We start from the raw sequence: 144,179 nt of genomic DNA, 5'->3' as shown, positions 1-144,179 counted from the left end.
TAAAAATAGGAACATGGTATGCTACCACACTTATTATGTATGCACTATCTTAATTTTTATTTTTATCATACTCTTTGGATACTTCAGAATCATACATTGACAAAATTGAAGAATACGATATAAATGTACTAATTTGTTCACCCTAAAGAAAAATAGACTTTCATACCATTTAGATTCTTGGTTGTTTTTGTTTCTGGTTGGAATGGGTTATGCTGGATTTTTAAGAAATTTCCTAAGATTTGTTTTCCTCTTTTTTTTCTTTTCTAGTTTCAAATAGTTTCCACAATAGGTTTTTGTTTTTGTTTCCTTTTTACAATATAGCTTTCTTTTTGAAATATAGTGTATGGTCATATTGCTATTTAGTGTTTATGTAATACTACAAAGTAGTAATATTTAAATGAGACACTGTGTGAATATGTCAGTTATATACATTTGTTTCTTAAATAAACAAATATTAATTATAATACTAAACCATCTGAAGTTCAATAAATAAGTTTAATAATACAAAAGTTATTTGCCACTACCACTTCTTTTCAATTTCCCATCAAGTTTATCATCAATCAGGTTCAAATGAGTTTTAAGATAGCTCCTTTTGGTGATATTAAACACTATAAATAGCTCTGCAATAAATACTAATCAGTTTCACAATGAATGAAATATAATACATTCTTGTTTCCCTTTTGAAAAGATAGGCCCATTCTTTTCTAAAGAGAATCTCATTCAACAACAGTGCTGGAGAAATAGTGCATTTTGATGAAAATGGAGAATTAATAGTAGATTTTGACATCACAAATTGGATAACTTTCCCCAATGAAACTTTTAATCGAGTTATAGTTGGAAAGATGGATCCTCTTAGCAAAAAGTTATTAATCCAAGATGAAAAAATTGTGTGGCATAGAAGATTTAATCAGGTAAGAGGAAAAAAACAATGGTTTTTTATTCACAATTATCAGTGAGAAACTCACACGATTGTTTTTCCCCAAACAATCGTAATTTTACCAATCCGTTCCAATCTACTTTCAAATTTAGTTTTTGGATAGAAAAAAAATGGTTATTCTTATAAATAATTTATAATAAATTTTGCATCAGGAAAAATACATTATGTGTACTAGAGAGGACCATTATTCTTTTAGAAAGTGACATCGCTTTCAAATTATAATCTGTAAAATCCTTCTAGCTTTGCTGAACTTGGAAGCCTCCTCAGATCAGAAAATCTATAGAAGTCTTGGACAGCTAGATGCATTTTTAATTTTTTTTATTGTTTTAATTAAACAAAAACACAAAAAGAAAAGAATCATCTTTCGTTACATCTTGTAGAAAGCGTATTGATTGGATACAAATAAATTCCGTGTGTTTCTTCCACAATCCTTACATATACTTCATTCAAATTAAATTGTACATTTTAAGTCAAGAAAGAAAAATTATGTATTTTACTATCCCTGTACCGCAATTCTCATTTAATTACCATTATTTAAATATGTTTTTATCTAGAATCATTTATATTTAAATTAGTAATTAATTAGTAATTTAATAAATTTATATGCCGCCCAATCCCGTAGGACTCCGGGCAGCTTACAGAAACAAGATAAAAGTTAAAAAGTTAAAAATAAAAAAGAGAAGCAAATTTAAAAACAACACACCATACATTCCATCTAGGTGGGGCTGGACCTTGTTCGTGAAGTCAACAGCCCCAGGCCTGCCAGAATAGCCAGGTTTTAATGGCTTTTCGGAAGGCCGAGAGAGTGGGAAGGGTCCAGATCTCTACGGGTAGATCGTTCCACAGGGCCGGAGCAGCTACAGAGAAGGCCCTCCCCCAAGGGGCCACCAGCCAGCATTGTCCGGTCGATGGCACCCGGAGAAGGCCCAGCCTGTGAGATCTTATCAGCCGTTGGGAGGTATGTGGCAGGAGGTGGTCTCTCAGATATCCAGGTCCTAAGCCATATAGGGCTTTAAAAGTGATGACTAGCACCTTGAAGCACATTCGGAGACCAATAGGAAGCCAGCGCAGCTCACAGAGGATGGGTGTAACATGGGTGTATCTAGGTACACCCGATATTGTTCACGCGGCTGCATTCTGGACCAACTGTAGTCTCCGAACACTTTTCAGGGGCAGCCCCATGTAGACACAACCACCTACTGGCATTCATTTGCATTTTCAATAAATCTCCAATAACATTACACCTTTATGACATATTGTGAAACAGATTCAGTTAAGTAAGATATCTAAGCATTTCCCCTCCCACCCATAACACACCTGTATGTATCATTAAATATTATCCATTAACATTTCTTTCTTATTATTGTAGTTAACTAAAATTATTTACTGTTTATCTCACCTCTCCACAGGCCCACACAAGATTATACCTTTATAGCCATCTTTAAACAATGATTTATCAATAAGATTTATAGGTCTTTTCCCTCAATCCCAAGTTTGTTAATTACGTGCTAAGAAAATAAACATTAAACATCTAAGACAATCTAAGAGACATTAACATTTCTACTTAACAATCACCAAAAGTATACATTAGCATTTCATTATTTGTATCACATCTCTTCTCTTCTGACTCAAATTATTTATATCTTCACAACAAGTGCTAAACAAAAATTTATAAGATTTGTACATTTTTTCACCAGATCTCAAATTACAATTTTTAGCCTGGTTATTTATCCTAACTAAGGTTATCATTTCACTATTAGTATCATAGTAAATTATATGTTAGCGAATAAACATTCAATGGTAATCTAGAACAGTCTATCAAGTACTAAAATCTCTACTTATTAATCATTAATAATTAACTAGCTTTTTTTCCATCAACTAGCATTATTAATCAGTGTCTTTCCAGTAACAAAATGGTCTTTTCTCTCTCACCAGCTGTTGTGTCAATTCTCTTTTCAGGATCTTTCAAGGGTTTGAGACTTCTCTCCACACTTTGTAGCTTAAAAGATCTCTCATGTAGTTTCATTGTCCTTGAGTTGTTATTAATGTAAGCTTAACTTTGGTTGTCAGGTTTATCTCTGGATAGATTTGTTTTATTAACTCCATCTTTTTTGCTCTTTCTTTTTCTCCTGCATCTTGGAGTTTGGTGTGAAGCACCAAATTATCAAAGTCACTTTTCCAGTTTCCCTTTCTTTCCACCTTCACTCATGTTTACTCCATTAATAAATTCATCTAACTTCTTATCTTTGTTTTCTATATTTTCATTCGCTTCTTTAATTTCTGGGGCTCCAACCCCATTATCTTTTTTGTGATACCCCATAGTCTGTCACATTTCTTGTCAAATCTCTCAAATCCTTCTAAGATGTTTTGGAGTCCAGCCAAAATGTTTTGAATTATCAAGTTTTCTTCATCTGAGTATTGATCCATTTTTTAGGGTAAAAAGAAATATAAAGAAAAAGAAAAAAAGGAATTTGGCAATTTCTGCCACTCTAGCCTGTCACAATTTTTTGAAGAATATATCTATTTTTATTTTAAATTTTAAGCAGATGTTCTTTTATGATTTTCAAAAAAGAAAGGTTCTTATCTTTTTCTTTCCTTTTCCAACTTTTGCCAAAACAAGCACCAACAGTAGACTATTTGTGACCTTGAGTCTTTATCAGGTTTTAAAAAGAAATTCCAAACCCTTCTGTTGCAAAGTCAGTGTAGTCAAATAGGAATGAGCAAAGGATACATTGTTACATCAAAAGAAACTTCAGACTTAGGCTTCCAAGTGGCAGATTCAACTATTTTTTAAAACTTTTTCCTTAAGTATCTTTAATATAATATTATAACAAATAGAAGAAGTTTATTAAAGTAAAAAAAATTAATTTAATTTTTTAAAAGTTAAGGTAGTAAAAAGAAATAGAGGAAAAATGATCAATCCCTTCACCTCAAACAGAGAAACAGGAAACATTGCAATCACCTCAATCCACAAAATATCGTTACAGGCAAGAGCAAAAAACTTTCTAAGGCAGTCCAATAGGGATTAAATTTGCCACTTTGTTCTTACTTAAGGGACTAATTTAGCTTAAAAAAAGAAGTTTCTTAGGGCTATCTTCTAAAAGAAAAAAAAACCCTCACCAGATGGAACACTTTCACTTCTCTTTCTTTCCGGAGCCATCTCCAACTATGTCAGCCTGGGGGCTGCCTGTTTGCTGCCAGTTGGAAGTGCTTCCCTTGGGTCTATTAGGGACTTTGCGGTGTCCCTGTGACCAGCAAGGTCTTGTCTTCCCAGTCACCGTCTCTTTGGGATGGTTTAGGTCCTGCTGGACCGTCCAGGGGCAAAGGTGTCATTGGCGGATTCGGACCTTCGAGTTCGCACGATGTAATGTTGTGATGTTGGCTCTTCCTTCTCCTACAGCTAGATGCATTTTTAAATTATTTGAAACAAACTGCAGTTGGAGATGTTTTTAGCAGGGAAATGAGCTAAACTGAATAAACAGATCAAAAATACTTTGAATTTGATTCCCCTTGAATGACCTAGTTTTTATTACTTTAATCTGCATTCAGTAATGTGTCTGTTATAGCCACATTCTCAGATGTATGAACTTCCAATAATTGACATGTTGCACCATTCATTAACTGATCATTTGTAGTTTGTTCCTAGAGATTTAACTATGTTTAGCAACAAATACAAAGTCAGGAATAGTTGTGATATGGTGTCCTTTTTATCTTCTAAAACCATAATTTTCAAAACTTTCCCAATTCTAAAAATGTATTTATGGACATTTTGGATAGGAGCCACCCATTTCTCTGTGTAATGACCACTGCCATCCTGGTAACACCAGAGAAAAAAAGGAAGGGGAGCCATTTTGCTGTTATGTTTGTATTCCTTGTCCAGAAGGAAAAGTTTCCTTTTACAAAGGTAAGTGACAACTTTGCAAAAATAAGACTTCATGTATGGTTTTCCCAAATTCCCATGAAAACAGGAGATATCATATGCTTCAAAAGTGTCGATGTATTGAGAATGAATATTATAATATTATAAATAGCCCTGCATATGAAGTTCTTCAATTTTCAATCCTAGAATCTAAGATTGCCATGATATACAAAAATTACTAAATCAAACTAGTATCAGACTATGAGCGGAAAAAACTATTTTTAATTTCAATTCCACAACTTATTTTGACAATTATCTTCTTTCAAACCATCCTACTAATAAAGTTGTTATGAGAATAAAGGTTGGAGAAAAAAAATAGATAACAATTATACCTCTTGGAAGAAAAACATGCATTCAAAATAATAAATTCAGAAAGAAAACACCTGTAAACTGGAGATATCAAAAAAGAAAAATTTGGGCACCAAAATGCCAGCACCTCCTTTGCTGCCGAAGGTGCTCCTTGGCACTGCCTAGTGACTCTGCAGTCGCCGTTTCTCTGCAGTCTGGGCGAGGGAGCTGGCATCCCTCCAGCCGCAGGAAGAGGGGAGTGAAGGGGGGCTGGAACTCCTCTCAATAAAGGCTGTGGTGCACTTTTAAAAAATTTTTAAAAAAAGAATGATAATCAAATCATTATGTTCTTTCAAACCCCCATTATTATACTTTTTTTCAGATATGGATTTCTGTAATGACTGCATAGAAGATCAATATTCATCTCCAGACAAAACTCAATGTATTCCCAAGATTTTAAACTATTTCTCGCATGAAAATTCTTTGGGGAAAACTTTAGCTTTCTCTTCAATTGCTTTTGCTCTGACAACAGTTTGGGTCCTTAGAACTTTTTGGAAACACCAGGACACTCCTATAGTCAAAGCAAACAATAGAAACCTCACCTATATTCTTCTCTTCTCTCTCTTTCTTTGCTTCCTTTGCTCTCTCCTCTTCATTGGAAAACCAACATCTACCACGTGTATTCTCCGACAAACAGCCTTTGGCATTGTCTTCTCTCTGGCCCTTTCCAGTGTTCTGGCCAAAACAATTATTGTTGTTCTAGCCTTTGTGGCTACCAAGCCTGGATCCAAGATAAAAAAATGGGTAGGGACAAAGCTTGGAAATATTATCGTCATTTCCTGCACCTCTATCCAAGTCTGCATTTGTTCTCTTTGGCTATTTACTTCCCCACCATTCCCAGATAGGGATTTAAACTCTCTCCATGAAGAAATCATTCTGGAATGCAATGAGGGCTCTACTACCATGTTTTGCCTTGTATTGACCTACATGAGTTTTCTGGCCACTGTCAGCTTGTCTGTGGCTTTCTTTGCCAGGAAGTTACCTGATAGTTTCAATGAAGCAAAATTTATTACATTCAGCATGTTGATCTTTTGCAGTGTTTGGTTGTCATTTGGCCCAATGTACTTGAGTACCAAAGGAAAATATGTGGTGGCTGTTGAAGTCTTTTCTATCTTAACTTCAAGTGCTGGGTTGTTCAGTTGCATTTTTTTCCCTAAATGCTACATAATTTTATTCAGGCCTGAACTGAACAACAGAGGACAATTAATAAGGAAGAAGTAAATTTAAAAAACCAAAAGCAAAATAATAAACCCAAACATCTAGAAAACAAGTCATTTTCTTCTGATTTCCCCCCTGAATTTTTAAATTGGACTGAAAATATTTAACCCAAGAAACAAACAATTAACAAATCAGGATAATAGTATTTATATGATAGAAAGTTAAAGTTATAGCAGACATATTCCAGCAAGTGCTTAACTTTAAACAAAACACCTACATGTAGATAATTTAGTAGGCTGGTAGAACAAAAAAAAATGTTAACTTTTTTGATCTAAAAATCTGGACATGTTCCTTTTTTTGCTTCTTTTCCCAGTTTTGGTAACTTTCAGCCTTGTTATGAGTTTCAAAAGTAAGGTAGGAAATATGATGGATTAGTCCTAACATATAAATGAAATAGTGTTCTTGGTATAACTTTTTAGCTCTCCTTTGGAAAATGTTGATATTTTCTGCCAAAAGTTAACAAGTATATACAGCATACTCCTCTATATAGAGGAAATAAATAAATCCTTAATTTTATCCCACAAGATTCATATGAGGTAAACTGGTCTGAGGGATAATGGCCAGTTTCATGGCTTCAATAAGTAATGGCTTGAAACTGGGCATTTACGGTTCCGGTTTGATACCAATAGCCACAGAATGCTGATTAGTAGAAATGGGATAGAAATACTGAAATGCTGAACACCTACAATATTTTTTTCATATCTTAATATTTCTTTTAGTTTTTATTCTTTGATTCAAATCTAATATATCTCTGGTCATGTGTTTTATATTCTCATGATTGGCATAGTGGAAGAGAAAGTCTGGACTAATGGAAGAGAAACCTCTAATGCATCTCTTCTGGTGCTATTTCTGAGTATACCAGCACACCTCATTAAATTCAGCCGATAAAGCCTGCTGCAGATATCATCTGCCAAAGACTTACATTTTGTAGACCCAGGCTGCAGGACTTCTCTGCCTTGTTGCCTGCATTATGGAACATTCTCCCTCACAACATTAGATTAATTCCATCCCTCTTATGTTCCAGAGATCCCTGGTTGTAACTAGGTGATTCCATGGAATCAGAGATGTGTTTCCAGGACTCCACATTTTTTAGCAATAAAAGGATCCATCAAAGAGCACGGTGGCTGGACACTATCAAAGCTGATACCAACTGAGCGTAGAAAAAGTCAAAGAAATAGTGCAAGGTCAGAAAATGTGAAGAGACCTGGCCCATAGAATCGCCATCAAATTGCCAAGAGTCAGAATCAACTGGATAGATAATGTCATCATAAAGTTTATCATGATATATCTATTTGCATCCATATAATTTTATTGTACAGAACATTAATAAAATTGGGCTTTGTGCTTTATTACATTCAATGCACCTGCAAGGGGCAGTAGAATCATGTCTACTTGAGATTGCCAACCTCAATTCGTAATATTTAGTAGAATATCTGAAAGATCCTTCATATTTGCATGCAATCATTGTGGCACTGCATAAATCAAGCCTCTGAATCTCACATGCAGTCCCTGTACAAATAGACTCTTTCAGATGCCATGCAAAATATCTGTCTATCACTCTTATTGATCTTTGTTTTATAAAATTACTAATCTGAGGCCTCTTTGTTCTTTCCAGGCACACACATACATAGAGTATACTGAGATTCTCCTTGTGGTAGGATCTAGGTAGCTAAGGGCTAGGTTTGCCTGGCCATGTAATATTACCAATCAATAAATCTCCTTTACCTTATAGTCATAATACCTGACTCATGGATCATCGTTAAGGTTCTATTTCCACTATTATAAACACACATGCATAGAACATTTCAAACTACAATTGAAGGCAACAGGGTCTCTCAAAAGAAGGCTAAAAATCCCCAACAATTGATGTCCTTGCATCAGTTAAGTCCCTGGTGGCTTGAAGAGGCTTTGGCAAAAAAAAAACATTAAAATGTTTCTATTTTTATTCTTTTAAAGATACTTATATGTTAGGTTTTTAATGTTTTGATGCTGGGTTGGAAGCTTGTGATGAACAAACTGGGTTTTTTTGTTTGTTTGTTTGTTTGTTTGACTGTGTGCTAGGTTATTTGGGTCTTTTGGTCATTACTAGTTTCATTGCTGCTTTTTTTGCTAGGAAGCTACCTGCCAATTTTAATGAATCTAAATTCATTGTTTTCAGCATGGTGGTCTTTTGCAGTGTTTGGCTGCCATTTGTGTCAATAATTTGAATACAAGAGGGAAATAAATGGTGGCCATGGAGATTTTCTGCATCTTATCAACCAATGCTGGACTACTGTGTGGCGTTTGTTTCCCTAAATGCTATATTCTTGTGCTAAGGTCCCAGCCTAATAATAGGGGAATATTAATAAAGAAAAAATAATAAAATATGAATACCTATTTTGTCCCTTTGGTGTGATCATGTCATAGGACATATCCAATCTGAATCTGGTGTCAGTTTTAGAAGTTTCTTTGTATGAAACCAGAACCATCTAATAATCACTGAATAGAAAACTCGGGTTTTGTTTTCTGTTGTCAAATGTTATCCACTAACTATAAAGCCAAGATATTATCTTTGATGCCCCTCTCTTTATTCCCCTCAAAATACTTCGCTTTCATAAAATGACATATGAATAGCTATAAAACACTGCTATTAACCTGAGACTGTAAAAACAGAAATATATAGATTGTAATATCACTGTATTCATTTTCCCTGATAATAGCCATCATTGTCATCATTATTTTCTTAAATTATATTGATTTTAATTGTACTTACTTCATTGAGTCTCATGTCAAAAGAACAACAATATGAGATGGATGGATGGATGGATGGATGGATGGATGGATGGATGGATGGACAGATCCTCTAGTTGCACACACATCTCTCTCCTGGAGCATTCCAAGGCCTTTTCTTCCAATACTCTCAGATATCCCTCTGCTTTATGTCATGAACATTCAACCAAAGAATGATGAGAATTGTTGCCCAAACTGTACATAAGGGGAGGGTTGTTGAGCAGAATAATGCCCACTCATTCTGTCAAAGTTATTGTCTATTCTCCCATAAATAGGTATAGTATCTATGTGAAATAGATGCTTTCTCCCTTGATGAAGGCAGTAAACCCAATATTTATGGGACTATCTGAGCTTCCTAAGTCATTTATTTGGGAAGGTTTACTTGTCAAAGTCTCTGCTTCACTCTGCTGAGCAAACGGGTGTTCAAACTCCAGAAACCATATGCATTTTGCAAGGAGACCACCTTCAAAAGCAATTCACTGGCTGAAAGAAATGAAAAAGACAAAACATAGTAGTCTTCATAATCATGCTCCACACCTGTTCTCTGGGTTGCTCTGAAAAGCACAATACAAAGTACTCAAGGGATAGCATAGACAAGCTTAGTGTTCAGTATTTTAAACCAGGCATATTACAATTCACTTGGAAGTATGTTTATTTTATTCATCTAAATTATATAGCTGTCCATCTCATAAGCAAGTAATTCTGGATAGTATACAAGAAGACTAAAACAATAAATATCTAAATCTTTATCAATGGCAAAAACTAAAACATTAAAAAAAACTATTAAAAGAGCTAAAACAGTCTGATTTCAAATCCAATTTAAAGGCCAACCATCTAAATCCTACCAAATGTAGCTCCCATAACATGCTCATTCTTATAGGCCAAACAGATGAAATTGGGGGAAAGCAATCCCTCAAATAACCTGGTCCCATGCCATATAGGTCTTATAGCTCAACATTAGCATTTTGAATTGGATACTGATAACCACTGCACCTCATGCAGCAAAGGTGTAATGTATGTTCTACCCCAGACAAACATAACTGCTTTTGTGAATGCATTTTGTACCAGTTGATGTTTTGGATACTCTTCAAGGATAGCCCCAAGTAGAATGCACTGCACTCCCAGTTGGGAAGTGTTTGGGGCATAAGTAACCAAGAGTAGGGTTTTCTGATCCAGGAATGGGTGAAATTGACACAAGGTACACCCAGATCAAGGACTAGGAAAAATCCAGTGATCCTTTGAACCTGGAAAGCAAGAGGCCAATGAATGAAATTCATCTGATTACAGGGGGGTGATTCCATCTCCTTCTGCTTCTAAGATGTTAAGGACTGCAGGGTTGGGAAGGAACAATGGTGAAACATCTCTTAACAAACTCTTACAAACTTCATCAGGAAAAGTCCGGGCCTGGTTTGCTGAACCAGTGGCAACCTCTGGTTGACCCCGTCCACCCACCTGGTCACCCAGTCACTGCTCGCTCACCCCACCCACCCGCTAAATGCTTGCTCAGCCCACTCGCTAAAAATGATGCGGGGGTGGGTTTTTAACCAGGCGGCTATCAGGGAGAAGAGGGCAGCATGCGCCCATGGGCTTGTGCAACAGTCAAATCCTCTCCTCCTGTTCCTTCTTCACGTGGCATGTGCTGCCCTCTTCTCTCTGACAGCTGCCTCATTTCCAATGGAGAGGATGGGGAATGCATGCATTTTCCTCCCTCTGCATGGATTTCCCACCTCCTATTGGTAACAAGGTGGCTATTGGCGGGGCAAGCATGGACAGGCAGGGCAAGCGAGCGGCAACTGAGTGGGCAGGGGAGTGAGCAAGGGAGCAGGCAATGGGAGGGAGTGTTCCAGCATGCAGCCTCTAGAAGAACAGGTACCGGAAGAAACGCTAAATTTGGCAAACAAGTACGCACATACCAGGGTGTACCCCCTGAAACCCATCCCTGGTGCACATGCATCCCATTGCCTGCTGCACCAGAGGGCTTAACCAGGCAAGTTTCAGTGAAGCGGCGCAGCAGGCAATGGGATGTGTCTGCACAGCTGGCACAAAGAACAGGGCAGCAATGGCAGCGGCTTTTTCAGTGCATTCGTGACCGCCTTCACTTTTAGTTGTAAGAATAGCTTCATGGAGTGCAAGACCTGTAGAAGGAAGATATCAATAGCTTTATATATACCACTTCACAGTGCTTTACAGTCCTTTCTAAGCTGTTTACGACTTTGTATTGCCTCCAACAATCTGGGCCCTCATCTTACAGTAAAAAGTTCTCAAGCTTTTTTAAGGGAACAAATGCCAGGTATATGCCATATTTCTTCTTAATAGGTTCAGAAAACCAGGTGATATAAAAATACTTTACCAGTTGACATTATTGAGGCATCTCGTCTAGTCTACATGGGCACTAACTGAGTTCACATATGGTTTTGCAGATCAAATTGTAGTAGCCTGGTTCATATGACATACTGAGCCATAAAGCATGGTTTACAAATCCAGTGGATTTGTTTATGCATCATAAGAAATAAAAAAACAGGATATGGCAACTTGAGGCCCAAGGTGAATAGAACTCCCTTGAAACTTTTTTGCAACTCTGAACCTTGCCCACCAGCGCTGAAAAATGGGTGGCAGAATTGTGGGAATAATGACAGAAAAATGCTTTGACACAAAAAATCACACCCAATAAGCCTATGATGCCACTATTAATTAATGGCACCCTATTTTCTGGTCTTGTAGACTTCGGTGCTGATGTTTCTGTCATAAGGACCACCGAATGGCCTTCCGAATGGCCATTGGAAGCCTCACCGGCAGTTAGGGGAATAGGAGGGACCCGACCTGCAAGAATTAGTCGAGATTGGCTTACGGCACAACGCGTTACGAAAGGCATCTTGGCGAAATTCAAACCAGTGGTTTTGCCGCTTCATACTAACTTGTGGGGTAGGGACCTACTTTTTCAATTTGATGCTAAATTAATATTGGAGGATTAATAATGCCGCACTTGATGAAATTGACTCTTTTGTCTTCAACCCCTGTTTGGGTTGATCAATGGCCTTTGACAAAAGAAAAATTACAGGCCTTAGATAATTTGGTAAAAGAACAATTGGCATTGGGTCATGTGGAACCCATCACTAGTCCATATAATACTCCTGTTTTTGTGGTAAAGAAAAAATCAGGAAAGTGGAGATTGATTCATGACCTCCGAGCTGTGAATAATGTTATTAAATCTATGGGCCCCCTCCAATGTGGGATGCCAAATCCAAATTTAATTCCTTGTAATTATGATCTTGTTGTAATTGATCTTAAGGATTGTTTTTTTTATCATTCCCCTCCATAGTGAGGATAAACAACTTTTTGCATTTTCTTTGCCCCAGCTTAATATGTCCCGTCCCACTCCTCACTATCAGTGGACAGTTCTTCCACAGGGAATGCTTAATAGTCCTACTATGTGTCAGGCTTTTGTGGATTTTGCATTACAACCTTTCCATAAATCTCATCCTACTTTTTTGGTTTACCATTATATGGATGACATTTTGGTTGTGGCTCCTGGCCCAAAGAGTACAGTACAACTTGTGCTATTGGAGCTTGTTACATTATTGGACACGTTGGGTCTTCAAGTAGCCCCAGACAAGATTCAGACCCATGAACCTTTTTCCTACTTAGACCATAAGGTTTTGGCCTCGTACTCATCTCCGGTACTACCCTCTATCAAAATACCCTCGCCTTTGACTTTGGTTGCCTTGCAGCAAATTTTAGGCACCATAAATTTTGTAAGACCCTTTTTGGCTCTTACCACCACGCAATTAGCCCCATTATTTATGGCATTAAAGGGACCTTTAGGCTCCTCCTCTATTGTAATTCTTACTCTGGCCCAGGAGCAAGTGTTTAGTTTAATAAATGAGTCAATAACCACCTGTTGGGTGGATCGAGCTCTACCAGACCACCCACTCTCATTGGCAATCTTTGCTACTCCTCCGTTACCACTGGGGCGCTTATACAATGCCATGACAAAAAAGTTTACATTGTAGAATGGTTACACCTCCCTCATACCCCACGTAAGTCCATCAGTTCCCAGCCTCATTTAATGGCTCTTTTAATAAATAAAGCCCGCTTTCGGGCTAAATGCCTTATTGGTTTTGATCTTGCTGGTTTGTATGTCCCCATTTCTCTTACAGTTTGGGAACCCCTTTTGGCCACATCTGATGTCTTACAACTTTCCTTGGCCGATTGGTCGGGTTTTGTGTCTTGTCATTTATTTTCTGATCCCCGTTTTCAACTTTTCCTTAACGTTCCCCTTTCCCTATCTACTTCCTTGGTAACCTCCCCTCTCTTGGATACGTTGACACTTTTTGTGGATGGGGGAAAAACATATGGTTCTTGTGTGTGGCAACAGGATGGATCCTGGCACACAAAAATCACCCCGCCTCAATCCTCTGCTCAACGTGCTGAACTTGCCGCTACAATTTTGGCTTTTCAGACTTTTCCCCATTTACCCTTTAATTTGATTTTGGATAGCCTTTATGTGTATCGTGTTCTTATTCCTTTGCCTGATTCCTATGTTTCTCCCTCTTTGGACAACTCTCTCCTAAGCCTTTTTCTTACCCTTCAACTCCTTTTGCAACGTTGTGTTTGTCCCTTCTTCCCCGCCCATTTTTGTAGCCACTTGCCTTTTCCAGGCATTCTTCAAGAGGGCAATGCCCGGGCGGATGGAGCTGCTTCTGCAGCCTCCTCCATTTTAGTCCTTTCCCCAATTACTCCATGGGATAGTCATGCCTATTTTCATCAGAATAAAAAAGTTCTTATGAAACAATTTTCTCTTTCAGCTCAGGAGGCTTCAGCCATTATTCAACAATGTCCTACCTGTAGCCTTCAAGCACATGCAGTTCCCCAAGGTGTCAAGCCTCGGAGGACACAAAGTTGTCAATTGTGGCAAATGGACGTGACTCAATATTTGCCATTTGCCCCTTGGAAATATTTACATGTTTCCATTGACACCCATTCAGGCTTTATTATGGCCACCCCCCCAACAAACATGTTATTAATCATTGTATTTGGACTTTCTGTATTTTGGGTAACCCAACAGAGCTGAAAACTGATAATGGCCCGGCTTACACTAGTTCCGCCTTTGCGGCGTTCTGCCATCGCTGGTCCATTATCCATAAATTTGGTATTCCTTATAATTCCACTGGTCAAGCCATTGTGGAACGAGCTAATCAAACTTTAAAAACTGCTCTTGCGGGACACTCCAAAAGTAAAGGGGAAAATAATCCCGGCTTACCTGGAATACAAAATGTTTTAAATCTTACTCTTTACACTCTCAACTTTCTTAATGTTACCGGCACCCCGGGTCTCACAGCCGCCAGCAGGCATTTTTCTGCTTCTCCCACAGACACTCCACGTCCACAAGTGGACTACCGACATCTGCCAGACCCGTCCTGGAAAGGTCCTGCCTCCCTCATTACTTGGGGCCGTGGTTACGCCGCAGTTGAAGACCATGGTGAAATTATCTGGACACCTGCTCGCTGTGTCCGGCCTTACATGGTGCCTGCTGACGTTCCCTTGGTGTAGTACACATGACTTGGGGGCCTGGGGTCCCAATTCTTATTTACAGGACTTGAAGAAGGTGTCACAACTTTTTAATTTAACTAATTGTTAAAAGACCATGGTGAAATTATCTGGACACCTGCTCGCTGTGTCCGGCCTTACATGGTGCCTGCTGATGTTCCCTTGGTGTAGTACACATGACTTGGGGGCCTGGGGTCCCAATTCTTATTTACAGGACTTGAAGAAGGTGTCACAACTTTTTAATTTAACTAATTGTTGGATTTGCTTACATATCCCGGCTGATAGCAAAGGTGGCATGGTGTTACACGCTATTCCCTTTAATGAAACAGGATGGAAACAAGCTACCTGGCCTAGAACACAAAGTTTGCTCGACATGACATATGCTGTAGCCACCCGTGTGCAGGAACCTGCTCATTACTGTTTTTCCAGCACAGGCCGATGGAGGAATGCAACATATCTTGGCAACTACACTAATTGTAAGACTCTGATTCCGTGGAATGGATTGGCTACTTGTTGTAATGCCATCAATACAACAGCGCCAGATGGAGTCAATAAATACTGGACTTGCAGTCAAATTTGCCAACTCCTCCTAATATGTGGCTCATATGTGGTAGAAGGGCTTACTGACAGACTCCACGAAATTGGCAAGGGGTATGTACGTTGGGATTGTTGGCCCCGGCTATATATGCTATGAAAGAATTACCTAGTGGAAGAATTCAAAATAAACGAGACACCTTCTCCGAATCCCCCCTGACGTTGGGAGGATCATCCTGGACTCAATTTTCTAGAGGTGTTCTCCCTCCACTAGGTGTTGCAATGAATTATAGAGATTTGCATTTGTTAAATAATTGGACTGTTGTTATGTTTAATGAAACTATTACTGCTCTAAAATTAATTAATCAGGAACTGGGGGAAATACGTAGTGTAACATTGCAGAATCGTTTTGCTTTGGATATTATTTTGGCTGAAAAAGGTGGTGTTTGTGCTTTGATTCATTCACATTGTTGTATGTACATTCATGATAATCAACCTAATATTTCTGCCACAGTGGAAAAAATGGAGTTCTTGGTATGTAACAACCCCCTGCATAGTGATGGCTCTGGTACCATCGACTTATGGGGGGCTTTGTGGTCCTGGCTACCTGGTGGCTCCTGGTTGAGATCACTGATTCCTGTGAAAATAACCATCATTGTATTGCTGGTGTTACTTTGTTGTTGTATCCAATGCATCCCATCCCTGCTACAAGTGTGCAAAACCCTCTTTCCCTCTAATAGGGCGGACGCTCTGGCCATGGAAACCGAGGCCCGTCTGAACTTAGAGGAGGTCTCCGTTGATAATATAAAAAAGGAGGAGATGTGGGAATAATGACAGAAAAATGCTCCCACAGGATGTGCCATAGTGTACACGAAACAATGAAAGCGCATGGGAATGTGGAAAACAGGATGAATGAATCCTAAAAATAACTGGCCATAGGCAACTCTGGTCACCTAAGTGATAACATTGTATGCTAATGAATGTGCTAATAAAAGAAAGTCACAGAATCAGTTCTGAGCTCTCATCCCGAGACATCTTTCCTGAGTGTCTTATTCCTCATGAGAGACCACCACACAGAATTTTCTCTCATTTTATAGCAGCAAAACCAATATATTGTAGTGTGAGTTTTAAAATAAACTTAACAAGTTTATATCATTAAAAATGGGGGGGTTTCATTCCAAATCTGGAGAAAAATACAGCTGACTTTAGGCCTATTCCTTTTTGTAATACAACCCCCCTAACAAATTTTATTCCAACAAATGTTAAGTGTGATCCTCAGCTATTGAAAGATTATCCTCCCTCAGGACAAACTAAAAAACTTTTTGTTTATTGCAATTTGTGAGCTTTTCGGGGCTTCAGATTGGTTATCTTTGCCAGCTTGAATTGAAGATACCTGGGATTTAAGGCCCTCAAACTTAAAGGGTGGTGTTTGTTTTTTCCAGAAATCTTCAGCTCTTGCTCAAATGTGGGATCTAAAAGATTTTGCAAAAGAAGGCAAAATGCTTATAACTCACTTGGGATGGCATTTCCTCCTTGAGTTTGAGGAATTTAGCATAGCCACAGCCTGCTTCAATGATATCTTTTATTACGTGGGTAGAGATTCCTTCATTAATTCTAAAAGAAAAATGTCTTCAGTGGGAATGATAGAAAAAAAGGGTTTATTTTAGCCCACACAACAGAAGTCTGGAATATATCTAGTATAGATGTTCATGAACCATTATGATTATTATACATCAAAATTTCAAAATCTGAAAAACCAATGTTCCAATATTTAAGGGGCTGCCATAAAGAAGAGAGGATCAATCTGTTCTTCAAAACACCTGAAGATAGACAAGAAGCAATGGATGGAAACTAATCGAGGAGAGTAGCAACCTTGAACTGAAACATTTCCTGAATGTTAAAACAACTTGCCTCCAGAAGTTATGGGTGCTCCAACACTGGAGGTTTTTAAGAAGAATAGCCATTTGTCTGAAATGGAATAGCGTTCTCTACTTAAGCAGGGGGTTGGACTAGAAGTCCTCCTATGTCCTTTCCAACTCTGTTATTCTGTTATTCAGTCAATCTAAATTTAGCCTGAACCGATCCTTAAACATCCTATCACTAAGAAGAGAGTGATTCATGCTTCAGAGTAGATCTCAGGACTCAGGACAAGATGATTTATTCCCAAAAAGGGCAAAGGGAGTGGACAACTCAGAGAATTATTATTTTACACCTTCCTGCAGCTGAACACCAGGGAAGTGAGATGCTTGTGACGTTACAGCAGCTCACTTGGACAAGCAACGCCATTCACAAGGGCGGAGCATCTGCACTTTTCAGCATGCTTCCCTCCTTCCCCCCACCCTTCCTGGGAGTTCTGTCTACTCATGGAGTCGGCTTCTCTGCTTTCCAGAATGACACTTCCAGCTGCCTAATGCAGGACGCAAAAAAGATGGATATAAAGGACATTTGAGGCTGGACAAGGAGGAAAGACAGACAGAGAGCCCCATTAAATTTCTGATCCTTATAAAAGAATAGAGTTCGGCGGGGGGAGGGGAGACACTAATAATCTAAAAGATTTCACTTTTTAAAAAATCCCTCCTTTGTCAGTCATTAAGAAAAGTTGGGAACAAAACACTGCTAATACACCAAGGGCATGTCTAACAAAGGTGAATTGCAAATAGTAATATATGTAGTCACTTAATTTGTAAACGATGGTTCAAAAATTATTGTGATGGAGTTCACACCACAAGATGAATCAAAAACAAACTTGGTATATTATGATTCAGCAGGATGGACAAATGTAAATTGTGTGTTTCCAGAACTGTTTAGGTACAAATAATGCCTTTTGAAGAAGGAAATAAATGTGTAACTTTTCTCCCACTACAGTAGTGCTATATCATTTCAGTGAACTATATAGAACAGAGTACAATAGTTAGAGGGAAACTTGGATGTCTTCTAGTCCACCCCTACTCATGTCTGTCTTATACAGTTTATGCAACAAATTAAAACATTCAAGTGTGTGATCAAACTTATTTCTGAATAGTATACATAGGTAAAGAGAGGTGTGAATAGTGTTTTTTTTATTTGTTGAAGAAGGCAACTATTATTTTGCAAACAAGATAGAGCAATTAAATGTAAGAGAAGAATAAAACAAAATAAAACAGATTTTTGCAAAGGTCTTAACATAGCTGAATTATAAGGATTTTTACGTTTAACAAGTGTTAAATGGTGTTTGGGTTTTTTCCCAGTTTTCTTAATGGATAAATATTGTTCTGGTTCATAACTTTTTCATCAGTCTAACAACAATAGCCATCTGAAAATGATAGTGTATTCTTTCTATAGCACATGTGTAATCACAAATGTATTTTCATCTGTGTGATGAATTTATTTGTTTCCTATCTACAAGTTACATCTCTTTCTAAAGCCTCTCAGTTGGGAAAATATCAGTCATTGTACTACCCAGCTGAATATAGAACAAAGCTAAGTAATCACATTTATGTAGAATTTGCAAATTGTCAATAAATTAAATTCAATATGAAAACTTCAGATTTCCATCTAGAGAACCATTTTGAGCTGGTTACCATCACTGAGAAAATAAGACTACACAAATATAAAATTTTAGAAAGGATTCTTTTGTTTTCCATGGAACAGAAACATGCATTTTGTTACATAAATCAATTTATTATACATGCCAGGCCTCAATTTTGACACATTTCTGTGACAACAAATGATTATTTCTCTATGTATTTCTTGCTCCAAAATTAGGAGAGAAAAAGGATCTTCCAGAGGCCATTAGTAGTATCCTTTGCATTATATAAAGAACCTCTAACTGCCTTTTGAATAGGCCAGAGTGACAGAGAAAAGTTACTATCATGTGCTAGCTGACAACTTTTTAAAATCAATATTTAGTCAGTTAATATGACTTTTAAAAGTAATGAATATAATTGTCTATAAGCATATAGAGAATTGGCAGAGAAAACAGATAAAGTGACTTCTTATTCATGGCTGTATAATATGTATTTTCCACAACAGAGCCATCTTTGCATGAAGAGGGAGAGAAAGTGGGATGGGAAAAATCATTAAATTATTGTGGAAAGAAAACACTCTTATATATACATGTAATTGGATTTTATGAGTCTTGCTAGTAATATCAAAAAATGCCTGTTGCTTTAGGACATGATTTGCATTTAAAGAGCTCAAAATATCCAGTGCCCTCATCATATCAGAGGCCTAATAGAATCAAAAGAGAAAATACTAAATCAAACAATGTTAATTATATATTTTTTGTATTGAAACAGCAATTCAGAACTTTCTAACTTAGTGAATGGCCTTTTTGTGACCTTGTTTATCTGAATATCACTCTCACTATTTAGTGCCAATTCCCAAAGTGGCTTCTCCCAATAGTGCATTCCAAATCAAGATCCTATAATTAGCTATAATTGAGAAGCCCATACAACCAGATACTCAATTATGTCTTGAGTCAGAGTTGCAAACTAAGTTTGGATAGAACTTTGACAAGGAGTTGATTAGTAGCCCAGAGACCAATTCTCAAATCCCCTGGCCACAGCTGTTCCTTCTCTTGCTTTGTTGTTTAATGAAAGCAATAAGTAATGTGACAGCTGCTGTTAGAAGAGACACAGAAGTGTTGTTGCACAAAGAGTTATGTACAAAGGTAAAGCATAGTTCAGTTTAACTTATGCACACACACACCTGCCAACACAATGCAGCCCACTGTAATCAATTCTGCCTTGCACACTTAGGTGTTCTGACCAATCTAGGCATGAGGCAAACATCAGATTTTAATGCAACTTAATTTTATGAAAGAGTGTACTTTTTAATCAGTAATGTTCCTTGACAATACCCATATAGCAGAGGAATTTTCCTTGCAAGGTACTATGGATTTCTTTAGATGTCAAAGATCTCAAAATCTTTTTTTCTGATATAAACAGCTTCTGTTTCCCTTGTACTATATCTACATATAAACACACAGTAAACACATACACTGTACTATAATGAATATTAAACAACCATTTTCTTATGGATGTTTCTCAAAGTTATGTTAACATTTATTCTTTCAGTCCCTGACTTGGACATACTGTATAATTTAAACTATAATTTAAACATTCATTATGTGCCTGGCCTAGCTAGCCCCAGTGATCAGGTCCTGTTCTGTCTCAATGATGATACCACCCTTTCAGTTTTAATATGCAACAATTCAATGAATTAGCAATTAGTGAATTCTCCCACTGCATTTCCCCTTCAGCCCAATGATATCTGCTACCAGGGGGAAAAAAAACTACTTTGAAAAATATAGTGGACCATATTGAGTGACTATGTGTGGGACAGGTGCCTATGAGAGAGATTTAACTACCTTCAAGTTGTCTGATTAATAGATCATCATACATTTGTACATAATGTACTCATGTGAACAGGTGCAGACATTCTCCATGCTTCTGACCTCTCCTTTCAGCAATTTCTGCACACCGATGTATTATTATTCTGAGCTAAATCTGTTTAAGCACCTGACCTGCACTCTTCTGGAAATACATTAAATCCATGTTAAAAAAAATATTAGCCCAGCTGACAGATTGCATACCCAGCAGTTGGAATGCTGCCTGAAGAATGAGGGAGTTCTATCTTTCAAGCACTTTCCCATTTCATGGAGTATCCATTAATTATGTGCCTGGCCTAGCTAGTTTTTTTTTAACACAATTTTAGCACTCTTCCAGACAAGTACTACATATATGTCAGAAATAGCTTGATTGATAGATTACAGGGGGATTATTTCAGTGGTGAAATCTAATTTTTTTCCCACCAGTTCTGTGGGCATGGCTTAGTGAGGGGTCATGTTACTGGGTGGGCGTGGCCATTTTTTTTTCACTTTTTAAAGCATTTTTTTCCTTCCGGATCAGGTGACTAAAAGGAAAAATGCTTTAAAAAGTGGGGTGGGGGAAGCTTCCAACGATTGCAAAGTTCACAGCTGAGCCATGCGATCCTCGGAAGCTTTTTTTTTACTATCAGTTCGCAAAACCAGGGTCAATTATCCCTACCGGTTTGGCTAAACTGGGCCAAACCAGGAGGATTTCATCCCTTTATTATTTGCTGCATACAGAAAGCATGGGCCTAAACAGAAAAGGACAATTAACAAACATCACCAAGGAATATCTTTGCTGGCAATAAATGGCATTGGCTCATGACCTTTGGCTGTCCCTGTCATTTGTTGTTTGCAAAGTGAGAAAGTGCATTTGTCCATTCTACCAAATTCCAAGTTATCTCAAACTTCAAGAAAATTGCAATGAGTGGCCACAACTGGCAGCACCTGGCAACAATCCGTAGAGAATTCAAAATTACATTGAAGCAAGCAAAATGGCACACATGTCCTCCAAAATAATAGCATCCATAAAAACGCTACCATGTGAAACCTTTTGCTGGCTGAAGCAATAGAAAATCTGAATATTACATACTGTATGTACCACAAGACAAAAACTAAACAATTTTTTCTTCTTTTTTAAAAAAATCTAATTTTCCTTTAAATCAGTGCTAAGCAGGTACTGTATGTAAAAATAGGCTTTTATTTTACTTTATTTATTAAGGATCCTATCTAATGCCTATCAGGCATTTCATGGACATTATAAGCATTACAACAGCCAATTATTTGGTTTCTCCACTTGCCTATGCCAAAATGGTCATGGAGGGCAATGGCCAAGGGAGAAGGGTGCATGCCTAAAGCAACTAAAATGAGCAATATAAATTTGACATATCCTAGTCCCTGACTACATAATCCAATGCTGGATAAGGAATTCTAGGGGTTGAAATCCACATGATTTAGAACTGCCAACGTTGAGAAACACTGATATAAGCACTAATATTGCAAGGGAGATATTATAAAAACCATTTGTACATCAAGACTTGGTATCAGAAGAAAAGGAAAAACTGGAATAGAGTTTAGAGTTTAGAGTTTAGAGTAATTTATTTATATGCCGCCCTTTTCCCTGGGGGGACTCAGGGCAGCTTACAACTCGAAAAGGGAGGGAAACAAACAATTGACACATAAGACAATACATCATTAAAAGCACGACATTCATACTATTCGGGTGGGTTACAGTCTTTAATCCCAGGCCTGATGGGATAGCCAGTTTTTAAGGGCTGTGCAGAAGGTCTGGAGGGTGGTGAGGGTACGAATCTCCACGGGGAGATCGTTCCATAGGGTCGGAGCTGCCACCGAGAAGGCTCTCCTCCGTGTAGTTGCCAGTTGACATTGACCGGCAGATGGGACTCGGAGGAGGCCTAATCTATGGGATCTAATTGGTCGGGTGGAGGTAATTGGCAGTAGGGGGTCTCTCAAGTACCCAGATCCACTACCATGAAGGGCTTTGAAGGTGATAAGTAGCACCTTGAAGCGTACCCGGAGATCGACCGGAAGCCAGTGCAGCTCACGGAGGATAGGTGTTATGTGGGTGAAGCGAGGTGCACCCACAATCGCTTGCGCGGCCGCATTCTGGACTAGCTGAAGTCGCCGGATACTCTTCAAGGGCAGCCCCATGTAGAGCACATTGCAGTACTCCAGCCTAGAGGTCACAAGGGCACGAGTGACTGTTGTGAGAGCCTCCCGGTTCAGGTAGGGGCGCAACTGGCGCACCAGGCGAACCTGGGCAAATGCCCCCCTGGTCACAGCTGACAGATGGTGTTCAAAAGTCAGCTGTGGGTACAGGAGGACTCCCAAGTTGCGGACCCTGTCTGAGGGGCGTAATATTTGACCCCCCAGCCTGAGAGATGGAATACTTGCCGAATTAGTGGGAGGGAAACACAACAGCCACTCGGTCTTATCTGGGTTGAGCACAAGCTTGTTAGCCCTCATCCAGTCCCTAACAGCTTCAAGGCCCTGGTTCATCACGTCCACCGCTTCATTGAGTTGGCACAGGGCGGACAGATACAACTGAGTATCGTCCGCATACTGGTGGTATTTTATCCCGTGCCGCCGAATGATCTCGCCCAGCGGTTTCATGTAGATGTTAAAAAGTAGGGGGGACAAGACCGAACCCTGCGGCACCCCATATGTTAGGGGCCAAGGGTCGATCTCTGCCCCCCAACTAGCACCGACTAGGTTAGGAAATTTAACTGGAACAGACAAACACAGTTTTGGGTTTCCTCTGTGATAAGTGATAGGATGAACTGAAGGTAAGTAAGATAAGAGTAGAGCATCTAAAATGAGCACAGCATCCACTTGCCCTGGTTAGCAAGCTACAAGGCTGAACCCATAGACATAGAGACTTCAATATTCCCGTCAACTTTTTCTTGTTAGCCTGGAGTCCTCCTGTCCTACCAATTTTAAACTTTAGATTTCTGGCAGACCCTGTTTCCTACATAATTCCTTTGTTTGCAGTTTTTGACCACATGCTTCCTTTTTCTTCTGCCTCTGGCAGAAAAAATCTTATCCCCCCCCCCTTTCGTGTAATAAGATTCTGACACTGCATTTTAAGCTGTAACCAATAAACAGTCGTAATGATTTGTGAATATGTGTTATTATGGCACTTCTTAACATTTGTCCCACATAGTTTCAGAATCTCCTTTTTGCAGTACTCCTAGTCACTCACGCCCTAGGTATCTTTAAATTGGACTCTTCTAATGAACTCTACATGAGACTGTCCTTGTAAGGTATCCAGAAACTTCAACTGGTTCAGGGTGCAGTGATGTGGACACTTACATATGCTCTCATAAGAGCACATGTTGCATCTCTGCTCTGTGGGCTGCGTTAACTGCCAACTTGCTTCTGGATCCAATTCAAATGCTGATTTTAATCTTAAAGAACATCATGGCATGTGCTAGCTGAGGAACTGCCTCTCCCAGTGGTGGGTTGCAGGTGGTACGCCCCAGTATGGGAGTACCGGTGCCTGCTCGGCGCACCGGGTACTGTTCCGGTACGGTGCTCTAGATGGCCCACCCGAGCTCCTTACCTGTATTTGAGCTCTTTGGCAATTCTGCACACATACATGGAGCGCACGGCTCCTGCATGATGCCCCGCCAAGCAGCTGGAGCATCGCAGAGGCTCGCAGAGGCGTTGCAAGAGGTAAGGACGCATACGCACACTGCACGCGTTCATGTGGTGGACAGCGGGCCCTGTTGCATCATACCGGTTGCAACAGGATCCGTAACCCATCACTGGCCTCTCCCCACTTACATTTGTCCATCCCATTAGATCTTCCCATGAGTAGGGAAGCCATGTTGCCATTAGTCTCATCCAGGGACCTACATTTAGTGGATCCCAAGAGACATGAATTCTCTGCATTGGCATCTGTCCTATCAATTATTTTTCCTCCACAAAATCAGGTTAACCCCAGCCCTGCAATCATGCTGGAAATTCCTTAAGACTTTGTTATAGCAAAAGGCCTGAGAGTCCTAAGGAACCAGAGATATTCTTATTTGGCTCCGTTGTGGTGGATGTTCTGTTGTTTTGGTGGGGTTTTCATATTTTACATTAGTTAAGTGTTTTTTTTTCATTGTTAAGGACTTTTATAAATGTATAGAAATTGGTTTTAAATATTTATTGTTAATCAATTTACTGTTTTTATTTATTGTTATACAGAGTCAATTCTTGTGAGAAGGGCTGCCATATAAATTTGATATATAAATATATCATTAGACTGCATTGCATGATGCATTAAACTTAATAATATTACTATCATTTGATGCACTATTTCTGTATATTCTGGGCAATTTGCAGTGTTAACCTAATAAGATTAACAAGCATCAGTTAACGTAATCATAATCAATCAATTTTTGAGGATAGCATGTTCTTCCCTACTCATATCCACAAAGGAAACATACATTACTTGAGAATCAAAAATAGACAGTTATGTTATAATTACTATGAGACCCCCAAAACCTTCCCTGAAAGCATTTTCTTAAAAATATGCTTTTTAAAACAAAAATAGGCCTGTAAAGCCAAAATAAGTCTTTCTGTCTGGAAGTCCTAGGTTATCGTTAAAAGGCTTCATTTCACCTACAAGCAATCTAATTTCTTTTCTTCTGGGCTTCTTTGTATTGTTTGTACTAAAAACAGATTGTGTGTATCAAGTTCTGCACCATGAAGGAAATTCCAGACAGGCTACTTCTCAATTTACTAGATTCCAATTACAATTCTCTTTTATTCTTGTCCTATTTCCTCTACTACTGGCAAAATGCTCAGCAGTTTTTCCCAGTCACTGCCACAAAAGATGTTTCAATCAGACGGACGCTTCCAGGCTTTTGAATATAGTTTTCAGAATCTTGAAATATAGCTTTAGTAGTTCTCCCCTAATATTTATCTTTTGTGAGTTTCCAATGACCTTATATGAATAAAAAGAAATATGTGTCCTAAACCAAGTGATGTATTTCTCCCCCCCCCATCTCAATAGTATAGCATCAATAATAAGACAATGTCATCTGTTTTATAAAAATATGATTAATAAATGATAAAGGAAACTCTTTGCTACAATTCAGTGATTATCTTCTTTTTTGCAGCGTAGTTCTAGTAGCTGTAATAAGTTCAGAGAAGTTTCTAAACAAAGTTCAATTGTTTTTAAAAGAGAACTTATTTTTACTAAGTATATCAAATGTGAGTACACTAATTGAAAAAATCTGTATTTTTATTATTTTGTATTTTTAATTTAATCTTCAAGATTCAGTATAGCAGGCTCTTATGAACAGTTGACTTTGTTGTGCTATGTTTTATCTAAGCATTATATATGTGGAAGGACCTGTTCCAGGCAGTGGTGGGTTTCAAAATTGTTTACTACCAGTTCTGTGGACGTGGCTTATTTTGTGGGTGTGGCTTGGCAATCATGTGACCAGATGGGAGTGTTTTGGCAGTCATGTGACTGGGTGGGCATGGCCAATTTAGTGTTCCATTTGCCAATTTAGCAGTCCATTAAGCACAGCAGCCCCCTTTTCTATTATTTTTAATCCTGCATGAAGTTTTTGCTCTAGGGTTTTTTTTTACTAGTGGGGAGAGGTTGGCAATGCCTGGGGATTTCTGGGAATTTCTCCTCTGTTAGAGGTACTAAAATAACCAAGATGATATAAGGTCTCCTGCTGCAGCAGGGTGTTGACTAGATGAGGCTTCCAGCCCTGGATTACAGTGCTGTTTCAAAGCATCCCCTAAAGCTGCGTATAGTGCCAGGTTTCTGGTCCTCCCTAAAGCCTGCTGGGAGCAAAAATGGGTACAGCCCCCCTCCCATGCTCTATTTTGGGCATTGCAGGCCTCCCTAAAGCCTGCTGGCAGCCAAAATGGGGATCCTGGAAGGGGTGGGGGAAGGGAAGGTTGCGAGGCCGGTAGAGATGGTGGGGGGGCACAGCAAGCTGCGTGGGGGGGGGGTTAGAGAGACTTACCTGTAGGCAGGAGGAGGAGGCAACTCAATTGGGGTGCAGGGATAGGCACCATGTGACAGCTTAGGCAGGGAAGCCACCTGGGAGGTGAGGAGTGACTGGGTGGGGCGAGTGGATGGGGCATTTGCATTTAAAATGGTCCGCATACAGACAACAGTAAAAAGGGGGGTGTACATTTTTCCATGAAGATTGTTCTGCGCATGTGCAGAAAAGAAAACCAAGATGGTGCTGGCACCAAGAATAGTATTGGTACAGCCACATGTCTGTGGGGTTACTATAAGGTGACCAGATTTTCAGATTGGAAAAGAGGGACACCTTTGACCAGGGGGGGCGGGGGGGGCTTGATTAAAAATTTTATACGGAGCAACAAAAATTTTCATACATCACAAAAATAGTATTGTAATATTTTTTTATTTCAACATAACTACAATTTACAAATATAATACGTTTATTTACATTTATATTTATTAAATATATTGACAAAAATTATGTACAGTACAAATATAATACATTTATTTACATTTATATTTATTAAATATATTGACAAAAATTATGTACAGAATAATTTTACTCTTTGGCATATTTCTCACTTGAGTGAATTTTTTTTAGTAGATTGCTGTCATTGTTTAAAAGGTCATGAAATTTTTCACACGAATTTGTTAAATTATATTTGACACATAAAATGGCTTTCAAAGTCTCAACACTTAATTGTGATTTTTCTGATGTCCACACTTGATTTACCGTAGAAAAAACACGTTCAGTCGCAGCATTAGTTCCTGGTAAGGACAGCGTGTATTCCACAATTTTTAATACATTATTGTATGAAATATGGTTTGTTTGAAAATGATGAAATATTTCTAGCCATTTGTTCTCTATTGTCATTTTTGCTGATGCCCAAGATTCAACCTTTTCCTTATTCATATATTGTTTTAAATATGATACCTCAGTAAAAAGATTAGTTTCAGAAATATCACTATTTGGGAAATTTTGATTAATATGCTCGAATGATTTTTGCACATCATGCCAATCAAGTTCTTTTTTTAATGCAACCCAATTAAAATGTTCAATATCGTTATAATGTACCGTCCACTCTTCTAAATAATCTACGCAGTTACTATAGAAGTTTTTAACATGATTCATGGTGTCTGCACGATTTATTGCACCTTGTTCTTCTAGCTGCCTTATAATATTACGGATAGTTATGGGAATAAAAATATTTTCTAACCGCTCTTGACACTGAAATTTTAAATTATTAAGTTCATTTGCTACTTCGATTACCGAAATTTTGTCACCTTCAATAAGTTTTATACTATTTTGAAAAAGAGCTGCTTGATTGTGTACAAACTCTAGCCAAATTTTTGAAGATTCTTTTTCAAAAAACTCTTTTAAAATTCTAGGACATTTATCCTGTGATAGAAAGTAGGACTTCAAAGGATTGTATAGTTGCAAAATTCTTTCGACAGCTGGCAAAAGAGCTAACCAGCGCGTTTTACTGTATCCAAGCATTTTGCGATATTCGACTTCCGCATTTTCACAAAATTCCTTAAGAATTTCAATGCGCACAGTGTATATATAAAAATAAGAATATATTTTAACAATAATATTTTCCACATCTATGGGCAACAAGTGAGCAGCTGTTTGAATGGCATTATGTATTATGTGTGCTGCACAACCAACACCAATAATGTTTTGATTAAGCTTTTTGTTTAATTTATAAAAAATATTATTTGTACCCCTTCTCGCTTTTCCTCCAAAATTTGCATTCGTATTGTCTCCACAATATGCCATTATTTTGTGTTTTAAATTGTTTTGTTCCAAAATATTAACAATGGAACTGAAAATTATTTCCGAAGTTTCGCCAGGCAAAGAAACAAAATCTAACATTCTAATTTGTATTCCAGTTTCCGAATCAAAAAATCTAATAAGGGTTGGAAATAATTTGATATCCTTATGATTAGATGCATCAGAGTATATGGATACAAAATTAATTTTCTCTAGATTTTTCTTTAATTCTGAAAATGCATATGGGGAAAGCACATTACACACAATTGCCTCGGATTTTGTTCTAGCACAGGTAAATTTTTTGTTGAATAACTTTTTGACAACTTGTGATGTACAGTCCATAGATCTGAAGGAATGATTGTGATTAATAGCATGAAAAGACATAAGTCCTTCTGCTAATGCTAATTTCTTTTCTTCGTCTGCATACATTGGTTTATGAAAATATTCCTGCATTCTGGAGGAAGATGCAGCAGCATCTACATATCTTTTATGTTTCTGCGTCTCCAAGTGCTTTGTAATATCATGCCTCCCACCGTGCGAAATAGAAAATTCACCATTACATTTCTCACATCTTACTATGTGATCGCTTTTGGTTTTTTTAAGAAAAGGAAATTCACTTCTTAGATCATCATTGAATTTGCATCCTTTTTTCTTACTCATTATGTTAATAATCTTTAAAAAATTAAAATTATATGATTTTATACGATATAAAATTCAATGAGGGTGAAACACACCAAATCTGGCAAAGCTGCCTTGCACCAACCTGGCCTGCCCATAGAATAGCAGCCACTTTGAGACACATAAACCTGGTCTGAACATATTGCATCACAAAGATTTGCAAAGATCACATTTGCAAAAGGAACATTTCTTGTAGTAAATACATTTTATAAACAATTTAAAAATAAAAATCCCCCCAAAATAATAAAAAGGTATTCTATAAATAAAAGAAATCCTTAAAAACCTTTGTTAAGTATTACACCAGCAATAATTTATACTGTCACCATTTCAAACTATTCCACACAGAATAAATTGAAGTAAAATCATTTTAAAAAATTATATACTCAATACTTTGAAATGGACTCAGGAGTCATGATTGACACTGAGTGAATTTGCACTTTTAATAATCAGGAAGATACAATGGCATTGAAAAAAGTGACTGATGACCATTTTTCACACTTAGCAACCATCAGAAATACGAATCTGTTGCCAAACATCAACATTTTGATCGCGTAACCATGAGGATGCCACAACAGTCGCTAAGTGTGAAAATGCTCGGCGCACCGGGTACTGTTCCGGTACGGTGCTCTAGATGGCCCACCCGAGCTCCTTACCTGTATTTGAGCTCTTTGGCACTTCTGCACACATACACGGAGCGCACGGCACCTGCATGATGCCCCGCCAAGCAGCTGGAGCATCGCAGAGGCTCGCAGAGGCGTTGCAAGAGGTAAGGACGCATACACACGCTGCACGCGTTCATGTGGTGGACAGCGGGCCCTGTTGCATCATACCGGTTGCAACAGGATCCGTAATCCATCACTGGCCTCTCCCCACTTACATTTGTCCATCGCATTAGATCTGGCAGGGAAGCCATGTTGCCATTAGTCTCATCCAGGGACCTACATTTAGTGGCTCCCAAGAGACATGAATTCTCTGCATTGGCATCTGTCCTATCAATTATTTTTCCTCCACAAAATCAGGTTAACCCCAGCCCAGCAATCATGCTGGAAATTCCTTAAGACTTTGTTATAGCAAAAGGCCTGAGAGTCCCAAGGAACCAGAGATATTCTTATTTGGCTCCGTTGTGGTGGATGTTCTGTTCTTTTGGTGGGGTTTTTATATTTTACATTAGTTAAGTGTTGTTTTTTTCATTGTTAAGGACTTTTATAAGTGAATAGAAATTGGTTTAAAATATTTATTGTTAATCAATTTACTGTTTTTATTTATTGTTATACATAGTCAATTCTTGTGAGAAGGGCTGCCATATAAATTTGATATATAAATATATCATTAGACTGCATTGCATGATGCATTAAACTTAATAATATTACTATCATTAGATGCACTATTTCTGTATATTCTGGGCAATTTGCAGTGTTAACCTAATAAGATTAACAAGCATCAGTTAACGTAATCATAATCAATCAATTTTTGAGGATAGCATGTTCTTCCCTACTCGTATCCACAAAGGAAGCATACATTACTTGAGAATCAAAAATAGACAGTTATGTTATAATTACTATGAGACCCCCAAAACCTTCCCTGAAAGCATTTTCTTAAAAATATGCTTTTTAAAACAAAAATAGTCTTGTAAAGCCAAAATAACTGTTTCTGTCTGGAAGTCCTAGGTTATCGTTAAAAGGCTTCATTTCACCTACTAGCAATCTAATTTCTTTTCTTCTGGGCTTCTTTGTATTGTTTGTACTAAAAACAGATTGTGTGTATCAAGTTCTGCACCATGAAAGAAATTCCAGACAGGCTACTTCTCAATTTACTAGATTCCAATTACAGTTCTCTTTTATTCTTGTCCTATTTCCTCTACTACTGGCAAAATGCTCAGCAGTTTTTCCCAGTCACTGCCACAAAAGATGCTTCAATCAGACACTTCCAGGCTTTTGAATATAGTTTTCAGAATCTTGAAATATAGCTTTAGTATTTCTCCCCTAATATTTATCTTTTGTGAGTTTCCAGTGACCTTATATGAATAAAAAGAAATATGTGTCCTAAACCAAGCGATGTATTTCTCCCCACCCCATCTCAATAGTATAGCATCAATAATAAGACAATGTCATCTGTTTTATAAAAAATATGATTACTAAATGATAAAGGAAACTCTTTGCTACAATTCAGTGATTATCTTCTTTTTTGCAGCGTAGTTCTAGTAGCTGTAATAAGTAGGTGGTTTAAGTTCAGAGAAGTTTCTAAACAAAGTTCAGTTGTTTTTAAAAGAGAACTTATTTTTACTAAGTATATCAAATGTGAGTACACTAATTGAAAAAAATCTGTATTTTTATTATTTTGTATTTTTAATTTAATCTTCCAAGATTCAGTATAGCAGGCTCTTATGAACAGTTGACTTTGTTGTGCTATGTTTTATCTAAGCATTATATATGTGGAAGGACCTGTTCCAGGCAGTGGTGGGTTTCAAAATTGTTTACTACCAGTTCTGTGGACGTGGCTTATTTTGTGGGCATGGCTTGGCAATCATGTGACCAGATGGGAGTGTTTTGGTGGTCATGTGACTGGGTGGGCATGGCCAATTTAGTCTTCCATTTGCCAATTTAGCAGTCCATTAAGCACAGCAGCCCCCTTTTCTATTATTTTTAATCCTGCATGAAGTTTTTGCTCTAAGGTTTTTTTTTTACTAGGGGGGAGAGGTTGGCAATGCCTGGGGATTTCTGGGAATTTCTCCTCTGTTAGAGGTACTAAAATAACCAAGATGATATAAGGTCTCCTGCTGCAGCAGAGTGATGACTAGATGAGGCTTCCAGCCCTGGATTACTGTGCTGTTTCAAAGCATCCCCTAAAGCTGCATATAGTGCCAGGTTTGTGGTCCTCCCTAAAGCTTGCTGGGAGCAAAAATGGGTACAGCCCCCCCATGCTCTATTTTGGGCATTGCAGGCCTCCCTAAAGCCTGCTGGCAGCCAAAATGGGGATCCTGGAAGGGGTGGGGGAAGGGAAGGTTGCGAGGCCGGTAGAGATGGTGGGGGGGTACAGCAAGCTGCGTGGGGGGGGGGGCTAGAGAGACTTACCTGTAGGCAGGAGGAGGAGGCAACTCAATTGGGGTGCAGGGATAGGCACCATGTGACAGCTTAGGCAGGGAAGCCACCTGGGAGGTGAGGAGTGACTGGGTGGGGCGAGTGGATGGGGCATTTGCATTTAAAATGGTCTGCATACACACAACAGTAAAAAGGGGGGGGATACATTTTTCCATGAGGATTGTTCTACGCATGTGCAGAAAAGGAAACCAAGATGGCGCTGGCACCGAGAATAGTATTGGTACAGGCACGTGTCTGCTGAGGTTACTACTTATTTCAAGCGGACTAGACCAGTAGGAACCCACCTCTGGTTCCAGGCCTGACAATGCAGGTGTTAATACCTCTTTTCGTCCACAGTCTTTGTTCCAATTCCTTCCTGGAAACACATGCCCTGAAATCCAAAAGAGATCTGCCTGTTCAATCATTCAATCTGCCTTTCATCTCTTGCACAGTGAAAAGTAGATAATCTAATTAGAGAGTCATGGTCTAGTGCCATGCTAGAAACCAGGTGATTGTGAGTACTAGGGCCACCTTAGGCATGAAAATCTGGCTAGGGAAAATAGGAAAAGTAAATTAATATTCATTGCCTTGAGTTATTTATAAGAATAATAAAGATGGGATAAAAAGCTAATAAATAAACAGACAAGTGTTCACATTCAAAACTATCTGCTTTTCGCAGTGCAAGAGATGAAAGCAGTGGTGGGTTCCTATCAGTTCGGACCAGTTTGGTTGAACCAGTAATGGTATGGCGGGTCACTGGAACCGGCACACCCCCGAACAGGTTCCCCAGTTGCCACCATCACTGCCACCATCTTGTTTTTTAGTTCTGCGCATGTACAGAACAATTTTAATGGAAATGTGCACAGCGCACAGCGCACATGAGTAAACTGGCAGTAAAGCTGGGGAGAATGCACCCCTGGATAAAAGGTAGATAAAATGGAGTAACAGGAAGAATCTAATCTAAATTGGACTAGATAAATTTGGATTGTAGATTTAGATTATCTATAACATAAATTATAATAGCTACATAGTTTTAAATTAGCTAAATTAGGCTACATAAAAACAAATGAATATTCTTCTAGTATACTGGCCACCCTGGTGTCCATTTAGTTGTATCTCCAGAGTTCTTGATCAGAACTCCAAGTGACACTGGAGTTGCCTCTCTGTATTAAGCTTCCTTCCTCTGTATTAAGCTTAAGTTTTATCTGAGAAAATTCTGACATTCCTGTAATAACTCACTCTAGCTTGATTAAATTTGTCATCTGAAAGACATATTTATTAAAGCAGAAATGCACAAATGAAAACCCTTCTCCTAATCTTTGGATGTAATTCCAGAAGACTTTCCAAAATTCTCACTGAATCGCAATTTTTATTTAATAGAAAGAGGAAAGGTAAAACATGATATGCATTGGAATAATATTATGCCTATATTTAATTTTATTTTATTTAAATTTTTATTATAGTTAATTTTGTTCTGATTACTTGTTGAACAGCCCAGGGATTCATGAAAGTAGAACACCTCTACATTAAAGGAATGAGGTATGCAAGAAAATATTGGAACACCAAGATCTATTCTGGGCTATTCCAGAGGTGGGTTTCAACCAGAACGGACCGGTACAGCCGTACAGGATGGTGAAATTTAGCATGCCTTTCTGTACCCATTGGTCAGGAGGCCCCATACCAGAACACTCCCTTCCCCCATTCATTCTTTCACTCGTCCCGCCCATCCACACCATGCTGCCAAAATGTTCTCAGAAGAAGTACCAGAGGAAGAAAGAACTGGTGAATGGCTGGGGTTGGGGTGGGGAGGATGTTGGGGAAGAGAGAAGAGGCAGAGGGGTTGCTAGAAGAGTGTGTGTGTGTGTGTGTGTGTGTGTGTGTGTGTGTGTGTGTGTGTGTGTGCACAGGCTGTGGGTTTTAAAAACATCTGAGTGAATCCAGGATGTGAGAAGAGGCAGAGGGGCTGGAAGATACTATAGGAACACACACTTCCAGTCCCTCTGTCTCGTCTCTCTTCCTGGATTCACTCAGATGTTTTAAAAACTCACAGCCTGTGCACACGCATACACTTCCAGCCCCTCTGCCTCTTCCCTCTTCCTGGATTCACTCAAACGTTTTTAAAACTCACAGCCTGTGCACACACACATACTCTTCTAGCCCTTCTGCCTCTTCCCTCATGATTCATTGTTGGGATGGCATGCCTTTTTTATGGTACAAGGGAACTAAAATGCAGGGGTATTTTAGAAGACATTATTTATGAGAGGCTTTGCTATTAAATTGGGAGATCAAAAGGCAACATTACTTAAAAATTCCAGTCTGGCTATCAACTATTGACACTTTTTCATATCGAATAATATACAAAAAGGAACAAACAGTTAGATATGGTGAAATATTGAATGCAGAGGGTGAACTTAAATCTATGCAAGAGTTGAAACAGGAAGGAATAAGGATGAATTGGTTTTCATATGTGCAAATACAATCTAAATATGACAAAGTTCATAAAATGGAAGGTTTCTATGATAAAATGACTGAGCTAGATATAATTCTGACAGGCACTGATGAAAAAGTAATTAAAAATTATATGGACACTTACTAAAGGTTAAGCTAAAGGAAGAGCAAGTTAAAAAAACCTATGATAGGTTGGGGGAGGGAATTTTGGACATGGGATTGAACTAGAGAAGTGGCAGAAATTGTGGTCTCAAAAATTGTAAAATGACAGTGTCAACAACATATAAGGAAAATTTGTATAAGATGTTTTACAGGTGGCACCTACCCCCGACAAGGATAGCAAGAATGTCCAAGAACAAATCGGAAAAGTGTTGGAAATGTCATCAGACACCAGGTTCATACTATCATATATGGTGCATTTGTATAGAAGCTAAAAGATACTGGACTAAAATCCACACATGGTTGGACACTATGTGGAAACACATAGATTTTAAACCAGAGATTTTTTAATTGGGAATTATACCGGAAATATACAACAGAGATTTGAAATATTTGATTGTAAATGTCTTAATGGCAGCTAGAATTGTATTTGCAAAAAAATGGAAAAAGGAAAAGATACCAAGGCATGAGCAAGTTATTCGAAAAATAATGGAATGTGCTGAAATGAGTAAATTGACATTTGAAATTAGAGAACAAGAAGATGAACAATTTTATAAGGTATGGGATTTGTTCTATCAGTGGTTAGATAAAAAAATATGGAAATGAAAAATGTTGGAGAATAGTTTATACAGTTAAGAATAATAGAATGATGTAGGTGATATTATAAAGGCATATTATTATTAAATTAAATTATTAATATGTATGTATGTATTTATATATATATATATGAATCCAATACTGAGAATATTTTGTTCAAAATGAAGGAATAATAACTGTAGATGAACAGCTGATGTTTAATGATAATAATGTACCTATGTATATCTGATCGATAATTTGTGACTTTATATACAACTGAAAGCGATGATACACAGAAGCCTGTAACCAAACGACATGCTTTATGTAATTGATGAAGGTTTTTTGTTTTATTTGTCTTTGTCTCCATAAATAAAAACTTTTATAAAAAAAACTCAGGCCTTGCACACGCACACACTTCCAGCCCCTCTGCCTCTTCCCTCTTCCTGGATTGACTCAGATGTTTTTAAAACTCACAGCCTGTGCACACGCACACACGGCAGAGGGCCTGGAAGTGTGTGCATGTGCACAGGCTGTGAGTTTTAAAGATGTCTGAGTGAATCCAGGAAGAGGGGAGAGCCAGAGGAGCTGGAAGTGTGTGTGTAAGGTGGTCAGTAATGTTGAAGACCAGCAAGGACAGTCATATTTCCTCTGTAAGTAGCTGTTTTATTGTTTTGTGTACTTATTTTATTCTTATTTAAGTAGTAAGTGCACAAAATAATAAATTTCCTTTTTTAATATCTTCTTTTGTAGATCATTCTTAGGGGCAAAGAATTCAGTGACATCGACTTGGCCACTCCTACCCAGTCACATGACTGCCAAGCTACTCCTATCCAGTCACATAACTGCCAAGCCACTCCCAGCCAGTCACATGACTGCAAAAATACTCCCACCCAGTCACATGATCACCAAGCCACTCCCACCTGGTCACATAACCACCTAGCCACTCCCATAAAACAGGCACACCTACAGAATAGGTTCTAAAAAAATTTGAAACCCATCACTGGGCTATTCATATTCTTGATCGCATCTGAGAAGATAACTATTCATTCAGCTACATTCAAAAAGGATGATAAACCAGAATTTACCAGAAATTTGAATTACTGTGATCAAAATACAACCTCTTGTTAGCAATTTGTTTCAGAGGCAGCATTTAGCAGGTTCTGACCAGTTCTGGAGAACCAGCAGCAGAAATTTTGAGTAGTTCAGAGAACCGGTAAATATCACCTCTGACTGGCCCTGCCCCCATCTATTGTCTGCCTCCCAAGTTCCAGCTGATCGGGAGGGAATGGAAATTTTACAGTATCCTTCCCCTGCCACAGCCACCAAGCCATGCCCACCAAGCCACGCCCACAGAACCGATAGTAACAAATGTTGAATTCCGCCACTGATTTATTTATTTAAGCTAGGTCAAATAAATTTAAATCCATTTTATTCATATAGCAGTAAATGCTGTAAGTTTGCCCTATTCACACCCTCCCCCGGAACATGGGCTGGTAGCTGTGGCAGCCAAAAAGTGCATTAACCTTTTATGCTGCTCATATGAACAGCCCTGTCTCTTACACAGTGTTACCTCCCTACCCCCACTTGTTAGTATCAGCACCGATATTGTAAATAGAAACTTTTAACGTCTTAAGCTTTTTGAAGCTTTTTCTCCCTGTACCATGAATATGGCTGATGTTTGATTACCATGGGAACAAGTTATACTATTATGCCTCATACACATGCTCCCAAATGTAAAAAGCTGAGAACTTTTTTTTAAAAAAAAACCATCCCTTATCTCCGTCTGTTTTTCCCAAAGGCTATCAATTCCTATGGAACTTCCACAGCTAGCTTTTCTATGATGAACATCTATACAGACCCTAGATATCTATTGATCACTGTGAAGGAGTGATAGAACAAACTTGCTAATGAGGACCATCAGAACAAAATGCGCCTAGAACAGAAAACAGGGGCATGTCAGCTATGAAAATGGTAAGTATTCCTTATTCTCTATGGTACTTTAGTAAGAATTTTTAAGAGAAATGAACCCGTCTATTTTTCCCATACAATTTATTGATGCATTACTTCAATTTCCTTTGTTTATGATTGCCAATCAAAGCAACCAGTCTCTGATTTCTTCCTTTTGAAGGTAGCATAATTCGAAATACAGAAAAACAGAGATCTATGGAAAAATCACAGTCAATTTTGTTTAGCTCTTAAGAGTAGCAACATCAAAGGTAAGTGGTTTCATTCTTGGTTAATATTTGGATATCCAATAAAAAGAACTGGACTTCTTTTTTTAAGGGTATGCAATGGTGTAATTATATCACTTTAAATGAATAGATAGAAGATAGTGATTTCCTTTAAGATATTTGTGACAATTTTGTGACGTTTGTGGCATATGATTTCTCTCATTCTTACATAAGTCTAGATACTAGAGGCTCCAAATTCTGAGAACAAAAGTGCTCCCAGTTCCTAGCACTGAACATAGAAGAAAACTTTTTTCCTCAGTTTTTTTTTTAATAGCAGGAAAGAAAAGAGAGAAGGAAAACACAAAACAATTGCAATTGGAAACTAAAGATTATTCTAAAACTTCATGAAAGTCCCTAAACAAGGAAGGGAAATTAAATAATTAAAGATTTGTCTGGGCATACTTGAGAAGTGAACCTCACTATTCCCCCCCTCCCGAAAATCGAGATAGGCAGTACACTTTCATAGCTCATCAATAGGAAATCAACTGAATTTTGTTCACTTCCAGACACTAATATTTTACTGTCAAGAATTACAGCATAGTATAATCTTAAAAATAACAGTGATGATATTAGAGTGGAAGAAATGAAATGTATGTGGACTTTATATGTAGTGCATTCTATATGTTCTAGAAATGATTAATTCTGCTACATAAACTTGATAACTCTGTAAAATGTATAGCTAATATACATAGAATATATTATTATTGTGTGGTTATATTATTATTATGTGGTTAATCTTTGGTGAGATTCACAGTCTTTAGGGCTGGTTGGTAGCTCAACAGCTCGAGTCCTAACCAAGGACCTAGGAACTGTTACGGTAACATCGGAGGATATAAGCTTTTCCAAGCAGGGTGGTTTTTTGTAGAGTCAGAATGTTCAAGTCCGATAAATTTAGAATTTCCAAATAGCGAAGTAGCCCTTTAGGTATTGCTCCAAGGGCTCCAATTACAATCAGGACAACACACAATTTATTTTTTCACCATCGCTCAACTTCAATTTGCAAGTCCTGGTACTTTGTGATTTTTTCTTGCTGTTTATCTTCAATTCGTGCATCTCCAGGTATTGCAATGTCAATGAACCATACTTTTTTCTTTTCAAGTATTGTTATGTCAGATGTAGGCCAAGTGCCTGTCAGTCTGAATTCAGAAATCCCACAAGATCTTGACTTTTTCATTCTCTAGAACCTTCTCAAAAACTACTGGGAACTACTGATGTTCCCAGTAGTTTTTGCTGTATTCAAATCCAAACTTCTGGCACAATTTCCAGTGAATGATCTTAGCAACTCGGTCGTGGCATTGTAGGTAGTTAGTTTGTGAAATTTTGCTGCACCCACTGATCAAATGGTTGACTGTCTCATCTTTAGCGACATTTGATATTGATGGGGAAAATAGGACGACGAAGATGTGTTGGATATGTTCACTACCTTGTGTTGTTTGTAAAAAATAATAAAGGTACGGTACGTTTCCTACAAAAATATCTTGGATGAGTGAAGGGATCAAGATGTGTATTTCGCAATTTGCTGGACTTAAACTCTAAGAATGTATTAACACCACAGTGGTGAGATAAATGTTGAGAATTTCAGTCTGACAAAACTGAACATACTAGTTTTTGGAAGGATAGTTTACAGAGTTTTGATTTTGTAATTACAGAAGTCATCGCACTCCCTGAAGTCCATCCTTTTCACTTCCCTTTTTTCTAGATGAATGCTGAACTGGCCAGAAACTGGGAGAACAAGAGTGCTGTGAATGAGTTTGTCTTACTGGGATTCCGTGAACACCCTCTGCTCTTCTTTGCTGCCTTTCTTGCTATCTATCTGAGTGTCATTCTAGGCAATGGTCTCGTTGTGGTTGTGACAACAAAGGATTCTGCCCTCCATACACCTATGTATTTTTTTCTAAGAAGTTTATCAGGACTTGAAGTTTGTTACACTTCAGTCACTCTTCCCAAAATGATAGCCAGCCTGGCCACCGGAGACCACTCCATTTCTTTGGAAGCTTGTGCCTCCCAGATGTTCTTCATGCTGTTTCTGGGTGGTGCTGAGTGTTTCTTACTAACTGCCATGGCCTACGATCGCTATGTTGCTATTTGCCTGCCCCTGCGCTATATGATCATAATGAATCAAAGGATGCTCATAGGACTGGTGTCTGGTTCTTTTGTTCTCAGCCTCCCAATGCAGTTGGTACAAATTGGACTCATTTTCTCCCTCCCCTTTTGTGGCCCCAATGAAATGGACCACTTCTTCTGTGACATGCCAGCAGTCCTCAGTCTAGCATGTGCTGATGTCTCCACCAATGAGTTGGTAGTATATATGGAGAATGTTATATTTGCTCTGGCTCCTCTTGTTGTCATCTTAACCTCCTACTTCTATATCACTAGGACTATATTACACATGCCATCAGCCATGGGGCGTCAGAAGGCTTTTTCCACTTGTTCATCTCATGTGATTGTGGTCAGTCTTTTTTATGGCTCAGGAATGTTGGTATACCTACATCCCCAAACGACAGATTCTATTAAAATTGACAAGATACTTTCTCTGCTCTACACAGTCATCATTCCCCTTTGCAATCCCCTTATCTACACTTTGAGGAATAAGGATGTAAAGGCTGCCTTGAAGAGGCTCTTTAGTAATAAATAGTCTTTTGATGTAGGCAAGGATAGTGTTAAAGACATCAGCTTAACACTTCTCTTGCACTTTGAATCTTCAAATCCAGCAATATACTGTATAATATCTTCTGATAACTAAATAGGGTAGACTCCAAATGCTTATTTTGCTATAGGTCTTATTTCAGTTCCAAAATTTAACCAACCCCTTAATTCTCCATGACTATTTACGTTTCAGTTTTAGCATCTTGCAAAATTAGTTCAGGCTACAGAAGATAGATAGGGTTAGCATCAGGGGTGAAATGTTACCAGTTCACCCGAACCAATAGTAAAAATGCTACTGGTTCACTCAAACTGGTAGTAAAATAAATGAAACTGTTTTTGGCGAACCTGCTTTTTCCGACAGCTGTGCGGTGTGATTTATACTAGTAATATAAATCACACAGCACAGCAGATTCCCCCTCCTCTATGCTTATTTTACCTTTTTGACGCTCTGCACATGCGCGGGAGGTACTAAACTGCTCACATTGGTACCAAACCTGTAGCAAAGGTAAGTGGATTTCTCCCCTGGCTAGCATTGACAATGTGCAACTACATGGAATGACATAAGCATGGGAATCTCGCCAGTCCTGAAGCTTACAAAGAGCACATATTCAAATCATCATATTTTATAGAGATTTGTCCTTACCAAATCTACCTTGTGTTAGGTTGAGCTAGAAAATACTGAGAAAGGAATTTACACAGTGAACTTACTTGTCTAACACCTTAATCACTGCACAATATTTTACCATTTGCACCAACATAAACTTGTCCAACTTCCAGGTTCACAGAGTTCTTGCAGAATTGTCAGATTGGCCCAGAAATTTTTAGTGGCATTTTAACATCTGTAATTCTTCTGCTCACTAGTGATTTTTAGGCAAGGATTTATAAAAAAATAAAATAAAATATGTTACATTCAGGCATCATATTTATTGTTGCTAGAATTAACTTACTGGGGTTTGATCTGTTTTGTTTCTAAATGTTTTCTTGATTGAGGTAATTAATCAGGAGTAATAAGAAGCCATTGTTTTAAATATCATAATTTTGCAGAGTATGCCTGAAGAGATACCCTTGTATTCTTCAATGGCTGGGTTCACATGACATATTAAGCCAATTCAGATGAACCTTATCATGGCTTAAAACAATGGATGAAATCAGATCACAGAAAACCAAGGACAGGTTTACATCATCTGAATTGGTATGGCAGAAAATACTGGCCTGATTTCAGCATAAATTTTGTTTCAAAGAATAAAAGTGATCAGATCATCAATCACCTGCTTTTTTAGTTTTCTTTGAAAAAAGCAATTTGGTATATTATAATAGCATTTAAGGTAAAGGTAAAATGAGACTTGGTGGCTCAGTGGTTAAGCTTGTCGCTGAGCTTGTCGATCAGAAAGGTGGCAGTTTGGTGGTTCGAATCCCTAGTGGGGTGAGCTCCCATTACTTGTCCCAGCTTCTGCCAACCTATCAGTTTGAAAGCATGTAAAAATGCAAGTAGAAAAATATGAACCACATTTGGTGGGACGTTAACAGCATTCTGTGCACCTTCAGCATTTAGTCATGCCAGCCACATGACCAGAGACATCTTCGGACAGTGCTGGCTCTTCGGCTTTGAAATTGAGATGAACACGGCCCCCTAGAATCAGGAACAACTAGCACATATGTGCAAGGGGAACCTTTACCTTAATAGCATTTATGATTTGTATAGATGTTCCTTTGATTCTTCATTCAATATTTTCTCCAGATAGGCCTCTCCAGATGGATTTCTATAGAAATGTCTCTACTTAGATGGTGTGCTCCAAAAGATATAGACAAGTGTTTCTCAATATTGGCAACTTGAAGATGCAAAGTTCCCACAATTCTGCAGCAACTAGGAATTCTGGGAGTTGAGATCCCCACACATTCAAGCTGCCAAGTTTGAGAAACACTGGCATAGATGATGAATAAAGATGGCTGAATTTTATCTCCCCCCTCCTCCAGAGCAGGAGATAGCAATCCAGTTCTGTGTACAAGTCAAAAACCAAAGGTCAACCTTGTAGGAACAAGAAGAGATTGACTGAGTTCATATCACTTTTTTTTAACCAGTCCTGCTCTATTGCACAATTCTGAACCCATTCCAATTTATCAATAATATATTTACTTTAGAATTTATTGTTTTTAAGTCACAACTAAAATGGAATTTAGTCAAGCAAAAGCTTTACCATTCTACAAATGAATCATCCTGGACATTAAACAACAAAACTTGAAACAAGAGGTTGGAGTGGGAATAGCAAAATTTATGTTGGGGTTTTTATTTCTTCCCCAAAGTCTGTAATTAATAAGTAGGATTAGAGTTTAATATCCTTCTTTCATCTTCCATTTATATCAGGACAAGATTGTCTTGACAACCTCAAGGTCCCTCCCTTGATTGCATAATATTGGCCTGCTTTTTTTCTTCAACTCCAAATGTAAAGTTGCATACTTATATCTCTTTTCTTCTTCCTGAAAATAGTGCTTTTTCACACAGCTAAGATGATTCCACTACATTAACAATGTGAGAACAGAAAAATGTTTAGTGCTGCTCCATCACATTTCAAGGTGGATTGATCAAGCAACATGATACAAGCTGTAAGTCTGTGTGTTGCCCAAATGAGGGGTCATCTTCCCTTCCCTTAGGTTACCTAGTTCTGGATATACAAGTCATGCTACTGAATAGACATCAACTAACCAGTAAACTGGAAATATTGGCATACAAGCAATGAAGAAATGAAAATAAAAAGTTGGTGGTTCCCCTTTTTTTGGTTATATTCTGATTCCCTAATCATGTCTGCACTTATTGAATCAGCACCTCTTTGCAATTTTTCCCATTGAGGAATTTTTGCAATCTTGTCAGCAGAGGGCACTATAGGACATTTTAAAAGTACTATATTACAATTAAGGGAAGTCATTTGTCAAATTAAGTAGCAGTTATCTGTCAGTAAGGGTGTGTTTTTGTTTTTGGGAAACTTTTTTTTGCACCAGAACCATGACTGTAATTTTTATATCTCTGACTAAGTATACTGACAAAAGCCTTTTTCCAGCTCATTGAATAACTGTCTACCATCTCACTAGTTTATTTTAAAGGAAAATTAAAATGTATTGGTATTTTATATTTGTGCCCCCCCCACACACACACACACTTTTTTCCCCTCTGGAAGCTCAAATTAGTATCCAGAGGGGTCTCTTATTATGATGTCCCTGCAAAAACAATCCTATGAACTAGACTTAGCTGTGGCATGGTAGTTGGCCCATAATCATCTAACAATTTTCAGAGTCAAGCTGGGAACTTGCTAAGTCAAATACTAACACCTTAACTAATACACAAACACCCCCTCTATATTGATTTGGATTCCATGTTATTTAATGCCAAAATTACAAAAGATTAGGACCGGTCTCAGGAATATGCATTGCCTAGTCATGCTTCAAGAAGATTCGAAGTATGGCTATAGGCAGACGTTTCTTAGTGTCACAACCTCCGGTATGCCCAAATATGGGAGGAAGATCACTACTTCCATTCTCTGTCCTTTGGCTCATCACAAGAGACCATCCAGGCAGAAACCCAATATTTTTACTGTTGCCTTTTTGTTACATTTGTTGTATTTGTGCCGATAAATAAATAAAGGGAGACTAGTATAGATCTATTTCAAGCTATTTAGCTCTCATCAGCTAGCCATACTCTTACTGGGATCTACCTTTCTAAGATTCCTTTCACCCTGGCTTGGCTGATAACGGATCAGAGCCTGTGGCCTAATGGCTAAGACATCTGCCTAATATGTAATATAGCCCAGGTTCAAATCCCAGTAAGGGTATGGCTAGCTGATGAGAGCTAAATAGCTTGAAATAGATCTATACTAGTCTCCCTTTATTTATTTATCGGCACAAATACAACATACATACATACATACATACATACATACATACATACATACATACATACATACATACATATATAAAACAAGATTTATGTAAGATTAAAAACTATTGATACATAAAAGTAAAAGCAGAAAAAAGAAGGAAATATGAAAGAATAAAAGGGGGGGGAAGAAAAAGTTATCTGAATGACTTCTAAACTTCTTTGCAACAGTTACAGACATAGTAACTGACAGTCTAAAAATCTAAACTAAGTACCCTACTTTCCTGAGCCATAAGAGATTAACTTAATTGCATTGATGCTTCCTATATAAAATAGGAAGTAGCCTTCATCATAAAAATCCAAAGTTCCCATCTGTTGTTGCATTAAATATATTTAACAATACATTGATATATGCTTAGTACTTTACATGACTTTGTAAATAGATTACTGTTCTTTAGAACAGTAAGGGGAGGAGAAAAGAGTACAATTCCATGAAATCAAATAGAAATTTCTGAAAGTACCGATAATTACATAAAAGTTGATCTCATGTAACAACTTGTTTGGTGACCTTTCAAACTTATTACTGATCCTCGAAATTCCAACCACTGCAGCATCCTTGGGGGGGTCATGTGACTGCAATATCACAGTATTCCAAGATCATGTGACATGGTGGAATCTCCAGCTAGAATGGGGTAATGAGTAAACAAAGTAGTAAGCTTGGAGACCCTGCTGGGAAGGAACTGACAAAGGCTGCTTTCTTGTGCCTATCACTATTTATAAGCTTCTTTGCAATTGCCATCTTCTACCTTGGGGTGAAAATTGTAGGAGCACTGTAAGAATTTCTCTCTTTTTAACTCTGTGATGAGATTACAAAAATAACAAAGAGGCCAGCTGCAACTTTTCCAATATTTTATACACTCGGAGAGATTTGTGTTTAGATCCACAACAATATTAGGGAATATCTTATTTTTCTCTTTTCTGAAACTGTTCCACACAAGCAGAAATCAATGGTGGATGAGAGAACTACCCAAAAAAAATCAACCTAATCCATAAGCACACATTCACAGCAAGACAAAGTAGAGGTTACTACGTTGTTATCATGTTGTGTGAACATGTCCACTATTGGGGAGATGGTAGAAGAGACTCTAGGAATGAGATTTGGGGAAGAGAGACATTTTACTTGGAAAGTCTTTATATCTCATGGCACAAAGAACTTCTTTTTGCTGCTAATGATTCAAGGAAACAAACTGGGATTTTTAAATTTTTTTATTTATTATCAAATGTACATCCAAGCCAGAATTCTGAGAATGATTAATAATAAGAGAAAGAGGTAACAGGAGGTTAATGTAGTCAGATCTCCAGGAAACCTTTCACTATGCACAATGGGGGGTTGTACTTTTCTCTTTGAACTAAGTATTTTTACATTGTAGTTGAATGTTAATATTATATTAAGTGCTTTGTGACACAATTGTGTTACAATTACATTTCCAACTGATTATAAATGAACAGCACTTACATGGAAAGTGCTCAGGAGAAAAATTAAAAAGAAGACAACAGAAGTCCCACTGGGATGAGGGACACCCCCACCGGAAACTGAGTTCTTTTCTATTGTGTGTTGAATCCAGTCCATATAAGAAGTTACTCTGGTATAGACTCCAGGTCGGTTGGGTTCAGAACAACCCACCCCAAAGCTCACAATGCCGGCTAGAAACCAAGTACTATTCAACTTGCAGGCAAGGGGGCCCCCAGAGTCACCCTAAAAAGAAAGAAAGGAGTTAACTAGGAACATTCTTTCAGTAAGTAAGACCTAAGGAAATAATGTGCATTTTGAGTTTAAATTTAAGCAGATGAGATGAATATGGCCAGAGGTAGGTTTCTGCAGGTTCACCCAGGATCGAGCAAACCGGTAGTGGATGCTTCACTTGTGCGCATGCACAAGTGAACCAGTAGTAAAATTAATTGAAACCCACCACTGAATATGGCGATTCACCACTTCCTCTTAATGTTCTTTAGCCAAGCCCTTACCATTACTGAAAAGGGGGAAATAATCATGGTGATTTAAAAGTAAATGTGAATCAGTGGAGAATCAGTGTTATATCTTAAATGTCTTTGTTACGGGTTTGAAGGCCAGTTAAGGATATTGTTGGCATGCTTGGAAGCCTTTGTTATTCTGCTTTCAGTAATTCATAACATTATCAGAGACATTCTGGAGAAAATTTCCTTGCTGCTTTGTGATACCATCTGCCTCAGAAGGACTATGTAAATCAAAACTTTGGATAAATTGTATTATGTGAGGAAATATACTGCCATTAAGAATGTATTGCAAGAAGAGTCCATGGTTTAGATTAAGAAACTAAAGTTTAAATTCAAGCTTCATCACATAACTTATCAAATTTACTTTATTCTAAGACATGTTATAAATATCAACAGGAAACAAAACCAATTCTAGTCTACTTATAGGAAGAATGATATATGGAAAAATGTCTAAGGTGGTTGTTTATTGTTACATTTTTGGGAGATGGGGAATTAGATTAATTTCTTTATATTAAATGGGGAGCTACAAGAATGCATGTGCAAAAATGTGTTGCTGTTAAAATACCTGTAGTTTATGAACTGAATAAACAAATACAATTATTAGTAAAAAAATATCTGGGGGAGATAGATTTAATGATTTGAGGGCATCTCATTGAGCACACAACACTATACACTGAAGGAAAAAAAATGGTGGGATGGATTTAAGCAAGAGTACATATACTGCAATTTACTGCATTAACTTAGTGTTTCTTATAAACAGAGAAAATCTTTTGTTAATTTAATAAACTGCCATTTTCATACTACCTTTTAGCCAACAAGATCAAAAATGAGCAGGTGAGTAACTATTTTGGGATCAGAGACCATATTCAAGACACATGTCGTATCTGGGGCTTCACTGTAAGAAATATGAGGTTTGGCAAAAAAAGTGAACAGTTCAGAGTGAAATCAATGCTTGAGTACCCGCCTTTAGGTTGTATTAAGCTGCTTATCTCTATTCTCATGCCCAACATTGCTGTTGCTTAACAATCACAGTCAATTGTAAATCATAGTTGCTCACATTACTGGTAAACCCTGACTTACAAACAAACAAGAAGACCTGTTTTGGTCACCACACTATAAAAAAGATGTTGAGACTCTAGAAAATGGGCAGAGAAGACCAACCAGGATGATTAGGGGACTGGAGACTAAAACATATGAAGAACGGTTACAGGAACTGGGCATGGCTGACCTAGTGAAGAGAAGGACCAGAGGAGACATAATAGCAGTGTTCCAATATTTGAGGGCCTGCCACAGAGAGGAGAGGGTCAAGGTATTTTCCAATGCACTTGAAGGCCAGATAAGGAATAATGGATGGAAACTTAACAAGGAGAGATTCAACCTAGAAATAAGGAGATTTTTTCTGACACTGAGAACAATCAACCAATGGAACAGCTTGCCTTCAGAAGTTGTAACAGTTTCATCACTGAAAACTTTCAAGAGGAGATTGGACTGTCATCTGTCAGAAATGGTGTAGGGTCTGCATGGGCGGGGGGGGTTGAACTAGATGAGCAATAAGATCCCTTCCAACTCTGTTAATCTGTATAATCTGTATTATGACCATTATGATTCACAGTCAGTATTAAGATTCCAGTGATTTCTTTTTCTGTCCTGTATACATTGCTTAGAGAGTCAGTTTAATGTACTGATCAAGCTAGAAATTGGAGACTATGAGTTCTAGTTCTGCCTTAGACAAAAAGCCAGTTACTGTAGGTGACCATGGGCCGGCCACTTTCTCTCAGCCCTCAGAAAGAGGTAATGGTGAACCACTTGTGAAAAACCTTGCCAAGTAAGCCGCAGGCAGTCTCCAAGAATTGGTCATTATTGAAGAAAAAAGTGGCTGGATTCATACATTTCGCTCAGCTTGGTTATATAATAAATTGCAATGCCCTAGTTCCCAGACACGTGCTAAACAAGCAAATTCTATATTAGTGTAATATCTGTGACAAATTATAATTGATCCATGGCTCTTATCCTCTATTTTTACCTGGCAAGAATCTTTCTTTCCTTCCGGATATCCAGCACAGATCATGTCATCATAAATTAGCCTGTAGTTTTTTGGCAAAACTTCAGTATCTACATCAGAGCTGCTGGAATCATTATGGTACATTTCATCACATTTATCAACATCTAGGATTGGCATTTCCAACTTTTGCAGAATCCGAGTGATGAAAGAGGCTGGTGAGAAAAAAAAAGGGAGACTCTGAGACCGAACACCAACTCCTAAGCATTTAAGGGTGGAGCCTTCCCGCATTTGCTTTTAAAGATCAAAGGGGTAAGTGGAAGTATCTGTGATGCTTTAGTCTGTGAGTCTCATTTAAATCGCTCCCAGCTCCTCCAGTCCATCTACCAAATGTTTAGGCTCCACACCCTTTGCAATAATGTCATTGCACCACCAACTACATTCTTGAATGGATGATTAAAAAACAAACAAATATTACAACTGCAAAAACAATGGATGTAATTAGCCCTGTTATGAGGACTTTAAGTCATGGGTCACATATGCCCCACCACTCACTTATTACAGAAACTTCCAAATAATGGAACCAAAATTCAGTCTCAAATCACTACTGCAAAAACAATATTTGTACAGCAATAAGCAATATTATAAATCATATAAATGCATTAACCCACCATAAAGTTTAATGCAGCTTAATGCCCCTCAAAATACTGGGGGGAGGGGTAGCAGAAGCATGCTCATCCAAAGGAGACCTTGAAGAAGCCTGAATTCTACAACGATCTAAGAAGACCCCACCTTTTTCTTACCATCTGGATAGACGTCCCCCCAGCCAGTGACCCAACACATCATCCCTACGGGGAAAGGTTCAGGATCTTCAACAGTGGATAAGCAGATAGGCAAGATGGTTCGGGAGAAACGGACAGGCTCCTCTAGTTTCACCAACGCAATATCAGCACTCAGCCCAACTCCAGCATAATATGGATGTACTACAATCAGGCTTATAGCAGATGAGACCATGGTGGATGCTGGTTTGGGGAGTTCGTACTCCCCTAGGTGTACTCGATACTTGGATGCAACTAGTGGCCTATGGGAGCCAAGGGGAAAAATAATCAGTCTTCCATCATCCTTGCTCGGCTCTGAAACTAACAGGAAATCTGGTGCTTTCAAATTATGTGATTCAGACAATATCTTTACCATGCAATTGCTCTATCTTGTTCATGGAGCATTATGGAGGGCATCATTTATATATTTATGCATTAAATCAAATATTTATTATGAATAAAGATCAGCATCAGAAGGGAGGAGTCAAAGTAGAAATTCAGATTTCTTGGCTCTTTTAATATTGTAATGCTATCTTCATAAAGGCAAAATAAAATTGGTCCACTGCCAAATTTTTGAGCTTAGTTGAATTGCTATTGTTCCCATCTTCAATTACTAATTCCCTTAAAGAAGAGAAACTGGCTGAGATACAGTCTTTTTAATGCAAATCTGCTACTCACCCATCAAAGCAATGAGCAGCTGTCACCACCCACTGGGAGGAAATGAGACTTCCACCACATATGTGAAGTCTGTTTTCTCGTATGCTGACCTGCCATGGCCATTCCCCTTCTTCAGCTCTCTTCCCACCCACAATTCGAGGGGAATGTACTTTGGGGCGCCCACAGACTGTAAAAGAAAAAAAGAGAAATATGAGAAGATGAGAGCTGTAGGAAATTGTTCATACTACTGCCTTTCTACAACCAATGCAGCCAACTTGCCATAATTCAGCTCACATATTGATTTTTATATTATCATTATTATTTTGTGAAGTCACAAGCTATTTCAATGAGTGAAAACCACATATATTTCCTTCAAATTCGTATTTTTTTTATAGATGGCATTTTTCACTTTCTGTTTCAAAATATAGCCAGGACAGAAGCTCGAAGATTCAGATGCAAGTTTTTTTACTTCAATTCAATCCTAAAAAAATATGATAGGTAACGTTGACTATCGGGCCTTTATTCCTGATGATCTCACAGGCACACACAGACAGTTTTCTTGGTAAAAATATTTAAATGGCAACTGTCTTCTTACTTTTTTTTTTTCATCTTCTTGAAAGGATTCTATCCAAATAACAAGCTGGTCCTATTCCACTTAGGTCCTACATATAGTAGAGAATTTGTAACCAGATGGTAGAAGAATGAAAGGATTAGAATGAATCAACAAAATGAAAGAGTTGTGTTTAGTTCATGTGAGGGGGGTAGTGTCAACCGCCAGGAAACTCAGGAGCTCCAGACAGTTCAAATGAATATAAAGGTATACAAGAATCTGAATTACTAACAGCCAAGGGAAATTAGCGGAAGATAAAGAGTAGAAGGAATTCAAGGTGGGCTGGACTTAGATCTCTTGGGCATGAAGGGAACTCATGACTGATGACACATTAGACCCCTCCCTCAGGCTTAGCCTGATCATCTTCTACAGTAACAAAAGCTCTGGATACTTGTTAGGGTGAGGAAAGATATCCCAGATATATAGATAAGAAAAATGATTACTAGAAAGACATATGAGAATAGCAGTAGATTAATAATAAATTGCAATAATAATAAAATATGTTAAATATCTACTTGAATGCTGGATGTTTTTAAGAAGAAATTGGACAACCATTTGTCTGAAATGGTATAGGGCAGTTTTGGCAAATCTTTTCAGCACCATGTGATGAAACGGAAGAGCACAGGAGGGCACCGGGAACCGGAAGAGCAGTTCCCCAGTGCGCATGCATGCACCGGTCATCTGACTTTCCAGTTTCTAGAAGACCAACTGACCAGCCTGCCTGCATGCACTGGAAACTCAGCTTCCCAGTGCGCACATGCACACAGGGAAACTGTTCTTCTGGTTTCCGGCGCTTCCACGAGTGTGAAGAGCAGCTAGCTGGCGTGTCTATGTGGAAGATCAACAGGCAACGGCTGTCATGCCCAGAAGGATGGCTCTGTATGACACTTCCAGCATGTATGCCATAGGTTCACCATCACGGGTATAGGGTATCCTGCCTAAGCAGAGGATTGGACTAGAAAACCTCCAAGGTCTCCTTCAATTCTGGTATTCTATTCTATACTATTCTGAATATGTTATCATTTATCTGTGAGATCATTCAACAGCACGGGATAAAATATCACCAGTATGTGGACGATACACAGTTGTATCTGTCCGCCCCGTGCCAACTCAGTGAAGTGGTTGACGTGATGTGTCAGTGCCTGGAGGCTGTTAGGGTCTGGATGGGGGTAAACAAGCTTGCACTCAATCTGGACAAGACCGAGTGGCTTGTGTGTTTTCCTCCCAACAATTGGTGTGATATTCCATCTCTCAGGCTGGGGGGGTGAAATTGTATGCCCCTCAGACAGGGTTCGCAATTTGGGAGTCCTCCTGGACCCACAGCTGACTTTAGAACACTATTTGTCAGCTGTGACCAGGGGGGCATTTGCCCAGGTTCACCTGGTGCACCAATTGCGTCCCTACCTGAACCAGGAGGCACTCGCAACAGTCACTCATGCCCTTGTGACCTCAAGACTGGACTACTGCAATGCGCTCTACATGGGGCAGCCCCTGAAGAGCATTTGGAGACTTCAGCTTGTCCAGAATGCAGCCGCGCAAGCGATTGTGGGTGCACCCCGGTACACGCATGTTACACCTATCCTCCGTGAGCTGCACTGGCTGCCCATTGGTCTCCGGATACACTTCAAGGTGTTAGTCGTTATAAAGCCCTTCATGGTATTGGACCTGGGTACCTGAGAGACCACCTGCTGCCAATTATCTCCACCATACCTATTAGATCCCACAGAATAGGCCTCCTCCGAATCCCATCTACCAGCCAATGCCGATTGGCTATCACTCGGAGGAGGGCCTTCTCTGTGGCTGCTCCGGCCCTCTGGAACGAGCTCCCCGTGGAGATTCGGACCCTCACCACCCTTCAGGCCTTCCGCAAAGCCCTTAAAACCTGGCTGTTCTGACAGGCCTGGGGTTGACGAGTTCCCGTCCCCACTCGAACTGTGCGGTTATTGATTTTTTAAAAATTCTTTTGTAGTTGCTTGTTTGTTGTTTTTCCCCTTGTTTGTATTCCCTACCTGATTTGTGAGCCGCCCTGAGTCCCTCCGGGAATAGGGCGGCATATAAATGCAATAAATCCAAATCCAAATCCAAATCTATAATTAGTAGCAAAACCTTTCCTTATAGGTAGATAAGAAAAATAGGGGTTCCCCAGGTAATTTCATGATAAAAAAAATATCTGGGGCCTCCAGAAATCTTTTACAAAACAGTAAACAAATTAATATCTCCTCCAGGTATCTTTTAATTCCTTGCCATTCCATTGATTGGGAATGCGGCAAATATATTTAAAGGATTCCAAATTATCTACTGATGTTTAAAAACATTTTGTGTTTGCTTAGCCAGGTGTCATATATTTTGTCCCTTAAATGTTGTTGACAACTGCCATATGTTTACAGAGTTGGATGAATCATAACTAAAAGTAATTACATTGAAACAAATTATATCTAACACTAGATCGAAAGAAAGCTGTAGAAAGAATGTGGGCAGATGAGTGTTGATCAAGCAACAAGAGATAGATGGAGGCAGCAACCAAATTTTGCTAATTACAACTCCTAATATTCTTAATTATCATGGCCAATTATAAGGGATGCTGGAATTTCTGCTGGAATTTCTACTGGAATTCAGCAATATTCATAGCTTTCATGCTACGCATAATTTACAAAAATGTAAACAATGGAATTAAATGAAAAGTAACATTTAAACAAGAGAGAAAATGTATATTGTGTGTGCGTGCGGGCGTGTGTGTTTGTGTGTCCTACCTAGCTCTCAGATATGTTTATTAATAAGCACAAGAGGCCCATAAAGTACACAGATTCCATGCACATCCTATCCAGATGATCAGTCTCTTTATATTGCAGAGGGTCTTTTCTCATCCATGTACAAAGGGTGTGACCATATGGAAGTCTACAGGCCCTACACTACACTGCATTTGCAAGTGTGTGCATTTTTAATCTCCTTTGTACATGTAGTCACAGTCTTCTGTTTCATGACTCTCTTTGCACTACATTGAAGCATAATACGCATTTGCTCATCTTGAAAATGAGTAAGTTTTTGCACCAAATGGGCTATCATAGATGATTGGGAAAAGGAGGCTCAAATATGTATGGATTTCCTACTAAACTAAAGAATAGTTATAAACTGCTACACTCTTTCTAAATTTCCTGGCCAAAACCTAAAATCCCTGGCAAGAAATATTTTTAAAGGTATAAATAGGTGGGGGGGGTTGTGTGGGTGTATGTGTAAAGGCTTATTTATAAGTCCGGAAATTATTCCTTATGTTATATATCATATATTATATGCTATGGATATATTACATGTAACTCTGGAATGCCTCGAGCAATTTCAACCAAACTTGGTACACAGATGATTTACTCTCTGGAAACAAATACTGTGGGGGTAAGACACCCCTAACATCCCTAGGTTTGTGTGTTCTGTTAAGATACAGCCTTAAAATGGCTTCTATTGTATTGCTGTAAAATGGCTTCTACTGTACAGTGCAGTGCAGTGGAGTTGCCATGGTAAATGTTTTAAAGTATTCCACAAGAGGGATCCCTCAGGTAAAGGGGGGAAATCCAACATTAGAAATTATGTTTGGTCTGGATATTTTCACCCTATAAATAAATAGCCAGGCAATGATGGGTTATCAACTAGTGTATAGTATGTTAGAATAAGTCATGAATATAGTGGGCCTATAGAACAACCATATCTAGCCTTTTCCTGAACCCACTGGGAAACTCACATTGCTGGAATGTGTGTATTACTGATAACAGAAGATCCTGGATGTGTGTATAAGTGAATTATTGCTGATGATACTAGGTGGAACATTAGTGAGCATAAGGAATGCAGTGGATTGCATTTTTCATGGAGTCATGGAACAGGGAGTAAGAATGTAAAGTTCCTGACAAGACCGGGGCAAGATGTACCATACATATGGATTCAGAGTAAACAAGTTGGGTATAAAGAGAGGACTGGAATGAACCCAGACTCTCAGAGTGCGAGACAACTCTTGATGGAGCAGGGGACACCCTGAGTCTGCTTCCCAGCCCTCTCTAATACAGCCTGGTCACTTGTGTTGGGAGTGTATGGGAATATTTTGTGAATGTGTAGTCTGGTTGGGCAACAATACCTACAGCAACCTGAGTAGCCTTGTTGGGCATAGTTAATTGAATAGCCTTGTTGGGCATAGTAATAGTGTTGAATAGCGTTGTTGGGTATAGTTATTTGAATAAGTAAGTATAAGAATAATCTTTACTGACATTGTACTTAAATAAAACAAAATTGGTTTTAACCTCACTGGTGCAAAATTATGACAGAAAGGAAAAAAGAAAGAAAAAGAAAAAAAACTAACGTGTGGAGGGAATGATTGTGGTTGTATTTAAAAGTCTCACAGCCCAAGGATAGAAACTATCTTTAAACCTGTTTGTTCGGCTGGCTATACTTTGATGCCTTCTGCCTGATGGTAAAAGTGCAAAGAGACACTGACCAGGGTGTGAATCATCTCTGAGTATCTTCCGTACTCTGCTAAAGCAGCGAGATCTGGCAATGTCATCCAGTGGTGTCAGAGGGCAACCAATGGTTTCTTGTGCCGAATTGGTCACTCTCTCTAGTGCCTTCCTGTCCGCAGCTGTTAAACCAGCATACCATACTGTAATATAATGTGTGAGGACACTTTCTATGGTGGAATAGCCTTGTTGGGCATAGTAACATGAATAGCCTTGATGGGCATAGTTAGTTGAATAGCCTTGTTGGGCATAGTAACATAAATAGTCTTGTTGGGCATAGTTATTTGAATAGCCTTGTTGGGCATAGTAATATAAATAGTCTTGTTGGGCATAGTTATTTGAATAGCCTTGTTGGGCATAGTAACTTGAATAGCCTTGTTGGGCATAGTTATTTGAATAGCCTTGTTGGGCATAGTAACATGAATAGTCTTGTTGGCCATAGCTTATTCTAGTAAGATAAATTAGACAAGTATATATACAATTATAAAGGAACTAATTAAGCAGTTGCACACTTCCTTTCTTTTTGTCTGAATAACACAAGAATAACAGGACTATCAGAAAACTATGTTTTGAGTGCTTAAACTCAATTTTATGACATCTCTTCTCTAGGTTTTTCCTTCCCCATTATTAAATTGACTATCCTTTACTCAGGTGTGTTCTTACCTTTTTGAGCATCAGTTTTTTCCACACCTAAAAATAAAATAAATAAAGTCAAAGTGATGGAGTGAAGAAACATTACAGAAGAAACATTAGAAGAAAAATAGAGTTAGGTTACCAAAAAACCTCAGGGTCAATATTTTTACTCCCCAGAGCACCTGTCCACAACGGCAAGGTTGCCATCCTTGTACAGGGAAAGAATTATAATCATTTATTGCAAAACATCTGAATATTATTTTTTATGACAGTACTTTTCTTCACCATGGATTCCCTCTTAAATACCTTTCATGGCCATGGACTATGACCACAGACCCCCAAGACTTAACTCAAGATTTAAATCATAACATTTCTTCAAGCCTTCGCAGATTCCCTGTGACATCGCAAACCCTCAGGGGTCGAAAGATCACAGGTTGAGAACCCCTGCTTTAAGAGCTAAACCAACCTGCCTAATAGGTAAACATGGCCACATGTGAAATGTTTAACTGGGTCAGCTAAAAACCTAGTAGTCATAATTATACAACAAGATAAGATGTGTTAGTGCTAATCAGAGACGTGCAGGCAGGGGAGGCAGGGGAGGCAGAGCCTCACCACTGTCATCATGAAAAGAAAAGAAAATGTAAAAGGAAAAAGATAAGAGCTGAGGTCAGGCTGAGCTAGTAGTTGCCAGAGTCACCATGGATGATTCTGCTTAGTGCTTAACTGTTTTAAAAAAGCCTCTAAAAAGTGCCCTCTACAGGAGGAGGCAGGAGAACGACGTGCCTCATCTAGTCTGACTTTTTATGATCACTCAAGCAGAGTTAAGCAAGGGTTAAAAGCCGAAAAATTCCTGACATAGATGAGGCATGTCGTTCTCCAGCCTCCTCCTGTAGAGGGTTCTTTTTTAGAGGCTTTTTTAAACAGTTAAGCAGAGTCATCCACGGTGACTCTGGCAGCAACTAGCCCAGCCTGACCTCAGCTCTTGCCTTTTTCCTTTTACATTTTTTATTCTTTTCGTGATGGCAGGCAAGAGCAGAGTTGAAATCCTCTCTGAAACAGCTGGAAAGGGTACATGTGGGTCAAAGGGAGGGGGAGGAATTCAAACTTCATCCTCCTGGTGCAACTGTGTGTGTGTGTGTGTGTGTGTGTGTGTGTGTGTTTGAGAGACGGAGGATGGAGGACGGAGGGAAAGAGGAGGAAGAAGAGGGAGAAGAAAAAGAAAAAGAAAGAAGGAAACTTATTTAGCAAAGGAGAAAAACAAATGCTGTCACTTTAAATTGGAATTGAGCATGCCTGGCTGTGGAATTCTGGGAGTTGAAGTCCACAAGTCTAAAAAAATTGCTGCCTCACCAGCCATAAACCTCACCGCACATCACTAGTGCTAATATTTGTTTTTTAATGGTTCTGAGTTACGAAAACCCAGACTTGGATACCTTGTTATGGAAAGCCAGAAAAGATGTTAAATCCATAAACAGATTAAGCATCTTCTATGAAGGCTCTCTGCATGTGTAACCAGCTTATCTATAATATATCACTATGTCGTAGCTCTTTTTGTTAATGAACTCAATGTTTGGTTAAGTTACATTGTCACCTCTCCTCTTACCATTTCTTTCTCAACAATATCTGTAGGTATTTCTAATCCATGCCACAAATCTTTCAATTGTTTTTGATCCAAAAGACTAACATGAGAGGAGATCGGATGGCATAGATTTGCATTGTTCTGGCTCACCAAACATGTTCTATCAAAAGCCTGCAGAGATCTTTCCCAAACCTAAATTTAACTGAATTTAGGCCTTGAACATGGCACATAAGGCCAGGCCAGTAAAAAAGATGCCATTAAAAAAATTCCTTGATTAATAACTGCAATAGATTTTTCTCTGAAGACTGATAAGCAGCAAAGCTGATCTCTCTAATGTATTGTTACAGAAAAAGGAAGAGAACAATAACCCAAACCTCCTATGAACCCACATACACACAAACTATTTCAGTCCAGTAATTTATCAATTGCATAATACATCAAAGTGATCAATTGTTACATAATGGCTACAAGGAAAGAAAATAAAACCCATCTGCATTTCCAAGTGTAGAAATCTACACACATATGCACCAGTGATGCGTTTCAATTTCTTTTACTACTGGTTTGCTTGTGCCCGCATGCACAAAAGCATCCGGGTGGGTGGACGGAGCCTCTTGCCGCCACCACTACCGGTTTGCTGATCCTGGGTGAACCAGCAGAAACCAATCTCTGATATGCACTTTCTTTACAAAGCTGGATTACCCATTGTATCTGACTAGTGAAACACAACAATTTTTTCCTTAACATTTTTTTAATCAGAAGGAAAGCAATACTTGCTGTACTGGCTACCCACCTTTCAGCAACAAAAATAGAAGCACAATCTGGGAGCAACAGAGACACAGCATTGTCCAGAACTAGCAGTGTTCAGTCATCCAGTCCTAAGGCAGATCAGGTATAGAGAACAGCACACTGGGCTGTGATGCTCAAGTCAAGCACCCAGGATTTGCAGAGAACCAAAGAAGCAATTTCTTGACTTGCCCCTTTGTTGCTCAATATCAAGCAGACTGCCAGAGAGACCTGAGCTGCTTAGTATTGTCCTTCTCTCACTCCACCCCCAGCTTTTCAGTGGGGCAAGTTGAACAGCCTACTCACAGGCCGGAAATCAGGTTATCCCAACTATTCTATCTCCACCTCAGGGTGGGGTGAAATGGTTTAATTAATTTGAAGTAATATGAACAATTATCTTATAGCAGCCTGCCATTGAATGTAAGAGAAAAAGTATCTATTATAATCTCTATTTCAAGAATTAGAATTATATGGTTTTCAAGCACTATGCAGGGTGCTGGTAACAACAATTTTAATGCCTGGAAGATGTAGTGTCAGTGTCTCTGGAACTTGCAAACTCAAAGATGAACATTCTGGTGATAGAGAACTTCCTTGAGGATGGGCGTTAGCAAGAGTCCGAAATATTAAACCTCTGTTCCTGGTGACTAACCCACATTGGATCCTGAAATGTTATCCTGGGACACAAATATTTGCCTTCATTTGTTAAAGATGAACAATCTATTCGTAGAAAACCCACCCTTTTTAAGTTCAAGTCAAAATGAGGCATGCCACATGGCACTAACACATAATTCAGATATCGTACTAAACAATAATTAGCTGGGATTATGTAATAAATAAGATGTTATTTGTAAGCCAGAAACCTAGGTTCACACAACCAAGCCAAATTTCCATGAGCTATTAAGCTTCAGATATGTATGTTCAGTTTAGCATAAGAATTGAACTACATGGTTCAATCATAGTTCACTGAATTAATCTGAGTGGATTCAGTCAACACATCAAAACATAAGCTAATTACAGTGTCTCTAAATAACAATTTATAATGCATTAGTAGAAATGAAAATAATGCAATCTTTACTATTAACAAAAATTACTTAGATCACATAACTGAAAAACTCTTCGAAAATGTGATCAAGATAATACAAGACTTTTAAAATACAGACTGATGGATACCTGAAAACCAATACATCAGAAACTACTATTGAAACAAAAGAGTGGCCAGCAATACCAGGAGAGAGTCAAATTGATGAAAAACCTATAACAAAATAACAAGATTTGTGAATTGAAGTTGAAAGACTTTGGAAGAAAAAGTCAGGTATTTTCAAAGCCATATCAAAGCCAGTCCAAAAGGATTCACCAATAGCATAACTTATACAACAGCAACCCTATGGAAATAAAATAACTTGCTGAAATAAAATAACTTGCTTGAATTTACTTAATTTCCTATTTCCTGTGAGGTCGGCCAGACCAGGAAATAGACAAGAGCAGCTAGGTACCATTTTATTATTAAAGGTTATAATAACAGAAACTTGCAAACTTGACAAAAGATTCTCTCTCCCTCCCTCCCATTAAGAATGGTGAAATACAAATGGTGAAATGCAAATGAAATATAATAGAAGGGGAAACAATATAAGGTGAGTGATATTGATTGGCAATTGCTATTAGAAAGAACAGGAAGCTCCTGTTCGTATTTTATTGTATAAATGTGGTGTACGTCTAAGTTTTGTGTATGTGTATTTTACATGTTTGTAAATAAAATTTAAATTAAAAAAAAAAGATAAAGCCAGATCAACTAATAAACAGATTCATTGCTATTATATTTTCAGGTTAATGAGACATCTACAGCTAGGTCTGAAGGTGGCTAGCCTGCTCCTAGTATTCTGGCTCTATAGCTTGGGAAATCTAACAAAACTCAGTAAAGCCAAAAATTTATTTTTTTTCCTTCAAAAAAATAAGGCCTTCTACCTTAGGAGAAAGTAAATAGGCGTTCCAAATAGCATATTTATATATTATATATTATCCAATAACAGGATGCAAATCTTTACAGATCACATCATAATCTATACCAAAAAACAATGATTCCCCCACCCCCATAACACATACTAGGAGCCGTGGTGGCATAGTGGTTAGAATGCAGTATTGGAGGCTAATTCAACTCACTGCCAGGAGTTCAATCCTTACCGGCTCAAGGTTGACTTAGCCTTCCATCCTTCTGAGGTTGGTAAAATGAGGACCAAGATTGTGGGAGCAACATGCTGACGGTGTAAATTGCTTAGAGAGGGCTGTAAAGCACTGTGAAATGGTATATAAGTCAAAATACTATTGCTACTATCAGCCTCTCTCCCCTTTCTTACTTTCTTTGATTTTCAGTTATCTCCTAGACCTTGCTTAAATTATTGCTTAAATTTCAAGAGTTCACTAACAGTTCAATCAAATTATTCATGCCACTATCTAATTATTATATTTAAGGACATTTCCACCCATCCTTTGCCAAAATTAGTTTTCTCTTTCTTGCACATAAATCAACAGTGCAGAGTTACTATGCATCATTACCTAAAAATATGTTGAAATCACTGTTGTCCAATGCAATGTAAATATAAATTCAATTTCCATTCTGTTCCCTCCCTATTCTAGCTAACCTCCCAGGAGAGCAACCAAAACGCAAAGCACTAGGAGAGCAGGTTTCCCAGGAATTGTGCTGCTAATTTGGAACACTAGTACCATGCTGACAGTGCATATTGAAAAGTCTGTGTCATATCAGCACTGCCAAAAACTATAAATATACATTTTACAGAAAGACATTAACATCCAAGTTGGTTTATATTATGGAAGCTATATCATACTTGTGATACATATAATATACTGTGTGTGTGTGTGTGTGTGTGTGTGTGTGTGTGTGTGTGTGTGTATATATATATATATATATATATATATATATATATATATATGTATGTATGTATGTATGTATGTATGTATGTATGTATGTATGTATGTATGTATATGTATGTATGTATGTATGTATATTCTATTCTATTCTATTTAATTTCAAAAAGTGAGTTAATCATTTAGGAACATACAAACCCAATGATGTGCTAGTAAATATTTAAGACTTGGTTTTTTCAGCATCATTTCTTCTGTGTTGTATCATTAGACATAGGCAGAAAAGCTCTGCTACTGATGCACAAAATTCCAGAAAATTTAATAAATTTTACTCGTGATCTTATGCAAATTGAGACTACACTCTCAACAATTTGCATTCTGCAATATCAATAATCATGGGCCCTAATGCAGTTGCCCACAAACTTATAAGAGCCTTCCTGGATAAAACCATTAGTTCATCCAGTCTATGTAAACACTTAGTAACCTCTAATCCTGGCCTTGTACGAATCTGTCTAGTGCCATTTTAAAACCACTCAAATCAGCTTTCATTACCACAATTATCACTAGCGAATTCCACGGATTAATTATAGTACTGTAAGTGAAATGTGGAAAAAAATGTTTTCTTTGTTCAGCAAGCATTTGATTTCAGCTAGACAACCCATTGAATGATCTTTTCAGAGATACTTCCTTACCAAAACTGAGAAATTGAATGACCCTGAGCATTGGGCAGGCAAAAAAGCAGTGGGGAGAGGAGCAAACTTTGACTTCCCCATTGACTTTGTTTTTCAGAAGCTGGCAGGAACATCAGAAATCATGATCTCATAAACTGCAGAAGACCACAGTGATATTGCAGTAGCTACAATTTTGTGAATTCAATTATGTATTGTATGAAGATCCTTGACATTTCAATTTTATGGGAATGGGTCCTGGGTTTTGTTCACGTTATTTAATTTAGAGGATTTGAGATATTTTGTTTCAAAAATGTCCAAGCTATGGTTCACTGTTTGGGCTCATTAAAGGTTATAAACAGACAAAAAGACAGGAGAATTTGATAGCAGATAGATTTCAGTTTCATTCCCCAAAAGTGTTAACAAAAGTTTGCTGTAGCAATTTACTTTTTTAAAGCAATCTTCCCAAACTTTGCTGTACTATAGGAAAGTTCAGTTTTATCCTCCATTAGTCATTGACAATGATGGGCTAAGAATGATGGGAGCAGAATCCAGTAACCTAAGAAAGACAATTTTATAAACTGTGGTTGATTTCTCATACCATTTTAGAAATGGATTATAATTACTGAAATAAGATTTATGGAATAAGCTATTCACACAATGTTTAGCCATAAACCTGTCAATTAGCGTCAACTGGTGCATAAATTGAATTAAATAAATAAACCAATATTTATAAAGCAAAATAATCTATGTTCATCGATATCAAACCAAAGTTTGTTTTACTCAAAAATTTAATTTGATGATGATTCATTCCATTAATTCAAGCTTTACAGGGTTCTGGTTTCAATGTCTCAGAGAAGATGTCCAAAGATAGTTATTATATAATTTATTTGAGTTTGGTTTAGCATCCTGTGTGAAGTTACAGTTTAGCATTTGCAAACCTATACTTTGGTTAAACAGGGACCTGCCACAGAAAGTAAATGGTGGTGCAAAGGCCTTACTAATCTGGTTTGGAAGCTAAGCATGCTATGTAAAGAGCTAATATCTAAGGAATCTCTGGAGTTTCGATCTGTTTTCTTAGTACAGTCAGTCCTTTTAATTCAATAATTATTGTAATTTGATGGTATTTTTCTCTCCTGCTATAGGTTGTTTCTATAATCTTAATCTTGTGGGTTTTATTCTTTCCTGGTACATAGTTGCCTTCTAAAACCAATGCTTCAGTATCAAAAAGAGCTGATGCACTTTCTCATATACGTACATTTCAAATTCACAATCATACCATGTTTTTATAATAGGACTGAGAAGACTCCAAGAGGCTCTCAAAACTCTGCAGGGACTTTATAAATTCATGGGGCTATGACACACCAGGGCTAGCCCAAAAATTGTTGTTTTAGACCAAAACTGGTCTTAAAGACCAGATGGCAACTTCCTCCATTCCAGATACAGAGGTTGGCGAAACTGAATCTTAATTTAGTGCTGGAAAAAGAGGAAGTCCAAAACACAAGAGAAAAGGACATAGTCCAATGTGTTCTCTAATTTAGCTACATTACAGTTTTAAAAAGAAGAAAAAAGGATGACCAGCATTAAGGTGGATGCACTTGATTATAATGGGAATGGCTATGTCATTGGAAGATCTCAAGATCCAAACTGGGAACAGATCATCCTGGAAAAGGTTTATGAAACTACTAAGAATCAATACCATCTTGATGTCAATACTTTAAAAAAACAAGGAAGTAGTGGGCAAAACAAACCTGGGAATCCAGAAGGCTCTCTTTATTTTTTAAACCATATTATAGATATATTAGATTATTCAGGACTTTTGTAGTATCAACATACCAACAGCACACAGTGCAAATTTTAAACAATTGCACTAAGGACTCTACAAAACAAAGATCAAAGATCACAAGCAAATCAGATCCGAAATGTCAGGCTGTCCATCCCAACTTTGCATAGTATACTGGTTTAGGTGCAATAAACTATGGTTTGATTAACCATAACTTTCGGAAACACACAGACTGAATTTGCACAATTGTTAGCCTACATATCGTTTCGTTATGGCTTTAAATATTCTATGAACTATTCTCCAATTAAATTTCCTTACAGTGCCAAAACTAAACAAATTTTACTAACTGTCCTTCTTTTGGTGACATGTGTGAAACCTAATTCTATCACACATCTGTACAAATTGTTAGGAACATTTGATTATGGGAGACCAGCTTTCATCTAGCATTCTTACACAATCGTGTAATACTTTAGCATCATTAAGGATCCCAAAGGCTTTGGAATGTCTGCATACCATTCTCTCCATGGACCAAAATGCAGACATGGCATGGCAACTTTCATCACTCATGTCCATCTTATCTCCAGCCCATTCATTAGTAAGGTTCAAATCAGATTTAGTTAAAGTAGGATTTTCTACGAATATGCAGGATTTTGTATTCAAGGAAGAAAACATGTCAGCAAAATTATGCCTAACATAACTGCCTAACAGTTAAAAATTTAGACTCTTCACAAAACGGGGGAGTGGTTGATGAAGATGCTGGAACTTGCAAAGATGGCTAAATTAACTTCTTTGATTAAATTTGATAAGAGAAAGAAGTAGGAATTTTATAATCCAAAAGGGATAACTTTGTAATCATACTTTGCTGCAAAGGAAATCAGAAGTTTCTTGATTCTTTTTCTTTTTTATCCTTTCTACACTTTTTATTTTTCTCTCTCTCCTTGTTCTGCTTAATCTGCATTCATTTCTGATAATGTTTATGTTCTCTTTTTTTGTTAAAACAATTTATATTTTTAAAAAGATGTAAGGATGGGCATGATGACAGCATCTGTCAGCAACTCCATAAAACTAAAAGTGGATTTTCCTGGGATTGCACTGCAGCAAATCATGCCATTCTGCAAACGAGGCCATTGCTTTAACAAGTGGATGACAGACACAGCCTGAGCATCCCGGTCTACTCCCTCTCCTTTCAAAACCAGTATTGCATAAAACTAGTATATTTTTCCTATTCTGTTACAATCCATGTGCAATCTTAAAATGAGTAAATGTGCTTACTTAAGAAACCAAAAAGGCAATTGAAGTAACTTTATTTATTTATTTAATTTCTGTAGCCTCAGTCCATGACTCTAGGTGGTTTAAATTCAAAAAATATAAAGGTAAAGGCCATGGTCATTGTCGTTCCCCCCTCGCCCTCCCGTCCAGCTGTGTCTAATTCTAGGGAATGGTACTTGTCTTCATTTCTTAGCTGAGGGAGGCAGCTTTGCCAAAGACATTTCAATGGTCATTGTAGCGTATGACTATACATTGAGGAGCATGGAATACTGTTACCTTCCCACCAAAGTGGTACCTATTTAACTACTCACATGTTCATCCTTTCCACCTGTAGTTGGGCAGGAGTTGGAACAAGGATGGAAGCTTATCCTCTTGCCCGGCCCTCAGGTCTCAATCCCAGGCTATCAGTTTTCCAGCTGACAAGATCAGCCTCCACCCCTGAGCCATCGCACTCCCTTCAAAAATATATTACAATCAAATATTAAAAACATTTAAAAATAATAGAAAACATTAGAAGCATAGCAGCCAAGATACTGGGCAAGTTAACAATACAGCCAAGAAACTGGTCCCTTATAGCAATAGCAATAGCAGTTAGACTTATATACCGCTTCATAGGGCTTTCAGCCCTCTCTAAGCGGTTTACAGAGTCAGCATATCACCCCCAACAATCTGGATCCTCATTTTACCCACCTCGGAAGGATGGAAGGCTGAGTCAACCCTGAGTCGGTGAGATTTGAACCACCGAACTGCAGCTAACAGTCAGCTGAAATAGCCTGCAGTGCTGCACTCTAACCACTGCGCCACCTCGGCTCCTTATCATGTTCAGCACCCCGCATATGGGAACATAGTCAGGTTTTTAGGCCTACAAAAGGCTAACAGGATTGAGGCCATTCTAATTTTTGAACTAAAGATGTTCCATAGAACAGGGGACACTATACAAAAAGTTCATCTTCCAGTTCCCATCAGTCTATACTCTTTGGCTGATATGATCTTGGTTGGATGGGTAAACTTCGAGAAAGGAGATCTTCCGATTGCAACTTGAAACATTTGTAGTCAAAACAAGACCAAGAATGGTTCCTGGACACCAATTGTCACAGTGACTCAGAGATGACGGAGGCTATGGCCTGCCATATAAAAATAAAGATTGTAAAAGCAGGAGGGAGGAAAAAAAAGAGGATGTAAAATTCTAAGCCGCCCAGGGTCGTTGATTGAAATGGGTGGCTACAAAAATAGAATAAACAAACTAATATATAAAGGTGTTTTTTTCTCTCACTAATTGTTCCTGTCTTCATTAAACATCTGTACCAGCAGAAATCAGGGTGTAGTTATTTAAGCACCCAAATTTCATTTTAAACAGTACACTCACATGGACATTGTGCGTGCTGAAAGATTGAGTTCACCCAGTTCTTCAAACTATCCATATATTCTTATAGGATACCTGATCTTTGGCCAATTTTAACATATGGCTGATGGTCTATTCCAACAACAGGGGAGCAGATATATGCCCGGAACAGATTATCCACCCCAGCTATGATTTCAAACACTGTATGCACCATCTGTTATTGGTTTAGGCAAGCTGAACATACTTATACATAGACATGCAACCCTAACAAGATCTATTATAGGTCAAAGATGGCATTTTTCACCCGCAAGGTTGGCAAATACATTTAAAGATAACTCAGCGAAATGTTGGAAATGCCACCAGGAAACAGGGGGGGGGGGGTATATTATCATATGTAGTGCACATGCATAAAAGGCAAAAAAATATTTGATAAAAAAAATTGATAATTCATGTAATAACCGCAGCTAGAATTGTATTTGCACAAAATTAGAAAAATGAAGATATCCCTATGGATGAGAATGTGATTAGGAAAATATTAGAATGTGCAGAAATGAATAGGTTAACACTTGAAATTAAAGAGAAGGTGAAATCTGATTATTACAATATATGGGAATTATTTTATCAATGGTTAGAAAATAAATACGGAAAATGGAAAAAAGCAGAATGAAATAGAGAAAATGTTTTAACAAACTTAAATAAGTTAAGAAGAGGATTGTTATAGTATTAGATATGGTATATATTAGTATTAAAAATAGATAAAATAATAATTATGGCTATAAATTGTAATTGTATAAAATATTGGCATAAAATATTTGTACCCAGAGGACACACTGTTTAATGGACGATTATGTTTGAATAAAAATAAAAATAAATATTATTATTATTATTATTTTAAAAAAGACCTATATAGGTCAAACTGCATCTGGCTACGAAGTTCTGAAAAATCCAATTCATGGAAGTGGAAAGGGAGGGGAGAGACATTAATCTTCCCTTCCCGCTACGAAGTCCCTCGCTGAACAAAATTTGAGTTACAAGACCCACTGATTGAGGAGAAACTGAATCTCATTTTTGCTCTAGGTAAATAACGCGATGGATTTTGGCCTTCCACCTGCTCCCAAACCCTGACAGCAAAGCCTGTGAATGATTGTGGCAGCTGTAATTCCTTGTATAGCGAGGTCAAGAATCGTCAGATATGGGATTTGCAGAATATCGGTTGCACGCTTTTCTTAATAAAGCGAGACACGCCTCTGGTGAGGTTAGAAACCCCCTGGAGGAGTGTGGTGGAAATGGCAAAACGGGGACGAAGCCAAAAGCACACAGGGAGCGACGTGCCCCCTCTACTTCATTGGTTTCCGTTGTTTGCAACTCTCGGACCAAGCAGGGTTAGGATCGCGCTGATTGCAGCTTGCTCGGTCGAAGGATCTGTGGCGTTCTCTAGCGAGAGGCGGAGATAACGAAGAACTTTCCCGGAAAGCTTACTTTCGCTTTTGCTTCAGGGAAGAGCGGCGCGCAGTTTCCCATCTGTAAAGGCAGGTAAGTTTTCTGAGATACTTTTATTTCTTTGCTTATAGCAAAGGTTAGTCCGTGTCCTGTCGTTTTTCACTCTCAAGTTTTGAATCTTTAAAGAACCAAAAGCATATTTGCTTCTCCATTTCTTTTCTTTTATTGCTGTGTTTGTTGCACTTCTCTGCTTGGATCAATAGCGTCTTGTCTCCCAAATCACAGCTGACAGCTTTCTTCTTCTAGTACTTGAGGTCCCTTCCATAAATTATGCTAAGTCTTCTTGCTCCCTACCTGGGAGGATGAGTCTATATTTCCAGACAGGAGATGAGTGTACTATATATAGTCCAACATTCTTGAATCCAGGCTAATTGGAAAAGGGTGTTCTGTATCAAAAAGCATTGCTACAAATCTTCTAAGGATTTTTCACATAGTGACCTCCATAGTGATATCCATAATGATATCAGAGATCCTATCAAATGAGCCAAAATCCCCATTCATATAATAAAATAAAAATAAAAAAGGATTGGAGAGGTCTCAAAAAACAAGTCCCAACAAAACTAAGCCAGACTATTCTGATTAACCATGATATAAATACAGCTTCAGAAAGTAAACCATGGTTTTATAGTAGTAAACTGTCATTCTTTATTAGTTATCTGATCATAGATATGGAAATAATGCTGTGATACGTTCTTTCTTGCCTTATTTCTAGTTTGTTTTGTGCCCATCAAATCTCTAGCGAAATCATACAAATGAAAAATTTGAATGGTTTTAAATAAAACAATTTATATCTGAAATTATCCAGACATGCCTTAAGAAAATTACTCAGCTGAAAACTGCCAACGTCTTTTCTGTCTTCTTCAATAAATTAATCAGAATTTTTAAAAAATAGGATTATCTTTTTTGTCTTCCTCAGTTGAAGTCTCTCAATATGTGGCCATCAGCTACACATAGATGTGGCTTCCTCACATCCTCTAATCTGCCAGGTAAATTGAGTGTGATTACCGGTTAATAAACAACCAGTTGTATTCTGCTTAAAAATGAAATTAAGGTGATTTCCAGCTGACAGTCTATTATGAAGCTTTGTAGATCAATTGGTGGCTGTGAGGTTTGGGAAGAGATATACAGTGCCTGCAATGAATTTGGTGTTAGTGTCTTTAGCATTTGCTCTGGACCAGGCCAGATTTTAAATTAACCATCCTTTTTTGTTATTTTCCACACCCCAGTGCCTTTGAAAAGCATTTCTGTGGATGTCATTATACGAGGTTTCGTAGCTGACGTAGTATCTGAACTTCAGTACCAGAATGAGGAAAAGAATCCAGTGGAGACCACCTTTGTCTTCCCTCTGGATGATGAAGCCGCAGTCTATGCCTTTGAAGGTCTCATCGGTGAGACACGGATTGAGGCCCAGATCCGAGAGAAGAAGCAGGTACAAAGTAATAGAACATTTAGGGATTTAGAGGTCATTTTTGTGAAGCCAACAGAGATTTCATTTATGCACCCATATTATGTACCTAGAATGTTTCTCCTTAGAATCAGCTTGTCTAAATTTTTCTGTTTACAGATTCTTTCTTTAGTGGGTCTTAGTATATTTTCTTAGTTTTTACAATAGTTAGCAGTTTTTAAGTGGTGAATATATTTTTTATCAATTTGGAAAGAACACTGCCAACTGCTAAACAGTATGCTTTTAGTCTGGTCTTAGGTGAGCTGTGAATGCTACTTTTACAATTGCTGTATTCATTTTTCCTTGTTTAATATTTTTTCCTGAGCTGTTTATATTGCAGTATTTATTCATAGCCATCTTAGGATTTAGAAAATACGTGACCCGACAAAAGTGCACCCGACAATAGCGCGCCGACAAAACCGCTGCGATAAAACCACGATGTTGACAGCGCGCCCACAAAGGCCCGCCGACAAAAGAGCGCCAACACAAGTGCCATTACGGTTAAGGTAAGGGTCAGTGAACCAGTTAAGGGTTAGGGTAAGGGTTAGGGTTAGGGTTAGGTTCGAGTTAGGGTTAGGTTCAGAGTTAGGTTTAGGGTTAGAGTAAGGGTTAGGTTCAGGGTTAGGCTTAGGGTTAGTGTCAGCCTCTGCTTTGTTGTTGCTTCGGCTGCCATGAAACGGGGAGGGAGGGCATGGTATTTGGGAGGGTTACTCATTGTGCTGGAGGAAGGTTCTGGAGTTCAGCTGCTGGTCAGACTACGCATATGTGGGAGATTCCCGCCAGGACAAACGGCACCGACATTCCATCTTCGTGATGCCTTTTGAAGTTATCTCGCACCTGACACTTGGGAGAATTATGATTGGACTGTAACTGTGATGCCAAGGGGAGGGGAATGGGCTATTCTATATATCAATCGCTTTCGCGCCTAAATATTCAGATTTTGCTTCGCTATGCCTTTAATCATTTATAATTAGTAAAAGTACACTTGATTTCCATACATGGAGTCTCGTGGTCTTTCTTTCCTAATTATCTAATGGAGAGGTGCTGACAGTAAGCGAAATCTCACTCGCACCCCACCAGGAGATTTCAACCTTTCGTGGGGGGTGTACTTTCAAGAAGAAACGAGGACGATGTCTTTGCATGCAAGCGATGAAAAAATTGAAAAGGAAACCCCTGACCCATCATTACCTGAGAGAATGGATGAGTTGGAAATAGCGGGTCCTGTGATTCCCCCCCGTTGGTCCTTGACTGTGGGACAAAAGGAGGACAGTGCAAGTTGGGATGCTGGAGTTACCAGGAGAAAACATCAGGCGAAGCCACTTGAGATGGGACAAATCTTGCCCGAACGAAGGCCCCGAGAAAGAGATCAAACGGAGGACTTTGAACAAAGGTACTCTATGCAAAAATTCGGGGAGGGTGAAGAGGCCGTGGGGGGATGGGAGCAAACTAACCCAGAAACCGCTTCTCCCCCCCCCCAGCCAGGGCAGTTGCCAGAGCTAGGGGGCCCCCTAGAAGACGAAGAATGGAAAAAATCCCTCCCTTAACTGTGAAATATGATGGGAATCCGAAAAAACTGGGCCTCTTCATTATGCAAGTTTATAACTTTATGGAAGTTTATGGCCCCGAATTAGAATCGGATGACATAAAAGTCCGAATGGTGTTGCTTGCTTTGGAAGAGGAGGCGGCCGAATGGTGTTTAAGTCTACACCAAAGCAATTCCCCCCTCCTGAGGGACTTTGATCTTTTTATGACTGCGTTTAAGAGAAGATGTGATGAACCCCTGACTGAGAAATGGGGAAAGTTGAAATTTATGACCCTGAGACAAGGGGATAGACCAGTGTCTCAATATATTCAGGAGTTTCAACAACTCGCTGCTTATATGAGAGGGGGGGTCCCAAGAGGCCCTTCTGGACCAATTTGTGTTAGGATTAAATGAGGACATTTATCAACAGTGTGTTAATCGTCACCTTCCCAAGCGCGTTACTGCTTGGTATGAAAATGCAGCAGACATTGAGCTTGATTTGATTAGACTGCAACGTGCAAGAGATGAAAGAGAGAGAGAAAGAGCTGAGAAATCACCCCCACCAACTCGAAAGCCCCCTTTCCGAATCAGGGGTGAAGGAAAGGGACCCTCCACAGGCAAAGCCAAACCGTTCACTTGTTTCCGTTGCGGGAGGGAGGGCCACCGCGCCCCAGAGTGTCGCGCTAAGCTCCCCACGACCGCCCCAGCCCCTGCCAAGAGGGAAGGGAAAACAAACAAGGGCCCAGACAAAAAGAAGAAAGAGGCTGCTTTCTCTGCTGACACCATCCCCCCCCCCCCCGCGGTTCATGCAGAACGTGGAGGGAGAAGCTGACACCTCCACCAGGTCCTCTGATGACTCCGATGATGACGCCTCGCCTCGCTGGGTGAGTTCAAACAAAGGCCCCATGCTGATCCCAATAGAATTAAGGGTACCGCCCGATGGGGTGTCAGAGCATCTTTCCGCCCTCCTTGACTCGGGTTGTTCCCGCTGCATGATCAATCCTGCAATGGTGGAGAAACTAGGACTCAAATTAAAAACTTTGAAAACCCCTATTTTCTTTTGCCAAATAGATGGTTCCATAGCAGGGGGTGGCCCAGCCCATTTCTATACTGAACCTCTAGAAATGAAAATGGGCATCCACATAGAATTAATCTCTTTTATTGTGGCTCCTGGAATGGACAGACCCCTCATTTTAGGCCTCCCCTGGCTTCGAAAATGGAACCCTCATATAAATTGGAGGGAGGGATGGCTGCGCATTCGCACAAGCACACCTCCAGATGGCTTGGCTGCAGCCCTGTTTTGGCTGCCAGAGGTCAGGAGAGGATTGAAGGAGAGGAGAAGATTCCAAAAGTGTATTGGGACATGAGGGGAGTTTTCAGTGAGAAATCTTCAGATAAACTTCCGCCCCACAGACCTACTGATTGCTCCATTGGCATTTTGCCCGGTGTTAAGCTTCCAAAGCCCCAAATATATTTCATATCCCCTAGAGAGATGGAGGAAATGAGAAAATTCATTGATAAAAACTTGGAAAGAGGTTTTATCGAGCCAGCACGACCCAAAGTTGCTGCACCCGTATTATTCAGAGAGAAGAAGGATGGCTCCCTGAGATTATGTGTTAATTTCAAAAACCTGAACGGTATCTCTGCCCAAAATCTTTACCCTTTGCCACTAATGAAGGACATGTTAGCCCAATTGGGGAAGGGCCGCATCTTCACTAAACTAGACCTCAGGGAGGCGTACTATAGAGTCCGCATAAAGGAGGGGGATGAGTGGAAAACTGCTTTCAACTGCCCCCTCGGTTGCTTCCAGTTCCGAGTGATGCCCTTTGGTCTGCAGGGGGCGCCTGCAGTTTTCATGCAATTAATTAATGAGACTTTGCATGACCACGTTTACAAAGGCGTTATCGTACATTTGGACAATATCCTTATTTACACTCAGACTTATGACAAACACATTGCTTTGGTCCGCACTGTCTTGAAAAAGCTCAGGGCCGTGGAACTATATGCCAAATTGTCCAAATGTGAATTTCACCAGGCGAAGATTGACTACCTGGGATATCGCATCTCCCCCGCTGGCATTGAGATGGACCCTGGAAAGATGAAAGCGGTCACTGAGTGGGAGGCACCCCGTACACGCAGACAATTGCAAAAGTTTTTGGGTTTTGCCAATTTCTATCGTCAGTTCATTCCTTCTTTTGCCAAAATTGCACTTCCTATCACTAACTTATTGAAGTCCAAAGGTGGGCCTAAACCTAAGCCTAGCAAGCCACTGGATTGGGCCATGGAGTGTCAAGCCGCTTTCGAGAAGCTGAAGCGCCTCTTTGCAGCGGAACCGGTTCTGAAGCATCCAGACATGGACAAACCTTTCGTCGTCCAAGCTGATGCCAGCGACGTGGCTGTTGGGGCCGTCTTGCTTCAAGCCAACGACCAAGGTAATTTGCAACCTTGCGCTTACACCTCCCGCAAGCTCACAGACACTGAAAGACGTTGGGCAATCTGGGAGAAAGAAGCATTTGCCATATGCTGGGCCTTGGCCACATGGCGCCACTTTCTAGAAGGCGCTAAACACCCTTTTGAGGTGTGGACAGACCACAAAAATTTAGAGGCTTTCAGGACTCCACGCCACCTATCCCCTAAGCAGATGCGCTGGGCTCAGCATTTCAACCGCTTCAATTTTACACTCAAGTACATCCCGGGAGGAAAGAATTTCATGGCTGATGCTTTGTCCCGACTCCCTCAATACAACTGCTCTAAACTGAGTATTGTTCAGCCTGTCGTTCCCACATCCAGCCTTGCAGCTCCGGTGGTCACTCGACAGCAGGCGCGTTTGAATGTGGAGGTGCCTCAGGATTTCCTTTTTGACCTCAAACAGCCCTTCCCCAGGATGACTGGTTCCAGCAGCATCAGGATGAATGCACAATGAGGGACGATTTACCATGGATGGGAGCTAAGCTTTACATCCCAGCCTCTCTTCGTCTCGTCATCCTCCAACGGGCTCACGATTCTAAGTTGGCGGGTCACTTTGGGTTTGTAAAGACATTGCATCTGGTGAAGAGGCAGTTTTGGTAGCCCTCTTTGAAAAAGGACATTGAACTTTATGTTGCCAGTTGTCCGGTCTGTGCAACTGCTAAACAGCCACCTGGAAAGCCGCAAGGCCTACTTCAATCCGTGGCCCGCCCTGTCGCCCCTTGGAAGGAAATTTCTATGGACTTCATTGTCGAACTTCCCGAAAGCCAGGGGCACACCGTCATTTGGGTGGTTACGGACTTATTTTCAAAACAAGTTCATTTTATTCCGTGCCACAAAATTCCTTCTGCAAAGGCACTGGCTAAACTCTTCATTTCCCACATTTACCGTTTGCATGGGGTGCCTGATCGCATCATTTCCGATAGGGGTGTCCAGTTCATTTCTGCTTTCTGGAAGGAATTTCTTAAACGCATTGGCTCCGCCCAGGGACTAAGCTCCGCCCACCACCCTCAGACTAATGGGGCTTGCGAGAGGACTAATTCTGTTCTAGAGCAATATTTACGTTGTTTCATCAATTATCAGCAAGATGATTGGGTGGATTTGCTGCCACACGCTGAAGTGGCCTACAATAAGTCTGTCCATAGCAGCACTGGTTTCACTCCTTTTCGTGTTGTTTTTGGTCAGGATTTTTTTCCTATTCCTGAACTTCCTCGTGAACAACCACAAGTTTCTTCTGTTGCTGATTGGAGCGAACGTTTGAGCCATGTTTGGCCTTTGACTCTTAATACTTTGGATGCTGCGCATCGTGTTCATAAGAAACAGGTGGATAAGAGGCGTGCACAACCTTACCAGTACAGGGAGGGTGACCTGGTTTATTTGTCCACGAAGTTCCTTCAAACTACACAAAAGTCGAAGAAATTGTGGCCTAAGTACGTGGGTCCGTTTCCCATCATCAAGATCATCAATCCTGTTTCAGTTCGTTTGCAGCTGCCCAAGCATCTCAACTGTGTTCATCCCGTGTTCCACATTAACCTCATTAAGCCTGTTTGGGTTTCTGCTTTACGTCCGCCTATCGACCCTCCGCCTGCCCCCCTGTTGGTTGACAGTGAATGTCATTTTGAAGTTCATGAGATATTGGACTCTCGACGGCGGCGGAATCGAATCCAGTACCTAGTGGCTTGGAAGCATTTTCCTCCATCTCATACCGAATGGGTAGACAAGTCCCATGTTCGTGCCCCCCGGCTGCTTCGGCAGTTTTATTCTGCTTATCCTGAAAAGCCTTGACTTTTTCTCCCCCCCCCTTTTTTTTTTCTCTTCTGTTTTTTGTTGTTTGTCTGTTTGTTTGTATTTTCTTGTTTTCCAGGCCTGACTGCCTTTTTCTGGGGGACGGCCGGATGTCAGCCTCTGCTTTGCTGTTGCTTCGGCTGCCATGAAATGGGGAGGGAGGGCGGGCATGGTATTTGGGAGGGGTTACTCATTGTGCTGGAGGAAGGTTCTGGAGTTCAGCTGCTGGTCAGACTACGCATGCGTGGGAGATTCCCGCCAGGACTAACGGCACCGACATTCCATCTTCGTGATGCCTTTTGAAGTTATCTCGCACCTGACACTTGGGAGAATTATGATTGGACTGTAACTGTGATGCCAAGGGGAGGGGAATGGGCTATTCTATATATCAATTGCTTTCGCACCTAAATATTCAGATTTCGCTTCGCTTTGCCTTTAATCATTTATAATTAGTAAAAGTACACTTGATTTCCACACGTGGAGTCTCGTGGTCTTTCTTTCCTAATTATCTAATGGAGAGGTGCTGACAGGGTTCAGGGTTAGGGTTAGGGTAAGGGTTTGGTTTAGGGTTAGGTTTAGGATTAGGTTCAGGGTTAGGGTTAGGGTTACCTTTAGGGTTACCTTTAGGGTTAGGTTTAGAGCGCGCTTCTGTCGGCACGCTGTTGTTGGCGCGCTTCTGTGTTCATTCTTCGGTGCGATTTCAAATTCGCGCTTTTCTCCCCGCGGTTTTGTCGGTGAACCTAGAAAATAACATACATCCATATATTGCTTTCTTTTTTGTTTACCATTGCATTTCCCTCCCTTCTTTTCCATTAACATTATTATATATCTTCAACATACTCTGGGTCATTCCCACAGCAACACCATTTAAAAGATAATTTAAGAGATTAAGTCTGTCTGAGAGAATATACCATTTACCTTTACTTCACTACTAAAATGCATTGTTTGGATGTATCCTTATTTATACTTTTCAGTATTTGTTAATAGTGTGCCTTGAATTGTTGTATCTGTTAACTGTTATTATTATCTCCAAATGAAGGTGAATATACGGTTTTCTGACTATTAAAACTCATTAAGATGATCTTTTGTATTGTTTCTGTAATTTTCTTTCTTTTATTTACAGTTTCCTATTGTTTTTAAGGCTTACCTGTATACAAAATGTTCTAAAGGATTGAATGGATGTAACAAGGCAAGACAAATGTATTGCACTTCTTCCCGTTCCAGAATTTTAAAATAAAAGTATCATTGACTTTGCCTGAATGTGCTGCTAATTTTCTTAATATGCAAAACCAATGAAATTACCCAAAAAACCCCAAAACCTTGCTATGAGTTAGGCAGTGCATTGTTATTTCCTCTTTCTCCGTCTTCTTCAACACAGGCAGAACAAGAATACCAAGATGCCGTGAGCGAAGGCCGCCAGGCTTTCCTGCTTGAGAGAGAAGAAAATGCCAGTGACATTTTCACGTGCAGCCTGGGCAATCTTCCTCCTGGTGGGGAAGCCACACTGAAACTGCGCTACATTCAAGCACTAGCGGTGGAACCAGATGGTGCTGTCCGTTTTGTCCTGCCAGCTGTCTTGAACCCCCGCTATGTTCCTGAAGGTAACTAACTATATTCCCAAGTCCAGCATGGAATCCCCAAAGCAAAGCCTCCAATGGCCCCCCTCACCACCCTCCCTGCTCAATGGTGCCAAGAACTGGGACAATTAACTCAGCTTCATCCTAAAAACCAACAGTGGTGGCTGGACTCGTACGAGACATGGAAGCATAAGCTGTGATGCTTACATAGGAATTGACATGTTCTGTACATTATTTGGGGATGTACAGCTAGCAGGGTTTCAATCACATTGGGCAAACACAGGTATAGTTTGCCATTAAAATGATAAGCTATTAAAGTAAGCTTGAGTAGATAGCATGCTGCCATTGATCCTTTCCATTTAATTTTACCATTTTCTTCATTTTTACTAATGGATACAGTTCAAAATGATGTGCAGTTACTAGACCAGACTTTTGCAAGATGGTCCTCAACAGATGAGTAGAAGAAGGTGCAAAGACCTTGGAGACTTTCAGCTATCACATCCCATTATTTTCCTTTCCAAATTAAAAAGAAATACTTATATAGAGTGATTTTCTTCCCTTCCTATTTTCTTCTCACACCATCTTCAGGAACTAAGCTGGGGGACTAAGACACGATTACGTGTCCTCCAATTTGAGCAGGGATCCTTGTGGCTTCATGTACTCCTCCTTTTCTTAGCAGGAGTGATTTACCATTGGTTTTTCTGTGGTAGTCAAGTAGTAATCATATCCCTCCCTGTGTAGCTTTGGAGTCCAAGCAAAGCATCTGTTGGAATCGAAAATCAGAATGAAGATTGTGGCCATACAGGGCTGACCTGTCTTGGTCCTACCTAATAACCCCACAGTCCCACTTTCCCATTTCAGGCGGTGACCGGCTGCCCCAGATTCTGGAAATTCCCCGGGAACCTCCCCACTTTCTACAGATAGAGCCTCATATGTGTTTTCTGTTAACAGGCTCAGAAGGGGGCACTGTTTCCCAGCAGATACCACGGGTGTCCAAAGATGCTCTGCCTTACACACTCAGCCTCAGTGCCAGGTTGGAGTCCCCCTATAGCATCAACCATGTAGAGTCAAAATGCAGCCTAAATCCTCTGCAATATATGACGGAGGACCACACTACTGCACAGGTAGACTTGCTCAGATCAAAAGAGAAATAATTCTTTATACAGTCATTTATTTTTAACAAATGCAGTTCAGCTGTACGATGCCATGTATTACATAAAGAAATATCAAATAACTATGAAAATGAAATACAACATGCTTTTGGTTGGGGAAAATTTGCTATTGTGAATGCTGGCATATCATTTTCACATATGTCACAGATTCACCATTCTTGGTCTAGAGTCTTCAGCAGTGTTAGAACTTCAACCTGCAAGCATTTTGGTTTTACTTATCTTCCTAAAGGTCTCCTTGGCTGAAGGGCACCAGTTTGACCGTGATGTGGAACTGCTTGTATATTATGAAGATGTTCACAAAACCAGTGCCATTTTAGAGACTGGGAAGTCTGGAGCTGCCCCAGGTGAGCAAAGTTGAAGAATCTCTGCCTCTCCACTACAGTTCTCCATTCTCTATTAGCATGCCTCTCAGCGAAGCAGCATCTGAAGGAACATAAATTCTCCATCTTTGGCATTAGGTTATCATGTGTGTGAAATGGAATGTTACTGAGAATTGGAAAAGCCCTGCCTTGAGTGAAAATGCTTATTGATGTCATTTCCTCCTACAAAAATATAGGTTCGCTGATGGGGGACACAGCTCTTCTGCTGACTCTGTACCCCAACATTTCAGTTGTCAAGCCAGATCAAAGTGCTGTTGGAGAGTTAATCTTCCTGCTAGATCGCTCTGGCAGCATGCATACCACCGTGGCTAACAATGCTGGGTCACCATCACGCATTCAGAGTGCCAAGGTATCTTATGGATGGATTTATAGGTTGAAATGGTGATTTCTATTTCTAAATCTCTCCTAATCCAGTATGCAGAAATAACAGATTTTGTAAAATTAAAGAAAAGTAGACAGGATACTTTGATATACGTAGAAACTAACTCAGGATGTTTATTTATCTCTGCTCCATCTCAGGAAACCCTGATTTTCTTGCTAAAGAGTCTCCCTCTGGGGTGCTACTTCAACGTCTATGGCTTTGGCTCTACTTATGAATCATTCTACCCGTAAGTTTTAGAAATTGCCTCTTGTCAGACTATTTATCTTTTAACTTCTCCAGTTCTTATTTATATGAACTATTCCTGGAAAAATAAAATTGTTTGTTTGTTTGTTTGTTTTTTAAATATACAAAGTTAAAAGGGATGTCAGCACAAAAAAATTGGTCTGACCATGATTGAAGCTAAATTTGATTGAAATCTAAAGAAACCTACATACAATAAATGCAGCTTTTCATTATCCCTTCATATTCAATGATTTCCCCTTCTAGTGAAGTGAAAGTTATAATTGGGTGGAAAGTGCTGAAAGGTTTTTTGGAATAAAACCAAAGCTTTGGGGAGCCTGTATGTGACCTTGAGGTCTCATTCTGGACCCCAGATCATGCAGTGTGGTGTTGTCTTCTTTGGTCTTGGTGGTGGTTAACATCAGTGGTGGGTTTCAAAAAAATTGTGAACCTACTTTGTGGGTGTGGCCTCCTTTGTGGGAGTGGCTTGCCGGCCATGTGACCTGGTGGGAGTGGCTCTAACACATGGAGCGGCCATCTGTTCTCTCTGTCTCTCTTTCCTTCCTTTTGTCTCTCTCTCTCCCTTTTTCCTTTTTTTCTTTCATCTCTCTCACTTTTTCTTTCTTTTTTTTTTCTTTCTTCCTTTCTTTCTCTTTCTCTTTCTCTCTCTGTGTGAGTCTGTCTGTGTGTGTGTGTGAACTGGTTCTACCGTACTGTTGTGAACTGGTAGGAACCCACCTCTGGTTAACATATACCCTTTGTGTTCCCAGTACTGAATTTGAGCGCCATAAATACACTGAAGTGGCATAGAGGAATTACATGATTCTTATGGATATGGGAAGTATTGTATATGAAGGGTAGTTTGGGGAAACTTGGCTGAGCATTATCCTTTGGCACCTGCAGGCAAAGTGTGGAGTACACCCAAGAGAGCATGAGTACTTCTATCCAGCGTGTGAAGGAGCTGAATTGTGACTTGGGAGGCACAGAGATTATGGCGCCCCTGAAGGCCATTTACAGCCAGCCATGCCTTGAAGGACATTCTCGACAGGTATTTAAAGTTATAACAAGGATATCTTTTCTTTCATACAGAATCAAGAGTAAGCACACCCACAAAAAGATTTACAATAAAAGGGTATAGTAATGCTCACATTCAGAAGTATGAGGAGAATTTGCTATAGGTTGTAGATATTTTATATTTACAGTATATGCTCATTATGTAATTTCCTTTCAAAATAAGTAAATTTATGCAAAAGAAAGAAAGATAAAAGCATGAGAAACTGAGAGCAAAGCTTCCTGTTTGAAAATCATGTAGGAGTTTTGAAACAATTGTGCAATATTTTGCACTTACATGATCCATTGGCGTCCAAAAATGAATGGGTGGTGACTGGTGATTTATCTATATAGAAAAAAAGGTCTGCTTATTCTCCTGTGCACTGCTTGCTTGGAGAATCAAGCATGGGTTAAATTCAGCCAATTAGCCTAGAGACTGAGTTGAAAAAAGTCTTGACTTGTCTTCTAGAAGCCAGTTTTTTAATTCAGTCTAGCCTGAGAGACATATTCAAGATTTTCTCCAACTCAGTTTCAATGTTAAGGCAATTAATCCATTTTTAGAAGCTCTGCTTATTTTTATATATTGCTTTACCTATGACCCTACTCATACAGGTAAATGAAAGAGCAATTCTAAATCCAAGACGGATTTGATTATTTATAATAAATGAGTGAAAGACTTAGTGAAGGATTCCATACTTCCATACAAGAAGACATTCTGTAATGGAATAAACATATATATATATATTTTGTAATGTCAAGAAGGAATTTTGGGGAAATGGCAAGGGAAAGAAAGGAAAGAAGTGAAAACTGGAGTAAAAATAGAATGATTGCAGAAAAATAATACAAAATAAACTATAAAAAATATCATTAGGAGATTGGCTAATCTCCCAGCAGAATAAATGGGAAATGGACCAAAGAAAGAATATGTGACAGTTCTTTGGAAATGAATAAAAAGTGCCTTAGAAATACATAGTTTTATGTTAAAAGCTAATATTAAAAGATGATTGATAGAATGGTGAAACAGAAGGAATTGTATACAAGGAAAAATGCTTTGGACAGAACACTAAACAAACAGAGAAGGGTAGTGTGTAGTGTACATATAAAACAAAAGAGAGAAAATTAAGTTTAAAGCAGGCAGTAGGGAAGCGCTGCAAATTTGATGGAAAGAACACAACAGAACAACAATGTGTGCACAGTCAGGAGTCCACTCTACAAAGAATGGTGCCCACCGTATAGAGAATCAGTTCTGATTAAACAGAGCTTTGTTGTCTTCTAGTCCTGTCATCCTTTGAAACTAGCCATAATTTCTTATTAAATTTCTTCTCACCTGCTTCCAAATAGTTTGGTGGTTCAGGTTGGACTTCATGTCTCTCTCCATTTTCACAGATCTTTGTGTTCACTGATGGAGAAGTGAGTAATACAAATCAGGTCATTGGTGAAGTTAGGCGTAATAGTGGCTCTCACAGGTAAGCGAAGAAAGATAAATTGTTTTCTTGATGTTTATTTTTCTGGCTTCCATCAGCTTCTATCCTCTTCTTCCCCCCACTCTCTCCCCCTCCCCTTCTCTTTCTCTCCCCCTCCCTGGTCCCAAATAGGTGCTTCTCCTTTGGCATTGGGGAAGGGGCTTCCACGTCCCTGGTCAAAGGCATTGCTCGAGCTGCTGGAGGCAGTGCCGAATTCATCACTGGCAAAGAACGCATGCAGGCCAAGGTGAGGTCTTTTCCTGTTCATGTGTTTTAGCTCTGCTGTATGTCATTGGCATGTAGCTACAGGATTTAGCATCTTTTAAGCTGCCACTTACTGCCAGAACTGAAGAAGCTTCTTGGATGAGAAGTTAAATGTTTTCAAGGACAGAACAAAGCCCAGTTGCTTTTTGGGAGGGGAAACAAAGCACCTTTTGGAAAATCTTAACCTTGATGATTGAGAATCTTCATAGACATGGCCACTTAATTATTTAAAAGTTATCGATAAAACAGAACATTTGTAGCTGAGGGTTGAATTATAGGGTCCTTGGCATTCTCTGAATTTGTAGGTTTATATCAGCTCTAGCAGCTTAATATCTTTGAGAAAAAGTGGAAGGGAACATCGGAAATTACTTTACATCAGAGCTGTCAAACTCCTAGTCCACAGGCCATATGTGTCACACATGCTGGCCACGCCCATGCCTGGTTTAGCAAAGGAAAATACATCATGTGACACTGCGGTGACAATGTGACTTTGACACCCCTGCATTACATAGATGCAGTTCTTTGGTTCAGACAAGAACTAATGAGAAATCTGGTTGTTTATTTTAATTTATAATGCCTATGTTGTGGCTTGTGGGCTGCCGGCCCCTCCAGCAGTCGAATCAGAGGAGGAGGAGGTGAGGGCGTCAGGGTCAGTATCAGGGCAACCTGGGAGCTCTGAGGGGGAGGAGGGAATGGAGCTGGCAGAGAGAGAGAGAGAGACAGGTGGAGCCTCGGTTATCTGTCATCCCTCGGATCGAGAGTCAACAGCCCCCTTTGTCTGGAGGTGGCTGATGAAGAAGAGGAGGAACAGCTGGATCCAGTGCCTGATGTGCGGCTGCACAGAAGACAGAGAAAAGGAGAACAGTGGAAAGCCGTGGGCCAATCCTGGGGACGAAAGTGTCACCACTGCTAGCGAGGCCCCACCCTAGTTCTGGGGATAAAAGGCGAGAGGCAGAGATGAATAGGTGTGGCAGACAACTAGTTGTATTATGGACTGGCTGACTGGTTAGCCTGCGAGAGAAACTTTTTGCAGTTTGGTGTGTTTGTGGAGTGGGGTCAGAACAGCATATTCTTCATGAAGCACAAATACAGGAACGTATTTTGGGTTAGTAGATATATATACTTGTCTTCTTGTTATTTGGAAGATTTGGGAATTAATAACAAGATTATTGTGACATAGCTGTTCCTAGATTAGGAAACCCCAGATGGGATGAAATTGTATCTGTATACTAAGGAAATATCTCTGAAACATCTGCTCAGTGGGGAACATTTTATTTCGTATTAATTAAAGTTGGAAGATATAATTCATAGGATCATAAAAATGATTATTTAAGCCATTGAGTATAGTGTCCTTTTAAGAGCAGAAACCCAAATTAAAGCATCCTAATTTGTTTCACTCCATCTGAACACATCAAATGAATGGAAGCCTGGTTACTTCTCTAAGTAATTGATTCCCATTGAACTGTTCTTATTAAAAAGTTTAGTCTGACTTTCAACCAGAATCAGTCTTCTTCAAATTAAGTCCGCTATGCCACTTTGGCCATGTGTGCCTATGCCACACATGGCCAAAGTGGCACATGAAGCTGTGCGCCCAGCACAGATAAGCTTGCCTGTTGGTCTTCAGGGTTTCTGGAGTGCATGCGTGTGCGACGATCAGCTGTCCTTCGCATGCATGGCAGTGCCAAAATTCAGCCCGTACCTGAGCACCGGCCAGCTGATTGTCAGGTGCGCATGTGCGCCAGAAGCCGGAAGTTTGCCTTTTCTGGAGCGTGATCCCTTCCCGCACACAGCAGTGCCAAAAACCACCCTGCGCATGTGCACCGGCCAGCTGATTGTCGGGCATTCATGCGTGCTAGAAACCAAAAGCTGGGCTTTTCTGGAGCATGACCCTGATGAGCGTCAATGTGTGCAACTTTTTCATAAGTATTTTAACTCAGATATTTATAAATCACCCTTATACCTCCATTTTTATTTGACTATAATTGTTTAAACGTCCTTCATCATAAAATATACTAAAAATTAGTATATAATCACATACTGGCATTTCATTTACTATTTCCGAAATCCTCCAATAGCACTGAATCCTTATGTCCTATTTTAGCTAAACATCCATAATATTTAATAACAAACTTTTCTAATCCTCCTTTACAAATCACTGATTGCAATTTACATTCAGTTTTCTTATATTGTACTCATACATATATATAGGTTATCATCATTATCCCTCCTTTATTTGACTATATCCTGTATCATCACATTTTCCCCCTAATAATCAAAACTTAACTGTATCTAATTTAGTTCTTTTTATTAACCTTTGTATATAATCCAAAAGGATTTCTAATCTTCCTTTCATGGGTACCATTCAATATTTATATCCAATTATTACCTGTCATAACACTACACATTGTATACATTATTATCATTATCAATTATTTATTTAACTATATTATCACTAAATTTCGTTAAGTTTAACTAGTTTTAAGTTATATTCTTCCATCTATCAACCTGTATCTTTCCAATAACAAAACAATTTCATATCTTCTGCCATTTGTGGTACCAATCCTCTAATCATCTTCTTGATCAACTTTGTATGGACTTCTCTTAGCAGCTCCTTGCTTATAAGATCTCTCACATAATCTTGATGCCCTCTTTCTGTTTCCTTATTCAGATTGTCTTTGATTGTCAGTTGTGTTATCATTACTTTTGCTAATGGAATTTCTTTCTTTAAGTCCATAGATTCTTTAATTTTATCTCCTTCTATATCTTGACCTTTGGAATAGATTTCCTCTCCATTTAATTCCTCTTTCTTTATTCCATTCTTTCCATTTTCAGAAACAAAACAATTACCATAGATATCAGCAGGTTTAGTGTCTTTATATTCATTTTCCACTTCGGTTTTTTGAGTTTCAATCACCCCGTTTTGCATTTGATGAATATTTTTGATTTTTTCATCATATCTTCTTGCTATGTGCTCTAGGTATTCCAGTTTTTTCTCTACTATATTTGATAATTTCTTTATTTCTAAAAATATATTTTGCAAAGATAAGACCTCTATTTTTTCTTGATGCTGTGTCATTTTAACAAACACAGCTTCTCTAGCTTGGAAGATTAATAAAATTAAAGCATAGATTCACAAACAACATTTTCACTTTCTCTCGTTGAAAATATACTTCAAAGGGACATCTGTTTGCTCTTATCAGTCTGTAGCCAAGCAGTAAAACCTAGTGACGCCAAGTCAAAGCAATCTGTGAAAGAAAGAAAAAATGTTCCATTTTGAATACACAAAACTCCGATCAACAAAACCTCCCAGAGCGAGACACTGTTAAAGAGTTTCTTTTTGTATTTTTTTTATTTCAAATTAGAAAAAGAGGTCCAATCTTTAGATGAATTAGAAAAATACCCACAGCAATAAAAGAGGAAAACTTTATTCTGTAAATTACAGTCACAAGGAGAAGGTAGAAGAAGAAAACTTAATCCATCCATTTCAAAAGGTTTGCATAGATTCAATCAGTGAAAACATTTAAAAAGTAAGATAACCCCTGTCCAAAACCATTCCAAATTTAATTCTGAGAGCCAAGGTGACGCGGTGGTTAAATGCAGCACTGCAGGCTACTTCAGCTGACTACTAGATCAGCAGTTCAGCGGTTCAAATCTCACCGGCTCAGGGTTGACTCAGCCTTCCATCCTTCCAAGGTGGGTAAAATGAGGACCCGGATTGTTGTTGGGGGCAATATGCTGACTCTGTAAACCGCTTAGAGAGGGCTGAAAGCCCTATGAAGCGGTATATAAGTCTACTGCTATTGCTACTGCTATTGCTGCTTGATTCTTCTATTCTTCAATTTAAATTGATTTTTGAGTTTTTATAGGCAGTCTTTTTCAAAAAACAATAAAAATTCCTCACCAGCTGGAAACACTTTCTCTTTCCGTATCCTTCCGTTTTGGAGCCACCCCGACATTGTCAACCTTGGCTGGATTTTTTGTCGCTGGCTTGAAGAACTTCTCTTGCTTTTTTCAGGGATTTTACTGTATCCCGAAGATCAGCAAGACATATTCTTCCTGTTCACCATCTCTTCGGGATGGTTTAGGTTCGTATGGACCACCCAGTGGCAAAGTGTTGGCTGTGGTCTCAGAGCAGTGAGACTGCACAACCATATCATCGCAACATTGGCTCCTCCTCTATTTAGAAGTTTTTAAGGTCATGCAATTCATTGTCAACTTTGCAGTCCCTTTCAGGAACCAAAAATAATACAAGGACTTACTTAAGAGTAGTTCCTTCATTGTTGGTCATCTACAAACAGGATCTTGCCAGACTGTTAGGTAAGCATTCAGCAAAGCATTGTGAGAGTTCTGTTGGAGAACACACAAACCGGCACACAGACACTGCAGTTTAAATAGGCTTTTACTTTCGTGAAAATAAGTATTAGAGTCCATCAAACAGTCAAAGTCATACATGGATAAGACAGTCAGTCATCAATGTCTTTCAGTTAAGGGATAATCCAAATAACATAGTCCAATATCATATAATCAGTTCAGTACTCAAAGTTTGCTAGCAGTTGCAAAACTTACAATAGCTCACGGCACTTTCTAACAGCCAGCTTCCAAATCAGATCAGATTAGCCCAGTATCTAACAAACAGAGAGCTAACAGTTATTCTGGCTCCCTCTATGGCCGATTGAGGAAAACAGCAGCCAATCACATTTTACAGTATGATTTAAAGAAACAGGTATAGCATTGTTGCATGATTTATATATTGCCAACCCAACCGTTAGATTATATTCCTAAAAGCAACTATTTGCATAACTATACAGATACATCTATAGAGATGTAGATATATTCTGTGAATTTTTAGGGCAGGTCCCTCAAAGTCCAGAAGTCATTTGTGTGTGGAAGTGAGTGTGAAGCAGAATAGAATATCTGATTTAGCCAAAGCTTTGATTGTTCTTTTAAGACACCATTTCATAAGCTGAAAACTAGAGCTGTAACAACCTTAACATTTTCAAAGCAAATTTTGTCTTTTATTTCTCAGAGGAACCTGAAATCTTATATTGCTTTTTCATAAAATTCCTGTTTCCTGCAGGCTTTGCAAAGTCTGAAGAAGGCCCTTCAGCCAGCAGTGTCAGGAATCTCTCTGAACTGGGAGTTGCCTTCTGGCCTTGAGGCCAACCTTGTGGGGTCAGGCCCTCAGGTCATTTTCCAAGGTCAGCGCTGCCTCATCTATGCCCAGATCCGGGGCCAACCACAGGCAAGTGATCCACCTGAGGCCCACCAACCTGAGAAATCCTCCGTCAGGTGGACGGTGCCTTGCACTGTCTCAGCTAAGGGTACTCAGTTGCCCTTCCTTCGCAGCTCTAATTCCAGAATGTCCTGATTCTTAGAAGAAAAGCATTCCGTTATTTTCTGCTTCCTTCCTTTTGTTTTTATACAGACATCAGGCTCCATGGAGGGGACAGCTGTCGTTCGGTATAATTTCCAAAATGAGACTCAGACAGAAACAATAATGTTCTCATTCCAACTTGAGAAGACAGAAAGGTAGAACCCAGACCCCTTCCTTCGAGGTAGAACCCAAGCCTGAACAAACCCTTTAAAAGAGGCACATGAGTGTGTCAGTGGGAGCACATTCAAGTTATTTCTCTGAATCCTGAAGCAGATGCCTCTTTTTTTCACAGAGTTTCTTCATGAGCTACTCCCAGCTATCTCTCCACACACGATGCAGCCAGGAGTAGCTTATGAACCAAAGATGAAGCTGTTTTGTTGATTCAGAGAGAGGTGCTTTTCACCTAGCAGAGTCATTTCCTCTAGGACATAGCATGTCTTTTGTATGTTAAGCCAAATGAATGTAGGAAGCCACCACCTTAATCAGCTTTATTGCTTAGATGTGTGTTTGTATGTGTGTCATCTCTTGCCCTCTGGATTCATATCCCTTAGCCAAGAGATTTGGCTGGATTCATAGTAGTTCTGGCAGTTTTCAGAATAAAGACATAGTTAAGGAGATATTGGTTGACTAAAGCCCAACAGCTTAAGGCAATGCAAAACAAACCGTATGTGTTCTTACATGTTACTTCCAAGCTACAGAAATGCTCACCCAGGGGTACATTCAGGCTCTGCTTTTTTTCTTTTCAGAGAAGAGATAACAAGGATAAGTCTTTTTAGCCTAGATTTTTCAGCTTCTCGAGTTAAAATGCAAAACAAGTAGTTAAGTATTAACTTTTTCTTGTATTTGCTGTCAGCTGACCCTCTGGGCACAAAACCACAATATAGAAGGAACTGAGAATCAATTAAGACTTTGATGTAATGGCAGCCCTTTCTCTACCTATCCCTCCCCTTTCTGTGCAGGCTCCCTGTTCACCGTCTTGCTGCTCAGGCACTATTGAAGGAATTAGAAGAAGACAAGGAGAAGGTGGAAGAAAAGCGGGTTCTGGCACTAGAGACAAGCCTGAGCTCTGGGGTGGTGTGTTCCCAGACAGCTTACGTGGGTGTGAACACAGAGCTGGGCAAACCGATTCAAGGACCTCTCCTCCACCGAGAAATCCCGCTTTCATGTGAGTCAGGAGCCAAAGATGGCGGATAAGTCCCAGGCCTTGAGTGGCCATTGAAACAAATGGGGGTCAGATTTGCAGCTAAGTTTCTCCAGATAGTCTGAAGTCTTGCCAGGGGAAACTTAAGTTAAAAAGCCCCATTGCTCCCTGGGTTTTAGCTGCCAGCAGTTGGCAGAGCAAGTGGCAGGTATCCACTCTTATTGATTGCCAGGTATCATCCAAATATCTTATTCTTTCAATGACCTAGCTGGATTGCTGGTTTTCTACCGCCTTCCTGTTAGGCTGTTGGATTTTTTAATATCTGAATAGGAATTATTGATTGTAATATTATAGAAATGAATACAGTACAGGTGGTCAGCGACTCACAACCATTTCTTTATGACCATTTGAAGTTACAATAGCAATAAAAAGTGACATATGACTAATTTTCACACTTACAACTATTGCAGCATCCCCATGTTCATGCAATCAAACTTCAGGCGCTTGGCAACTGGCATATATTTATGACAGTTGGACTGAACCAGGATCATGTGATCACCATTTGTAACCTTCACAGCCAGCTTCAGATAAACAAAATCAATGGGGGAAGCCAGATTCACTTAATGACTGCATGATTCACTTAACTGTGACAAAAGATGTCATAAAATGGGCCAAAACTCAGTTAAAAACTGCATCCAGATTGTTGGGAGCAATATGCTGACTCTCTAGACCACTTAGAGAGGGCTGTGAAGCTCTGTGAAGCAGTGTAGAACTCTAAGTGCTATTGCTATTACCCCTAGACTTCTACATTAGACCAGGGATGTGACACTCAAGGCCTGTGGGCCAGATCCGGCCTATGGGGTGCTTAAATCCAGCCCATAGGGCCAGCCTGGTAATATCAAAGGACCGTCCCGTGGTGCCTCTGCCAACGAAAATGCTCGAAAACAGCATCCAGCAGCACTCTGATGGCTGAAAATGGGCTCCTCAGGAGGCCAGTTTTCAGTTTGTTCACAGCCCACAGAATGCTGCCGGAGACCATGGAGGGTGAAATTGAAGCGTGGGGGCAGCGCACGCCACCACCCCCTCCCATATACCCTATTTTGGCTGGTAGAGTGCCGCAAGAGGTGTCCATCCCATCTCTCCCCCCTGCTCCCTGTTCCCCCACCCCCCGCCAGCCCATGGAGGAGAACTACAATGCTGATCCAGCCCTCAAAGAAATCCAGTTTGATACCCCTGCAATAGACCATCTCATCTTTCCTTCCATCCTCCATTTCTAGGAATCTTTCTGACTTTCTTTTGTAAGAAGCTGCAAATATTTCTGGAAAGTTATCTCCATTTTGTGGGAGTGGACAAGGGCAGCTTTTTAATGACTTGAGGTTGCATTTCATGGTTAATGGCTTACAAGAATTGAACAATGGTGAATGATTAAGGTGACCAGACGTCCCGCTTTTGGCGGGACAGTCCCTCTTTTGAACAATTTATCCCACGTCTCGCGGCATTTTTAAAAAGTCCTGATCTTTCTTTCTTTCTTTCCCTTTCTGCGGTTCCGATCTTTTGCTTCGGATTAAAGCACCGTTTCTCATTCCTTGCAAAACTGGGGAAACGGTAGGGCTGCCTCCCTCCCCCCTTTCCTTGCAGCACCTTCGGTTGCAAAATGTTCCCCTGATTTGGTTTATATGTTCGCAGCAATGCAATCCAACAAATAGGAAAGTTTCAATAAGATATTCTGACTTTATTTGGTCTCTGCTGCCCCACCCCGACCCCGTTAGCCCTTGGGTTTTGTCCCCTCCCAAGGAGAGAGTGGGAAGGAGAGGAAGGAAGGAGGGAGGGGAGAAGGAAAAGAAGAAGGGAGGGGGGAAGAAGATGGAAGGAGAAAAGATGGAAGGAAGGAGAAAGAATAGAAGGAAGAAGGAGGAAGGAGAAGGAGGAAGATGGAAGAAGAAAGGAATGAAGAAAAAAGGAAGGGAGGGAGAAAAGAAGGAAGGAGGTAGAAAGAGAAGGGGAAGAGAGGGAAAGAGCAGAAAGACAAAGAGGATGAAGTTGATAGGCAAGAGGAAGGAGGAAGGAAGGAAGGAAGGAAGAAAAAGGGAGGGAGAGAGGAAAGAAGAAAATATGGAACTAGAAAGGAAAGAGAGGGAGGAAAGGGGAAGACAGGGAAAGAGCAGAAAGACAGCGAAGCTGAAGGTAGATAGGCAGAAGGAAGGAAGAAGGCAGAAATAGGAAGGAGGGAAGGTGAAAGGATGGAAGGAACAGAAGCGAAGGGGAAGAGAGAGATGGAAAGAGCAGAAAGACAGAGAAGGTAGATAGGCAAAAGGAAGGAAGCTGAAAGAATGGAAGGAGGAAGGAAGAGAAAAGGAGGAAGGGAGTGAGTGAGGAAAGAAGAGAGGATGGAAGGAGAAAGGAAGGAAGAGAGGGAAAGAGCAGAAGACAGATAAGGTGAAGGTAGATAAGGAAGAGGAAGGATGGAAGGAGGAATGAAAAAGAAGGGAGGGAGGGAGGAAAGAAAATAATAGAAGAAGAAAGGAAGAGAAGGGGAAGAGCAGAAAAATAAAGAAGAAAGGGAGGAAGGAGGGAAGGTGAAAGGATGGAAGGAGGAAGGAAGGGATGGGGTAGAGAGATCTAAAGAGCAGAAAGACAGAAGGTAGATAGGCAAGAGGAAGGAAGGAAGGAGAAAGAATGGAAAGGGAGGAAGGCTAGAAGGAAGGAAGAGGGAAGGAAGGAAGGAAGGAAGGAAGGAAGGAAGGAAGGAAGGAAGGAAGGAAGGAAGGAAGGTGAAAGAAGGAAGGAAGGGGTACTTCCACTTGTAGGCCTGGGACTGAATGCAAGAGGAGTCTCTCCATAGGATCAGCTGCTCCTCTGATCATGGTCTATGAAAATGTTACTGCCTGCCTGATGCAAATTTAGACAGACGGTGCATTGGGCTGCCCCTCAAATCCCCCCCTTTACTCCTCCCCCTGTAGAATTCAGCCCCCTGAGTTTTGCCTTTGAGGGGCATCTAAATTAAGGTGACCAGACATCCCGCTTTTGAACAATTTGTCCCGCGTCCCGCAATGTTTTTAAAAAGTTTGGATTTTTTTAAAAAAATTAATCAAGAACCCCCCACCCCGGTCAATGGTGTCCCTCTTTACCAATGTTAAAATCTGGTCACCTTATGAATGATGCCACATAAAGCATGTAAAGACAGCTGAATTCCCCATTTTCCCAGGTTACAGAGAACTACAATCGGGGGTCATTCTAAGAAGTACATGTGTGTGTTTGTGCCTTTGTGTCATTGTTGACTATTGACTATTCAAGTCCTTATCGTTTTCTTCGCAAAGTTTCAAAAGTGATTTGCCATTGCCTCCTTCCCAGGGCTAAGAAAGTAATTGGCCCAAAGTCACCCAGCTGGCTTTAGGTGGGACTGGAACTCGTGTCCCCTGGTTTCTAGACATTCTAAGAAGTAAGATAGATAATCCAGGCTTCCAGTAGTTCTCAGGAAATTTTTCCATATTCCAGCCTCAAAGTTGCTGTGTAACTCACACTGCATTTGCTGGGATCTATGCTAGCATTTCTTAACCTTAGTAACTCTAAGGTACTGTACGTAGATTTCCACCTGACTACTTCAAGTCCACACATTTTAGAAATACTGATTTAGTCCATCTGCAGTTCATGGAGGAATAGGACACAAAGAGAAGGAAAAATTAATCTTGGCTTAATACAATTTCTATTGCAATTATGTTTTCCTGTGTTCTGTTTTACTCTGAAATGTCTGCAGTCATGCAGCCACCACGCAGTCATGCAGCCACCAGCTTATCCTGCTATGCAATGGCATCACAAACTACAAGATTTGGTCAACCTTCTCCCACTCCTTGCAGACTAGGTAATTCATGTTGGTCATTGTGGAAACCAAAGAAATACTGTTCTCATTAATTTCTTTTATATTCTATATGGATATCAAACATGGGATGCATTCATTCCTATCAATAAATGCAATAAATAAGTGTAGAATATTATTTGCCTGAGATTGTTTTGGGTTATGTTGTAACCTCTTATTTTAAGAGGCTGGCAGAATTGAGGTGGGAAACAACAGAGTCCAAAATTGGACCTTGAGGACAATGCCTAACATTTGTTCCTCTGAAAGTCTTATTTTGAAGTTGCAGATAACAAAATATAAAGTATCATGACATGGTGATAGGGATATGAAACAGGAAGTTTTATAGTTAGTAATTATAAGTTCTATAAATCTGCTATTCAGAGAATAGTTGATTATAAAGAGTAAGTTATACTTTAGTGTAGGTTTTTTTCAACCTTGGCAACTTTAAGATGTGTCAATTTCAACTCCAGCAACACCCTATCTGGGGAGTTCTGCAGTCCACATATCTTAAAGCTGCCAAAGTTGAAAAGCAATTCCTTACAATGGCCTTTTTATGACTTGTGGACTTCAACTCCCAGAATTCCTGAGCCAGCCATAGGAGTTGATGTCCGCAAGTCATAAAGGGACCATTGTTCCACACCTCTGCTTCAGAGCATATCTTCTTTCCTTCAGTAAAGTAATCTTGTAATCCTGAAAGAAAAATAATAGTTCATTGAACATTTTCTATTTCACCTTGCAGGCAGTTTCCTTTTTTTAACCACAATCAACAGGCATTCCTGCAAATTTCCTTTAAAGCGGAAAGGGCAAATATTGAGCAATAATCATATTAAATTGGAGGGAGGGTAGATGAGAACTGCAATAATTGATTAGTGATGCACTGGAAGAAGAGTTAAATAATGCATACAAGACACATAATGTATATTCTATTGGCATTTCTCAGCTAGCCTATTGAAATTCATTTTACATAGGGTGGAGATAGCTTGGAAAGTAGTGCTCACAAAAATGTGCCTGCTAGATTATTAAGCATTACATATCAGTTTAGCAAAATAACAAATCCTGTTTTGTAGCACGTCGATCACTTTTCCAAGTACGTACAAGCAATGGTAAGTACCTACGAAATCTGTTACAGCTTTTTTTTTCCTAGTCCCTTGATTTTTGCTATTATTTTAGTACTTCTGGAGTGACTTGCGTATTTCATCCTGCTTAATCAGAAAATCTAAGGAAAGGATGAATCTGTCGACCACAACACTGGTGTCAGGGGGTCAAAATAGTCAAAGTGGCAGTCACAGCCATGGAATCAAAGGCCCAACCCCTTTTTAAAATGCATCATGAAAAGGATGAAGCTTCAATCACATGTTTATAGTCACTATTTTTATTTATTTTACCCCCTTCCTTGTGGAGGTCCCAATGCAACATAAGATTTGGAGGAATGCAGATTGCCCATTGTTGTTTCAAATAAGTTTTGAAATCTTTAGACTAAGATCAGTTTGTAATATAATGTAATAATCCAGGTTGTCAATAATTCTTTGTGAGTTTAGTATTAGTATTCCAACTTCAGACTCCTTACCTGAATCACCCTATATCTGCTGAAATTTAGACCATCCAGACAGGGGTGGTTTTCACTTACCTTCCCTAAAACTAAAAGTTTTCCTCATACATATGTGCTAGTAGTTCTTGACTCATCTCTGCCTGAAAGCCGAAGAGCCTGTGTCAGAAGACGTTTCAGGGGTCATGAGGCCGGCACAACTAAACACCGAAGGCACACGGAACACGGTTAGCTTCCCACCAAAGGTGGTTCCTATTTTTCTACTTGCATTTTTACATGCTTTCAAATTGCTAGGTTGGCAGAAGCTGAGACAAGTAATGGGAGCTCGCTCCATTACACGCCGCTCAGGATTTGAACTGTCGACCTTTCCAATCAACAAGCTCAGCTTCTCCTGTTAGAGTGTTTATCTTATTTTTTCCTATAAGATGATTCTGAAGATTACTTACCTATGTTAGGAGAAAAACGTCCATGCAATGATGATGAAGAGGATTACTCTGATTTTCTACCAGCCCCCAAGATCATGCCACAGAAGTGCAAGCCAGGTAATTCCTGTCACTCAATGTACAAAGCAATTATTATATTGCAGCCACTTCTGATTCCAGAATTTTCAATCTTGTGAGAATAGAAAAACTGTAGGGGATACCTGCCATTTGTGATTCCCAACATCTCTTCTCTGAAGTTGCTCTGAAGGTCATTCAGTTAAAAATGATGACAAAAATGTTGTAAAATTGAACATGACTCACTTAACTACCACCTCGCTTAGTGACAGAAGCTCCATTCCTAATTGTGGTTGTAAGCCAAGAACTACTTGTAGTTAAAATTAAGAAATTGGGGGGGGGACAACAAAGAGGGGGTGAAACAGTTTGTTTGATGTACCAGATAATTGTGAAATCTAGAAATTGGCTCCTAAAAATCTTGTTTTTAAATCTCTTCAAAATTCCATGTTAGTAACCAAATATCAAATAGAAAGTATCTTATCCCAAGGTTCCAACTCAGATTAATAAACTAGAAATGTAATGTTTCAGTCACAGGCAGTCTAGATTAATATTTTTTTAAGTAAACATTTATGCTCATACCCAATGAAAGTTCTTCCGTTTATCAGATAAATTTGTTTATACATTGCTTCACTTGACTAAGTTATTGTGGTAAAGTTAAATGGATTTAGAAAGATATATTATGGATAAATGGAGTCCTTCGGGATTGGGCGGCATATAAATGTGTCTAATAAATAAATAAATTAATAAAATGTAGCTCTTAACAGTAGTGGGTTCCTAACTGATTTACTACCAGTTTGCTCATGCTCATGCGTGCACAAAACTTCTGTGCATGCAGAGTCTCTCGCCACTGCCACTACCAGTTTGACTGAGCAACAACCCACCTCTGGTTCTTATATCTAAAAAAGACACTCCAAAGCTTGTGTCAAAAGTATATTTACCTCCAAAACTGTGGGTTTTTGCCTCTATATTTTTAGCTAGAATTGCTCAGTTCAGTTTAAATGCCATGTTCGGTATGAAGAAATCAGCCAAGAGGAAATGGAAGGTAAATATTGTATAAATCTTGATGGATTCTCAATGTGCTTTGATATTGATATTGACAGCTCAAGATCCAGGACTTTGCAGACCTCAGGAGGAAGAATCTCCCCTATTGAAGTTGGTATCCCTGCAAAATGCAGATGGCTCCTGGCCTCATGGGTCTGCTCTAGCCACTATACTAGGCCTGAATGAGGCTGAGATCTCAGGCAAAGCACCAGCCCATGTAAGTCTGTAGAGATCTTATGGCATTTACTGCAGGTGGGATTCATTTGTTTTCAAGAATGCTTTTTATGATTAGAAAAGGCTATATTGTTTGAAGGAATGGAATATAAGATTAGGGTTACGTTATGCGTTCTAGATCCCTCCAGATGCACTGTGATTGAAAAGATCTGGAAGACATTAAATGACAAAATCTGAACTAAGCTGACTGTTACTAAAAACATCATGGCATTGATAGAGTGTAAAATAGCATTCTTGTGAAGATGGGAGGTGTCAAAATAGGTGGGACGGCAAGCTAATGCATGCTTGCTCTCCATTTAATCACTGATTTTGCCATAATGGGGACTGGAAGGGCAGAAACATCTTATGCAGTCTCTTCCCCTAAAGCCTGTAGCATCTTAACTTCACGTTTTCACACATAATATAGAGCAGGGGTGTCAAATATAAGCCTGGAGGCCAGATCTGGCCTGCAGGATGCTTAGATCCAGCCCATGGGGCCATCTTGGAAACAGCAAAGGCCCAGCCTCCTGCAGCCCTATTCCAGTGAAAACAGAGCCCAGGAGGCTGCAGGAGGCCATTGCTGCCGAAAAGAGAGCATGGGGGACCCCGGGCTCCATTTTTTCTGGCAGAGGACTATCAAAAGAAACAAAAAATGAAGAAAGGGAAAGGAAAGAAAAAGAAAGATGGTAAAAGACCAAGGAAGGAAAAATAAGGAAAGAGGGGAAGGAAGAAGAAAGGAAGAGAAGGAAGGAAGGTTATGAGAGTGAAGGATGGTCTCAGGGAAGTCCTGCCTTAGCACTTGGCCACCACAGGTGCCCCCAACACGAGTTATGTCGAGCTGGCCATGCCCACCATGGCCACACCCATCCCTGGCTCTCTGAGGTCAAACCCAACCCACATTGTCCCACATTGAAATTGAGTTTGACATTCCTGAAATAGAGCATTCAGATGATCAAGCAAAGATTTCTCCATGGTAGGACATAGAATGTAACTGCCAAAAAAACAGTGCTGGAGAGGAGGCAGCCTTGACCATCATACAATGCAAAATAGGGAATTTAACTATTATCAATGAATAATATGGTATCCATTGCCTTCTTCAACACACTCTTCTGTATTCTGCACAACAGCCTTCACTTGCAATAGCATTTAGCTATTAAATAGTTACTAAACATCATTTGGCCAAACATTATGCATACCTGCTTAGGAATAATATGTTAGGCTCATTCTGTGTCTTTTTCCCACCATTGTTTTCAGGTGACCCCAGATATATGGGCAACAGTGCTGGCTGTTCTCTGGCTTCATTTGAAAGCTGCAGAGCAGAAAGATGAGTGGGAGCTGCTAGAAGGAAAAGCTGTTCATTGGCTCAAAGTGAATGCAGGTGAGATACCATGGACAGGTAAGAGAGGAGCCAATTCGGAGATAAGAAACAGTGGCTTGTGGCACCACTTGGCCTACTTTGGGCAACCATGAAGAAAACTAAGCAATATAAGACCTGGTTTCTATTTGAATGAGAAGCAGCTAGGTTTGCTAATCATACTGGAAGTCAAAAAAGTACCCCAAGAGAAGAGAATGTCAGGACAGTTCTAAACTATTGCCAAGAAAAATATATGGATATGTCCACAGAGTCTTATGGGGATGACACTTTGGTGAATATATTCCAATGGTAGAGTCCATTAATTTTATTTATTCCTGTGTATTTACTTTATCTTTACAAGTCCATATCTTTTTTTCCTAAGAGAATAGTATGTAGTTAATGAAGTTTCTTTCTGCCTGATTAAATAGCTTACTGGGTTTTTTTTTAGTTTTTTATATTGATTAAGCTTTGGGCCCTGTCCCAATTTCAGTCGCTAGGATTTAGTGGTTCTAATGCTAGAATAGGACCACGACATCCAGACTCAGGTCCATCTTCAGTTCTGAAAGCTCACAAGATGGTTTAGAACTATTGCTTATGCTCATCTTAATCTAATTTTATAGGATAATTGTTGTGGAGGTCAGGTAATCAAGGGTATATGATATAAACTACTTTGCGTTCCATTGATAAACTTAATATATAAATCTGTGTTATCTTGAATAGCTGCTTGCTGTCTTCTGGATTAAAGAGCTCAGACAAAGAACCACCTTTATTCATTCATCAAATCTTCATCTGCTTTCTTATTGAACATCTCCTAATTGAGACTATTAGATCTGATTTGAAAAAAAAATCCAGAAAACATCCATGACTGGAAAATGTCTAATGTTGCAAAAGTGCTTTTTCAAAAGGCAACTTTTTTGTTTTTCCTTGAAGACATTTTGCTTCTCATCCAAGAACTGAAGAAGCTTCTTAAATGAGAAGGAAAACAACTTCAAGAAAAAACAAAGGAAGTGCAGTTGTCATCTGAAAAAGTATCTCTGGGACATGGATGCAAAGCGAAACTGAAGATGCTATAGTGCGCTTGTGAAATTTTGCAGCCCAGATTTGATAGCACTAAATGTACATAGTTCCCTGTTGACTGTTTCTTGGTTTCTCGGTGTATGGACTACTTCGTTTCTCTTAAGGCTATATCATATATTAAATCCCCTTCTACTTTGGGTTTAATATATATTTTGGTATTGGCCATATGAGTAACAGTAAGGAGCATTTCTTTCTACGTAGACCATATTGTAGCAAGAACAATGGACTATTACGACCTTTCTTGGTCAGTCCCCACCACTGTAGCCATTGCTTTCTGGGAATTAAAGTCAACATAATATGGGGTGCATATAGATTTACTTCACAGCACATTAATTATACTGGATTTTGACACTTGTTTTTTTATTTTTTTTATTTTCAGGAACTCAGCTGGCTGAGTGTGTCAAAGTTGGCAATGCAGTCCTGGGAAGCAGTGTGAGCCTTCAGATTTGGGGGCTTTGAGTTCATGGAGTTATTCTTTTTTATTTTATATTGTTTATATATATATATCCCTGCATGAGTAGTGTGATAACTGAGTATCATACATTTCAGTACAAACAAGCATAGAATTATAACTCATAGTTATTACATTTCATTTTCATTATTTCATATTATTTGCCCATATCTTTTACTATCACCCTTCAGTTCTAAACCTTCCTCTTACTCTTTCATATATCTTAATATATTGATATACATATACTATATTTCCCCTTTTATTTCTATCCCTATTTTAATTTTTTCCCTTCCTATCACTATTATTTTCAAAGACATGGTAATGACATTTCTGTTTCCCATATTCCATCTGTTTGGTAATCATATTTCCATTATTTTACTCTTCATGTCTGTTTAATATAAACAGATCCATCCTTTCAATATCTCAATATAAACCTGGTAAACCAATAACAATCTGTTATGTATTCAGCTCCGTGCCAGAGGAGGGAGCTGCCCTGGATGCTGATTGGCTAAGCCATCTGATAGTGGGGTATTTAAGGAGCTGTCAGATGGGGAAACCTCTGTTCTGGTCATTCATAGTTAAAGCAGTTGCAGTTAGCTAGTGATATTAACAAAGTGTTTGAATTAAAGCTGTTTTGCCTCATTTGTCCATACCCACCTCCAATGTTCACAATATTGAACACAATCATTTAAAGCATTTAAAATATATGTATTTCATTTTTTTTCTAATATCATCATTCAAACTTTAATTTTCAATTAAAACTATCATCTATTCATGTTCTTTCCAATCCTCTAGTCCATATAATTCTACTAATAATACACATGTTTATATGAAAGTATATTCATTCATTTATCTAATCACCTTTTGCTTAATTCTAATATTTCACTACAAATCATTTACTTATATAATTCTATATTATTAAAAATACTTTTTAATTAAAATACACATTATTAAAATACTTTCATAAAATATTTTTTTACTTTCCCTTTCTTTTTCCTTTATCCAACATCTCTTGCCTATCCAAATTTTTACTCATTGTTTTTTTGGGGGGGAAGGGGGGCGGGGGGTTTCTCCCAAATTCTTCTTTTAGGTTTTTTAAAGCCTTTTATTTAATCTGCCTTTAAATCTATATTTTGACTAAACATTCTAGCTTTCTCTCCCCTCTCTACCTTTGCCCACTGTTTAGTTTTAAAGCTTTTTTTCTGACCTCTGTCTCTTTTCCCCAGCTATCTTGCTGCTTCTCCCATTCCCTTTTCAAATCTTTTAAAGTGTTTTCTTCCTGTTTTATTTCCCTAGTCCCTATTAATTTTAATAATGGAGTTATCCTAAACTTCAAATGGAAATGTCCAATTCTGCTATTGCTAGAATGTGATCTTCTGATCCCACTCTCAGCGCAACATTAGCTATCTTTTAAAACAAAAAAACCCCAAACCCCCTTTGGGCACCGCAGGAAAAAAACTTCCACAGATCAGCAGGCTGGAAATGGTTTTGCATTCTACATAATACCACCCATGCACTGATGAAGCGTCACTTGCTTGCACAACCCAGTTCCCAACAGGCAGTTGACCGATGCCTTGGAATTGGTTTCAGCTGGCTTGTTTGCAAACTTACTAAGTTCTAATGTATCTAAATCTGTTTAATCAGTACATTATCAGACAAGCACCCTGTTTATAAATACAGGTTTAATTGTGAAATAGATACAAATATATATCAAGTCATTTGGCTTGAAAAATCATTTCATAAAAAGCATGGAAATGAAGGCCGTTTTCCTCACCTGCAAATTAATATGCAATTTAAATTCTGTGATCTGAACAGTGCTTTGGAACATGAATTCTTATACATTGGTCTCTTTGAGGCATGAAATTTCAGGAGGATTCATTTTGAGTAAAGAAAAAAAGAGGCAGGCAAAGAGGGGCATGAGCTTCTTTACATCACAACAGTCACAAGAGAACTGCAAGTTTCCATAGTTGGCCCTTTATATGTATTTGACTTGCTCAGGTCAACCTAAGAGGTATAGTCTGATGGTAATTAATGTATTTTCTTTCCCTCAAGGGAAATATGTATAAATAAATGCTATGCCAATTAACAGCTGCAGCCATGAGTCTAATCTTTTAATAACCTACATTATGGATAAGGTATGTAGGCTGTATTCCTCTGAACTGCTTAATTATGAAGTTAATAGATTTTTTAATGATTAGCCATCAAATCTAGAAGGGATGTTTCAGCTTCTGGTTTAGGGAAACACAAGTTCTGATATCATTACATATAATGCTGTGTATTAAACACTGAAGCAAACCAAAGTAGATGGATCTTAGGTATTTTTACACACTTTCATAGAATAATTTCCAATCAAGAAGCTATGGGCCCAGGATAAAGTACCAAGATTTTGAAGAGGCAAATTAAAAAAAAACTGCAGACCTCCCAAAAAGGGCCATTTAAAATGGGCCTGTTTTTTGTCAAAAAAAAAGTGGGGGCATAAATAGCCTTTAGGAGGCTTATAGAGTGCTCCTATAAGCCTCCTACAGAGGAGGGGCAAAACTGAGCAAAATTTGGTCCGTTATTTACTCATTACTGCCCTCGCCAGCCCCCAGGAGCACTCTAAAAGCTTCCTAGAGGCGATGCAACAATGGTGGGTTTCAAAAAAAATTCGAACCTACTCTGTGGGTGTGGCCTCCTTGCCGGCCATGGGACCTGGTGGGAGTGGCTTGCTGGCCATGTGTTTTCTCTCTCTCTCTCCTTCCTTTTGTCTCTCTGTCCCTTTTTCCTTTTTTTCTTTCATCTCTCACTTTTTCTTTTTTTTCTTTTTTTATTTCTTTCTTCCTTTCTCTTTCTCTCTCTGTGTGAGTCTGTCTGTCTGTCTGTGTGGGGGGGGTGGGGTTCAAAAATTTTTGGAACCTCTTCTGTAGGTGTGGCCTGCTTTCCGGGTCCACTGGTGGAACCTCTTCTAACCGGTTCGATAGATTTGACGAACCGGTTCTACTGAACTGGTGTGAACTGGTAGGAACTGGAAGAGAAACTTCTCTGGTCTGGCTGCACCCGAACTGGTGGAGCGCCCATGCAATTGGAGCAACCACGGACCTCTCCTGCACTGGCTGTCTCCCTGGCGATGGGCCAGCGGTTGCAGGCGCTCTACCAGCTTGGGTGCAGCTGGACCGGAGAAGTTTCTCTCCTCAGAAATGTCTTCTCAATGGAGCTGTGGCAGTCTGCCTGTCCCATTCAGGTGCTTCGACCCCTGGGAGAGAGGGGGCCGGGGGGGGCATAAAGGGAGCCGTCTCTCCTCTGTGAATGGGGGCAGCGGAGTTCGGCTTCTCTGCCATTTAAAGGCTGCAAAAGGTCACCAGATACACTTATAGTGCAGGGGCACAGCAGCCCCCCCCCCATCCTGCCCCACGCTTAGTTGCAACTTACTTCCTCGGAATTGGTAGGCAGCAATAGAGAGCCAAACAGGAAAAAAGGTAAGTGGGTTTAGATAGGGTTCTTAGAGGTGGGCGGGGGGATGGGTGAGGTAGTCAATCAGTGAGCAGTGGGCAGGGATAGGATAATGCGGACATGAGGGAGGAACGAGCAATGGAGCAACTTCCAGACAGACGGGGACAAGAGAGAGAGAATGACAGAGCCGGGGCAGGCGTTCCAGAACTTACTTCCGGGTCCACCATTGGAACTTCCTCTCACCGGTTCGGTAGATTTGACCAAAAGGTTCTACCAGTGCGAACCGGTAGGAACCCACCTCTGTCTCACAGGGACATACAGTTTTCTTGGTAAAAATATTTAAATGGCAACTGTCGTCTTACTTTTTTTTTCAACTTCCCAATTCTTGAAAGGGTTCCATCCAAATAACAAGCTGGTCCTATTCCACTTAGGTCGACATCCTAATATAGTAGAGAATTTGTAACCAGATGGTGGAAGAATGAAAGGATTAGAATGAATCAACAAAATGAAAGAGTTGTGATTGGTTAGTTCATGTGAGGGAGTAGTGTCAACTGCCAGGAAACTCAGGAGCTCCAGACAGTTCAAATGAATATAAAGGTATACAAGAATCGGAATTACTAGTGGCGAAGGGAAATTAGCAGAAGATAAAGAGTAGAAGGAATTCAAGGTGGGCTAAACTTAGATCTCGTGGGCATGAAAGGAACTCATGACTGATGATACATTAGACCCCTCCCTCAGGCTTAGCCTGATCATCTCCGACAGGTAACAAAAGCTCTGGATACTTGTTAAGGTGAGGAAAGATATCCCATATATATAGATAAGAAAAATGATTACTAGAAAGACATATGAGAATAGCAGTAGATTAATGACCACATATAATAATAAAATATGTTAAATATCTACTTGAATGCTGGATGTTTTTAAGAAGAAATTTGACAACCATTTGCCTGAAATAGTATAGGGCAGTTTTGGCGAACCTTTTCAGCACCATGTGGTGAAACGGGAGAGTACAGGAGGGCACCGGAAACCGGAAGAGCAGTTCCCCAGGGCGCATGCATGCACCGGTCACCTGACCTTCCAGTTTCTAGAAGACCAACTGGCCAGCATGCCTGCATGCACTGGAAACTCAGCTTCCCAGTGTGCACATATACACCGGGAAACTCTTCTTCTGGTTTCTGACGCTTCCACAAATGTGAAGAGCAGCTAGCCAGCGTTTCTATGTGGAAGACCAACGGCTGTTATGCCCAGAGAGATGGCTCTATATGCCACTTCCAGCATGCTTGTCATCACGGGTATAGAGTATCCTGCCTAAGCAGAGGGTTGGACTAGAAAACCTCCAAGGTCTCTTTCAACTCTGGTATTCTATTCTATAATACTCTGAATATATTATCATTTATCTATAATTAGTAGCAAAACCTTTCCTTATAGGTAGATAAGAAAAATAGGGGTTCCCCAGGTAATTTCATGATAAAAAAATATCTGCGCCCTCCAGAAATCTTTTACAAAACAGTAAACAAATTAATATCTCCTCCAGGTATCTTTTAATTCCTTGCCATTCCATTGATTGGGAATGCGGCAAATATATTTAAAGGATTCCAAATTATCTACTGATGTTTAAAAACATTTTGTGTTTGCTTAGCCAGGTGTCATATATTTTATCCCTTAAATGTTGTTGACAACTGCCATATATTTACAAAGTTGGATGAGTCATAACTAAAAGTAATTACATTGAAATTAATTATATCTAACACTAGATAGAAAGAAAGCTGTAGAAAGAATGGGCAGATGGGTGTTGATCAAGCAACAAGAGATAGATGGAGGCAGCAACCAAATTTTGCTAATTACAACTCCAATTGTCATGGCCAATTATAAGGGATGCTGGAATTTCTGCTGGAATTTCTACTGGAATTCAGCAATATTCATAGCTTTCATGCTACGCATAATTTACAAAAATGTAAACAATGGAATTAAATGAAAAGTAACATTTAAACAAGAGAGAAAATGTACATTGTGTGTGCGTGCGGGCGTGTGTGTTTGTGTGTCCTACCTAGCTCTCAGATATGTTTATTAATAAGCACAAGAGGCCCATAAAGTACACAGATTCCATGCACATACTGTCCAGATGATCAGTCTCTTTATATTGCAGAGGGTCTATTCTCATCCACATACAAAGGGTGTGACCACATGGAAGTCTACAGGCCCTACACTACACTGCATTTGCAAGTGTGTGCATTTTTAATCTCCTTCTTTGTACATGTAGTCACAGTCTTCTGTTTCTTGACTTTCTTTGGACTACATTGAAGCATAATATGCATTTGCTCATCTTGAAAATGAGTAAGTTTCATAGATGATTGAGAAAAGAAGGCTCAAATATGTACGGATTTCCTACTAAACTAAAGAATAGTTATAAACTGCTATGCTCTTTCTAAATTCCCTGGCCAAAACCTAAAACCCATGGCAAGAAATATTTTTAAAGGTATAAATAGGTGTGTTTATGTGTGTGTGTGTCTGTGTCTGTGTCTGTGTATGTAAAGGCTTATTTGTAAGTCTGGAAATTATTCCTTATGATACATATCATATATTACATGCTATGAATATATTACATGTAACTCTGGAACATCTCGAGCAATTTCAACCAAACTTGGTACACAGATGACTTACTCTCTGGAAGCAAATACTGTGGAGGTAAGACACCCCTAACATCCCTAGGTGTGTGTGTTCTGTTAAGATACAGCCTGTTGGGCCTTAAAATAGCTTCTATTGTATTGCTGTAAAATGGCTTCTACTGTCCAGTGCAGTGCAGTGGAGTTGCCATGGTAACGATTTCACAGTATTCCACAAGGGGGCTCCCTCGGGTAAAGGGGAAAAATCCAACATTAGAAATTATGTTTGGTTTGGACATTTTCACCCTATAAATAAATACCCAGGCAATGCTGGGTTATCAACCAGTGTATAATATCTTAGAATAAGTCATGAATATAGTAGGCCTATGGAACAACCATATGAAATTGGTTTTAACAAACCAACAAAATTGGTTTTAACCTCACTGGTGCAAAATTATAACAGAAATGAAAAAAGAAAGAAAAAAAATTAACATGTTCATGGAGTGACTAGTTGTATTTAAAAGTCTCACAGCCCAAGGATAGAAACTATCTTTAAACCTGTTTGTTCGGCTGGCTATACTTTGATGCCTTCTGCCTGATGATAAAAGTGCAAAGAGAAACTAACCAGGGTGTGAATCATCTCAGAGTATCTTCCTTACTCTGCTAAAGCAACGAGATCTGGCAATGGCATCCAGTGGTGTCAGAGGGCAACCAATGGTTTCTTGTGCAGAATTGATCACTCTCTCTGGTGCCTTGCTGTCTGCAGCTGTTAAACTAAGGTGACCAGACGTCCCGATTTTGGTGGGACAGTCATGATTTCACACAATTTGTTCCGCATCCCGCCACGTTCTTAAAAAATCCCAATTTTTTTTTAAAAAATTATTTTTACCAATGTAAAGAGGCTGCAAGGCCGTGGCAGATAGGGCCCGCCAGTGGGGCTTACTGATTTTCTAGAATACATACAAGTTGCCTACTACGTCCTCCATATTCGGGGAGAAACACTCACTCCTGCGTAGCATGATCATGCCGCAGGTTTTCAAAGCCACACTGTTGATTGGCTCGCAAACGTCACAAGAGACAGCTTCCAAAAGAGGACAAAAGGCGCTGTAGCTTCGCCTAAAGAATAGCCGACTCTGTAGGAACAAGAATATCACAAATCCCAATCCGTTGAGAGAAATATTTAATCTCTCAGTTCGATGCTTTCAGAAAGCAGAAAGCCTAGATATTCAAGGGAAGACTTATCCTACTCGCAATAGCATCAGGATTCTGCACTATAGCACACAACGTTGCTATGCAATAGTAAATTGAAAAGATATAATATGGAAAAGAGATGCCTAGAGCGCCGCTGGAGGGCCAGTAAATCTGAGTCAGACTGAGCACTGATGAGAGCCTTTATCAGAGCCTATTTCGTAGCAATACGGGCAGCGAAATGTTCGCATTTTGCCGCCCTTACTGCATCCACTGAATCGCGCCCAGCCACCTTGTTTAAAATAACCTGCTGCCTCTTGAAAGGGAGGGTTGTGGATGACCCAGGTACACCCACGTCATATCTATCCTCCGCGAGCTGCACTGGCTACCCATTAGTCTCCGGACCCACTTCAAGGTGCTGGTCGTTACCTATAAAGCCCTACATGGCATAGGACCTGAGAGACCGCCTCCTGTCAATTACCTCCCATAGACCGATTAGATCTCACAGGTTAGGTCTTCTCCGGATCCCATCTGCCAGCCAATGTTGGCTGGCGACTCCCTGGGGGAGAGCCTTCTCTGTCGCAGCTCCAGCCCTCTGGAATGACCTCCCCATGGAGATCCGGACCCTTACTACCCTCCCGGCCTTCCGCAAAGCCGTTAAGTCCTGGCTGCTCCAGCAGGCTGGGGGGCTTTCGAAATATCCAGCCCCATGGAAACTGTGACTGTTATGTATTTTAAAGTGTTGTTTTGTTTATTTATCCCCTTCCCTTGTTTATTGTAAGCTGCCCGAAGTCCTTCGGGAGTGGGCGGCATACAAGACCAATAAACTCAAACTCAACTCAAACTCAAAAACCGACATCATTAAGCTATAAGTCCTGAACTAATATATTAAGGAGTAAGCCTTACTGAATTGCACATTGTTTTCTTGCCACCTCGCTTAGAACTACCCACCAGAAACGAAGCAGTCTTGCGACCCCCAGCAGCCCCTTTTCTCACGGGGGGCAACAGCCCACCCTTCGATTCGCTGTTTCCTTCCAGGTGGCTGGAGAGCCGCTTGTGACAAGGCGTGCCGCCTCGAACTACCTGCAGCGGTGCTTCCCTCCCTCTGCACCCCGCCTGGCTGCCTGCTGGCACTGATGCTGCAGGCGTCTTCTTCACCGAGCAAGCCCTCCGCAGGGCAAGAGGGTGTGACCGGGCAAGGTGGAGTTGGGGTGGCAGACAAACTCCATGCCCGCCTCTTTCTTCCAGAGAGTCGCTGGTGGTAAAGAGCTCGGTGGCATCGCCCGGCTGGAGGGGAGGGCATGGGGTGTGGGAGACCAGCCTCTGGGAAGCTCGCCTCTCCGGATGGCCCTGTAAGTGCCACACACGCCCTCCGGCTCACTCCGTCCCATCTGCCAGAACTTCTCCCATACAGTATGCACAATTCTGCAGAGCATAATTGGATCCTACAGTAAATACATTCAGTAGTATCAATGCATTTTCCAACCTGGCAGAATGGAGACTACAGCACCCAGAATTCCTAAACAACAGATTTAAATGCCTGCCTGAGAACTTTGGGAACTGAAGTCTTAGTACAGAGGTGCAGATCTTGAGTGAATTAGCTTGAAGGAGGCTAGAAGACAACAGGAGCCTCACTGAATTTAATAATACTTGTTGCTGAATCAAGCAGACGTGCTTCTGCTGATTAAACTATTTCAGTGTTTTCCCTATAATTCCTTTTACAAGATATAATCTTCCTTGAGTCTAGCTCAGTTCCTGGAGAAATCATAAACATATTCAAAAATGGCCAGGTTATTTTTGAAACTGTTGTTTTTTCCATTTAGCTTTCAATTTGTAGGGATGTAACCTGGCTGTTTTTGCCTGCTCTCAAAAAGATGAGCAGGGTTGAACCTGGCTAATAATTGGAGGGGAACCCACCTGGGAATCTCAGTACTGTATATTTAATAGGAAAATATTAAAAATTGTCCAAAAGCAACAATGACTATTTCCATACTACTGCTAAGAAAATTATGACAAATCAATAAAATTATAGGAGCTGAGTTTAACTCAAGAGAACATTTTCTAAAGGTAGACAGTTATATAATAATTCCACAATTCTGAAAGAACAAGCTTGTTCTTATGAAACGTAATGCTACAGCAGAATGAAGTAACAGTGAAGATAAGTGCAGGTAGTCCTCAATGTACGACCACAATTGAGCCCAAAATTTATGTTATTAAGTGAGAAATTTATTGAGTTTTGCCCCATTTTACAATTTTTCTTGCCACATTTGTTAAGTGAATCATTGCAATTAAATTAGTAACATGGTTGTTGAGTGAATCTGCTTTCCCCATTCTTTGCTTGTCAGAGAGAAAGAGAATCACATATCTCTGGAAAACTGCAACTGTCATAAATCTGTGTCAGTTGCCAAGCATCCAAATGTAAATCTCGTGACCATGGGGATGCTGCAATGAACGTAAGTGTGAAAAACAGTAGAAGTCCTTTTTCTGTGCCATTATAACTTTGAACTGTCACTAAATGGACTGTTGTATATTGAGGACTGCCTATATTACATTTAATTTTTTAAAAATAGCCAATAATTTATATCCTTGAATAAGGCAGCATTTAATTCATATAATTATATTTTATGACTATTTACAGGAAGGTTCTTGGAGTGGGGCTGAAAAGTCCTGATTTTTTAAATCAAAACCCCCCACCCACCCCCGGTCAATGGTGTCCCTCTTTACCAATGTTAAAATCTGGTCACCTTATGTTAAACCAGCATATCATACTGTAATATAATGTGTGAGGACACTTTATGTGGTGGAATAGCCTTGTTGGGCATAGTAACTTGAATAGGCTTGTTGGGCATAGTTATTTGAATAGGCTTGTTGGGCATAGTTATTTGAATAGCCTTGTTGGGCATAGTAACATAAATAGTCTTGTTGGCAATAGCTTATTCTAGTAAGATAAATTAGACAAGTATATATACAATTATAAAGGAACTAATTAAGCAGTTGCATACTTCCTTTCTTTTTGTCTGAATAACAGAAGAATAACAGGACTATTGGAAAACTATGTTTTGAGTGCTTAAACTCAATTTTATGACATCTCTTTTCTAGGTTTTTCCTCCCCCATTATTAAGTTGACTATCCTTTACTCAGGTGTGTTCTTACCTTTTTGAGCATCAGTGTTTTCCACACCTAAAAATACAATAAATAAAGTCAAAGTGATGAAGAAACATTACAGAAGAAACATTAGAAGAAAAATATCAGGAGTTAGGTTACCAAAAAACTTCAGGGTCAATATTTTTACTCCCCAGAGCACCTGTCCACAATGGCAAGGTTGCCATCCTTGTACGGGGAAAGAATTATAATCATTTATTGCAAAACATCTGAATATTATTTTTTATGACAGTACATTTTCTTCACCATGGATTCCCTCTTATGGCCACGGACTATGACCACAGACCCCCAAGACTTAACTCAAGATTTAAATCATAACATTTCTTCAAGTCTTCCCAGATTCCCTGTGAATCGCAAACCCTCAGGGGTCGAAAGATCACAGGTTGAGAACCCCTGCTTTAAGAGCTAACCCAACCTGTCTAATAGTTAAACATGGCCACATGTAAATCGTTTAACTGGTTCAGCTAAAAACCTAGTAGTCATAATTATACAACAAGATAAGATGTGTTAGTGCTAATCAGAGACATGCAGGCAGGGGAGGCAGAGCCTCACCACTGTCATCATAAAAAGAAAAAAAATGTAAAAGGAAAAAGACAAGAGCTGAGGTCAGGCTGAGTTAGTTGCTGCCAGAGTCACCATGGATGACTCTGCTTAGTGCTTAACTGTTTTAAAAAAGCCTCTAAAAAGCACCCTCTACAGGAGGAGGCAGGAGAACAACATGCCTCATCTAGTCTGACTTTTTATGATCACTCGAGCAGAGTGATTTTTAGAGGCTTTTTTAAACAGTTAAGCAAAGTCATCTACAGTGATTCTGGCAGCAACTAGCCCGGCCTGACCTCAGCTCTTGCCTTTCTCCTTTTACATTTTTTTTCTTTTCATGATGGCAGGCAAGAGCAGAGTTGAAATCCTCTCTGAAACAGCTGGAAAAGGTACGTGTGGGTCGGAGGGAGATGGAGGAATTCAAACTTCATCCTCCTGGTCCAACTTTGTGTGTGTGTGTGTGTGTTTGTTTGTTTTTTGAAAGAGGGAGGACAGAGGGAGAGAGAGAGGAAGGAGAGGAAGGAAGAAGAAAAAGAAAGAAGGAAACTTATTTAGCAAAGGAGAAAAACAAATGCTGTCACTTTAAATCGGAACTGAGAATGCCTGGCTGTGGAATTCTGGGAGTTGAAGTCCACAAGTCTAAAAAAATTGCTGCCTCGCCAGCCATAAACCTCACCGCACGTCACTGGTGCTAATGTTTGTTTTTTAATGGTTCTCGGTTACGAAAACCCAGACTTGGATAGCTTGTTATGGAAAGCCAGAAAAGATGTTAAATCCATAAACAGATTAAGTGTCTTCTATGAAGGCTCTCTCTGTGTGTAACCAGCTTATCTGTAACATATCAATATGTCATAGCTGTTTTTGTTAATGAACTCAATGTTTGGTTAAGTTACATTGTCATCTCTCCTCTTACCATTTTTTTCTCAACAATATCTGTAGGTATTTCTAATCCATGCCACAAATATTTCAGTAATTTTTGATCCAAAAGACTAACATGAGAGGAGGTCGGATGGCATAGATTTGCATTGTTCTGGCTCATCAAACATGTTCTATTAAAAGCCTGCAGAGATCTTTCCCAAACCTAAATTTCACTGAATTTAGGCCTTGAACATGGCACATAAGCCAGGCCAGTAAAAAAGATGCCATTAAAAAAATTCCTTGATTAATAACCGCAATAGATTTTTCTCTGAAGACTGATAAGCAGCAAAGCTGATCTCTCTAATGTATTGTTATAGAAAAAGGAAGAGAACAATAACCCAAACCTCCTATGAACCCACATACACACAAATTATTTCAGTGCAGTAATTTATCAATTGCATAATACGTCAGTGATTAATTGTTACATAATGGCTACAAGGAAAGAAAATAAAACCCATCTGCATTTCCAAGTGTAGAAATCTACACACATATGGACCAGTGATGCGTTTCGATTTCTTTTACTACTGATTTGCTTGTGCGTGCATGCACAGAAGCGTCTGGGTGGGTGGATGGAGCCTCTTGCCGCCACCACTACCGGTTTGCCGATCCAGGTTGAACCAGCAGAAACCAATCTCTGATGTGTACTTTCCTTACAAAGATGGATTACCCATTGTATCTGACTAGTGAAACACAACAATTTTTTCCTTAACGTTTTTTAATCAGAAGGAAAGCAATACTTGCTGTACTGGCTACCCACCTTTCAGCAACAAAAATAGAATCAAAATCTGGGAGCAACAGAGACACAGCATTGTCCAGAATTAGCAGTGTTCAGTCATCCAGTCCTAAGGCAGATCAGGTGTAGAGAACAGCACACTGGGCTGTGATGCTCAATAAATAATGCCTATAAATAACAGCTTATTTATTACATAATCCCAGCTAATTATTGTTTAGTACGATATCTGAATTATGTGTTAGTGCCATGTAGTATGCCTCATTTTGATTTGAATAAAAAAAAAAAGAATGGGTTTTCTATGAATAGATTGTTCATCTTTATCAAAGGAAGGCAAATATATGTGTCCCAGGATAACATTTCGGGATCCAATGTCAGTTAGTAACCAGGACCAGAGGTTTAATATTTCGGACACTTGCTGAAGCCCATCCTCAAGAACTTCTCTCTCACCAGAATGTGTATCATATAATCTGGTGAGAGCGAAGTTCCCTGAGTATGGGCTCTAGAATGAGACCAAAAATTTAGAAGACTAAACTTCTGGTCTCAGGGACTGGCTCAGAACCATGTGCCTCATCTACATAAGGAATTTTTCGGCTTTTAACCCTTGCTTAACTCTGCTCAAGTGATCATAAAGATAGACTAAATGAAGCACGTGCTTCTCTCGCCTCCTCCTGCAGAGGGCAATTTTTAGAGGCTTTTTTAAACAGTTAAGCACTAAGCAGAGTCATCCACTGTGACTCTGGCAGCAACTACCTCAGCTTTTTTCCTTTTAATTTTTTTTTTCTTTTCATGATGACAATGGTGAGGCCCTGCCTCCCCGGCCTCCCCTGACTGCACATCCCTGGTCTAGTGCCATTTTAAAACCACTTAAATCAGCTTTCATTACCACAATTATCACTAGCAAATTCCACAGATTAATTATAGTACTGTAAGTGAAATGTGGAAATGTTTTCTTTGTTCAGCAAGAATTTGATTTCAGCTAGACAACCCATTGAATGATCTTTTCAGAGATATTTCCTTACCAAAACTGAGAAATTGAAAACTTTGCTGTACTATGGGAAAGTTCAGTTTTATCCTCCATTAGTCATTGACAATGATGGGCTAAGAATGATGGAAGCAGAATCCACTAACCTAAGAAAGACAATTTTATAAACTGTGGTTGATTTCTCATACCATTTTAGAAATGGATTATAATTACTGAAATAAGATTTACGGAATAAGCTATTCACACAATGTTTAGCCATAAACCTGTCAATTAGCATCAAGTGATGCATAAATTGAATTAAATAAATAAACCAATATTTATAAAGCAAAATAATCTATGTTCATCGATTTCAAACCAAAGTTTGTTTTACTCAAAAATTTAATATGAATGATGATTCATTCCATTAATTCAAGCTTTACAGAGCTCTGGTTTCAATGTCTCAGAGAAGATGGCCAAAGACAAGTTTTATATAATTTATTTGAGTTTGGCTTAGCATCCTGTGTGAAGTTACAGTTTAGCATTTGCAAACCTATACTTTGGTTAAGCAGGGACCTGCCACAGAAAGTAAATGGTGGTGCTAAGGCCATACTAATCTGGTTTGGAAGCTAAGCATGCCATGTGAAGAGCTAATATCTAAGGAATCTCTGGAGTTTCGATCTGTTTTCTTAGTACAGTCAGTCCTTTTAATTCAATAATTATTGTAATTTGATGGTATTTTTCTCTCCTGCTATAGGTTGTTTCTGTAATCTTAATCTTGTGGGTTTTATTCTTTCCTGGTACATAGTTGCCTTCTAAAACCAATGCTTCAGTATCAAAAAGAGCTGATGCACTTTCTCATATACGTACATTTCAAATTCACAATCATACCATGTTTTTATAATAGGACTGGGAAGACTCCAAGAGGCTCTCAAAACTCTGCAGGGACTTTATAAATTCATGGGGCTATGACACACCAGGGCTAGCCCAAAATTGTTGTTTTAGACCAAAACTGGTCTTAAAGACCAGATGGCAACTTCCTCCATTCCAGATACAGAGGTTGGCGAAACTGAATCTTAATTTAGTGCTGGAAAAAGAGGAAGTCCAAAACACAAGAGAAAAGGACATAGTCCAATGTGTTCTCTAATTTAGCTATATTACAGTTGTAAAAAAGAAGAAAAAAGGATGATAAACATCAAGGTGGATGCACTTGATTAGAATGGGAATGGCTACATCATTGGAAGAGCTCAAGATTCAAACTGGGAACAGATCATCCTGGAAAAGATTTATGAAACTACTAAGAATCAACACCATCTTGACGTCAATAGTTTAAAAAACAAGGAAGTAGTGGGCAAAACAAACCTGGGAATCCAGAAGGCTCTCTTTATTTTTTAAACCATATCATAAATATATTAGATTACTCAGGACTTTTATATGCTGTATCAACATTCTAACAGCACACAGGGCCAATTTTCAACAATTGCAGTAAGGACTCTACAAAACAAAGATCAAAGATCACAAGCAAATCAGATCTGAAATGTCAGGCTGTCCATCCCAACTTTGTATAGTATACTGGTTTAGGTGCAATAAACTATGGTTTGATTAACCATAACTTTCGGAAACACACAGACTGAATTTGCACAATTGTTAGCCTACATATGGTTTCGTTATGGCTTTAAATATTCTATGAACTATTCTCCAATTAAATTTCCTTACAGTGCCAAAACTAAACAAATTTTACTAACTGCCCTTCTTTTGGTGACATGTGTGAAACCTAATTCTATCACACATCTGTACAAATTGTTAGGAACATTTGATTATTGGAGACCAGCTTTCATCTAGCATTCTTACACAATGGTGTAATACTTTAGCATCATTAAGGATCCCAAAGGCTTTGGAATGTCTACATGCCATTCTCTCCATGGACCAAAATGCAGACATGGCATGGCAACTTTCATCACTCATGTCCATCTTATCTCCAGCCCATTCGTTAGTAAGGTTCAAATCAGATTTAGTTAAAGTAGGATTTTCTACGAATATGCAGGATTTTGTATTCAAGGAAGAAAACATGTCAGCAAAATTATGCCTAACATAACTGCCTAACAGTTAAAAATTTAGACTCTTCACAAAATGGGGGAGTGGTTGATGAAGATGCTGGAACGTGCAAAGATGGCTAAATTAACTTCTTTGATTAAATTTGATAAGAGAAAGAAGTAGGAATTTTATAATCCAAAAGGGATAACTTTGTAATCATACTTTGCTGCAAAGGAAATCAGAAGTTTCTTGATTCTTTTTCTTCTTTATCCTTTCCACACTTTTAATTTTTTTCTCTCTCCTTGTTCTGCTTAATCTGCATTCATTTCTGTTAATGTTTATGTTCTCTTTTTTTGTTAAAACAATTTATATTTTTAAAAAGATGTAAGGATGGGCATGATGACAGCATCTGTCAGCAACTCCACAAAACTAAAAGTGGATTTTCCTGGGATTGCACTGCAGCAAATCATGCCATTCTGCAAATGAGGCCATTGCTTTAACAAGTGGCTGACAGAGACAGCCTGAGCATCCCGGTCTACTCCCTCTCCTTTCAAAACCAGTGTTGCACAAAGCTAGTATTTTTTTTCCTTATTCTGTCACAATCCACGTGCAATCTCAAAATGAGTAAATGTGCTTACTTAAGGAATCAAAAAGGCAATTGCAATATGGGAACATGGTCAGGTTTTTAGGCCTACAAAAGGCTAACAGGATTGGGGACATTCTAATTTTTGAACAGAAGATGTTCCATAGAACAGGGGACACTGTAGAAAAAGTTCATCTTCCAGTTCCCATCAGTCTATACTCTTTGGCTGATATGATCAGCAACATGTCCGTCCTGGTTGGATGGGTAGACTCTTCGAGAAAGGAGATCCTTCCGATTGCAACTTGAAACAATTGTAGTCAAAACAAGACCAAGAATGGTTCCTGGACACCAATTGTCAGAGATGGCGGTGGCTATGGCCTGCCATATAAAAATAAAGATTGTAAAAGCAGGAGGGAGGAAAAGAAGAGGATGTGAAATTCTAAGCCGCCCAGAGTCATTGATTGAAATGGGTGGCTACAGAAATAGAATAAACAAACAAATATATAAAGGTGTTTTTTCTCCCACTAATTGTTCCTGTCTTCATTAAACATCTGTACCAGCAGAAATCAGAGTGTAGTTATTTAATCACCCAAATTTCATTTTAAACAGTAAACTCACATGGATATTGTGCCTGCTGAAAGATTGAGTTCACCCAGTTCTTCAAACTATCCATATATTCTTATAGGATGCCTGATCTTTGGCCTATTTTAACATATGGCTGATGGTCTATTCCAACAACAGGGGAGCAAATATATGCCCGGAACAGATTATCCACCTCAGCTATAATTTCAAACACTGTATGCATCATCTGTTATTGGTGTAGGCAAGAGGAACATACTTATACATAGACATGCAACCCTAACAAGATCTATTATAGGTCAAAGATGGCATTTTTCACCGGCAAGGTTGGCAAATACATTTAAAGATAAATCAGCAAAATGTTGGAAATGCCACAGGAAACGGGGGTGGTGGTGTGGGGTTATATTAGCATATGTGGTGGACATGCATAAAAGGCAAAAATATTAGATAAAAAAATATTTGATAATTCATGTAATAACCGCAGCTAGAATTGTATTTGCACAAAATTAGAAAAACGTGATAGATTTTGGCCTTCCACCTGCTCCCAAACCCTGACAGCAAAGCCTGTGAATGATTGTGGCAGCTGTAATCCAGACTTCCTTGTATAGCGAGGTCGAGAATCGTCAGATATGGGATTTGCAGAATATCGGTTGCACGCTTTTCTTAATAAAGCGAGACACGCCCCTGGTGAGGTTGGAAACCCCCTGGAGGAGTGTGGGAAAAATGGCAAAACGGGGACGAAGCCAAAAGCACACAGGGAGCGACGTGCCCTCGCTACTTCATTGGTTTCCGTTGCCTGCAACTCTCGGACCAAGCAGGGTTAGGATCGCGCTGATTGGAGCTTGCTCGGTCGAAGGATCTGTGGCGTTCTCTAGCGAGAGGCGTAGATAACGAAGAACTTTCCCGGAAAGCTTACTTTCGCTTTTGCTTCAGGGAAGAGGGGCGCGCAGTTTCCCATCTGTAAAGGCAGGTAAGTTTTCTGAGATACTTTTATTTCTTTGCTTATAGCAAAGGTTAGTCCGTGTCCTGTCGTTTTTCACTCTCAAGTTTTGAATCTTTAAAGAACCAAAAGCATATTTGCTTCTCCATTTCTTTTCTTTTATTGCTGTGTTTGTTGCACTTCTCTGCTTGGATCAATAGCGTCCTGTCTCCCAAATCACAGCTGACAGCTTTCTTCTTCTAGTACTTGAGGTCCCTTCCATAAATTATGCTAAGTCTTCTTGCTCCCTACCTGGGAGGATGAGTCTATATTTCCAGACAGTGTTGATGGAGATGATTGTACTATATATAGTCCAACATTCTTGAATCCAGGCTAATTGGAAAAGGGAGTTCTGTATCAAAAAGCATTGCTACAAATCTTCTAAGGATTTTTCACATAGTGACCTCCATAGTGATATCCATAATGATATCAGAGATCCTATCAAATGAGCCAAAATCCCCATTCATATAATAAAATAAAAATAAAAAAGGATTGGAGAGGTCTCAAAAAACAAGTCCCAACAAAACTAAGCCAGACTATTCTGATTAACCATGATATAAATACAGCTTCAGAAAGTAAACCATGGTTTTATAGTAGTAAACTGTCATTCTTTGTTAGTTATCTGATCATAGATATGGAAATAATGCTGTGATACGTTCTTTCTTGCCTTATTTCTAGTTTGTTTTGTGCCCATCAAATCTCTAGCGAAATCATACAAATGAAAAATATGAATGGTTTTAAATAAAACAATTTATATCTGAAATTATCCAGACATGCCTTAAGAAAATTACTCAGCTGAAAACTGCCAACATCTTTTCTGCCTTCTTCAATAAATCAATCAGAATTTTTAAAAAATAGGATTATCTTTTTTGTCTTCCTCAGTTGAAGTCTCTCAATATGTGGCCATCAGCTACACATAGATGTGGCTTCCTCACATCCTCTAATCTGCCAGGTAAATTGAGTATGATTACCGGTTAGTAAACAACCAGTTGTATTCTGTTTAAACATGAAATTAAGGTGATTTCCAGCTGACAGTCTATTATGAAGCTTTGTAGATCAATTGGTGGCTGTGAGGTTTAGGAAGAGATATACAGTGCCTGCAATGAATTTGGGCTTAGTGTCTTTAGCATTTGCTCTGGACCAGGCCAGATTTTAAATTAAGCATTCTCTTTTTGTTATTTTCCACACCCCAGTGCCTTTGAAAAGCATTTCTGTGGATGTCATTATACGAGGTTTCGTAGCTGACGTAGTATCTGAACTTCAGTACCAGAATGAGGAAAAGAATCCAGTGGAGACCACCTTTGTCTTCCCTCTGGATGATGAAGCCGCAGTCTATGCCTTTGAAGGTCTCATCGGTGGGACACGGATTGAGGCCCAGATCCGAGAAAAAAAGCAGGTACAAAATAATAGAACATTTAGGGATTTAGAGGTCATTTTTGTGAAGCCAACAGAGATTTCATTTATGCACCCAAATTATGTACCTAGAATGTTTCTCCTTAGAATCAGCTTGTCTAAATTTTTCTGTTTACAGATTCTTTCTTTAGTGGGTCTTAGTATATTTTCTTAGTTTTTACAATAGTTAGCAGTTTTTAAGTGGTGAATATATTTTTTATCAATTTGGAAAGAACACTGCCAACTGCTAAACAGTGCACCCGACAATAACGCGCCGACAAAACCGCTGCGATAAAACCGCGACGTCGACAGCGTGCCCACAAAGGCCCGCCGACAAAAGAGCGCCAACACAAGTGCCATTACGGTTAAGGTAAGGGTCGGTGAACCAGTTAAGGGTTAGGGTAAGGGTTAGGGTTAGGTTCGGGTTCGGGTTCGGGTTAGGTTCAGGGTTAGGTTTAGGGTTAGAGTAAGGGTTAGGTTCAGGGTTAGGGTTAGGGTAAGGGTTTGGTTTAGGGTTAGGTTTAGGATTAGGTTCAGGGTTAGGTTTAGGGTTACCTTTAGGGTTACCTTTAGGGTTAGGTTTAGAGCGTGATTCTGTCGGCACGCTGTTGTTGGCGCGCTTCTGTGTTCATTCTTCGGTGCGATTTCAAACTCACGCTTTTCTCCCCGCAGTTTTGTCGGTGAACCTAGAAAATAACATACATCCATATATTGCTTTCTTTTTTGTTTACCCTTGCATTTCCCTCCCTTCTTTTCCATTAACATTGTTATATATCTTCAACATACTCTGGGTCATTCCCTCAGCAACACCATTTAAAAGATAATTTAAGAGATTAAGTCTGTCTGAGAGAATATACCATTTACCTTTACTTCACTACTAAAATGCATTGTTTGGATGTATCCTTATTTATACTTTTCAGTATTTGTTAATAGTGTGCCTTGAATTGTTGTGTCTGTTAACTGTTATTAATATCTCCAAATGAAGGTGAATATACGGTTTCCTGACTATTAAAACTCATTAAGATGATCTTTTGTATTGTTTCTGTAATTTTCTTTCTTTTATTTACAGTTTCCTATTGTTTTTAAGGCTTACCTGTATACAAAATGTTCTAAAGGATTGAATGGATGTAACAAGGCAAGACAAATGTATTGCACTTCTTCCCGTTCCAGAATTTTAAAATAAAAGTATCATTGACTTTGCCTGAACGTGCTGCTAATTTTCTTAATATGCAAAACCAATGAAATTACCCAAAAAACCCCAAAACCTTGCTATGAGTTAGGCAGTGTATTGTTATTTCTTCTTTCTCTGTCTTCTTCAACACAGGCAGAACAAGAATACCAAGATGCCGTGAGCGAAGGCCGCCAGGCTTTCCTGCTTGAGAGAGAAGAAAATGCCAGTGACATTTTCACGTGCAGCCTGGGCAATCTTCCTCCTGGTGGGGAAGCCACACTGAAACTGCGCTACGTTCAAGCACTAGCGGTGGAACCAGATGGTGCCGTCCGTTTTGTCCTGCCAGCTGTCTTGAACCCCCGCTATGTTCCTGAAGGTAACTAACTATATTCCCAAGTCCAGCATGGAATCCCCAAAGCAAAGCCTCCAATGGGGAGCCAGTGGTGAGGGAAGCCTCACCACCCTCCCTGCTCAATGGTGCCAAGAACTGGGACAATTAACTCAGCTTCATCCTAAAAATCAACAGTGGTGGCTGGACTCATACGAGACATGGAAGCATAAGGTGTGATGCTTACATAGGAATTGACATGTTCTGTACATTATTTGGGGATGTACAGCTAGCAGGGTTTCAGTCACATTGGGCAAACACAGGTATAGTTTGCCATTAAAATGATAAGCTATTAAAGTAAGCTTGAGTAGATAGCATGCTGCCATTGATCCTTTCCATTTAATTTTACCATTTTCTTCATTTTTACTAATGGATACAGTTCAAAATGATGTGCAGTTACTAGACCAGACTTTTGCAAGATGGTCCTCACCAGATGAGTAGAAGAAGGTGCAAAGACCTTGGAGACTTTCAGCTATCACATCCCATTATTTTCCTTTCCAAATTAAAAAGAAATACTTATATAGAGTGATTTTCTTCCCTTCCTATTTTCTTCCCACACCATCTTCAGGAACTAAGCTGGGGGACTAAGACATGATTACGTGTCCTCCAATTTGAGCAGGGATCCTTGTGGCTTCATGTACTCCTCCTTTTCTTAGCAGGAGTGATTTACCATTGGTTTTTCTGTGGTAGTCAAGTAGTAATCATATCCCTCCCTGTGTAGCTTTGGAGTCCAAGCAAAGCATCTGTTGGAATCGAAAATCAGAATGAAGATTGTGGCCATACAGGGCTGACCTGTCTTGGTCCAACCTAATAACCCCACAGTCCCACTTTCCCATTTCAGGCGGTGACCGGCTGCCCCATTCTAGGAATTCCCCGGGAACCTCCCTACTTTCTACAGATAGAGCTTCATATGTGTTTTCTATTAACAGGCTCAGAAGGGGGCACTGTTTCCCAGCAGATACCACGAGTGTCCAAAGATGCTCTGCCTTACACACTCAGCCTCAGTGCCAGGTTGGAGTCCCCCTATAGCATCAACCGTGTAGAGTCAAAATGCAGCCTAAATCCTCTGCAATATATGACGGAGGACCACACTACTGCACAGGTAGACTTACTCAGATCAAAAGAGAAATAATTCTTTATACAGTCATTTATTTTTAACAAATGCAGTTCAGCCGTACGATGCCATGTATTACATAAAGAAATATCAAATAACTATGAAAATGAAATACAACATGCTTTTGGTTGGGGAAAATTTGCTATTGTGAATGCTGGCGTATCATTTTCACATATGTCACAGATTCACCATTCTTGGTCTAGAGTCTTCAGCAGTGTTAGAACTTCAACCTGCAAGCATTTTGGTTTTACTTATCTTCCCAAAGGTCTCCTTGGCTGAAGGGCACCAGTTTGACCGTGATGTGGAACTGCTTGTATATTATGAAGATGTTCACAAAACCAGTGCCATTTTAGAGACTGGGAAGTCTGGAGCTGCCCCAGGTGAGCAAAGTTGAAGAATCTCTGCCTCTCCACTACAGTTCTCCATTCTCTATTAGCATGCCTCTCAGCGAAGCAGCGTCTGAAGGAACATAAATTCTCCATCTTTGGCATTAGGTTATCATGTGTGTGAAATGGAATGTTACTGAGAATTGGAAAAGCCCTGCCTTGAGTGAAAATGCTTATTGATGTCGTTTCCTCCTACAAAAATATAGGTTCGCTGATGGGGGACACAGCTCTTCTGCTGACTCTGTACCCCAACATTTCAGTTGTCAAGCCAGATCAAAGTGCTATTGGAGAGTTAATCTTCCTGCTAGATCGCTCTGGCAGCATGCATACCACCGTGGCTAACAATGCTGGGTCACCATCACGCATTCAGAGTGCCAAGGTATCTTATGGATGGATATATAGGTTGAAATGGTGATTTCTATTTATATTTCTAAATCTCTCCTAATCCAGTATGCAGAAATAACAGATTTTGTAAAATTAAAGAAAAGTAGACAGGATACTTTGATATACCTAGAAACTAACTCAGGATGTTTATTTATCTCTCCTCCATCTCAGGAAACCCTGATTTTCTTGCTAAAGAGTCTCCCTCTGGGGTGCTACTTCAACGTCTATGGCTTTGGCTCTACTTATGAATCATTCTACCCGTAAGTTTTAGAAATTGCCTCTTATCAGACTATTTATCTTTTAACTTCTCCAGTTCTTATTTATATGAACTATTTTTGGAAAAATAAAATTGTTTGTTTGTTTTTTAAATATACAAAGTTAAAAGGGATGTCAGCACAAAAAATTGGTCTGACCATGATTGAAGCTAAATTTGATTGAAATCTAAAGAAACCTACATACAATAAATGCAGCTTTTCATTATCCCTTCATATTCAATTTCCCCTTCTAGTGAAGTGAAAGTTATAATTGGGTGGAAAGTGCTGAAAGGTTTTTTGGAATAAAACCAAAGCTTTGGGGAGCCTGTATGTGACCTTGAGGTCTCATTCTGGACCCCAGATCATGCGGTGTGGTGTTGTCTTCTTTGGTCTTGGTGGTGGTTAACATCAGTGGTGGGTTTCAAAAAAAACCTGAACCTACTTTGTGGGTGTGGCTCCTTTGTGGGAGAGGCTTGCCGGCCATGTGACCTGGTGGGAGTTGCTCCAACACATGGAGCGGCCATCTGTTCTCTCTGTCTCTCTCTCCTTCCTTTTTTCTCTCTCTCTCCCTTTTTCCTTTTTTTCTTTCATCTCTCTCACTTTTTTTTCTTTTTTCTTTTTTCTTTCTTCCTTTCTTTCTCTTTCTCTTTCTCTCTCTGTGTGAGTCTGTCTGTGTGTGTGTGTGAACTGGTTCTACCGTACTGGTGTGAACTGGTAGGAACCCACCTCTGGTTAACATATACCCTTTGTTTTCCCAGTACTGAATTTGAGAGCCATAACTACACTGAAGTGGCATAGAGGAATTACATGATTCTTATGGATATGGGAAGTACTGTATATGAAGGGTAGTTTGGGGAAACTTGGCTGAGCATCATCCTTTGGCACCTGCAGGCAAAGTGTGGAGTACACCCAAGAGAGCATGAGCACTTCTATCCAGCGTGTGAAGGAGCTGAGTTGTGACTTGGGAGGCACAGAGATTATGGCGCCCCTGAAGGCCATTTACAGCCAGCCGTGCCTTGAAGGACATTCTCGACAGGTATTTAAAGTTATAACAAGGTTATCTTTTCTTTCATACAGAATCAAGAGTAAGCACACCCACAAAAAGATTTACAATAAAAGGGTATAGTAATGCTCACATTCAGAAGTATGAGGAGAATTTGCTATAGGTTGTAGATATTTTATATATACAGTATATGCTCATTATGTAATTTCCTTTCAAAATAAGTAAATTTATGCAAAAGAAAGAAAGATAAAACCATGAGAAACTGAGAGCAAAGCTTCCTGTTTGAAAATCATGTAGGAGTTTTGAAACAATTGTGCAATATTTTGCACTTACATGATCCATTGGCGTCCAAAAATGAATGGGTGGTGACTGGTGATTTATCTATATAGAAAAAAAGGTCTGCTTATTCTCCTGTGCACTGCTTGCTTGGAGAATCAAGCATGGGTTAAATTCAGCCAATTAGCCTAGAGACTGAGTTGAAAAAAGTCTTGACTTGTCTTCTAGAAGCCAGTTTTTTAATTCAGTCTAGCCTGAGAGTCATATTCAAGATTTTCTCCAACTCAGTTTCAATGTTAAGGCAATTAATCCATTTTTAGAAGCTCTGCTTATTTTTATATATTGCTTTACCTATGACCCTACTCATACAGGGAAATGAAAGAGCAATTCTAAATCCAAGACGGATTTGATTATTTATAATAAATGAGTGAAAGACTTAGTGAAGGATTCCATACTTCCATACAAGAAAACATTCTGTAATGGGATAAACATTTTTTTTTTGGTAATGTCAAGAAGGAATTTTGGGGAAATGGCAAGGGAAAGAAAAGAAAGAAGTGAAAACTGGAGTAAAAATAGAATGACTGCAGAAAAATAATACAAAATAAACTATAAAAAATATCATTAGGAGATTGGCTAATCTCCCAGCAGAATAAATGAGAAATGGACCAAAGAAAGAATATGTGACAGTTCTTTGGAAATGAATAAAAAGTGCCTTAGAAATACATAGTTTTATGTTAAAAGCTAATATTAAAAGATGATTGATAGAATGGTGAAACAGAAGGAATTGTATACAAGGAAAAATGCTTTGGACAGAACACTAAACAAAGAGAGAAGGGTAGTGTGTAGTGTACATATAAAACAAAAGAGAGAAAATTAAGTTTAAAGCAGGCAGTAGGGAAGCGCTGCAAATTTGATGGAAACAACACAACAGAACAACAATGTGTGCACAGCCAGGAGTCCACTCTACAAAGAATGGTGCCCACCGTATAGAGAATCAGTTCTGATTAAACAGAGCTTTGTTGTCGTCTAGTCCTGTCATCCTTTGAAACTAGCCATAATTTCTTATTAAATTTCTTCTCACCTGCTTCCAAATAGTTTGGTGGTTCAGGTTGGACTTCATGTCTCTCTCCATTTTCACAGATCTTTGTGTTCACTGATGGAGAAGTGAGTAATACAAATCAGGTCATTGGTGAAGTTAGGCGTAATAGTGGCTCTCACAGGTAAGCGAAGAAAGATAAATTGTTTTCTTGATGTTTATTTTTCTGGCTTCCATCAGCTTCTATCCTCTTCTTCCCCCCACTCTCTCTCCCCCTCCCCTTCTCTTTCTCTCCCCCTCCCCGGTCCCAAATAGGTGCTTCTCCTTTGGCATTGGGGAAGGGGCTTCCACGTCCCTGATCAAAGGCATTGCTCGAGCTGCTGGAGGCAGTGCCGAATTCATCACTGGCAAAGAACGCATGCAGGCCAAGGTGAGGTCTTTTCCTGTTCATGTGTTTTAGCTCTGCTGTATGTCATTGGCATGTAGCTACAGGATTTAGCATCTTTTAAGCTGCCACTTATTGCCAGAACTGAAGAAGCTTCTTGGATGAGAAGTGAAATGTTTTCAAGGACAGAACAAAGCCCAGTTGCTTTTTGGGAGGGGAAACAAAGCACCTGTTGGAAAATCGTAACCTTGATGATTGAGAATCTTCATAGACATGGCCACTTAATTATTTAAAAGTTATCGATAAAAGAGAACATTTGTAGCTGAGGGTTGAATTATAGGGTCCTCAGCATTCTCTGAATTTGTAGGTTTATATCAGCTCTAGCAGCTTAATATCTTTGAGAAAAAGTGGAAGGGAACATTGGAAATTACTTTATATCAGGGCTGTCAAACTCCTAGTCCACAGGCCATATGTGTCACACATGCTGGCCACGCCCATGCCTGGTTTAGCAAAGGAAAATACATCATGTGACACTGCGGTGACAATGTGACTTTGACACCCCTGCATTACATAGATGCAGTTCTTTGGTTCGGACAAGAACTAATGAGAAATCCGGTTTATTTTAATTTATAATGCCTATGTTGTGGCTTGTCGGCTGCCGGCCCCTCCAGCAGTCGAATCAGAGGAGGAGGAGGTGAGGGCGTCAGGGTCAGTATCAGGGCAACCTGGGAGCTCTGTGGGGGAGGAGGGAATGGAGCTGGCAGAGAGAGAGAGAGAGAGAGAGAGAGAGAGGTGGAGCCTCGGTTATCTGTCATCCCTCGGATGAAGAGTCAACAGCCCCCTTTGTCTGGAGGTGGCTGATGAAGAAGAGGAGGAACAGCTGGATCCAGTGCCTGACGTGCAGCTGCACAGAAGACAGAGAAAAGGAGAACAGTGGAAAGCCGTGGGCCCAGCACAGATAAGCTTGCCTGTTTGTCTTCAGGGTTTCTGGAGTGCAAGGGTGTGCGACGATCAGCTGTCCTTCGCATGCATGGCAGTGCCGAAAATCAGCCCGTGCCTGAGCACCGGCCAGCTGATTGTCAGGTGCGCATGTGTGCCAGAAGCCGGAAGTTTGGCTTTTCTGGAGCGTGATCCCTTCTTGCACACAGCAGTGCCAAAAACCACCCTGTGCATGTGCACCGGCCAGCTGATTGTCGGGCATTCATGCGTGCTATAAACCAAAAGCTGGGCTTTTCTGGAGCATGACCCTGATGAGCATCAATGTGTGCAACTTTTTCATAAAACCTTTTTGGCACTCAATGGTGAACCGAAAAGGTTTGCCATCACTGCACAATGCCATATCCTGCATTCGGGAATAAGATAATTAATCTTGTTTGTTTGTTTATTGGATTTATATCCTTCCTTTAATTTTGGAGCTCAGGGCAATGAGTTTATTTTTTTTTTGAAGTTTATTTTATTTTATTTTTTATTTTCAAAACAAACAACACAAAATCTTCCTTCTTTACATTCTGTAGAAAGTGTATCAGTTGGTTACAAAAGGCTTTTGTGCATCTCTTCCACAGTCATCAAGCATAAGTCATATTAGCTCAAGTATTTTAACTCAGATATTTATAAATCTTACCCTTATACCTCCATTTTTATTTGACTATAATTGTTTAAACGTCCTTCATCATAAAACATACTAAAATTTAGTATATAATCACATACTGGCATTTCATTTACTATTTCTGAAATCCTCCAATAACACTGAATCCTTATGTCCTATTTTAGCTAAACATCCATAATATTTAATAACAAACTTTTCTAATCCTCCTTTACAAATCACTGTTTGCAATTTACATTCAGTTTCCTTATATTGTACTCATAAATATATATATATATGTTATCATCATTATTCCTCCTTTATTTGACTATATCCTGTATCATCACATTTTCCCCCTAATAATCAAAACTTAACTGTATCTAATTTAGTTCTTTTTATTAACCTTTGTATATAATCCAAAAGGATTTCTAATCTTCCTTTCATGGGTACCATTCAATATTCATATCCAATTATTACCTGTCATAACACTACACATTGTATACATTATTATCATTATCAATTATTTATTTAACTATATTGTCACTAAATTCATTAAGTTTAACTAGTTTTAAGTTATATTCTTCCATCTATCAACCTGTATCTTTCCAATAACAAAACAATTTCATATCTTCTGCCATTTGTGGTACCAATCCTCTAATCATCTTCTTGATCAACTTTGTATGGACTTCTCTTAGCAGCTCCTCGCTTATAAGATCTCTCACATAATCTTGATGCCCTCTTTCTGTTTCCTTATTCAGATTGTCTTTGATTGTCAGTTGTGTTATCATTACTTTTGCTAATTGAATTTCTTTCTTTAAGTCCATAGATTTTTTAATTTTATCTCCTTCTATATCTTGACCTTTGGAATAAATTTCCTCTTCATTTAATTCCTCTTTCTGTATTCCATTCTTTCCATTTTCAGAAACATAACAATTACCATAGATATCAGCAGGTTTAGTCTCTTTATATTCATTTTCCACTTCGGTTTTTTGAGTTTCAATCTCCCCATTTTGCATTTGATGAATATGTTTGATTTTTTCATCATATTTTCTTCCTATGTGCTCTAGGTATTCCAGTTTTTCTCTACTATATTTGATAATTTCTTTATTTCTAAAAATATATTTTGCAAAGTTAAGACCTCTATTTTTTCTTGATGCTGTGTCATTTTAACAAACACGGCTTCTCTAGCTTGGAAGATTAATAAAATTAAAGCATAGATTCACAAAGAACATTATTTTCACTTTCTCTGGTTGAAAATATACTTCAAAGGGACATCTGGGTGCTCTTATCAGTCTGTAGCCAAGCAGTAAAACCTAGTGACGCCAAGTCAAAGCAATTCGTGAAAGAAAGAAAAAATGTTCCACTTTAAATACACAAAACTCCGATCAACAAAACCTCCCAGAGCGAGACACTGTTAAAGAGTTTCTTTTTGTATTTTTTTATTTCAAATTAGAAAAAGAGGTCCAATCTTTAGATGAATTAGAAAAATACCCACAGCAATAAAAGAGGAAAACTTTATTCTGTAAATTACCGAGTCACAAGGAGAAGGTAGAAGAAGAAAACTTAATCCATCCATTTCAAAAGGTTTGCATAGATTCGATCAGTGAAAACATTAAAAAAGTAAGATAACCAAAAGTAAGGTAACCAATACCATTCCAAATTTAATTCTGCCGCTTGATTCTTCTATTCTTCAATTTAAAATGATTTTGGAGTTTTTATAGGCAGTCTTTTTAAAAAAAACAATAAAAAGCTGAAAACTAGAGCTGTAACAACCTTAACATTTTCAAAGCAAATTTTGTCTTTTATTTCTCAGAGGATCCTGAAATCTTATATTGCTTTTTCATAAAATTCCTGTTTCCTGCAGGCTTTGCAAAGTCTGAAGAAGGCCCTTCAGCCAGCAGTGTCGGGGATCTCTCTGAGCTGGGAGTTGCCTTCTGGCCTTGAGGCCAACCTTGTGGGGTCAGGCCCTCAGGTCATTTTCCAAGGTCAGCGCTGCCTCATCTATGCCCAGATCCGGGGCCAACCACAGGCAAGTGATCCACCTGAGGCCCACCAACCTGAGAAATCCTCCGTCAGGTGGACGGTGCCTTGCACTGGCTCAGCTAAGGTTACTCAGTTGCCCTTCCTCCGCAGCTCTAATCCCAGAATGTCCTGATTCTTAGAAGAAAAGCATTCCGTTATTTTCTGCTTCCTTCCTTTTGTTTTTATACAGACGTCAGGCTCCATGGAAGGGACAGCCGTCGTTCGATATAATTTCCAAAATGAGACTCAGACAGAAACAATAAAGTTCTCATTCCAACTTGAGAAGACAGAAAGGTAGAACCCAGACCCCTTCCTTCGAGGTAGAACCCAAGCCTGAACAAACCCTTTAAAAGAGGCACATGAGTGTGTCAGTGGGAGCACATTCAAGTTATTTCTCTGAATCCTGAGCAGATGCCTCTTTTTTCAGATTCACAGAGTTTCTTCATGAGCTGCTCCCAGCTATCTCTCCACACACGATGCAGCCAGGAGTAGCTTATGAAGCAAGAAAAAGATGAAGCTGTTTTGTTGATTCAGAGAGAGGTGCTTTTCACCTAGCAGAGTCATTTCCTCTAGGAGATAGCATGTCTTTTGTATGTTAAGCCAAATGAATGTAGGAAGCCACCACCTTAATCAGCTTTATTGCTTAGATGTGTGTGTGTGTGTGTGTGTGTGTGATCTCTTGCTCTCTGGATTCGTATCCCTTAGCCAAGAGATTTGGCTGGATTCATAGTAGTTCTGGCAGTTTTCAGAATAAAAACATAGTTAAGGAGATATTGGTTGACTAAAGCCCAACAGCTTGGCAATGCAAAAGAAACCGTATGTGTTCTTACATGTTACTTCCAAGCTACAGAAATGCTCACCCAGGGGTACATTCAGGCTCTGCTTTTTTTCTTTTCAGAGAAGAGATAACAAGGATAAATCTTTTTAGCCTAGATTTTTCAGCTTCTCGAGTTAAAATGCAAAACAAGTAGTTAAGTATTAACTTTTTCTTGTATTTGCTGTCAGCTTACCCTCTGGGCACAAAACCACAATATAGAAGGAACTGAGAATCAATTAAGACTTTGATGTAATGGAAGCCCTTTCTCTACCTATCCCTCCCCTTTCTGTGCAGGCTCCCTGTTCACCGTCTTGCTGCTCAGGCATTGTTGAAGGAATTAGAAGAAGACAAGGAGAAGATGGAAGAAAAGCGGGTTCTGGCACTAGAGACAAGCCTGAGCTCTGGGGTGGTATGTTCCCAGACAGCTTACGTGGGTGTGAACACAGAGCTGGGCAAACCGATTCAAGGACCTCTCCTCCACCGAGAAATCCCGATTTCATGTGAGTCAGGAGCCAAAGATGGCGGATAAGTCCCAGGCCTTGAGTGGCCGTTGAAACAAATGGGGGTCAGATTTGCAGCTAAGTTTCTCCAGATAGTCTGAAGTCTTGCCAGGGGAAACTTAAGTTAAAAAGCCCCATTGCTCCCTGGGTTTTAGCTGCCAGCAGTTGGCAGAGCAAGTGGCAGGTATCCACTCTTATTGATTGCCAGGTATCATCCAAATATCTTATTCTTTCAATGACCTAGCTGGATTGCTGGTTTTCTACCGCCTTCCTGTTAGGCTGTTGGATTTTTTAATATCTGAATAGGAATTATTGATTGTAATATTATAGAAATGAATACAGTACAGGTGGTCAGCGACTCACAACCATTTCTTTATGACCATTTGAAGTTACAATAGCAATAAAAAGTGACATATGACTAATTTTCACACTTACAACTATTGCAGCATCCCCATGTTCATGCAATCAAACTTCAGGCGCTTGGCAACTGGCATATATTTATGACAGTTGGACTGAACCAGGATCATGTGATCACCATTTGTAACCTTCACAGCCAGCTTCAGATAAACAAAATCAATGGGGGAAGCCAGATTCACTTAATGACTGCATGATTCACTTAACTGTGACAAAAGATGTCATAAAATGGGCCAAAACTCAGTTAAAAACTGCATCCAGATTGTTGGGAGCAATATGCTAACTCTCTAGACCACTTAGAGAGGGCTGTGAAGCTCTGTGAAGCAGTGTATAAGTCTAAGTGCTATTGCTATTACCCCTAGACTTCTACATTAGACCAGGGATGTGACACTCAAGGCCTGTGGGCCAGATCCGGCCCATGGGGTGCTTAAATCCGGCCCATAGGGCCAGCCTGGGAATATCAAAGGACCGGACCGTGGTGCCTCTGCCGACGAAAATGCTCGAAAACAGCATCCAGCAGCACTCTGATGGCTGAAAATGGGCTCCTCAGGAGGACAGTTTTCAGTTCGTTCACAGCCCACAGAATGCTGCCGGAGACCATGGAGGGTGAAATTGAAGCGTGGGGGCAGTGCACGCCACCATCACCCTCCCACATACCCTATTTTGTCTGGTAGAGTGCCGCAAGAGGTGTCCATCCCATCTCTCCCCCCTGCTCCCTGTTCCCCCACCCCCCGCCAGCCCGTGGAGGAGAACTACAATGCTGATCCAGCCCTCAAAGAAATCCAGTTTGATACCCCTGCAATAGATCATCTAATCTTTCCTTCCATCCTCCATTTCTAGGAATCTTTCTTACTTTCTTTTGTAGGAAGCTGCAAATATTTATGGAAAGTTATCTCCATTTTGGGGAAGGGGACAAGGGCAGCTTTTTAGTGACTTGAGGTTGCATTTCATGGTTAATGGCTTACAAGAATTGAGCAATGGTGAATGATTAAGGTGACCAGACGTCCCGCTTGTGCCGGGACAGTCCCTCTTTTGAACAATTTGTCCTACGACTGATCTCCATAGGATCAGTTGCTCCTCTGATCATGGTCTATAAAAATGTTACTGCCTGCCTGATGCAAATTTAGACAGACGGTGCATTGGGCTGCCCCTCAAATCCCCCCCTTTACTCCTCCCCCTGTAGAATTCAGCCCCCTGAGTTTTGCCTTTGAGGGGCATCAAAATTAAGGTGACCAGACATCCCGCTTTTGAACAATTTGTCCCGCGTCCCGCAACATTTTTAAAAAGTCCGGATTTTTTTAAAAAAAATTAATCAAGAACCCCCCACCCCGGTCAATGGTGTCCCTCTTTACCAATGTTAAAATCTGGTCACCTTATGAATGATGCCACATAAAGCATGTAAAGACAGCTGAATTCCCCATTTTCCCAGGTTACAGAGAACTACAATCGGGGGTCATTCTAAGAAGTACATGTATGTGTTTGTGCCTTTGTGTCAGTATTGACTATTGGCTATTCAAGTCCTTATCGTTTTCTTCGCAAAGTTTCAAAAGTGATTTGCCATTGCCTCCTTCCCAGGGCTAAGAAAGTAATTGGCCCAAAGTCACCCAACTGGCTTTAGGTGGGACTGGAACTCGTGTCCCCTGGTTCCTAGACATTCTAAGAAGTAAGATAGATAATCCAGGCTCCCAGTAGTTCTCAGGAAATTTTTCCATATTCCAGCCTCAAAGTTGCTGTGTAACTCACACTGCATTTGCTGGGATCTATGCTAGCATTTCTTAACCTTAGTAACTCTAAGGTACTGTACGTAGATTTCCACCTGTCTAGTTCAAGTCCACACATTTTAGAAATACTGATTTAGTCCATCTGCAGTTCATGGAGGAATAGGACACAAAGAGAAGGAAAAATTAAGCTTGGCTTAACACAATTTCTATTGCAATTATGTTTCCCTGTGTTCTGTTTTACTCTGAAATGTCTGCAGTCCTGCAGCGATGCAGCTTATCCTGCTTTTCAATGGCATCACAAACTACAAGATTTGGTCAACGTTTTCCCTCTCCTTCCGGACTAGGTAATTCATGTTGGTCATTGTGGAAACCAAAGAAATACTGTTCTCATTAATTTCTTTTATATTCTATATGGATATCAAACATGGGATGCATTCATTCATATCAATAAATGCAATAAATAAGTGTAGAATATTATTTGCCTGAGATTGTTTGGGGTTATGTTGTAACCTCTTATTTTAAGAGGCTGGCAGAATTGTGGTGGGAAACAACTGTTAAGAGTCCAAAATTGGACCTTGAGGACAATGCCTAGCATTTGTTCCTCTGAAAGTCTTATTTTGAAGTTGTAGATAACAAAATATAAAGTATCATGACATGGTGATAGGGATATGAAACAGGAACTTTTATAGTTAGTAATTATAAGTTCTATAAATCTGCTATTCAGAGAATGGTTGATTATAAAGAGTAAGTTATACTTTAGTGTAGGTTTTTCTCAACTTTGGCAACTTTAAGATGTGTCAATTTCAACTCCAGCAACGTCCTATCTGGGGAGTTCTGCAGTCCACATATCTTAAAGCTGCCAGAATTGAAAAACAATTCCTTACAATGGCCTTTTTATGACTTGTGGACTTCAACTCCCAGAATTCCTGAGCCAGCCGTAGGAGTTGATGTCCGCAAGTCATAAAGGGACCATTGTTCCCCATCTCTGCTTCAGAGCATATCTTCTTTCCTTCAGTAAAGTAATCTTGTAATCCTGAAAGAAAAATAATAGTTCATTGAACATTTTCTATTTCACCTTGCAGGCAGTTTCCTTTTTTTAACCACAATCAACAGGCATTCCTGCAAATTTCCTTTAAAGCGGAAAGGGCAAAATTGAGCAATAATCATATTAAATTGGAGGGAGGGTAGATGAGAACTGCAATAATTGATTAGTGATGCACTGGAAGAAGAGCTAAATAATGCATACAAGACACATAATGTATATTCTACTGGCATTTCTCAGCTAGCCTATTGAAATTCATTTTACATAGGGTAGAGATAGCTTGGAAAGTAGTGCTCACAAAAATGTGGCTGCTAGTTTATTAAGCATTACATATCAGTTTAGCAAAATAACAAATCCTGTTTTGCAGCATGTTTCCAACAATCTACAAGCGATGAAGGTAAGTACCTACAAAATCTGTTACAGCTTTTTTTTCCTAGTCCCTTGATTTTTGCTATTATTTTAGTACTTCTGCAGTGACTTGCATATTTCATCCTGCTTAATCAGAAAATCTAAGAAAAGGATGAATCTGTCAACCACAACACAAGTGTCAGGGGGTCAAAGTGGCAGTCACAGCCATGGAATCAAAGGCCCAACCCCTTTTTAAAATGCATCATGAAAAGGATGAAGCTTCAATCACATGTTTATAGCCACTATTTTTATTTATTTTACCCCCTTCCTTGTGGAGGTCCCAATGCAACATAGGATTTGGAGGAATGCAGATTGCCCATTGTTGTTTCAAATAAGTTTTGAAATCTTTAGACTAAGATCAGTTTGTAATATAATGTAATAATCCAGGTTATCAATAATTCTTTGTGAGTTTAGTATTAGTATTCCAACTTCAGACTTCTCACCTGAATCACCCTATATCTGCTGAAATTTAGACTATCCAGACAGGGGTGGTTTTCACTTACCTTCCGTAAAACTAAAGGTTCTCATACATATGTGCTAGTCATTCCTGATTCTAGGGGGCGGTGCTCATCTCTGTCTCAAAGCCGGAGAGCCTATCTTGTCAGAAGATGTCTCAGTTATCATGTGACCGGCACAACTAAGCACCGAAAGCACACGGAAGACAGTTAGCTTCCCACCAAAGGTGGTCCCTATTTTTCTACTTGCATTTTTACATGCTTTCAAACTGCTAGGTTGGCAGAAGCTGAGACAAGTAATGGGAGCTCACTCCATTACACGACGCTCAGGATATGAACTGTCGACCTTTGCTTACATGCATCCCGTCCACGCATGCACCCAGCCTTCTGCCTATGTGCTTTGCTCGAAAAACAGCCCTGGATGTTTAGACCTCCATGGATAATAAGAGCAATCTGCTTTTGAGCGTATGCGCTAAAATAAGCCCTTCCCCCTGAAAATAAGCCCTCCCTGAAAATATTGCAACATAGCAGCAACCATGAGGTGACCACGCTTGCCGCCTCCTGCACCCCAAAAATAAAGCCAAATGCTTATTTTGAGGGTCAAAAGAAAATAAGACCCTGTCTTATTTTTGGGGAAACATGGTAGGACAAAAAAGAGCCAGGGCAGGTGAGTGGTGGGTGGGCATGATTTCCTCTATTGGTTCAGGCAAACCAGTCTTATCCGGTAGAATACCACCTCTGCATCCGGACTCAAGGAGGAATAGATGGACAGAAAGAGAAGGAAAAATTAGTCTTGAGGACTTTGGTTTCTCCTGTAAGAGTGTTTATCTTATTTTTTCCTCTAAGATGATTTTGAAGATGGTGAATCTATGTTAGGAGATACATGTCCATGCAGTAGTGATGAAGACAATGACTGTGATTTTCTACTAGCCCCCAAGATCAGACCACGAAAGTGCAAGCTAGGTAATTCCTGTCAGTCAATGTACAAAGCAAACAATGGATATTGTATCTATGTGTTTGGTTTGGATTATATTGCGTATTTCATCCTGCTTAATCAGAAAATCTAAGAAAAGGATGAATCTGTCAATCACAACAGAAGTGTCAGGGGGTCAAAATAGTCAAAGTGGCAGTCAAAGTCCCCACCCCTTTTTAAAATGCATCATGAAAAGGATGAAGCTTCAATTACATGTTTATAGCCACTATTTTTATTTATTTTACCCCCTTCCTTGTGGAGGTCCCAATGCAACATAGGATTTGGAGGAATGCAGATTGCCCATTGTTGTTTTAAATAAGTTTTGAAATCTTTAGACTAAGATCAGTTTGTAATATAATGTAATAATCCAGGTTGTCAATAATTCTTTGTGAGTTTAGTATTGGTATTCCAACTTCAGACTTCTCACCTGAATCACCCTATATCTGCTGAAATTAGACCATCCAGACAGGGGTGGTTTTCACTTACCTTCCGTAAAACTAAAGGTTCTCCTCATACATATGTGCTAGTCATTCCTGACTCTAGGGGGCGGTGCTCATCTCTGTCTCAAAGCCGGAGAGCCTATCTTGTCAGAAGATGTCTCAGTGGTCATGTGACCGGCACAACTAAGCACCGAAGGCACACAGAAGACAGTTAGCTTCCCACCAAAGGTGGTCCCTATTTTTCTAGTTGCATTTTTACATGCTTTCAAACTGCTAGGTTGGCAGAAGCTGAGACAAGTAATGGAAGCTCACTCCGTTACATGACGCTCAGGATATGAATTGTCGACCTTTGCTTGCATGCATCCTGTCCACGCATGCACCCAGCCTTCTGCCCATGCGCTTTGCTCAAAAAACAGCCCTGGATGTTTAGACCTCCCTGGATAATAAGCGCAATCTGCTTTTGAGCGCATGCGCTAAAATAAGCCCTTCCCCCTGAAAATAAGCCCTCCCTGAAAATATTGCAACATAGCAGCAACTATGAGGTGACCACGCTTGCCGCCTCCTGCACCCCAAAAATGAAGCCAAATACTTATTTTGAGGGTCAAAAGTAAATAAGACCCTGTCTTATTTTTGGGGAAACACGGTAGGACAAAAAAGAGCCAGGGCAGGTGAGTGGTGGGTGGGCACGATTTCCTCTATTGGTTCAGGCAAACCAGTCTTATCCGGTAGAATACCACCTCTGCATCCGGACTCAAGGAGGAATAGATGGACAGAAAGAGAAGGAAAAATTAGTCTTGAGGACTTTGGTTTCTCCTGTAAGAGTGTTTATCTTATTTTTTCCTCTAAGATGATTGTGAAGATGGTGAACTTGAGGAAGACGGCTATGATTTTCTACTAGCCTCCAAGATCATACCACGAAAGTGGACAGGTAATTCCTGTCAGTCAATGTACAAAGCAAACAATGGATATTGTATCTATGTGTTTGGTTTGGATTATATTGCGTATTTCATCCTGCTTAATCAGAAAATCTAAGAAAAGGATGAATCTGTCAACCACAACAGAAGTGTCAGGGGGTCAAAATAGTCAAAGTGGCAGTCAAAGCCCCCACCCCTTTTTAAAATGCATCATGAAAAGGATTCCAGAATTTTCGATCTTGTGAGAATAGAAAAACTGTAGGGGATACCTGCAATTTGTGATTCCCAACATCTCTTCTCTGAAGTTGCTCTGAAGGTCATTCAATTAAAAATGATGACAAAATGTGGTTGTAAGCCAAGAACTACTTGTAGTTAAAATTAAGAAATTTGGGGGGGACAACAAAGAGGGGGTGAAACAGGTTGTTTTTTTTATTAAGGAGTTTTAATAAATTTTACAATTGTATACCCTTCCCCTTCCCTCCCTCCACCCCAATCCCACATCCCCTCCCACCCTCCCCCCCCCAACCTCCCAGAGCAAAATACAGGGTATAAACATTTAACAATCATACACTAAAATAAACTAACTAACTTTCGCATCGTACCTTTCACTTATACTTGTGCATTTATATAACTCCCCTATTGTAAAGCTAACTTTAGATAAATTGTAACAGTCCTTGTTCATTCATTCATAAGCTAACTGAAATTTCTTAGTCCCATATTTATTTTGAATATAATCAGTCCATCTTCTCCATTCCAACTTATATTTCTCATCTGAATAGCCCTTCAAGTATGCTGATATTTTAGCCATCTCTGCTAGGTTTCTTACTTTTAAAGTGCATTCTTGAATAGTAGGTAATTCTTCCTTCTTCCAGTACTGTGCCACCAGCAATCTTGCTGCCGTTGTTAAATTCAGAATCAAATTAGTCTCTATAGCTATACAATCTGTAATTATACCTAACAAGAATAACTGAGGAGTAAACTTTATCCTCTTTTTAAGAATATTTTGAATAATCCACCATATTTTTATCCAAAATGCTTTGACTTTTTTAAAAGTCCACCATATATAATAATATGTAGCATCAGCACAATTACATCTCCAGCATTTAGATTGTAAATTCGGATACATACAAGCTAATTTTTTGGGATCTAAATGCCATCTATAAAACATCTTATAAAAATTCTCTCTCTTGAGCTCGCGCAAATTTTACATTTAATACCCAAATCTTTTCCCATGTTTCCATCATTATTGGTTCTTCAAAGTTTTGTGCCCATTTTATCATACAGTCTTTAACTAGCTCTGTTTCAGAATCTGTTTCTATCAATATATTATACAATCTTTTTAAATGCATTTGACTCTGGTCCCTAATTTATTTTACCAAATTATCCTCATTTTGCAGACTTCAATTTTCTGGTCTTTTTTCCATCTAGCCTGTAGCTGTCCATACTGAAAGCAGGTTTGGATTACCCTTTCCTCTTTTAGTACATTCAAAGGCTTTAACTGTGGTACACCTCTTTCTATATTAAGAAGCTCTCTGTATGTGGTTACATCCTGTTTTTGTTCTATAGAGCATAGAAACAGTTTGTTTGATGTACCAGATAAGTGTGAAATCTAGAAATTGGCTCCAAAAAATCTTGTTTTTAAATCTCTTCAAAATTCCATGTTAGTAACCAAATATCAAATAGAAAGTATCTTATCCCAAGGTTCCAACTCAGATTAATAAACTAGAAATGTAATGTTTCAGTCACAGGTAGTTTAGATTAATATTTTTTTAAGTAAACATTTATGCTTATACCTAATGAAAGTTCTTCCGTTTATCAGATAAATTTGTTTAGGCATTGCTTCACTTGACTAAGCTATTGTGATAAAGTTAAATGGATTTAGAAAGATATATTATAGATAAATGTAGCTCTTAAAAGTGGTGGGTTCCTAACTGGTTTACTACCAGTTTGCTCATGCTCGTGCGCACACAACACTTCTGCGCATGCAGAGTCTCTCGCCATTGCCACTACCAGTTCGACTGAGCCGGGAACAACTCACCTCTGGTTCCCAGACCTAAAAAAGACACTCCCAAGGTTGGTCAAAAGTATATTTACCTCCAAAACTGTGGGTTTTTGCCTCTATATTTTGAGCTAGAATTGCTCAGTTCAGTTTAAACGCCATGTTCGGTATGAAGAAATCAGCCAAGAGGAAATGGAAGGTAAATATTGTATAAACCTTGATGGATTCTCAATGTGCTTTGATATTGATAGCTCAAGATCTAGGACTTTGCAGACCTCAGGAGGAAGAATCTCCCCTTTTGAAGTTGGTATCCCTGCAAAATGCAGATGGCTCCTGGCCTCATGGGTCTGCCCTAGCCACCATACTAGGCCTGAATGAGGCTGAGATCTCAGGCAAAGCACCAGCCCATGTAAGTCTGTAGAGATCTTATGGCATTTACTGCAGGTGGGATTCATTTGTTTGCAGGAATGCTTTTTATGATTAGAAAAGGCTATATTGTTTGGAGGAATGGAATATAATATTAGGGTTACGTTATGCGTTCTAGAACCCTCCAGATGCACTGTGATTGAAAAGATCTGGAAGACATTAAATGACAAAATCTGAATTAAGCTGACTGTTACTAAAAACATCATGGCATTGATAGAGTGTAAAATAGCATTCTTGTGAAGATGGGAGGTGTCAGAATAGGTGGGACGGCAAGCTAATGCATGCTTGCTCTCCATTTAATCACTGATTTTGCCATGATGGGGACTGAAAGGGCAGAAACATCTTATGCAATCTCTTCCCCTAAAGCCTGTAGCATCTTAACTTCAAGTTTTCACACATAATATAGAGCAGGGGTGTCAAATATAAGCCTGGAGGCCAGATCTGGCCTGCAGGGTGCTTAGATCCAGCCCAAGGGGCCATCTTGGAAACAGCAAAGGATCAGCCTCCTGCAGCCCTATGCCAGTGAAAACAGAGCCCAGGAGGCTGCAGGAGGCCATTGCTGCCGAAAAGAGAGCATGGGGGACCCCGGGCTCCATTTTTTCTGGCAGAGGACTATCAAAACAAACAAAAAATAAAAGAAGAAAGGGAAAGGAAAGAAAAAGAAAGATGGTAAAAGACCAAGGAAGGAAAAATAAGGAATGAGGGGAAGGAAGAGGAAAGGAAGAGAAGGAAGGAAGGTTATGAGAGTGAAGGATGATTTCAGGGAAGTCGTGCCTTAGCACTTGGCCACCACAGGTGCCCCCAACATGAGTTATGTCGAGCTGGCCATGCCCACCATGGCCACACCCATCCCTGGCTCTCTGAGGTCAAACCCAACCCCGATGCGTCCCACATTGAAATTGAGTTTGACATTCCTGAAATAGAGCATTCAGATGATCAAGCAAAGATTTCTCCATGGTAGGACATAGAATGTAACTGCCAAAAAAACAGTGCTGGAGAGGAGGCAGCCTTGACCATCATACAATGCAAAATAGGGAAATTAACTATTATCAATGAATAATATGGTATCCATTGCCTTCTTCAACACACTCTTCTGTATTCTGCACAACAGCCTTCACTTGCAATAGCATTTAGCTATTAAATAGTTACTAACCATCATTTGGCCAAACATTATGCATACCTGCTTAGGAATAATATGTTAGGCTCATTCTGTGTCTTTTTCCCACCATTGTTTTCAGGTGACCCCAGATATATGGGCAACAGTGCTGGCTGTTCTCTGGCTTCATTTGAAAGCTGCAGAGCAGAAAGATGAGTGGGAGCTGCTAGAAGGAAAAGCTGTTCGTTGGCTCAAAGTGAATGCAGGTGAGATACCATGGACAGGTAAGAGAGGAGCCAATTCGGAGATAAGAAACAGTGGCTTGTGGCACCACTTGGCCTACTTTGGGCAACCATGAAGAAAACTAAGCAATATAAGACCTGGTTTATATTTGAATGAGAAGCAGCTAGGTTTGCTAATCATACTGGAAGTCAAAAAACTACCCCAAGAGAAGAGAATGTCAGGACGGTTCTAAACTATTGCCAAGAAAAATATATGGATATGTCCACAGAGTCTTATGGTGAATATATTCCAATGGTAGAGTCCATTAATTTTATTTATTCCTGTGTATTTACTTTATCTTTACAAGTCCATATCTTTTTTTCCTAAGAGAATAGTATGTAGTTAATGAAGTTTCTTTCTGCCTGATTAAATAGCTTACTGGGTTTTTTTTTAGTTTTTTATATTGATTAAGCTTTGGGCCCTGTCCCAATTTCAGTCGCTAGGATTTAGTGGTTCTAATGCTAGAATAGGACCACGACATCCAGACTCAAGTCCATCTTCAGTTCTGAAAGCTCACAAGATGGTTTAGAACTATCGCTTATGCTCATCTTAATCTAATTTTATAGGATAATTGTTGTGGAGGTCAGGTAATCAAGGGTATATGATATAAACTACTTTGAGTTCCATTGATAAACTTAATATATAAATCTGTGTTATCTTGAATAGCTGCTTGCTGTCTTCTGGATTAGAGAGCTCAGACAAAGAACCACCTTTATTCATTCATCAAATCTTCATCTGCTTTCTTATTGAACATCTCCTAATTGAGACTATTAGATCTGATTTGGAAAAAAAATCCAGAAAACATCCATGACTGGAAAATGTCTAGTGTCGCAAAAGTGCTTTTTCGAAAGGCAACTGGACTTTTTTGTTTTTCCTTGAAGACATTTTGCTTCTCGTCCAAGAACTGAAGAAGCTTCTTGAATGAGAAGGAAAACAACTTCAAGGAAAAACAAAGGAAGTCCAGTTGTCATTTGAAAAAGCACCTCTGGGACATGGATGCAAAGAGAAACTGAAGATGCTATAGTGCGCTTGTGAAATTTTGCAGCCCAGATTTGATAGCACTAAATGTACATAGTTCCCTGTTGACTGTTTCTTGGTTTCTCGGTGTATGGACTACTTCGTTTCTCTTAAGGCTATATCATATATTAAATCCCCTTCTACTTTGGGTTTAATATATATTTTGGTATTGGCCATATGAGTAACAGTAAGGAGCATTTTTTTCTACGTAGACCATATTGTAGCAAGAACGATGGACTATTACGACCTTTCTTGGTCAGTCCCCACCACTGCAGCCATTGCTTTCTGGGAATTAAAGTCAACATAATATGGGGTGCATATAGATTTACTCCATAGCACATTAATTATTCTGGATTTTGACACTTGTTTTTTATTTATTTATTTTCAGGAGCTCAGCTGGCTGAGTGTGTCAAAGTTGGCAATGCAGTCCTGGGAAGCAGTGTGAGCCTTCAGATTTGGGGGCTTTGAGTTCATGGAGTTATTCTTTTTTATTTTATATTGTTTATATATATATATATATATATATATATATATATATATATATATATATATATATATATATATATATATATATATATATATATATATATATATATATATATATATATATATATATATATATATATATATATGAGTAATGTGATAACTGAGTATCATACATTTCAGTACAAACAAGCATAGAATTATAACTCATAGTTATTACATTTCATTTTCATTATTTCATATTATTTGCCCATATCTTTTACTATCACCCTTCAGTTCTAAACCTTCCTCTTACTTTTTCATATATCTTAATATATTGATATACATATACTATATTTCCCCTTTTATTTCTATCCCTATTTTAATTTTTTCCCTTCCTATCACTATTATTTTCAAAGACATGGTAATGACATTTCTGTTTCCCATATTCCATCTGTTTGGTAATCATATTTCCATTATTTTACTCTTCAGCTATTGCTGGAATGTGATCTTCTGATCCCACTCTCAGCGCAACATTAGCTATCTTTTAAAACAGAAACCCCCCAAACCCCCTTTGGGCACCGCAGGAAAAAAAACTTCCACAGATCAGCAGGAGGGAAATGGTTTTGCATTCTACATAATACCACCCATGCACTGATGAAGCGTCACTCGCTTGCACAACCCAGTTCCCAACAGGCAGTTGACCAATGCCTTGGAGTTGGTTTCAGCTGGCTTGTTTGCAAACTTACTAAGTTCTAATGTATCTAAATCTGTTTAATCAGTACATTATCAGACAAGCACCCTGTTTATAAATACAGGTTTAATTGTGAAATAGATACAAATATATATCAAGTCATTTGGCTTGAAAAATCATTTCATAAAAAGCATGGAAATGAAGGCCGTTTTCCTCACCTGCAAATTAATATGCAATTTAAATTCTGTGATCTGAACAGTGCTTTGGAACATGAATTCTTATACATTGGTCTCTTTGAGGCATGAAATTTCAGGAGGATTCATTTTGAGTAAAGAAAAAAAGAGGCAGGCAAAGAGGGGCATGAGCTTCTTTACATCACAACAGTCACAAGAGAACTGCAAGTTTCCATAGTTGGCCCTTTATATATATTTGACTTGCTCAGGTCAACCTAAGAGGTATAGTCTGATGGTAATTAATGTATTTTCTTTCCCTCAAGGGAAATATGTATAAATAAATGCTATGCCAATTAACAGCTGAAGCCATGAGTCTAATCTTTTAATAACCTACATTATGGATAAGGTATGTAGGCTGTATTCCTCTGAACTGCTTAATTATGAAGTTAATAGATTTTTTAATGATTAGCCATCAAATATAGAAGGGATGTTTTAGCTTCTGGTTTAGGGAAACACAAGTTCTGATATTACATACAATGCTGGGTATTAAACACTGAAGCAAACCAAAGTAGATGGATCTTAGGCATTTTTACACACTTTCATAGAATAATTTCCAATCAAGAAGCTATGGGCCCAGGATAAAGTACCAAGATTTTGAAGAAGCAAATTAAAAAAAACTGTAGACCTCCCAAAAAGGGCCATTGAAAACGGGCCTGTTTTTTGTCAAAAAAAAGAGGCACAAATGGCCTTTAGGAGGCTATCCTATAAGCCTCCTACAGGGGAGGGGCAAAACTGAGCAAACCTCAGCTCGTTATTCACTCATTACTGCTCTCCCCAACCCCCAGGAGCACTCTAAAAGCTTCCTAGATGCTATGCAAGGCCATTTTGGTGAAGGGGGTGGGGTTTGGGGAGGCAAAAAATGCTGTATTCAGTGTATAAGACACACCCAGATTTTCAGCCTCTTTTTTGAGTGAAAAAGGTGCATTGTATATGCCAAAAAATACGGGTATCTGAAAATTAAGAATGAAATTACAGTCGTCTCCAGTTAAACAGCCGGAATAGTAGACCTGAGTTTAGAAATGGCATAACAATTTAAGTACTTTCCAACTGAAGTGTGACCATTCACAATGGATTATTGAAAGTTAACTTATGAAGCTTCTGAAGATAGAATGTAAACTCTAAAGTGACAAGCTTTCCATTGGTTTTTTGTTTGATATTTATGAGATGCTACAAAGGGGTTATGCGTATTGAAGCGCCTTTGCAATGCGGGCTGAAAGTGGCTATATATAAGAATAAAAAAGACCAAGGGATGAGATAATTATTGCACAGCAATCCTAATACTTGAATTTTATTCCACTCTTGTTGTATCAAATCTATTACAAATTGTAGGTTGCCTTTCTTAATCAAGAAACAGGATAGTCAGTGCCAAGCATCAAAGTGTTGATTTAATAAGCATTTTTTTTAAAAAAAATATCTGTAGGTTATACAGATATATTGATAATACAGGTTTATTTACCCATTTATCAAATTTTGACCCCCAAAAAATCATGTAAGATTCTTGGAAATAATTTCAGTTATTCAAGAAGCAAAGCAAGAATCACTCCCCTCCATATCTGAAGCAGAAATAGACGAAACTATTAGTAATACACCTACAATCCTGATCAGCTGATAATTTAGATTCATCAATGGATGAGGATTCTAGGTGTATTCCTAATCTTAGTTCAGATCCATGACCAAGGGTTTCTGTCACATTCTCCAAAGCCATGATGACTAACTATGGCCCGCGTCTCACAGGTAGCACACAGTACCATTTCTGAGGGCACACAAGATGTTGCCCTGTCAGCTATTTTTGGCCATTTTTCGCTCTTCAGAGGCTTTCCCAGGCTCCTAGAAAGCCTCCGCAGGCTCCAAAAAAGCCATGCATGCATGCACGGGGAAGCGGGGGGGGGGGTCACGCGCACATGCGCACGGGGCACAACACATGGGGAGCATTAAATTATGGGGGTTGGCATGTGAGTGTGCGCACGTGCTTTTGGCACCCAAGGCAAAAAAATTATATAAATTATTTGAAGAATTGAAACTTGGCTAAACCGGAGTAGTTTAAAAATTACTTATTTTAGGCACTTATCTGCTTACCTCTTAACAACACTAATTATTTGGGATATTATATGCTAGACATTTGTATTGGAGAGTACTAGATTGACCAAAAAGTAAATATCTTTGCCAAGGAATAAGATAGAATTGTTTGGGGTACAAAAGCTACAGAATAGTAGAACAGTTCAGAGTTCTCCAGTGCACTGCTCGGAGAGTCCAAGCGTGGGTTAACCCAGCCTATCTGCCCTTGGACTGAGTGATGTTTTTCTGTTGACCACGCCTCCCTTTACCTCTGCATACTCAGTTTGAAAACTCAGTCCGCCCGTAGGGACTGTTTTGGGAGTGCTCCAGTCCAAGGTCAGATGGGCTAGAGAATTTTCCCACTTTGGACCACCGTTATACCTTTTTATTTGGATGATTTATTTGCTAATGTGCATGTTGGATTGCAGCTGAGATGCCATCCGGGCTTCCCCTGACTCCGCTGGTCGCAGGCACCTCAGGGGACTGTCAGCCGCTTGTCCAGCGGCCGCTGGCGAGCGATGGGGGCAGTGGGAGACTCGCAGGTCACCAGCCAAGCTCCCAGCCCCAACCGTTACTCAGGGAGGCCTTGCAGGCACTTTCGCAGCAGGACCGGGCAGTTTGCATTCTGCCCGGCAACAACAGCGACGGTTGGCTGTTTCGCGCGCTTTTCTCAGGCCAGCCAAAAAGAGCGGGAGGTGGCTGCACGTGCAGCCGCCGCCATTTTGAATCACTCCAGAGCGTGATTTTGAGGTGAGGAGTTTGTTTGCTCGTGGGAGAGCAAAGAGTGGCTGAGACCTAAGGAGAGCTTTGTTTCAGCCTTCAGCGACTGCAGACCGCCGCAGGGAGGCTCGGGCCTGATCCGGGGAGCCGGCTGACCTTCTCCTCCACAGAAGCTAAGTCTCAGGGATCCGAGGGCGGTGGGAGAAGGAACCCTACCAACAGGCGGCCCTTCCCTTCCGAAGAGTCTGCAAGGCGTCCTTTGAGCCGTGAGGCCAACGCGTGAGCCCATCCCAGCATCAGCTAGATCCCAGGCCCCGTGGTGTCCTGAGCATGGCGGAGGAATTCAGGGAGGCCTTAGTGGAGCAAGCAGGGCCCTCCAGCAAGCGCAGCAAGCTGGATCTCTCAGCTAAAAAAGGCAAAGGGCACAAGGGCTCTAGTGATAGGCCTTCTCCAGGGACTGCAAGAGCCACTGTGGAACTCAGGGAGGTGTCTAGACTCAGCAGGTGGCAGAACCTACCCCCACCCATCACAGCAGGGATATCTCCCCCCCTGGTAGGGAGGCCCAATCCCCTGGGGACAGTGAGTTTCTTTCGGGGGAAGAATGTGGGTCCAGGGATCCCTCTCCAGAAGCTTCATGGGGTTACCCTGACTCCCCTAGCTCTTCCATCGGGGGGGGGGAACATGATTCCATCCAGGACTCCCTGCGTGAAGAAGGTAAGTCCAGCTCTGGAAGAGCTGACCAACGCAGGCCTAGCAAGCAATGCCCAAAGAAGGGTAAAAGTCCTGCTCTTTCAGCTGAGATGAGGGAGGTGATATTCTTGGCCATTTCCCAAGGGGTAGCTGAAGGAATCAAGCATAGGGGTTCACACAAGCCCAAGGCTTCCAAGCAGAAGCGTAAACCCAAGCCTCCCACTTCTAAAGAGCCTCCTTCCACTTCTGGCTCATCCAGTTCCTCTCATTCTGATTCTTCCAGCTCTGAGCAGGAGGGGGGGGAAGCATTCGTTCTGTCTCAAGACGAA

The 144,179-nt window shown here is 39.5% G+C and overlaps 4 protein-coding genes and 1 long non-coding RNA gene across 13 annotated transcripts in view; 3 read left to right on the top strand and 2 right to left on the bottom strand.

Moving 5' to 3' along the window:
- LOC148046229 (vomeronasal type-2 receptor 26-like) overlaps positions 1-6,425 on the top strand; it is a 14,425-nt gene extending 8,000 nt beyond the window's left edge. Inside the window, exons 3-5 of the mRNA XM_087714588.1 lie at positions 711-911; positions 4,715-4,841; positions 5,527-6,425. Coding sequence (XP_087570714.1) covers positions 711-911; positions 4,715-4,841; positions 5,527-6,425 — 1,227 coding nt within the window. The remainder of the gene's footprint in view (positions 1-710; positions 912-4,714; positions 4,842-5,526) is intronic.
- A 28,552-nt stretch (positions 6,426-34,977) lies between these two features.
- LOC106540575 (olfactory receptor 10A7-like) lies at positions 34,978-40,201 on the top strand. 2 transcript variants are annotated; one of them, XM_087711964.1, is made up of 2 exons: positions 34,978-34,994; positions 39,304-40,201. In XM_087711964.1, the coding sequence occupies exons 1-2, from the start codon at positions 34,978-34,980 to the stop codon at positions 40,199-40,201; spliced, it is 915 nt and encodes a 304-aa protein (XP_087568090.1). The 2 variants fall into 2 exon arrangements, with proteins under 2 accessions (XP_087568090.1, XP_013911224.1); XM_014055749.2 differs by lacking the exon at positions 34,978-34,994 and having other exon boundaries at positions 39,266-40,201.
- A 5,371-nt stretch (positions 40,202-45,572) lies between these two features.
- LOC106540577 (serine protease 27-like) lies at positions 45,573-57,742 on the bottom strand. Its single transcript, XM_087711963.1, has 6 exons — positions 57,691-57,742; positions 55,352-55,378; positions 49,607-49,772; positions 48,914-49,191; positions 48,135-48,325; positions 45,573-45,833 (listed from the first exon to the last, which is right to left on the bottom strand). Exons 1-6 carry the CDS (start codon positions 57,740-57,742, stop codon positions 45,573-45,575), a joined length of 975 nt encoding a protein of 324 aa, XP_087568089.1.
- A 9,305-nt stretch (positions 57,743-67,047) lies between these two features.
- Positions 67,048-139,516, top strand: LOC106540594 (von Willebrand factor A domain-containing protein 5A-like). Of its 8 annotated transcripts, none has more exons than XM_087713742.1 (21): positions 67,048-67,155; positions 68,039-68,108; positions 68,349-68,551; positions 75,718-75,940; positions 76,868-77,040; positions 77,318-77,432; positions 77,645-77,817; positions 77,988-78,076; positions 78,973-79,117; positions 80,506-80,585; positions 80,715-80,829; positions 85,924-86,088; positions 86,272-86,375; positions 87,180-87,385; positions 91,116-91,220; positions 92,282-92,317; positions 92,883-92,987; positions 93,216-93,302; positions 136,427-136,584; positions 137,840-137,963; positions 139,385-139,516. In XM_087713742.1, exons 2-21 carry the CDS (start codon positions 68,054-68,056, stop codon positions 139,462-139,464), a joined length of 2,541 nt encoding a protein of 846 aa, XP_087569868.1. In that variant the 5' UTR covers positions 67,048-67,155; positions 68,039-68,053; the 3' UTR covers positions 139,465-139,516. The 8 variants fall into 8 exon arrangements, with proteins under 8 accessions (XP_087569868.1, XP_087569869.1, XP_087569874.1 ...); XM_087713743.1 differs by lacking the exons at positions 136,427-136,584; positions 137,840-137,963; positions 139,385-139,516 and adding exons at positions 94,358-94,515; positions 95,766-95,889; positions 97,322-99,485; XM_087713746.1 differs by lacking the exons at positions 67,048-67,155; positions 68,039-68,108; positions 68,349-68,551; ... (13 more) ...; positions 92,883-92,987; positions 93,216-93,302 and adding exons at positions 115,030-115,090; positions 115,982-116,051; positions 116,293-116,495; ... (13 more) ...; positions 132,696-132,812; positions 134,110-134,190.
- On the bottom strand, positions 84,671-117,786 carry LOC148046228 (uncharacterized). The gene is made up of 3 exons (XR_015696469.1): positions 117,059-117,786; positions 107,767-107,793; positions 84,671-85,193 (listed from the first exon to the last, which is right to left on the bottom strand). It is a non-coding gene; the product is annotated as an uncharacterized LOC148046228 (long non-coding RNA).
- Positions 139,517-144,179: the final 4,663 nt, after the last annotated feature.

This window comes from Thamnophis sirtalis, unplaced genomic scaffold, assembly GCF_051295495.1.
Source record: "Thamnophis sirtalis isolate CommonGarterSnake01/CBP01778 unplaced genomic scaffold, rThaSir2_p1.2 scaffold_4, whole genome shotgun sequence".
Lineage (NCBI taxonomy): Eukaryota > Metazoa > Chordata > Lepidosauria > Squamata > Natricidae > Thamnophis > Thamnophis sirtalis.
This window is presented reverse-complemented; position numbering and strand designations above follow the sequence as displayed.

Coding starts and splice junctions, on each gene's coding strand:
- LOC106540575 (XM_014055749.2), top strand. CDS start 39,266: ATGAATGCTGAACTGGCCAGAAACTGGGAGAACAAGAGTGCTGTGAAT.
- LOC106540577 (XM_087711963.1), bottom strand. CDS start 57,742: ATGCTGTGTCTCTGTTGCTCCCAGATTGTGCTTCTATTTTTGTTGCTG. Junction 55,379..57,690: donor TCTATTTTTGTTGCTGAAAG/GTGGGTAGCCAG, acceptor TTTTATTTTTAG/GTGTGGAAAAAACTGATGCT. Junction 48,326..48,913: donor GGGGGACGTCTATCCAGATG/GTAAGAAAAAGG, acceptor TTTTCTCACCAG/CCTCTTTCATCACTCGGATT.
- LOC106540594 (XM_087713742.1), top strand. CDS start 68,054: ATGTGGCCATCAGCTACACATAGATGTGGCTTCCTCACATCCTCTAAT. Junction 77,433..77,644: donor GAAGTCTGGAGCTGCCCCAG/GTGAGCAAAGTT, acceptor ACAAAAATATAG/GTTCGCTGATGGGGGACACA. Junction 87,386..91,115: donor CCGAGAAATCCCGCTTTCAT/GTGAGTCAGGAG, acceptor AAATGTCTGCAG/TCATGCAGCCACCACGCAGT.